Consider the following 144,179-nt stretch of genomic DNA (forward strand, 5'->3'; position numbering starts at 1 on the left):
ACATAACACTGGTCGGAGAACAATAGATACCCACCTTCTCTAGTCTCCATCTGTAGAATACAACTCACCTCAAGTCACCACCTCACCTCAAGTCTCTGCATGTATGATATTGAGAGAGCAGATTCCAATTCTGAATCAGAACAGCATATTGACAATAATATTCCACTTTAGACTGCATGCAGTTTTATATTATTTATTAGCATTAAATGTATTTTCATAAATGGCAGCCCACAGTAGAAATATGCTGCATACACAGTTCTCATAGGCACAAAGTGGCTTTATGAAATCTGAAACGTGATATAGCTTGATTGAATGCTCTGAGTCATAATTGGATTCCTCCTTTCCTCCCCCCTAACCTCCCCTCACCCCTCTCCTCCTCATCTCCCCCCTGACAGAAGATAACTGCGACAGCCTTAATCAAAGAGATGGAACATTTTGATCCCACTCTCGATTAGATTAGATTACATAAACTGAAGCAATTTTACAAAATGCAAGGCGAATGATCAACAGGTCATTCAACTTGATCTCTAACCCAGTTTAGGCAGTTACACAGTAAACAATGTAAGGCATTCCACTGTTCCATTTGCTTCCAACTAAAATCCTTTAGTTGAAATGTCTAATCAATTTTACATTTAGGTTTCTCCAATACTGAGTAGTACATTGAATTGAGTTAAAATATGTATGTTGCAAATGTTTAATTCCATGTAAGTAAAAAGAGTAAGATAACTAATGTAAAATATACTGTGTCTGCAAAATGTATATAGGTTCAGAACTTTTGTGAAACAACACAGTTGAAAAAGACATGGCAAGTATAAATCAAAACTGAATGGTCTTCAGAGATAGATGGGACGGATTGAGGATAGCTGAAGGATGGGACTAAAAACAAACAAAAGATAACTATTGTAAAATGTACTGTGTCCGTAAATTGTATATACAGTTGAAGTAAGAAGTTTACATACACTTTAGGTTGGAGTCATTAAAACTTGTTTTTCAGCTACTCCACAAATTTCTTGTTAACAAACTATAGTTTTGGCAAGTCGGTTAGGACATCTACTTTGTGCATGACACAAGTCATTTTTCTAACATTTGTCTACAGACAGATTATTTCACTTATAATTCACTGTATCACAATTCCAGTGGGTCAGAAGTTTACATACACTAAGTTGACTGTGCCTTTAAACAGCTTGGAAAATTCCAGAAAATTATGTCATGGCTTTAGAAGCTTCTGATAGGCTAATTGACATACTTTGAATCAATTGGAGGTGTACCTGTGGATGTATTTCAAGGCCTACCTTCAAACTCAGTGCCTCTTTACTTTACATCATGGGAAAATCAAAAGAAATCAGCCAAGACCTCAGAAAAAAATGGTAGACCTCCGCAAGTCTGGTTCATCCTTGGGAGCAATTTCCAAATGCCTGAAGGTACCACGTTCATCTGTACAAACAATAGTACGCAAGTATAAACACCATAGGACCATGCAGCCATCATACCAGGAAGGAGATGCGTTCTCCCAGAGATAAATGTACTTTGGTGAGAAAAGTACAAATCAATCCAAGAACAACAGCAAAGGACCGTGTGAAGATGCTGGAGGAAAAAGGTACAAAAGTATCTATATCCACAGTAAAACGAGTCCTATATCGACATAACCTGAAAGGCCACTCAGCAAGGAAGAAGTCACTGCTCCAAAACCGCCATAAAAAAGCCAGACTACGGTTTGCAACTGCACATGGGGCCAAAGATTTTACTTTTTGGAGAAATGTCCTCTGGTCTGATGAAACAAAAATAGAACTGTTTGGCAATAATGACCATCGTTATGTTTGGAGGAAAAAGGGGGATGCTTGCAAGCCGAAGAACACCATCCCAACCGTGAAGCACGGGGGTGGCAGCATCATGTTGTGGGGGTGCTTTGCTGCAGGAGGGACTGGTGCACTTCACAAAATAGATGGCATCATGAGGTTGGAAAATGATGTGGATATATTGAAGCGACATGAGTCAGGAAGTTAAAGCTTGGTCGCAAATGGGTCTTTCAGATGGACAATGACCTCAAGCATACTTCCAAAATGGTTACACCAGTTCTGTCAAGAGGAATGGGCCAAAATTCACTCAACTTATTGTGGGAAGCTTGTGGAAGGCTACCAGAAAAGTTTGACCCAAGTTAAACAATTTAAAGGCAATGCTACCAAATACTAATTGAGTGTATGTAAACGTCTGACCCACTGGGAATGTGATGAAAGAAATAAAAGCTGAAAGAAATCATTCTCTCTACTCTTATTCTGACATTTCACATTCTTAAAATAAAGTGGTGATCCTAACTGACCTAAAACAGGGAATTTTTACTAGGATTAAATGTCAGGAATTGTGAAAAACTGAGTTTAAATGTATTTGGCTAAGGTGTATGTAAACTTCCGACTTCAACTGTGATATGTATACGCTTGAATTAGAAGCCTAAAGGGCTGTTGTCCATCAGTTTACTCAAATTAGGGGAGGTGTGGTAGGGTTAGGGGATAATAATAAAGGAAAATAAATATTTTTTAAATAGATATGGGGGATTGGAAATGATGCAGACAATTAAATTAATGGAAACCGCAAGGTATCTGTAATATTAAAGCTGATCCACCCCTCAAAGAAGTAGAAAATAAAAAAGCTATAAATAAAAAACTTACCTACCAAAATGTTTCTTAAGAAATTACAAAAACAAATAAATATTTATAAATAAATGATATAGTAAGTACTGTAGTACTCTATGGTAAACTGTAGTATTATTACATGTGGGTGTGTCATTCATTTGGATAAAGATCAATATCCTCATTCATGCATAATTAAAAAAATAATGCAAGCTTAAGGGCATATCTTTAAATCTCCCAGCTTAGCTACTCATACGATTTTCAGGCAGAGAGAGTAGGGCAGCAGTGTGGAGATAAAATACTTTTAAAGGTCCCGAACAGCTAAAATCATGTTTTTTATCTAATTGTATGATATTTGGATGAAACCAGTTCAAAGTTGGATGAGTCATAATTGGATTGGATTTATTGGATTTATAATTGGATTTATTGTTGGCTGTTGGTAATAATACTAGAAAGTTGCAAATTGGCTAAGAGCTAGAAACAGGGTGACTGTGTCTGTCAGCGCCATCTTAAAATGTTTTGCTTGGTAAATAAAATGATGATGCCGACCTTTAAAGGGCTAATCAGCAGTTGAAACAATCAGGTAAAAAGCTCAGGAATGGGGCTTGAGAAATGTAACCATAATCAAACTAATAGACATGGATACAAGCACTGACCATCAATGATATCAAAATGATATTTTCAACCATCTTCTGAGTCGATATAGTGTTTGTTTACAATAACATTGTTTACATACAATGGAGTAAACCAAGCTTTTTCGGGGGGGGGGGGGGGGGGGGGGGGGGGGGTTATAATGGGGTACAACAGTTAAACCAAGCTCATGAGGTATTTAAAAGTTATATTCTTCATGAATCAATGGGTACATATCATTCATTAGAAGTATTAACAAAAAGCAATAGCAGAGAATCTATTTTTATTTTTTGAAAGGAGGAGTATCGAGTGGAAGGAGCGAGTCTCAAGGAGCCAAAATGTGTTTAGTGAAATTGGCGAATTGACCAGTAGGGAGAGACAATGAGAGATCCTGTCCTGGCACAGCGACAGCGTCTTTTCTGTTCTGTTGGAGGGACTGCATGCATGGGAGGGAGTAGCAGCCTCAGTACCAGGCGGTGATCTCAGATCGGAGCACGGAGTGGATAGGGAGGCTGCTAGGCTACATGCTGCTGTCGCTGCCACCTTTGTTGTAAGCAGGGAACGTTTGATTTCACCACAACATCCATACTGCAGCAGACATAGCCTACGGATATTTATCACGGATTGCAAGGGGAAATACATTACAACCGGCATACCCATGTACTTATACGAGGGCAGAGGACTGCTTCTCCTCACGCTCTTGGCCGCTTTGCAGGTAATGTGTCTGCGGAACGGTTTTGTTGAGTTGAACAGGACAGTTCTAGGACTAGTGCTTGTTTTCAGTGACGATGCTTCTGCTGTGATCTGTCGGGTAACGTGCCGGCTTGTCCATTATGGCACGTCTCTCCACTATGAAAAAAGGCTACATAGGCATGTTTTGCATGGTTGCTAAATTTAATGCATCCAGTATTGGGAACTAATGTGACACGTCAACAAATAATGACAATATGTAGTAGATTGATATTGCATGAAGATCAACCCTGGGTTATTCTAGCCGAAACCGCTTGGGTCTATTTGAAGGATGGGATGATTTGCCATTTAAAAGCTACCCTTCTTCAAAATATGTTTTTGTGTTGGCTACAATGTATCAAGAGTAAATTCATTAAAATAAATCTAACCCACATAATCTATTAAACATAGTATTATCTTTTAGGGTATTCCGTCCATATGGTGATCAAACAATACAATGTTTCTTCTTAAGTATATATTTTTTTTTTTTACTTGCTGAGATGATGATAGCCTGCCTATACGTGCATGTTTGTTGGATACATTTGTAACCTTTTCACGATAAAACATTATATGGTTACAAAGTTAAGGTCTATTGATGCAGGCCAGCTACTTGAATAATTTCCCCGGACCGCGGGGTTACAAAAACCTACCATTATTTATTCCTAACGGACACGGAATGAGCCTCGAGGCAATGGCCCATTCTGTCTTGTAAATAGGCTATCAGTGCAAACAACAGCTACACACACCGGTGCACTTATCGTATCTAGAGTTTCACTAGGTTAGTGGAATCCACAAACTCTGCCAGGGACAATGCTGAGTTAATGTTTGATTTCCGACCCACAAATCGCCTTCAAGTCAGCTGCTTATTGTGCCTAGGCAGAATTTAAAGTATCAACGTAGCCTAATCCAGGTTTCTAGGCTATTTATCATATTTTATAGCTAATTCTGCATATTCTGGTTTCTTCGCAATTATTTGTTTTAATTACTAATTTAGTCCTAACTTACTTATTTGAGTTATAACATTATAATTAAGGAACATTTTCTTTTAATGGCCAAAATAGTAAAATGATTAAGCTCTAATATGAGAAACAGTCTAATAATATATATAGGCCTATTTATTTTTTCCCCAAAACGAGATATCATACTTTTAGAAGAACTAGTGTGTGAACAATGCTGTTATATGCATCGTGGTGTGCTCTGCCTGATAATGCAGTGAGAGAAAGGCAGCCCTACACCTCCCCCTCCTGCCCCAGCATATTCCAGTCAAATTCCGCTGATTAATGGCAAGTGGCACGGATACACACAATGCTTTTTTTTCTTCTGAACTTTTCTCCTTTCACATTCTTTTCAGGTCCGGTCTTTCTAAAGAAATAGGATTAAGTGTATTTGGGAAGATGGGGTCGACTGGTGCCCACCCAATATGTATGATCGGATTTGAACATGCTTGTACACAATCAGGGAATCTATTTAAACTCAACTCTGAATAGCTTAGGCCTACTTATTATTTTTTGGTGATGTTTATTTTAAATGTTTTATAAATGTGATTTCCATTATGTGGTATTAATACATTATGTGTTATTTTGTTATAGACTAGGCCCACTCACACTTGATGAGATGTGTCAAACTCTATATCTATCTAAAACCTAATTTGTGTTAAATTGAATTTGTGTCAATTAATGTTTGTTTATTTTTGGAAAGAAGATGGAATAAATAATTTGGCAGGTGATCATTTATTATTCTAACAATGGCAGAAATATAATGTATCCGAAACAACATGACTGTTTTCAAATCAGAGACAGAGCGAGGCAGGGGGAGGAGAAAAAGGAAGAGATGAGGATGATGATGTAGTGTTTGAGTAGACACAGGAATTGACACACAGAGACGTTCACCCCTACTGTTTAGTAGGGGTGTTAGGAGTTGTAGGCTAGTTTCACCGTTCCTGAATTTGAAAGCATCTTGTTAAACCAGAGCAGAGTATGATAAGGGGGCCAACCAGCGTTCAACCATTGCCTGGGCTTGGGCCTGAGCCTGGGCCTCCCTCTCTCTCCTCACAGAAACAAATGGGGCCTGTTCTTACCTAGCCATGCTCCTTGGCTAATGCTTAACCCTTTTGGCCTCATTATCCTAATTGCAGTCCTCGCTATAAAAACAACAGATGCTTTGTAGAACTGTGGTGGAGGGTTCAGAACGTGACCAAGACTTTTCGGGGGGTAGTCAGAGAAGTGCATTTTTTTGGGGGGGGGGGGGGGGGGGGGGGATTGTGACTCTGACTCATTCTCTCCCCTCCCACCCCCCGGTCCTATCCCTGCAGATCGCAACTGAGGGCAGAGGCACCCTTCCTCTGTGCCGGCCGGGGTTCTCTGAAGATGTGTATGTCGCCGTGGTGCCAGAGAGTGCAGAGAAGGGACAGCCCCTTTTCAATGGTAAGCGCTGGATTGGACAGATTCTTTCTATGTCGCTCTTCGCTGGCTGTTTGTAGTATGTTTGTTCACATGTGCTTCAGCGTTTCTATGTGCGTGTGTGTGCGCCTGCCCATGTCTATATATAGATATTGCTGCACTGTCGGAACTAGAAGCACAAGCCTTCCGCTACACTCGTAATAACATATGCTAACCATGTGTATGTGACAAATAAAATGTGATTTTATTTGATTTACTGTTGTTTCGCTCAACACGTGTATGATGTTGAGTGCGGTGGGGGGGTGACAACAAGCATTAAACGTATTTCAACAATTAGCGTTGCTGTTATGTGGGCCCAGAAGCCCATGTTGTTTGGCTTGTAAGCCAATGAAATCTCAGTCTGGATCAATTTAGCCCTGCTTCTAGTCATTTGCTTACACAGGCCTTTTTTGAAGAACAGAGCACAATTAAACAACAACAAATAATCTTACCGCAGTGTTGCTGAAATTCCAATGCATAAACACTGGGGCAATCTGTTCCTGTGATGCGCCTCGACTTTATTTGCCTTTAAAAATCGTTTTTTAAAGGCAATTGAAAGAATTAGAAAAATGTTAAACCATTTGGAAATTAGATTACTTTATACAGTCTCCTTTATGAAAAATGCATATTTATTTAAATATTTTTATTTTACCTTTATTTAACTAGGCAAGCCAGTTAAGAACAAATTCTTATCTACAATGACGGCCTAGGAACAGTGGGTTAACTGCCTTGTTCAGGGGCAGAACGACAGATTTTTACCTTGTCGGCTCGGGGATTCGATCTTGCAACCTTTCAGTTACTAGTCCAACGCTCTAACCACTATATGCTTGCATAAGTCACAGAAAGTTTCATTCTGAATAGGAAATGAAAAATCAAACTTCTTTCTTCGTTTTGAAATGGAACCATGGTAGTTGTAATTCTAAAAGTGAAAACATTGGATGCACTTTGCAAAGCACAGTCATGTAATGGACATGTTGCTTGTGCCTCAGCACATCTTCTATGTCTTGTTTCTATGTTTCTGTATTTTTGCAATTTTCTTTTACACATATGCTAACCCAAGTGGCATGCGGATCAAATGGTCAAAGCTTTTATATGCTGTGTGCTATTTGCTGCTTTAGGCAATAATTATTATGCGAGTAAATAAGTATGTGTTTATTATTTCTGCCATGTTACCCTTAAACATAACTTCAAGAAAATGCATAAACCTTGCAAGTACATGGTAGAAACATACATTAAAGGAAATACGTGGTCAGTGGCCATGCTGTTTTATAATCCCAACCCCACTCAATGGCTGTCATTTCCTTGTAACACAGCTTTAGTATCAGTGTTGTGTTTGTACATCAGCTGCTCTGTTGGAAATCCAACATGAAATAGCATGGCTTGCTGGATCTAACCAGTATTTGATCTGTTTCATTTGTATCTGTTTCATATAACTTCTAAAACATATAATTCAGAATAACAAGGAAAATATATGTCATGTTTATTTTTTTCAATCAATATAATGCAATGGAAACTGTAATTACAATGTATAATAGAAAATATGACCAATTAATGTATTATTTGCGAGGAATCAGTCCCAAAGTGAAAATGCTGCCACACAAACAAACACATTTACTATAGTAACAGCCACCAATAGCACCTCTGAACAGTGCTGAGACAGACGATAAAACAGGAATATACCACCAATGTGCTATCCAAGGGCTTGGGGCCTTGAGGTCATATGAACCAGAAAACAGTTCCAGTGGCGTTGGATTTCACAGTGTGTGCCTAGAAGTCACAGTCAGCCGAGGTTGTGAGTCAGAAAGATGGAGGGGGGCGAGTAGGAATGAGAGAGAAGAGAGAGATAAAAAAGAGAGAGGGAAAAAGAGGGAGAAGGGGAAGGGAGAAAGAGAGAGCGAGTAAAAGAGGGGTGGATGGAAAAGAAAGAAATAGCTTTTACACAGCCCAACCTCCAGTTTGATCCTCCAAGTGATAGTTTTGCCTCTCAGTTGGTTTGTGGATGGGCCGTGACCAGAGGTAATCAAGTTCCCATTTGTCAGCCACCCTTCATCCCTTCCCTCACCCTCTCCTCTCCTCTCTATTTACCCTCCCCACCTCCTCTTCTCTCCTCTTTCTTAGCCCTCCTCCCAGCCCTCCAACCTCTATGGAGAGAGAGATTCCCTGACAGGGAGAGAGACACAGCACTTCTGTGTCATTGTAATGTGCTGGCCTGGAGCTGGGGCTGCATGGGGCTCAGTAGCTCAGTGGTGTGGGATGATGCTAATGAATGCGCCAGTCGCTAATGAAAGTCTCCTGTGGCATGTTTTGAAAGACAAAGCTTCCATGGTGTGGAGGGAGTGTTAAGCCCCCCTCATGTTTTCTAACTGCACTTTCACCATGCTGCTTGTGAATATTGTTTTTACCAGGAAGCTGGGAAACAGAGGATTTTCAAGAAGCTCCTAGCCACATGAGGTGTAGTGTGGAGCCTAATGCCATGACACCTTTCTATTTTTGTCTTTCTGTGAGAATGCCTGCCTCCTGTGCATTTCATTACGTTTCTTAATTGCACCCTTAGGCGTAAATAATGAATGAATGGAGACAGTGAATCTTGTAGCAGTCATTCTCCTCAACCATACCTCAGTGTTAATGCTCAATGTAATAGAAAATCCTTCCTTGTTATGTCAGAAATAATCTAGCAGCCTCATTGTAATATGCATGGACCTATCCTCATTTAGAAAAGCTATTAGGGAGCGTAGATATACTAAGCTCTCTCTAGAGCTGGGACAGTTTCTTTCCTCCAAGTTTGGCAAGAGGATAGTTGTGAATATGACTGTAAACCTATCAGTATACAGTATTAGGGAACAGTAATACGATCACTTTGTTCTTGCTGCAGTTGACCCCGTGGAGAGTGGAGACAGTAGGAGAAGGGATAGGGTGTAAGACGTTTCATTCAACCTCTGTCTCTGAAGGGGATTCATCTGAGTAATTGATTACCAGAATACACACCCTGAGAAGATCATAGCGAACAGCAGCATTCACATGCAAATGTAATGGAATAAATAACAAAGTAAAAAGTTTCTCGGCCCAAAACACATTCAGTTCTGCTTGGGTATTCTCTATAATGCCAATTCCTCCACAATACACAGGTAATTGTTGAATTGTGAAGACGTAATGATTTGTTAGGTGATGCAGATCAGAGATTAACTATTGGTTGGCCCTAGCGAACGCTCCATCAGTTTTCAATAGAATCGTTCAGGTGTATCTGGACAACATTGGTTAGCAGAGCAGCAGAGGGGAAAGCGAGGGTGGACAATTATTTATCTGCAGTCTCCTCTCTCCTCTCTATCCGAGGATGTGGAAAGCAAGGATTTGAGCTTTTTGTTTGTGAACGTAAAGCTGCGTCAGGCTTAGGAGGTTTCCCACTGTCGGCCCCAAGGGGCCTCTCATGACCTTGTCTAAAGCAGGGAACTATTTGTTTATGACTGATACTGAGTCACTCAGTGGAGAGAAAAGAACAAACATGGCCTATACATCAATTCCCCTCACTATAGTCATCACTAGTCACCACCACAGCTAAGCTAACACTGTGTCACCACCAGGGAGTGTTCCTATAGAAAGGACGTTTTAACATTCATGTCATGTTCGTTTCCTGTTCGATGGAAATTGCTTATCATTTGAAATCAGCAGGTAAAATGGCCATTATGGCTGGCGACGGTAGTATGGCCTGGGTCTTGGAGCTGCTGGATAATGGAATACTGGCTATAGAGAGCTGACATGTACACTGAGTGTACAAAACATTAGGAACACCAAATATTGCATTGAAACCCATTTTGCCCTCAGAACAGCTTCAATTCGTTGGGGGAATGAACTCTACAAGGTGTCGAAAGCGTTCCACAGGGTTGCTGGCCCATGTGAAAAACCCAGCAGCGTTGCAGTTCTTGACACACTCAAACCAGTGTGTCTGGCACCTACTACCATAACCCTTTCAAAGCCACTTAAATCTTTTGTCTTGCCCATTCACCCTCTGAATGGCACACATACAACACCCATGTTTCAATTGTCTTAAGGCTTCTCTGACCTGTCTCCTCCCCTTCATCTACACTGATTGAAGTGGATCAAACAAGTGACATCAATAAGGGATCATAGCTTTCACCTGGATTCAGCTGGTCAGTCTATGTCATGGAAAAAGCAGGTGTTCCTAATGTTTTGTACACTCAGTGTATTGTCCTGCTTTTCAGATGAGGAGGAGCAGGAATATAAAGTGAGTCAATCACAGCAGCATTATTCAGCAGAGGCATTCCTCTCCAAAACTGGGTTAATGAAAAAGCCCAAAAGCCTAATTGAACTTAAAACACTCTCCTCTCGCTTGCAGCCACCCTGCCTCCCCAACCCCATCACCTATGTTACCCTATTTTCAAATTAATACATTTTTACACCCCCCCCAAGCCATTTAGTTTCAGATGTTTTTTTCCAATTAAGTGTGCTGGGCCGATGAAAATGCTTATAGTCTACTACTTCAACTTCTGTTCAAGTGCTTTTAACGCCAGTACGTCGACCGTGTCCACTGAGCCGTCTGTATCTGGCTACACTGACTGGGGGTTCAAACCCCAAGCCGGCCTGGGGAGACACAGTTGACCGATTTCATGATGTGGTTTGAACAAGCAGTACCAACATTAGCTGTGTGAGAGAGAGAGAGAGAGAGAGAGAGAGAGAGAGACTTTCTTTCTGTCTAATGAAATGTAAACTGGATGGAAAGACCTCATGGGCATAAGAAATAACATCACTTTTCATTGCTTAGTCTTTTAGTATAATTACCTTTCCCTGGTCTGTTTGATTAAGACAAACATCTGAAACCAACAAAGAACCAGTCCCTTTTGACAGAAGGAAAACATTCAGAAAAATAAATGATACACCTTCTTTTGTGGCTTTTGGCGTTTTTTAAGGGTGGAGATTGCGTGGTGTGGTTGTTGTGTTTCTCTGCACTCTTTCAAGGTTCCTGATGGCCCCTGGTATAGGGTACATTTGGGGCAGCTCTCAGAAGTGTTTGAGAGGCCGTGTGTTTGGTCAGACGTGACCCTGGTCGATCCCGTCCTGTAAATTGGAGCCGGTGCTCAGCAACCGACTCAACCTCTTACGACTCCAGGAGGGAGGGGGTGGTGCGTGTGTGTGTGTGGAGGGGGGTGGTGGCATGGTATTCTAGCGATCTCACACTGAAAGGAGAGACCGGTGAATGGAGGTCATGACCCTCACAGTGGCGGCCCCATGTACACGACACCTCTCTGTGCATGTTGTCCTGACCTGTCTAAATGAACATCTATCACCGGGGAAAGGAAAGGCGGGGAGGCGGAGTGTTCAGACGGAGCACCGTTCGGTTGGGTGGATCTCTACGGATGTTTCCACTGTACATGATAAATGGTAATGAATTAGCGTGACATTCGCAGCCTAATCAAAGGCATCTGTATTAGTTATGAGGGGCTGCTGCGGAAACACTGACGGAACATGATTCTCTTATGAAACATTATAACAAAGATACACATTCATTTTGTGAATAATGTGTATCTGAGGGTTAGCCGGAGTCCGTGTCATCGCACAGCACATCATGGCCGTATATAAGAGAATGTGTAATAGCGTAGGGCAATGAAACCTCCCCCTGGCTGCTTTGCTGCAGTTGAGATGGTGTAGTAGACCACTGTCTGAAGCACTGATGTCTGTGCCAATCCTGAATTATTCAATAGTCAAACAAGGCTTCTTTAATATTCTAATCCCCTGGTGAGATGAGATCCATAACTACAGAAGAGCCATCATCCTTCCATTCATCAGTCAGAGGAGAAGAGGAGAGGACGAGGGAATCAGCAGGAGGCATCCAACAGCTCAGCCAAGCCCTTACTTTCTTTTTTTCATTACGATGATCGCTGAGTGTTACACAAGTTCCTCTTAACTCTTGTTTTTTATAGTAGGACACCGAGTGCAACCCCACGACCACACCTCTCTCAACATCTCATTTGATGGGGGTTCTAAATCCCAATCCCTCGCTTCCCTTGGTTTAAGTCGAAGCAGCACTTCTTCCTTCTTTCAGGGTGATCCTGTTTGCAGCACCAGTCCATTGCTCTCTTTCTCATTCCCCTTCTTTCTCTTTTTTCCCCACCAAGCGGATCAATAGATCCAGGGTCTTTGTTTGGCATGATCAATATGTTGTAATGAAAGCTGTGCTCCAATTCCCAGCTAAAGCATTGCTGCCTGCCTGCCTGCTGGGTTTTGGAGGAATCTGCTTTTTTCTTTATTGTTATGAGACCCCATACATTTTCATTGTCCGCCTGTCGGTGTTGGTTTTTCCCCGTGCCACGCCACCATGGCCTAGATAACTGCCACATATCATGTCGCCTGATTGGATCTCAGTGGTATATGGCTTCAATACCCCTGACCTCTGATGCAATTTTGCCTACGATATAACATGGAAGTTGTGTTAGTGTTGTGTTAGTCCAGCAGTGAGAGGTGGGGGCTGAGGACACTATATACTGATCATTTCACGTGACCCCGGGTCCATGGCACTCCAAAGGCCGTATCATAACTATGAAACAGTAATGTTGTTAATGTATTAAAGCAAGTGCACCCATCTGCGGCTAATTTGCTCAGAGGTGGGGAGGCTGGCGGTGTCACTTAGGGCTATGATGCTTGGTGGTATGACTGGAGAGGGCATCTTTTATTTATGTCTGACCTTTTTTCTCTCCAGTGCCTCCTTATCGAACAGCTAGTCTGCTCAGCATCTCCGCACGTTTTGGGAGCAGACAGGGACTTGTGAAAAGCCTGAATGCAGATAAAGGGATTTTTGTGTGGAGAGTGGTTGGTGGAAGGTTGACATTGGGGTTAACTCTTTAGTCTGGCTCACGTCTCAACGCTTCTGCTCATATCACTCATATCAGCGGCTAGCCCTGCCCTCTGTTAGAGTGTGTAACACTCTGCCTCTTGTTAGAGTGTGTAACACTGACATAGGGCAGCAGTTAAGGTGCCTCTCCATTGTGCATGTGTGTGTGTGTGTGTGGGTGTTTGTCCTTAGCATATAATTAGCCTGTTCAACCCAGAAGGCCCTGAGAGCCGGTGGGGCTCCTCTCCCTCTCCACCAGTCAGAGGAGAGTTCCGGAAACCACAGCTGTTGCTAAGGGCCTTGACTTGTCGTCAGTCACATGACACACCTATCATTCAAATATCTCAACTTACATTCAGGAGCATCCAATATGCTTTCTGTAAGGGTTAACGTCATCAGCCTAGATGGGGTTCTTTTAAGTGTTGTTTTTAACCACATTTTTCAAATAATGATTGTGTTGACTGGGTTTCCATGGGGATTGGATATGGAAACAAAGGTTTCAAACAATTGGTGCATGGGTCTGTCCTCAGTCATATGAAGGTTATGTGCTTTTATTGGTTATTTGCTTCTGAATCACACCAGGGCCCCTCCAGCCTTGAACCACTCTGGCTTGGGTTTCTGAAATTGATGTGTGTTCTTCAATCTAAAAGACTGTCAGAAGGCAAAGATGAATTTATTTTTCTAAAACAATCCTTTCCTGTAAGCACTCTGTCATGAGGTGAGGTGAGACTGGGAATTGTTCCTTTCTGAATCTGGACAACCACTAATTCGGATGTGTGAGTTTTATTTAACATGAAAGACATCTGGAAAGTGCAGAACATGACCGTTCCATGTAATGAGGTTGGGTATAATTAGCTGTATTGGCCTTGCTTTCCACATAATATGCTTCCTTATATGTAGGCTAGTGTTATTTTTAACTAGTAAAACTCCAGACCCAGGCTTGCGCTTGGCAGACAACAGGTCAACACAGTGGAGTGAACTGTTTATTTTGCTAAAGGACTTGTGGTTTTCATTCGTTTTTTTTTTCTTTCTTCAGGAGGCAGGCCTCTTTAGTTTGGGCAGCAGCACAGCGAACAACTCCATATCTCTCCTGCTAGATTCTAGCTTCACAAAGAGAGCCCTGTTCACAGTGTTGGCCCAGCAGTCGATTGAGCAGTATTCAAAGAAACCTTTTTATTGTACCCTCCTCCCATTCGTTCATTCCCTCTCTCGGTGTTGTGTGCTTGTTTCTCTCATTATGCGGCTAAATAGCTGAGTGGGTGGAGGCTAGCCCTCACGTTTTCCACCACATCCCACCATTCAGGCATCACTTAAGCATAAAGGAGGAAAATAACAAATATCCCTCGTACCACAGGAGCAAAATGCTTTTTTTTTTTTTTTCAGTGATCTTTTGTTTGCTTATGATACATGTAAATCCTTAACTACTGTTTTGTTGGCACTGGGGTGGCCTTGACAGCACAAGTATCTGAACCTCTGACACTACCTATATCAAATAAAATGTATGTATCACATGCTTTGTTAACAACAGGTGTAGACTGACAGTGAAATGCTTACAATCACTTACCTGCGAACAAGAAGCGTTCGAAAGGCAATGAGAAGTGCCCAGAACCATCTCGTCTTTAGGGTCATAGAGGTAAATTATATTATTCATTATATATATATATTTATATTTAAGCGACAACTTGACTGAACTAAGAGCATGCAGTTCTTTTTCTATTGAAACAGAGTGTGTATTTAAAGCATTTTTCTTTTTTTCTTGTCAAATGTTAAGCTCAGCTCAGGGTTTTAAGCCCCATGCTGAGCTAGAGAGGCAACAGGAATTGACACACCATTATTTCACTGACAACAAAAGGGGAAATTTGAGGCAGGGAGACATAAATTGACTCAGATACTATAACCATGTTCCACAAAGGCCAATATCCTGCCTGGGATGAGACCGAGACGGCAGGCAGCCTCCCTCCCTCCTCTCTCCCTCCCCCACCGCCTGTCGCAGGCCTCACCAACTATTGTGTTCCGGACAGGGCTTCTATTTCAACGTACCAGCGCTTCTTTGGACGTTACTCTTTGATAATTTGCCAGGTCCTGTCCTGTGACATCGCTCCCTGACGCATTCTCTTCTCTTCTCCCACTCATCCCTTTCCCCTCCATCTATCATCCCTCCTTCTACTACTCTACCACTCCCTCCCCATCCCCCTCTTCTTCACGTATGCACTAAGCAGCAGTGTGATGGATGAGCCCCCATATCCTCCATAGGATGATTGATGTGCTTTAATTGAGTAATGCATTGATCCTACTGAAGCGTTCTGTTTAGCATTATACAGCGTCTAAACCAACCTCAGGTTTGGTTCCTTATGGCGACCTTGACAACCTCATGGGTGTTAGTCTTTAGCTGGGCACATAAAGCACTGTTAAAGTTGTGCTGGTAATGTTTTTGACGAATGACCTGGCCCGGTGTTGTTTTGTGGAGGTTGGTGTTTTTTATATTTCCCGGAGGTCTCTCTGTTTCAGCTGAAGAGGCCTCTGTGTCTGTCTGAAGTGCGCTGGAGGGAGGGAGAGAGAGAGAGGGAAGGAGAGAGAGAGAAGCAGAGGATGAGGCAGGAAATGAGTAACGATATCCACTACTCACTTATCATATCAAGCCAGGTCACCTCCGAAGGGACGGGTATTGATATGTGGTAACGAATTACGTTGATTTATATCAGTTTAATCTTGGGCATCTGTTGATTGGGAACACTGAGGCGACAGTTCCTCTTCGCTTCCCTTCGCCTGCCGTCTCCCACCAAAACTGTTTACCTCATCAGATGAGCGGATGTGTCTGTCTGTATTACTGTCCCACTCAAAGTGATATACCGTTACCGGGCCGCATTGATGCTGCGGAAGTTATGATTGACCTGCGGCAAATTCTAGTTACCATCTGAGGCGGGCGTATACGGGCTGCTGCATCACAGAGCTACACCAATCAGTCAATCAATCAATCAAATGTATTTATAAAACCCTTTTTACATCAGCAGATGTCAAAAAGTGCTATACAGAAACCCAGCCTAAAACCCCAAACAGCAAGCAATGCAGATGTATTTGTATTTATTATGGTCATGGGGTCCAGCAAAATTAAGGGGTCCAGCAAAATTAAGGCAGTTTATACAGTTTAAAAAACATACATTACATTCACAGATTTCACAACACACTGTGTGCCCTCAGGGCCCCTACTACACCACTACCACATATCTACAGTACTACATCCATGTGTATGTATATTATCCTGTGTGTGTGTATATGCATGTGTCTGTGCCAATGTTTGTGTTGCTTCACAGTCCCCGCTGTTCCATAAGGTGTTTTTTATCTGTTTTTTAAATCTAATTTTATTGCTTGCATCAGTTACTTGATATGGAATAGAGTACCATGTAGTCATGGCTCTATGTAGTACTGTGTGCCTCCCATAGTCTGTTCTGGACTTGGGGACTGTGAAGGGACCTCTTGTGGCATGTCTTGTGGTTTCTTCCTAGGTTCCTGCCTTGAGTGTCCGAGCTGTGTGCCAGTAATTTAGACAGACAGCTCGGTGCATTCAACATGTCAATACCTCTCATAAGTAAAAGTAGTGATGAAGTCAATCTCTCCTCCACTTTCAGCCAGGATGTAGAAGCACGGTGGCTAGGAAAATCTCCCTAGAAAGGCAGGAACCTAGGAAGAAACCTAGAGAGGAACACGCCCCTCTCCCCTCCCCCGTTAGCCTGTGTTATTTCACCCTGTGTCGATATTTACTGAGGCTTTAAAAAGCGTGCAGTGTGCCGCCACTTTATTTGCTGTAATACTGTGGGCTCAGCAAGATATGGGCTGGAAGGGGGTGGATGTACACTACTGGGAGCTCATAGGCCTGGGATGGTTGCTCCATGCACCATGTAGTCTGTATACTGTGTGTTGGGCCTGGTCTGCAGTGCAGTGTATGATTTGAGCCCTGTACATTAAATTACCCATTGAGGTGTCATTGAGAAAGGCTCAAAAAATAGATTTGAGACTTGATTCTCTTTTACTATGCACACAACGCTTGAGCAGTTTTTGTGGCGACCACTTAACCAGCCACCTTAGCAATGACAACAAGGAAATGTGGTGTTTTTGCTTCTCGCAAACTGATCAATCACCATGAACCAACATGTTATTTCAACAAACACATGTATTATTTGTTATTCAAGCTATAAGTAGGTCTATCAAGTTAGATAGACCTAGTAAATGTATTTTACAGGGCGCCAGACATTGTCTGTGTTAATTAATTACTAACATCAAGGCGGTGGCCCGTTCCTGTAGGTTCATGCTCTACAACATTCGCAGAGTACGACCCTGCCTCACACAGGAAGCGGCGCAGGTCCTAATCCAGGCACTTGTCATCTCCCGTCTGGATTACTGCAACTCGCTGTTGGCTGGGCTCCCTGCCTGTGCCATTAAACCCCTACAACTCATCCAGAACGCCGCAGCCCGTCTGGTGTTCAACCTTCCCAAGTTCTCTCACGTCACCCCGCTCCTCCGCTCTCTCCACTGGCTTCCAGTTGAAGCTCGCATCCGCTACAAGACCATGGTGCTTGCCTACGGAGCTGTGAGGGGAACGGCACCTCCGTACCTTCAGGCTCTGATCAGGCCCTACACCCAAACAAGGGCACTGCGTTCATCCACCTCTGGCCTGCTCGCCTCCCTACCTCTGAGGAAGTACAGTTCCCGCTCAGCCCAGTCAAAACTGTTCGCTGCTCTGGCACCCCAATGGTGGAACAAACTCCCTCACGACGCCAGGTCAGCGGAGTCAATCACCACCTTCCGGAGACACCTGAAACCCCACCTCTTTAAGGAATACCTAGGATAGGATAAAGTCACCCCCCCCCCTTAAAAGATTTAGATGCACTATTGTAAAGTGGCTGTTCCACTGGATATCATAAGGTGAATGCACCAATTTGTAAGTCGCTCTGGATAAGAGCGTCGGCTAAATGACTTAAATGTAAAAAATGTAAATGTAACTCACTTACTAACTTACTAGCATTACATTCCAGGTGCATTGCTTTCCGGTAAACATTCCACCTCCAACCTCCCACTGTACCCCACTAGAAAGCAACACACTCAATCTTCTATAGACCCTGTGTCACTCCTCCACTCTCTCCACTAAGTGTTCTAAGCACTGTGACCTTTTGCCAAAGATAAGTTTCCGTCGGCTGACTTTAAGAGTTTGAAATAATAGCATCAGCCATGAATCTATGACATTGTTAACCATATGAGAGCTATGAGCCAAGGTTATTGACCTTTCATGACTGTCACTAGTGATAGAGGGACTTGGGCCTGGGAGGTGAATAAATTGGCCTTATTAAGGACCAGGGATTGGAATCAAAGACCTAGGGGGCAACTTTATCCTCCAATTTTCCCTCTCAGTGGACATTTAAAAGTCTTTGTTGTACACTATTTGACCAATTCCCTTCTGCTAGAATAGAAAGTTATGGTGCCAGCAGTGTTTAGGCCTAGTGTGAAAGTCACACAGAATCATAATGCCCCGACTCAATCATAATGCATAGTGCAAGATGAGGGTTAAATGCAGTGGCTGATTGTAGGATTAACACTTGCGGTCCTGACTTACTTACCGGATCTTAATTTTGAATGGAGGTCATTATTATGGTATGTGATGAAGGATTTGCGGGGGGATTTGAAAAGCTGGTGTTTCAAGGATTTTATGCATAAGGGATTTAATGCTAGAGTTGCTGCAATGTTTTATTTTCAATCGCAATCTTTTCTCTTTCTCCCTGCTGGGTCTTTGTACTGTGTGTGATTGATTTGGTATGTTTATAGCTGGAAAACAATACAACTGAGTGGAGCGCAAGAGAGGCAGAGTTTAATGAACTATGTAAAGAATGTCGGCTGGAAGGACGGGGGAGTCAGGGAGATGTTGGCGAGGGAGACGTGGGTTGAGGAGACTGACCACATGTTATTAAGTATGAATGTCTTAGTGGGAGGTGAGGGAGGCATGCAGCACTGTTATTGGGTTCTTATTCCATTCTCTTCTCTATGATTCTTTATTTTTTCCCCAGCTGTCTGTATCGAACCACTTCTGTGTTTGTAGTCACACGCCACCCATCTCTCATTGGGTCCAACTAAACTTTGGAATCATTTCAATGTCTAGTTTTGATTTATATTTGGTTGAGCTGTCAACTAACGTGGATTCAATGTGAAATCAACAAAAAATGTCACCATGTTATTGGATTTCCTTTACGTTGATGACTTTTTCAAATCCAATCAGTTTTCCACGTTGATTCAACTTCATCACATTGAATTATTTTGTTGAAATGACGATTCAACCCGTTTTTGCTGAGTGGGTTATCTGTGAGGACCCACCAAGCTTTGTTTAGTGAATCCTGGATGTACATTATTACATATACATATTAACACAGGACCGCTGTCTCTCCCCATTAGAAATAAAATAAAATAAATAGATGGAAAAAATGTAATTAAATGGGTGTAGCCAGCACCATGTCTGTGTGTTTGTTATTGCAAAGTGTCCCTAGTGGGGTCCATCTGAAAGCACATTTTTAATAACGCTGGAGAAGCTTATCTCTGGCTGTTAGTCTTTTGTTTAGTGATTCATAAATGTACAAATTAACCCAGGACCCTAGGTATAGTCTGGTGTCATTCATTTGGATTAGCCTGTTGAATTTGTCAAGTTTATAGAAAGATAGCCAAAGTATGTGGTAGAAGGATGGATGCATAAGGATGGTTTCAGTGTTTGTTTGTGTGTGTGCTCACTTTTACACGTGTTTGTAGAGTGGATTAGTTTCATACGTGGTATTTACAGACGAAACACAGCCAATCTAGAGAATATGTTAGTTTCCAGTGGGGGTATGCAGGGGGGCTCAGTTTATTTTGGGCATTCAGGGCCTCTATATCATGCAGTCCTCTCCTGGCAGGAGGTGTGGGGAAGTGGGTGCCAGTTGATGGGATAAGATAAACAAAGATAAAGTCCCCGCTCCTGGCTCTTCAAGTTCATGTATGTTGTGGATGAGGTGCCAGGAGCATAAACCAAACGACTGATATGATTCATTTAATTGTTTGTTTTTAGAGCCGGAATGAGGAATAGTTAGGGGAAAGGGTGCACCCCTGTGTAGTCCCCAATAAAATGGACCTTGTTGGATGAGCAGAAAAAACAAGACAACTGTTGATTGGGAGGCCATTTGAATGTGAAGGGCTTGTTTTCACTCTACTGCGTCCCACAGAGAATGCGTTGTCTAGGAGTGCTAAGGTCACAGTGACACAAACAAGGCCATTGTGTTGGGTGAATCAGCAGTGCATTTACCAGCGCTATTCTATTCTGCTGTTGATCTCCCCCGACCACTAATGGCCATTGTTAGGGCTCTTTTATATGGTCACTGAATGATTCTTTTGTGAATAGAGATTTGATTAAAATGACGGTGGCATTGACAACTGTTGTGTATGAGACACCATATTAGGGAGTTACTGGATGAGCGATTTGCCTTACATGTGTGTTGAAGTGTACCGATATTGACGTTTATTACTTTTTTATATTCATGCACATACTAAAAGTATGTAGAGTAGAGTTGGGATTTTAAACTGTGGATTGATTGTGTGGTTTCAAATGAAGGGTGAAGACACCAAACAGCAGAATGTGTTTGATATATTATAAAACAATGTACCATGGATTTGAATGCATACAGGCATGCGAGCAGGCACTTTGTCATGCCTGCAGCTGTGTGTGCACACTACCTATGATTCATGAACTTGAATCATACCGACCAATGACAGCAGCAGCACAGGCTGGTACTAAAGTAGCGCTGCCTGGGAGAATAACCTGTGTGGCGTGATAACTCTACAAGAACACCTCACCACCGTGACCAGCCATGCTATCCACAAGCCCACCTGCCACACCACAGGTATCACCATAACGTCACAGCCAAACAATGTTGCCTTCTGCTTTCATAGCCAAGACAACAATAAGAGTCTGTCGTTATTCTGTTGCGGCGGCAGCTCCCCCCTCTTCCTCACACCAGCCCCATCCGCGGTCTCTTCAGAGCCGGGCTAGTACAGCCGTTAAGGCTGTGTGGTGTGTGGAGTATTAGGTGCTGCCTGGCTGCTGTTGACAGCTGGAACAGAATTTCATGCCACTTGGACACAGCTGAGGCAGTGTCTAGCCTCTCCTCTCCTCGCCCAATCCCCTCCAGTCTGGGCCCTGTGATTATCCCTGGCGTTTATTTATTATTCTGCCCATCGCCGGCATAGCGCAGGACGCCTAGAAAATGTGATTGCACCACCATCGATTTGTGCCTGTTTGAAATGAGGTGGGCCAGACAGAAATACACACACTTATGTGGGAGTAAGTCCTCCCCATTTCTCTGTCTCTCTGTCGCTCTCTCTCTCTGTCTCTCTGTCTCTCTCTTTCACCTCTGTGATTGTGACTACTTCCTGAGCCTGCTGTGCTGTGTGAGTTGCTGCTTAGTCTCTTGTTGTGCCTTGTCCGCCTGACTACTGAGGCGTCTGAGCATGTGTATCTGTTTGGGCAGCTGTGCCCCACTGGTAAGCGCCGTTCTGTGGGGGATAAGTGGGGATAGGCATGCGCTCTGCTCTACCCGTCAGAGTTTTTCATCTGCTTGCAAAACGCGACAGCTGGACTGAGCTTTGGACAGCGCCAATGTCTCTTCTACTGCATTCCTCTACTGACTCTTTCTGATCAGAGATGGCCATCGAGAGACTTCCACAGTCTTTTGGCTTTCCACACTCTCTTTGCTTTCTTCTTGTTCTGGTTGTAAGCAAAGCTCTACAAAGTGAGAGCATGTGTTAAGAATTAGCACCGACAAAACTGTTTTAAGAGCGGCTTAACAATTTAAAGATGTGCTGTGGCCATCTCCTTTGGTCTCCTCCTACATTCTTGTGGTGAAAACACTGAGCGGTAATACGAGGAAGGGTTTTATGTGTGGAGGAGAAGAGAAGGCCAAGATGAGCCCTCCCCTTGGGGATTAATGGAACTCTTTGTCGCTGTTCATAGGAAATATGAAAGGCTCTTTGTTCGTGGAGTGGACTCGACGGTCGCTGCAAGCAAATAACCACCCCTGTCATATCCCAAATCCCCCACAACCTCTAAATTCATTGCCTTGACTGTCTCTCATCCTTCAACCTGATTCCCCCCCCACACACACTTTAAGCCTATGTGTTTTCTGTCAAAGTCGCTCATTTATGATTCTGCTGCAGTGCACTGTGTGTGCTGGGGTAGTTTGGAGCGGCTTCGGAGACACTAAGGCTCACACTGTTAGTATTTACTGTCACTTCTATGGTTAAGGCCGTTGTCAAAGCGGAGACAGCCAGGGTGAAATAGTGGCACGCAGACCCTGATTCATGGCCTTGCCTGTGATTCCATGTTTATTATTATCTGTCTGCTCTGATCTATTTTTCTGTAGCTCAACAACTTGTGGGCCTACCTCATAGTTAAGAAGTAAGTGAATGGCTAGTTTTTTGCCACTGCCAGCCAGAAAATAATGGTTTCTTCCCGACTGGTTGGACAGTGTTGTACAGATGTAGGATCTTAATTTGAGACAGTTTGCTAAAGCAGGAAAATAATCCTTGTGCAACAGGAAATGTAAATAATGTGGATAATAATGAATTAACATTTCCGTAGGGGTTGGTATTAATACATTTTTCTCCAAGGAAAATCAAGTCTAAAATTTCCAAGTGGAAATTACAAACTTCGTAAGTCTTTTTAAACCTCAAATACACTACACGTTTTAAATGCCCTGCATTGCAGTAAAGTTCTCCTGCGACAGGTCCTACATTTGTAATGTTTTTGTTTTTGTGCAGATCCTGTCGTTGGAGAGGCTAGACGTTAAGAGATGTTAAACATACCTTCCTGGGCAAGGCCAGATAAACGATGGCCTATCTATCAGTATGGGTGGAAATGAGATTTTGGCACTTCACTGGTGTGTCTTTCATCTAGTCACACCTTGTCACATGTCACACCTGTGGTCCAGTCAGGAAGAGAAGGTGAAAGGTTGAGCCGCGGTGTCAATCGAGGTGTTAGTCTGTTTGAACGACTCAGCCTAAAACAACAATAGGATTCATAAAAAGCGTCTTTTTTTACTCCCTCTATCTTTCCTTTGCAACTGCAAGCACCCATGGTCGTCGTGAGCATAATTGTTTTACAGTGTCTGCAAGGCTGAATATATTTCCCTGTTTTTTTTGGGTACTTTAAGCGGAGGATTAAAATGTGTCAGATGCTATTGTTTTGTTCTTCCCTGCCTGCATTGCATAGGAATTTGGTCTGCGCTCAGTCTGTTAAGCACTTCAATACAGTACACAGATTAACGTGTCTATACAAAATCCTCTTTTCAGTGGCTCTGAGCTTACCAGGACTACTCCAAAAGAGTTTCATTCTATCTCTACATGTCTAGCTTTTCTTTTAGACATGGAGGATATAGGCCTTTTAGCATCCTCAACCACAGTTTATTTGGTTTGGAGGAGAGAAAGAAGGAAATAACAGTGTTCTAGGATATAAACATGTCACCTCTGACATATGGAAAAGCCGTATGTGTGAAACCACATTCACATGTTACATATGGGATGCACACAATATCTTTACTGGTGCAAGCAATGTATTATAGACCTTTATGTGGCAAAGAGCCATGTCTTCTGTATCTTGAATAACCTTTGCTGTACTGATTTGCAAAGCAATCCTGAAAAGTTTAGGCCGTACACAGAATATATCACATATTTGACTAAATGTAGTTTATAAGATACAGATTTTAGGTTTCTATTTTGAAGCAGGTTGTTGCTCACCCTCTCCCTCTGTCTGTCTAGCCTAGAGGAGTAGAGCTAGTGACTCAGTGGAGGGAGACAATCTATTGGCTCCATGTTGACTTCCCCAGGCCGTCTCCAATGGATTTGACACAGGTAACACTGTGTTTGTAATGAAAGGGGGAGGGGAGCTAATAAAGGAGGTGAACCCCAGCCGGAGAAAAGAACACGTCAAAGGAAAAGAAGAGAAAAACTCACATGAGGAGGGACACAAAGTGTGCAAAAGCTTTGGGTTGGCATTGCTTTCTGACACCTGTTTTACTCCTATTTTCTCACCCCATCCCCACCTAATAGAGTTCTAGACTGCAGGGGGAGTTCCTGGCAGAATATGAACCAGGATTTGAAAGGCTGAAGCAAAATACACAAGGCGTACATGCATTCCATGCCATGCTAACTTCATAAATGTTTTTGAATTCAGTTGGCTCTGGCTCTGTCTGTCTGATGCATGGAATAAGGTCTTTGCTCCTATAATGAGGTTTCATTGTTTTTTCCCCCGACTAATTTTTTGTTGTTGCTAGTTTAATTGTAATAGTGAGGAAGCATTCATTTGTTTAATTCACTGGACTGGGAGTTGATGTCTGGCATGGCATGGTAGGAGGGAGTACAGTTTAATGGCCATCCTCTGGAAAGGATAAGCCTGATTAGGTCTGATGTGCCTCCTGTCTCCTATAACCTAATGTGGGAGTGATCGACAGAGCAGAGGATTCTGGGACGGGAGGCAGTGAATACAGTGGAACTATAAATCGGGACCATGTTCCTGTTCCCTGGCCCTTGAGTTTGTAATTGGCCATTAGGCCTGGTATATATACGGTGGAGGAGGCTGGAGATGGAGGGGCCAGATGTCGTTGGTCGTCGATGTGGCTGGGTTCAATAGTGGGCCGTTAGTGAGGGGGGAGGCTGTGGCAGTAAAGAGGGGGACGTGGGCTGGACACTGTCCCTCATTAAGGGGGGGCTGGACTGGTGGGCCCCATAAAGACCCCTTTAATGATCTGACCAGGAGGAGCTCCAACAGTTTGCCCACAGTCGTAAAAACGGGCCGATATCCCCAAGATACTCCGCTGTGATTTGGTCATAGCTCTCGGCACCAGCTGTCCTAGCCTGTTTAAATCTAACATGTGGGCGCCGGCCCCCTCCAGTTACGGTGTATGCCATATGTACAGCAACATTGATCTGAAACTGAACTGGACAGCTCCCACTGGTCTGCTTCAAACTGTTTCTCCACGTCTCCCCCTGGATGATTGAATGGAACATATGCAAGGACAAACATTAAGGATTCCAGTATTTGGTGTAATATCATATGGCCCTGTTGGTCATATCATCGTGATTGATTTATGGCGCCATTTGGGTTTCTCACATTACCACTTTGTATGCTTTGCCCTCATTCTTTCATTCCCCATTCAATGAAACCAAATACGGCCTTGCTTTTTATATTCAACTAACCTAGTCAAAGAAAATATTCCTTTTTAATAATAGAGATTGGATTTACACTTGATGGCCTGAAGGGGTTGAGGTGTCACAGAGCCAAGGCGTGGCAGCAGCCACAAGCACCCCTCACTCTATCTCTTGTTTATCTAGTCCTTAACTCCACACACAGCTGTTGTGTTGGGCTGTGGGCTGGGGGTCTGTGGAATGGTGATGAGCTCCTAATGTGGATTCCAGTGAGGCAGAAAGGCAAATGTTAGTTGTTCAGGTTCCTCCTGGTATCCCGGCATCGCTGCAGCTGCAACCCCCACACACACACACACACACACACATGCACATCCACATACTGTACACACACACACACCCCGCCTTGGCGCCCACCCAGAATGCAACACAATATCCGCCAGCATCCCAGCTGCAGACGCTTTAAGATATCCTCTGTTGCTAATATTCCATTCTGTTCAGCGACAGAAGCCTGCATACTTAATCATTAGGGCTTCCAGCACAATGGTCCTCTTCTTTGAAACCAAAGTCCCCAACTGGAAAAAACAACAACTGATTTGAAGATTTCGAGAACAAATCTGATTTAATGCTTGGTTTAATGTTGTATTGTCCTCCTACTGGTGTTAAGTGAACTTTGCATAAACCGAGCATCCAGATACATTTCTAATTAAAATGGTGTTTGGATAAGGTGTCCTCTCCACTCTGTTGCCTTTGGTTACGACACGCACGCACACACACACACACACACACACACACACACACACACACACACACACACACACACACACACACACACACACACACACACACACACACACACACACACACACACAAATCTCCCCATGCTCTCTCTCTCTCTTTAAACACCATTGTTTCCAGTACTTTAGTAGAATGTTATGGCTCTTCTTTGGCTGTGACTGTTTTAGAGGGTCTGTTTTGGGGGGGTTTTGGCTCTTTGCGGTGGAACTGCTCTTTGGCCAGGCAGTATAGATCACAATGGAGGGCTCTGTATCAGACAGATGAGTCACTTTTAAAGAGACATATGAATACAGACCCATGGTTTTCCCATTGCATTGCACCGGGATGTTACTTTACAGGATGGCTATGAACGTTGCAAAGCTTTTGCCCTTTTTACCCCCTTCTTCCTCTCTTTTGTTTTTTAAGAGGCAGTTTGTGTGTCTCAGCACTTTCGTTCCATCTATGCCTCCCTTTCTTTCCACCCCTCTCCAGCGTTTCCCCTTTATTCATTTAGCAGTGGTGGGATGCAAAACTATAAAATAACACATCATGTAGTAACCAAAAATGTGTTTAACAAATCAAAATATATTATATATTTCAGATTCTTCAATGTAGCCACCATTTGCCTTGATGACAGTTTTGCACACTTTTGGCATTCTCTCAACCAGCTTCATGAGGTAGTCACCTGGAATGCATTTCAGTTAACAGGTGTGCCTTGTTAAAAGTTAATTTGTCAAATTTCTTTCCATCTTAATGTGTTTGAGCCAATCAGTTGTCTTGTGACAAGGTAGGGGTGGTATACGGAAGATAGCCCTATTTGGTAAAAGACCAAATCCATATTATGGCAAGAACAGCTAAAATAAGCAAAGAGAAATGACAGTCCATCATTACTTTCAAACACGAAGGTCAGTCAATCCGGGAAAATTTGAACGTTTCTTAAAGTACTGTCGCAAAAACCATCAAGTGGTATGATGAAACTGGCTCTCATGAGGACCACCACATGAAAAGAATACCCAGAGTTACCTCTGCTGCAGAGGAGTTCATTAGAGTTCATTAGAGTTACCAGCCTCAGAAATCGCAGCCCAAATAAATGCTTCACAGAGTAACAGACACATCTCACCTTCAACTGTTCAGAGGAGACTCAGTGAATCAGGCCTTCATGGTCGAATTGCTTCAAAGAAACCACTACTAAAGGACACCAATAAGAATAAAAGACTTGCTTGGGACAAGAATGGACATTAGACCGGTGGAAATATTTCCTTTGGTTTGATGAGTCCAAATTTGAGATTTTTGGTTCCAACCGCCGTGTCTTTGTGAGACGCGGAGTAAGTTAACGGATGATCTCTGGCATGTGTGGTTCCCACCGTGAAGCATGGAGGAGGAGGTGTGATGGTGTGGGGGTGCTTTGCTGGTGACACTGTTAGTGATTTATTTAGAATTTAAGGCGCTCTTAACCAGCATTCTGCAGGAATACGCCATCCCATCTGGTTTGTGCTTAGTGGGACTATCATTTGTTTTTCAACAGGACAATGACCCAAAACACACCTTCATGCTGTGTAAGGGTTATTTGACCAAGAAGGAGAGTGATGGAGTGCTGCATCAGATGACTTGGCCTCCACAATCACCCGACCTCAACCCAATTGGGATGAGTTGGACCGCAGAGTGAACAAAAATAACTTAACAAGTGCTCAGCATATGTGGGAGCTCTTTCAAGACTGTTGAAAAAGCATTCCAGCAGAAGCTGGTTGAGAGAATGCTAAGAGTGTGCAAACTTGTCATCAAGGCAAAGGGTGGCTACTTTGAAGAATCTCAAATATAAAATATATTTAGATTTGTTTAACACTTTTTGGGTTCTTACATGATTCCATATGTGTTATTTCATAGTGACTAAACTAGATAAAAAGTATGTAAAAAGATAATGGAGCTATATATATATTTTTTTTGAGAACTAACCATCACCACCATAAAACTAGACAGTCAAGGATAATCTAAAGTTTCCAAAATGTCGTGGCATGGGGCCCCCATTGATTTTGTTATAATGTTTGTGTTACTAAGATAACATAAGAACATGGCATAAGCCATGGAAAAATGTGTAGAATTGAATAAAATTTACTTTAAAACTGATTTTTTTTTCAGCCCCATGACAAATTTGTATAATTGCAGGAAATTGACTTGAAAACTGTAAAATGTTCTCTCTGCTCCATGGCAAAAACTGTAGAATTGCAGGAAATTTGCTGTAAAACAGCTAAATTTTGTCTCTGGCCCAAGAGGAGGGCCTCTATAATTTCGGTCGAAGACAGCGCCCTTGGCCACATCCACTACTCCCCCTCCACATGCTAACTTTGCCACCGCTGCTGAAAAGTATCCTAGCGGAAACACTGCTCTCTTTTACTTGAGAACCGATATCCAAAAGATTGCTTCAGGTTACAGTGCTGGCTCACAGATACTTTTCGAAAGGGGAACACAGTGACTTCGCAGTGGTGGGTGGGGAGGGAGGGAGGGAGCGAGGGAGGGAGGGAGGGAACACAGCCCGGTAGGATCTACTCTCCCCTGCCAGCTATGCTGAAGGCATTCAGCTACTGCCCATTGTGAGTCGTTTCAAAGGGATTGGTTGGTGATGGGGATGACATTTGCCCTCTCACTCCCACATTATGTAAATTAGAGCACAAAGGAGAGGGATGATTCAAACATTTTTCTACACACACACACATGTCTTTTTGGTTACGCATGTGTGTGTGAGTGTGTGTTTGTGTTTGAGATCTGCTCCATCTGTGTGTGCTTGTGTTTGTGTGTGTTATGCATTAACATTTCCGTGCCCTGAGGCACCTAAACAGCATGTTGTTTCCTGGAGAAACACACCACCAGGCTAAACTGGTTGTCATGTAACTGAACTAGCCCACCACCCCACCGTGCTGCCTGGTTTTGGTAGAGTAGAGAGGGTAACTAGAGATCCCTCACCGGACCTCCAGGCTCCCCTCCTAAACTCTTTCATTGTCCACAATACATAAAGGGGGGGATATGTAACAGAATTTGGGCCAACTTGCTTTCGAGGTTCACGGACAACGGCCTTTCCCAGAGTCTCTCTTTCTTGCTCGCAGTGACCATCACTGGTTGTAGTGGTTTTAGTAGTCTCTTCTGAGAAACCTAATACTACTGAACTGCCACCCGGCCCCCCTCCACCCGTGAAACCACGTTTACATTCATTTATTAGATTTCCCCTTGCTGTCTCTAACCACAGACTAAAAAACATGTTTTCCCCCTCCCTTGGTACGTATTAAATATTGGGGTTCTAGTCCTGCAGAGGAGTCTGGTGTGAGGAGCTATAGGAGGATGGGCTAATTGTAATGGCTGGAATGGAATATATTCAAAAATTGTGTAGCTGGTCCTCCCAAAAAAGAAGATTCAATAAAAATTTCGGGGGAGGGAGATGTTTTGGGCCTCGTCAGTTGGTCAACACATCTGTTCTGAGTGCAATGGTCACACGGGCTTTCATGGAATAAATGGAGCGGTATTAAACACATTAAACATATAGAAACAACAATATTGACTCCGTTCCATTGATTCCATTCCAGCTATTACAATGAGCCCGTCCTCCTATAGCTCCTTCCACCAGCCTCCACTGTAAGTCCTGCTGGTGCTTTTTGACACATCACTAATGGAAGTTGTAAGAGAAGCACAGGTGGACTTATTTGAATTTCTGTGTTCACTGTATTTTTCTCTCTTCCCTCTTTCCTTTTGCTTCCATGTGGTTGGCTCTGAACAGGTCAATAAGGGATTTTAAATGGATGTATACAGAGAGAAAAGCCCTTCAAAATCAATGTGACTTCAAAAAAGTTACATGTGTTTTTTTTGTTGTTGACGATTGGTGTCTGTGTATTCCAGTTTTTAGTTCCTGGAATCTTATCACATGACAATACAATTTCATAATATTTCGGACAAAAGACAGCAATTGTCAAATGTTCCAATCTGTGCAAGTGTTATAGCTTGACCACTTGCTTTCGCGCACAACAGTCCTTTGAAGTGAGGTGAAAAATCATAGCGTTCCCATTTTATAAATTGCTCGGCGTGGATTCGTACTGTAGTGTGATTTTAAAATCACAGTGCTGTTGCAGTTGTCACGGGCCTCATTTCCAAAAATCACTCTGACATCTGCTGGAAGGCAACTGTTGGGGAAATAAATATAAAATAAAACAGCTGATGGATTAATCAGTTGCTTGCTGCTGCAATCGCTGTACATGTTAGATTTTTATCCAACCTCTGTCTCCATCTGTTTTTTCAACAGAGGCCACATACGTCAATAACTAGGTCAATAATTCAAGATTTTCAGAGCCCATGATCTGATATGTTATTCAATTAATTTAACAGGACACTGGTTTAGCGTTTTTTTTGCTCATATGTTGAGGGCCTTTTCTCATCTCCCAAAAACTCTGCATGGCTTTGGAAACAACATGATTCCAACCATCTGTTTCGAAGGGTTTAGAGGGTAGCAGCGTAACATCAACAGACCAGGCTTGGATTGTGTTCTTGTTTGACCTGCCATCACCGTGTATGTGCCATGCAAATGCTCTGTTCTAATACTGAAGCCACAGTGTTGGTAGTGATGATGACTCGATGCCATTGCCTGCCGATGCCAGGTCGAGCCGTCACGTGAGCAGCCAGCGCCAACCTTCACAAATGATCAATGTCAGATGGCGAAGCAGACAGTGTTACGACGTTTAGAGGGTTTTCAGGAGGCACAATGCTGACATCATAGAATTGGTAAGACTGTAAAAGCGTCTGCTTTATGGGTTGTTTATTGCAGCTATACACCCCTATAGTGTTGCGCTGTATAATGTGAGAAATACAGTGTGGTGTGGCCGTGGCTTTCTGTGTATGGATAGTGATTACTGCCTCTCAGGCCTTCCAGGCTCACCACTGAAAATTCTAACACACTGTGATATTAAAGTTAGTTTTCCTACCCCATTAACAACCATGGAGGGCTATGCATTTTTCAGTATCTGTCCGAGCGAGCTGTTCCTAGAAAATAGAGAAAACAGAGGGAATCATTTCACTTTCATAACAACATGCGTTATGTTTAGGAATAGAAATTAGAACAGAAACAGAAAACGCGCACACAAAAACATAATAGGATTACTTTTAGAATGCACAGCAAGAGTTATATCATCCAATAAAAACGATGATGAACTTTGACTAGTGAAATGCACAAGCTCAAGTAGTCCTCCTAAACAGAGTCAGAGGCCTGTGGACTACTATAAGACAGACAGACCTGCCCTGGAGCCCTGAGCCTGCCTCTGAAGAGGCCCTGATCAGTAATCTGGCTAACAGGACTAGCCACAGTCTAGGCTCCTGGTCGGCTGCTATTCACATATTCAGAAGAATAGGTTCAATCCCAGTCTCCAGAATTGCTATTCTTGTACCTGGAGGCCTGACAGGGGACTGTTGAAGAAAATGGGACGCCACCTGGCACAGTTTAATCCTCCAACTTTTTCCAACCCGGAGGCAAACCGGCAACAACCTTGTACCCAGTCAGTCTATCTTGTAGCTAGAGGGCCAGCCGTTGCCAAGTTTAGATTTCCCCGCCTTTAGTCTTACCCCAAGAATGAGAACAGCATACTCAGTATCAATCAGGATTTAAAGTATCACATCCAAGGCAAGTGGAAGCGTATTTCATTCAAGTGTCTTCCCACAAAACAACAACACTAAAAGCCTATCTATCACTCTTCCTTAAATGATGATAAACAAATATCACAATCAACATTGTGGCAAATGAGATTAGTCATTTAATATAGTCTGCATCATGTCGCGCAGTAGCATCTTTCTATCTGGGCCTGCCTCCACCTCCTGTGGTAAAAAATCAGGACAAAGCACTACCACATAAGGAACTGGCCAGTGGATTAGTCTACGACAGACCGTGTGGTTTGTTGTTTAATCACTCACCGTGTGTGAGCTTTTCAAATGGAGAAGAAAGGGCCTCTCTGTAAACAAAGACAGAGGAGCTCTAATGGCAGTGGGATGTCTTCCTGATCAAGCTCTTTTCCACGGTGCCCATGACACGCTGTGAACCCCAGTCTGTCTGTTTGCCATAGAGGTAGGGACTGGTGAGGCAGGATGGAAGACTGACGAGGCTAGCCAGACAAAACATAGCACATCTCTTTCTCTTTTCACTCTCTTGTCTTCTGTCTCTATGTCCTTCTGTCTCTGGTCTCCCCCGGTCTCTCTCTCTCTCTCTCTCTTTCTCTCTCCCTCTTTCTCGCTCTCTCTCTCACTCTCTCGCTCTCTCTCGCTCTCTGTCTCGCTCACTCTCTCAGGGTCTTAAGTCTTCAGAGTGACTCAGGTGGAGGCATCGTGCTTACCTACACTCCTGTAGCTCTATAACCCAGTTAACGTCTGGGTAAAATGCATCGCCATGCCTGCTCTAAAAGCATTGTCTAATTACCAAACAATTATCGTGTTCAATTATACGTAGCCCTTTACTCTAATAAGCGCCTAAATTGGAACGTAGTGGCAGTACCATAACATACTATATACATGACGTTAGAGCTTTGGCTGTAGGTGTTTCATAAAAATTGTTTTACTCCCTATTGGTAGTTACAGTCTTGTCCCATTGCTGCAAATCCCATACAGACTAGGGAGAGGCGAAGGTCGAGAGCCATGCGTCCTACAAAACATGACCCTGCCAAGCCACATTGCTTCTTGATACACTGCTCGCTTAACCCGGAAGCCAGCCACACCAATGTCTCGGAGGAAACATTGTACAACTGGCGACCAAAGTTAGCCACAAGGAGTCGCTAGAGCGCGATGGGACAATGACATTACAGCTCGCCGGCCGAACCCTCCCCTAACCTGGCGACGCTGGGCCAATTGTGCACCGCCTCATGGGTCTCCCGGTCACGGCCAGCTGCGACACAGCCTGGGATTAGAACCCGGGTCTGTAGTGACGCCTCTAGCACTGCGATCCAGTGCCTTAGACCGCTGCGCCACTCGGGAGGCCCTGTATGGGTTTTTTGACTGACAGACATTCTGAACTTGAGCACTGCATGCGACAAGAAGTTGCCCCCATCCCTCCCGTTAATTGGACAACTTTTTAAAATGTTTTGTTGTCTGAGTGAGTAAAATGCTGTCAATTAACATGACTCGATGTATTTTGAAAAATAAGATGTTGAGGATATAATAAATACAGCTTTGATGTCATGCAAGCAAGCCAAACCCACGTGAGTTCAAATGTACGCTTCACATCTCAAAATTATAAAACTGTTGTCAGATACAGTGTCAACGTTTATGATCACTATGTTTGATGTACAGTTACAGGATGACATGGCATCATACACTGGGTTGTTCTGAACAGAATGAGCCTGTTTGTCTATTGTGAAGAAAATGTGCTGCGTCACACGCACCTGAATGCACTCATGACTCCTTTCTATGCCCATCAACATTACGATCTGTTTCCCTGAATTGCCTTGTAAAAGCCTAACACTATAATATCATATTTTATAACCTAACTAGTCATGTTGGCAATAGAACAAGCTTTCAAATCATGCCCAGCTGACCCAGATTGCGTTTTATAATTAATCGTTTTTGGATTGCGTAAAGAAAAACTGTAATTGTGTGATGGCGATGGTGCAGGGTTGTGTTCCAAACTTAACAACTACAAGTGTGCTTGCTGTAGATCTTCACCGGCACAGCTAGGAGAGCTCAAAAAAGTAACTTATAGTTGAAGACTCTTTTTTTAGTCATAAAAGTACATTGAAATTGCTTAAGAACTCTGCACACTTTTCCTCTCACTCAAAATGTTGTCTTATGTTGCACCTACCCCACATTTTCCAGGAATAGTCTTATCATGTTACTGAATGTATACAGAATATTTTCAGATTTTGTTATTAACAAATGTCAGATCGGACAGTATGCCATTGCGACTTTATTCACAACAAAAGACCCAGTCACTACAGAAAACACAACATTGAGACAGCAGTTTTTCGTCTTTAGAAACAACCTGTTTTCCATCAAGGTCATAATCAGAGAGAGAGAGGCATCAGTGATATTCTCTCTGGGGCTTATCGTGAATATTTAGTGCTTATGCATAGCTGTGCATATACATACATCATCGTCTTGATTAGTTAGAACATGATGACTTGTTTGTAGCCCCACACGGCTCCACGCGGCGTGCGGATGTCATTGTAACCCCTTTCTCCCGGTGCAAGCGCTAACTTGCTATCAACAGCCGGGCAACAGACTGTTCCTAGGAGCCCCAGTCAGTGTAAAAACCAACCCAAGGTCTGAGAACGTTTTCACAGACTTGCCTGCTTGTTGTGTCTCTACAAGTGGAGACAGATTTGTACACGGTCATGCTTGTGGTTTGGTTTTGGAGCCCGAGACAAACCAAGGACAGATGTGTTTGGAGTCATTTCCCCCTCCCCCGTTCTCCCCAGTTCTCCCCTTCCCAGATCCCCTAATCTGGTCTTCATTGTGTCTAATAAAGCACAGCTGTAGGCCTACATATCCTGGGCTGAACCCACTCAGTTCAGCTGATTAAACCAGGCTAAGAGGGCTCTCCATATGGAACAGAGCCAGACAGATATACAGCTTTACAGACATGCCAATACATATGGATAGATATACAGTACCAGTCCAAAAGTTTGGACACACCACCTCATCCAAGGATTCTTCTTTATGTTTTACTATTTTCTACATTGTACAATAATAGTGAAGACATCAAAACTATGAAATAACACATATGGAATCATGTAGTCACCAAAAAAGTGTTAAACAAATCAAAATATATTTTTAAATTTCATTCAAAATATATTTACTCTTAACAAGGCACACCTGTTAATTGAAATGCATTCCAGGTGAAGCTGGTTGAGAGAATGCCAAGAGTGTGCAAAGATGTCATCAAGGCAAAGGGTGGCTACTTTGAAGAATCTCAAATCTCAAATATATATTTATTTGTTTAACACTTTTTTGGTTACTACATGATACCATATGTGTTATTTCATAGTTTTGATGTCTTCACTATTATTCTACAATGTAGAACAGAGTAAATATAAAGAAAAACCTTGGAATGAGTAGGTGTGTCCAAACTTTGGACTGGTTCTGTACGTACTGCCGGTGTCACTATTAGGTCTATGACTGAACCATACAGCCAACCAACCATACAGTCATACCCAAATATATGGAGGTATACATATTCCCCATACCAGTGTTACCAAATTGGTCTATTGCAGCCATACAGCCATACATACTGATATACAAATCCCCCTACAACATGACTGAGCCATCTGAACCGCTTTACATACTGAAACCAAAACCTGCAGGCTAGTCACATACAGCTGTAGCCATACATTTATACCCCAATGTAACAATGCATCTATACTCACACCATCGTAGCCGTATGTAAAAGCATGGTTTTATCATATCTATCCTTGTTAGTAAAGCTATAATGTGCTCTCCTATACAATCAGGGCAATCTTATACATTCACATATCTGTGGCATTGACAAATATGTATGACATTCTTATATGTATGACACATTTTATTTTCCAACAAATATCTTTGAAAGGGGATAAAATATGATCTACTTCACAGTCTGTTTGATAAGAGCCCTTTAGAAAAGGTCTTTGTGCATCCTAAATTACCAGTGTCTGGTTCTGTGTTAGGTTAAGCCATGACTCACTCTGCAACATTACAGTGCGCCAATTTGTAGGTTGGAGATGCTTCTGCTGCCACGTAAAAAGGAAGTCATGCATTTGAAAGTGAGAAACAGGCCTTAATGGAAAGATGCGATGCCTTCGTCTCTCACAAATGAATGCTACATCTGCCCTTCAGAGGTTTTATGGGAGGTAGAGATGGCACCAACAAAGCTCTATATCCACCTCATCCGGTCTGTACATGAGATAACCTCTTGTTTCATTTCCACTGACCTGCAGTGTGTTTTCCTTCCTCTTGTATATTTACATTTGAGTCATTTAGCAGACGCTCTTATCCAGAGCGACTTACAGGAGCAATTAGGGTTAAGTGCCTTACTCAAGGGCACATCAACAGATTTTTCACCTAGTCGGCTCAGGGATTCCAACCAGCAACCTTTCGGTTACTGGCCCAACGCACTTAACCGTTAGGCTAACAGGGGCTACTGTTATAGATTACAATACATACTGTACATCACCGTCTGCACACAACACCGTGTACAGGATATCTCATATAGCTTCCTGTATATTGTATATGCGGGATTTATTTGTTTATTTACTTTAACAGCGAGGAGACCGACCATCAGTGCTATTACAGAAGTCTGTGCCATCCATTTGAAAGTGTGATTCAACCAGCCTGCAGATACAGACATTATTGCTTGCACAGATGGATGATCCCACTACCCCCCATACTCCATCCCCTCCAGTCTCACTTCCCCGCCTCCCCCCTCTCAATTTCATTACACTCAGTTGGTTGATCTCTTTTGAGCCACTAAGTTTATGCGGTGGATGAAGGGGGGTGGGGGAGTGGAATCTAGTATCTAGCAGGTCGAAGTAGGTTAGTAGTGAGATGAGATGCCGTGTCTGTTATGGTGTGTTGTGTATCCTAGTTATTGTAGCTTGATATCTTTAGGAAACCCACACAGCAGCACAAAGGGCTCAGTGGAGTTGACAGACACATTGAGAAGGTGTTTGGATATTCATACAGATGCATGCTTTGCTTTCCTCCCTGCTCTGCTCTCCTCTGCTTTCTTCGACTTGAGCAGGCGCATAACAAGCTGTCATGTGTCTGAAAAGCCTGTATAGGTGTTGAATTTTAACGATTTTGAGAGGAACATTGTGCACATCCTTTAATCTTCCCTGTGTGTATTTTTCTTTATTTTTCTTTAGCGGCACACTAATTGTGTTTCAAGCGGCATTTGACACGTATTGATTCAAATGTGTGGTGGCTGGCGAATGCACACCCAGCCTACCCTCTGTATTGGCAGCTGCACTAATCCTCCTGCCTTTTTCTTTGAAAAACTCTCGGTCTCTTTCTGTCTTTTGCCAGTGCCATTGTTTTGAGGAAGTTTTTTCCCCCCTCCTCTTTAACTAAGCAGGTTCTTGTTTTTCTGGCAAGCCCCTCAGAAGACTAGGGTTGATTTTTTCACTGTTTTATAAACAAACAAAAAACTTTTTTTTTTGTCCTGTGCAGTGCCTCGTTGTTTGTGGTACAGGGGTCAACGGGTCGGTGGTGTTAATGGGGGTGGGAAGCTAGGTGGAGTGAGGGAGATACTGTCTGTTTAATTCTTTGATATCGAGAAAGGCTCTGGCCATCATATAGTGGTGCAAAACTGTCTCTTTGGAAATATATGGAAATGTAAAATACAAGTAGGCTGTGTCAATATCGCATTTTTATTGATAGTGTATTTTAATTACATTCCAAGCAGCAGTCGGATATTCTTTTGGATGGGATTCAATGTTCATCTCCTGTCCCTCTTATGGTTTTATGTTGGAGAACAACTTAGATGTCCATCTGTGTTATACTGATTAGACCTATACATTTGCTGTTAACAGCAATGCTAGACGACTTAATTTACGTTCCACCAAGTATGCATTTATTTCAGGTTTCAGGTAAGACCCAAGTGCAGACTGTGTAGAAGTAACCATGTTTATTGTACCAACAGGGGCAGACAAGCGACAGGTCAAGGTAGGCAGGGGTCGATAATCCAGAGCAATGGGGCCAAGGTACAGGGCGGCAGGCAGGCTCAGGGTCAGGTCAGGCAAAGGTCGGTAATCCAGAGTAGGGGCAAAGTTACAGGATGGCAGGCAGGCTCAGGGTCAGGCAGAGTGGTCAGGCAGGCGGGCTCGGAGTCCGGACAGGCAGGGGTCAAAACCAGGAGGGCGAGACACAAAACGCTGGTTGGCTTGAACAAACAAGACGAACTGGCACAGACAGACAGAAAACACAGGTAAAAATACCCAGGGGATAAGTGGGGAAGATGGGAGACACATGGAGGGGGGTGGAGACAAGCACAAGGACAGGTGAAACAGATCAGGGCGTGACAGTTTATCTGAGTGTGTTTTCCTTAGCCTTAGTAAATCAATCAAGAGAGACGAGCATACTATGAAGACTATTAGTTCTCTTATTCTGGTCTTCTCCAGACCCACTGGGCACAGACGTCAATTCAACGTCTATTCCATGTTTGTTCAACGTAATTTCATTAAATTTCACTGTGCAGCACACAACTGTTCTTTATGCGTTGTGACATAATTGAGACTGTTCTGATGTCCCGTTCATTGCTGTTTTTTTCTCAGTTTTCTTTCTTGAGCACATTGTTAAAGGTAGCCTAAATGCACTTGCCTGCCTACAAATCCACATCGCTCTGGCCAAACGCCACGCCTACTTACGTTTCTTCTCCAAGATGAGTCTGGATTTGATTTCCACCCCAATAACTTCTCCAATGTGAACACATTCAAACCATTTTGATTGGTCCCAGAAACCGATGGGTAAAGCAGCATTTTGGATATAGTCATTTGGTTTTATACTCTGGTTAGAGACCATCCATTCGCTGATGACTTGTTTTGTACAACCCCCCTAACTTTGACGTCAGCAGAAACGACTTCTACGATGGCAGTCCCAGACTGAATGTATGTAGCGATAAGTAGAACAGTCAAAATGAATTCAGTGTGTCGTCGGGCAATAAGTACACCACTCTAAAGACATTAAGCATGTTCTTTTTATTTTCTCTTACTATGGACAAGTTAGGTTTAGGTGGAATCTCATTTATGACATAGAACAACACCCAACATAGTATTGATTGGATTTGTAATATTGCCTACAAGATCTTAATTTGATCACTGTGTTGCATGAGAACTTGTCTGCAGTGGAGGAAATGTATAACTTGTAGTGCTTCTGAAGTTTCCACTTAACCATTTCAGATTGGATTCCCCCTCCCCCCCCCAACCCCTACAAAACTGTCCATTAATTATAATTCACATGATAATTAACATTTCCTGTTGATGCAGGATCATTTTCCTGCTGTAGCAAACTCTCAAATTAAGATCCTACATCTGTAGTCTGTTTGTTAAATCCAAGTGTTTTTGGGGGTTATATCCAAGGGACAGACTGCCTTGACATCTGAACACTTGTCTGCAAATGACTAGTTGAACAGATAGTGGGTACTAGTGCATGTAATTGGAAATATTCATTGTGTTCTGTCCGAGCGCCTTGATCCTCATGCTACTGTATAGGCTAACAGGGAGAGGCAGTCTGTCTGTGTCGTTACTCAACACCGAGGTCGTACTGGGGGACTGAAATGTGTTTTTCTATGTAATGAGATACTATTACAGGATTATAAGACACTTATAATAAGAATTAACACTTTTAGACAGTGCAATTCACAGGCCCACGGGTTCATCTGGCTGTGTTAGGCCTGTGGTGTGTAGATATGCGCGGGCGTGTCATGTGTGTGATTACGGGGACACCAAACGTGTGGTCCCTCTGCCATGCGTGACGCTTATTATTTGTGGTGGATGGAGCTGGCTGGCTGGCTGGCTCCGAGACTGCGTTGTTTAATGAACTGTATGTCAAGCACAAGCGCAGGAGGTTGGACAATTTGTTGGAATTTAATCACGCCCAAATGTACAGGAGTCTTAATTTTATCCGAATTGATAACGTACAAATGGCTCCCTCTCTCTCGCTCTCTCTCTCTCTCTGGCTCTCTCACGGAGCTCCTGGGAAATCTCCTTTGTCTTCTTACTCTTTACTTTTGAATCAGAAGGCCTTTGTCCCTAACTAATCAAAGTTATATTGCTCTCTATGATTTGGGATCTTTATCCTGCATTGTCATGGTGCTGCTTTGTGCTAGCTTTTTCTCCCATTGATTTAGAACTTAGTCATCTAAATAAATAGAGGTATTCATTATTTGGTCATCACAAGCTCTCAATCATTTTATGATGACTATTCAAATGATGTAGCATTTTTCTAGTCAAGAGCTTTTCTCTCTCGTTAGCTTTGCTAAACCTCTGAAGTAGTTGGGTCTGTTTTATATTCACCACTCTGTTTTATAAGTGGTGTAAATCCCACTCCAAACCACCACAGAAATTATAGCAAGTCCTGTTTGATTTAATTCAACACTCTAAAGGCCTTCAAACATAAATTACTTGACAAACAGTTAATTGCCCCCTTCCCATCCTTAACGATTTCATTGTCAAGTGAAGCTCAGTATCTCACCTATGTCAAGCAGCTGAGAGGCGTAGTGCCTGAAACTTGGCAGAGGCGCGGCAACACTTGGGGATGGGTTTTTGGCTGGAACGAGTGAAAAGGCATTGTTTTACATTTACACACTCACTGAATGGACAATCTGAAATGCTGCGCAACGCCAGTCTGTCCGTTTCCACACCCCAACAGAATATCTCCCAACAAGCTGCTGTGCTGAGAGGTCATTTGAATTGGGTGGCGATGCAAATCGTGTCTGTTTGAGCTTGCAGATGCCTCAGCCGAACCCTAATGCTATGTTATACTTCTGCCACGGCAGTGTTAGCTATACTTTCTGACAGCAGCTATACCATTGTCTTTCTACATGTCTCTCAGGGTGTTATTTATGACAATGTTACCCCTCAATCAGAAGATCTGAACCTTTGAGTTCGTTCAACCTATTGATCAGTGTTGGTCTCAGCTACATGCCACGCTGTTGATAGTGAATCAAAACAATTGAACAATTGAAAGGCTAGCCAGGCAGCCTGGTCCTGCTGTGAGGAGCAACCCAACAACAGCCCCCTTTCCGTTGCGCTGGAGGGATAATTAAAACATCTTAAGAGTCTCCATGAACATGCCCACAGTGGGGACCTACCAACTCACTCTATCATTGGGTTTTTCTCTCTGACACACAGTTTTTTTTATAACAAAGGCATTCTGACAGAAATGATCAAGGGGGTAAAATGAATGGCTTTGAAGCCCTCAGTTTCAGATCAAAAGCCCCGGCTAATGCCCCATTACAGGTTGCACTCAGGCACTTTAATGGTCAGCCCCCTCGTGATCCAGCTATGTAGCCAACAGAAATATGTTCCCTCTCTCTGACTGGCTCCATTTCTAGCCCTTGACCCAGCCTTCCTCACCGGGGTTCAAAATGATTGGCTGATGATGACAAGGTTGATGGCTGCCCTTCTTCTTTCAAGGTTTTCTTTATTCTCTGAATTTCGTCCAAATGGAAATGTGAGAGCCCCATGTTCTGAGTGGATGATTCAGTTATACTATTGGTACATTAAAGTAAGGTCTTATACAGGTATATGACATGTTTGACCTGCTTTTACCATGTTGCTCAAACTGAGTGGACTCAGTAATTGCCCTTCTACTGTGCCAGAGTGGTTTTCAAGAGGTGGTTTCAGTTATTTCAGTACAGCGTTAAGAGTAAAAGCATTTCACTTACATGTGATTGAAAATTGGATGTCACTAGTGCAGTGTGTCTGTGACTATGAGAGATACAGTTGGCTCTATTTCTGCTGTGTGAGTCTGTATGTTTGTTTTGAAATGTTTTGTGATATAATATCATATTATGTTGACAGTGAATCTAAACAAGTTCATATCACATACATTACTTTGGGCAAAATTGTATTTATATTGTATATGATGGCACAGTATTTCTTGCATTGTTCCCACCCTTCTATTCCAGAGCTGGCATGTGTCAAATTATCAGAAGTTCTGTAATGGCACTTCAACAGTACTGCAGCCTATTTGAAATGGATGCAGAAAGCTGTGTAACATTGGGCAAATGTGTTTTCCCCCACTGTAAGGTCAGTGGGAAATGGCCTCTGTTATACACGATGCTGCAGTAAGGTGCAATGAATGTCGACGTGGAAAGTGGCTTATTATTCACAATCAGATTTTGAAAAGGCATCTTAGGAGCTAACCGCACATAGATATATTTTCACTGCCCTCCCTCCCTACCTTGGAAGGTGGACGGTGGCGATTGGGCAGAGTGAGCGATGTTCAGCAGTTAAAATTGAACAAGGGAAGCACAATTAAAATTGAATGACCTTTATGAGAGGGGGAGGGCAAGGTTAAAGGACATCAATTATAGACACAAAGTTCAATGGTTTTATTTCTAATAACTTTGATTTAACGTTGTCTAAAGGTGTCTGGGCATTGTCGGCCCAGCCAGCTACAGTCAGATGCCAATGGAAGGAGGAGAGGTTACAACGGTTTTATATGGGCACACACACTGACCCTTCCGTTATCCTAGTCAAGGTTTTACAGTTAAAACGATAGTTTTAATTCTTCAAAGAAATAGGTTTTCATTATCTCCCTTTGATCCCAGAGAAAGTGAAGGAGGTGTAAAATATGCTCGAGGTTATGTGCTGCTGCTGGTGATCTCCTTCAAAGGAGTGGGTATTTTTCCTTCAACACATGATCTGACCGTTTCACGTGGTCAGAAGAAACTCAGGACACTACTAAGCAGAGTAAAAGACAGTGTTAAGAAGTGTTAGCTCCCTAGCAGTTCAAATATCATATTTTCATGTTGATCTGAGACTCTCCATTCACCTGTATGTATTGCAATGGAGTTAGCTACTAGCTAGCCATGTTAAAGTCTTCATAAAGAGCTGTTGAGAGCTATTTGACACCCTTTTAATAATGTGGTCAGTTTAATACCCTCCTTAAGCCTGAAACGCTGTATCAAGCGGCTGTCCTGATCGCTCTGCTCGCAGAACCCAAATCCCAGTAGCTATGTTGCTGATAAGTAAAGAAGGATGTAGCTTAGCCATTATCAGCTCTTGGCTCCGATGACACAGTAATCCAGCTAGACGCTAGGCTAGGCTCCTGTGACACCAAAAACACACTAGAATCATCTCATTTACCAAACAAAGACTGTTGAACATCTGAATACGTGATATCTCTTTTCACACTAACCCGTTTACTTTAAAAAAAATCTCCCTCTAGCAGCAGCTAACAGACAGCATTTCATTCAGTGACTAAAATATCTTCAAAAGCTCTTCAGCCTTCATAATAAGAGGTCCTCATATGATGATGAAACTAACAAGGAGATGACTATGGCTAATTTTTACATTCTAGCTGTAGAACATAGCAATTAGAACACAACAGCGAACGTCCTTCTGATTCCGTACAGAAAAAACACCCCCAGTCAATGAGAATGAAATGAGAATGAAAGGCCCTTATTTGACGATGGTAACCCAATGGAGATAGCTAAGGCTAATTTTCCAGGTTCGACCAAACAACACAGGGACTTTGTCCTTTAATGGGCCCGATCCAGAGAAGCGATCTGCATCTCCCGCTCTGTGAAGGAAATGGAGGTGACTGTTGGGCACTGGCGGGGAGTCGATCTGCTTACCTTGTTATTGTCCTCCCAATACATTGACTGTCAGGCAAGTCCGCTGGCCCCCGGGAGAGCCAATGGTCATGTGCTGACGTGAGAGAAATGCTAAGTGTTAAGAGAAAGGAGAACAGGAGGGGATCTCATTTATGGAACAAGGCTGTTTTATTCCCTCAGGGGTCCGTTTAGCATATCCAGAGAGCCCATAGGTCAGTTTATCTGAGATTGAAAAGGACCTGCATAGGATATTGCTGCTAGCTGCTAGGATAATGCTGCTTGTGCTGGTTGTGTCTCCGAGTGTGTTTGTGCCAGTGTGGGCGAGCATGGTAAAGAAAGGTGGTATCAATGCAATGTGGTAGTGTGTTTGTGCCAGTGTGGGCGAGCATGGTAAAGAAAGGTGGTATCAATGCAATGTGGTAGTGTGTTTGTGCCAGTGTGGGCGAGCATGGTAAAGAAAGGTGGTATCAATGCAATGTGGTAGTGTGTTTTCATCCTTTAACTGAAGCCTCAGTTTCAGGAGGGGGCTACGTCTTCTGCAATAACACATAATTGTCGTGGGAGTTGGTCACCATAAGAAAGTAAGGCTGCTGCCTATAGCGTAGCCCGTGTGACTTTGATAGCCTTTTCCTTTTTCACAAGTTTATTTTGCAGAAAGACATTAGTGGGGCAAGTCGACATTTCTCCATGTTTCTTTCTTGCGAATCCTGTACATATTTTAGGCAGAGCCTTTAACACATGGTTCTCTGTGGCGTTTGAAGTTCTCTGCATTAGTAATACCGCTTCAAGCAAGGCCCCAGTCTGGCAAAGACCAGCCTTGTCATTCCAACATCCAGACATCAACTGTAAACTGTTTACTTTCCCTCAATAGTTCCCTGCTACTCATCGCAAGGACATTGCTGTTCGAGCCTCATGTCCGCAGAATGAATGGGTTTAAGATTCTTAAGATGGAAAAAAAGCTTTGACATAAAAAGCCAAAGGCTAACCAGCTAAAATGGCATATTACCCTTGAGGGTATAGAACATGTATTCAGAGGAAAAGCTTAAACACAACCTAAATGGGAACGAAGTACACAGGCATGCATAAGTATGCGTAGTATCAAGCTATGATACTTCAAAAGCATCAGTATGGTGTTACTTTCACTTTTTATATAATAATTGGACAATTATAGGACAGAATATTGTGAAGGGTGCAATAGCAGAAAGTCCTAATTTCATGCTAAATGTTTCAGAAAATAAATGTTTTGTGGTCTCAAACTTGATGTCAAATTGCCCTTTATTAATTTAGCCACTATTTCATTTTCCTATAGAGTGTCTTTCTTAGCACTTTGATTTTAATTGAGGCACCGGCATGTGACCTAGCCAAGTTTCAGCTTAGCCACCATCTTGTAAACAACATCCTCTTGCATGGACATTCCGCTGAGCACAGCTCATTTAGAGCCTATGTGATATATGGCATTGTCTCATCTCCAGTGCAGCCATCTAGGCCCAGCGTTAGAGCATGAACTCGATTTGGTGATCTGTGTTCATGAAAATGCATTTGTATCAGTGGCATCCTGGCATTTGCCCGCTAGGATTATCTCTGGAGCATTCGCCGGGGTCTGCATTTCTGCCAGGCGACTGATGAAACACCTATGCTGAGTATTTTACGCCTGTCAGTGACATCACCAGCTGGAGATGAATGATGGTAATATCAGGACGAACTACATGACATGGTGCTATGTCTTGCCACATTTACAGCACATTACAGGGACCAGCTTTTTACTAACTTAGTGCCACTATATTGGATTGGCAGATAGGCATAAAAAGGTAAAGACTATGGAACATTTTATGTACTGTCTCGACGTTAGGCTACGGCAGACAACCTCTTTATGTGTTCCCATTGTGAGGTAGGCTGCATGAGAATGAGATACTGTATTTTAGGTCTTAAAAGAAACTGCCTTCCCGTGTGACAGTTCTCTAGAACGCTGCAAATTAAGCAAATGATGTATCTCTCTCTGTCTCTCTCCTCTCTCTGTCGCTGTCTCTCTCCTCTCTCTATCTCCGTCTCTCTCCTCTCTCTCTCTCTCCCCCCTCTATCTGCTCTCTGTAGTTGTGCTTGTCTGTTAGCGACACCACGTGATGGAGACAGACAAAAGAGTGGCACTTTGGGGAGGTTAGCTGTTTTATTTTTTTGTGTTGCTAGTCAGCTGCGGGGGTTTCTATAAGCCTGTGAATGGGCTTGTTGAGTCGGAGGTAATTTTGTGCCCCGGCAAGGGGCATTAGTTGGACTGGCCTTTCTGCTGACTGGCCTGTTTTCTTCCCCCCTAACAGCAGCAGTATATACCCCTCTCTCTGCTGCATCGGCGTTTCTGTCCAAACCAAAGACCTTTATTTCCTTGGCCCTGTGGCCATGACGACATGTCTAATAGGGCGTGGTGGTGGTGGTGGTGTCAGCGAGGATCTCTTTTAGTTTCGTTATACCTCAGGGAGACGATAAATCTAGATATAGATAAACTGGAACATCCAGGGTTAGTAAATGCTGCTCCTGTCTTCTATAGGCTATGGGAGTTTCGGGCTGATAAATGAATAGACACACGGTGGACATCCCCATTCATTATTATTGGAATTTGTGCTGCCTGCTGAGAATTTGCACAGCGATTGCCATGGCGCCTGGCTGCTGAAGGGCCTCCCAGAGGTGTTCACATGGCCAAATCTCAGACTGAGCTAGAGAACTGGAGCTCAGCATTCCAACAACAGGCCTCAGTGCCACAAAGGCTCACAGGGAAACCACTGCAATCGAATACAGGCTAACCCAGGGTTTCCAAAACTCGGTCCTCGGGGCCCCAAGGGTCCCAACATTTTGGTTTTTGCCCTAGTAATACACAGCTTATTCAAATAATCAACTAATCATCAAGCTTTAGGGAGAAAAATTAAATGTGCACCCCTTGGGGTCCCCAGGAGCGAGTTTGGGAAACACCGGGCTAACCCATGGTATTGCACACACCCAGACACACACTGTACATCCACACAGGGAGCAACATTGTAGCCTTGTTTGTAATTATTGGGAGCGACCAACCAGGCTCAGCTCAGCGACTAGCCCCATAAATGATCATTAAGATGAAGCAATATTATCACTAATCAGGTTCTTATCATCTCTTTGATCCGATAGGCCACAACAAACAGAGTGTTTCGGCCAGCCAATCAACATACCTCATTAGCAATAGAGCGTGTGAATTAGATTGTCTCACCTCTCCCTTTAATGATACAGTCTCATCCACCCAGTAGACCTTTGAGAGGCTGTCATTGTGAGCTGAGCCGTTCTGACACTTCTCTCTGTATTCTGCCTATGTGTCTGAGCATCAGCCGGACTACTGCTGTTGAGTTGATTGCCTGAAGGCTTTGAATTTACAGACGGGTGGCTGGAAGGAAACACCTTCAGCTAACCAAGGTCACTAAGCGCTCTGAAGTCTGCTTTTCCAGGTTCAAAGACAAAAAATTACTAATTGGATGAGGTTGCTTGAAAAAAATCTCTGTGCAGTGTGCAGATGGTCAATATATAGGCCTGTGGTGCGTTTGGTGACAGTATAGATTCTCCTCCCGTTGTATCTTGTATATCTTCATTACATAGAGTGTTCACTCTGCTTTTTCCCCCACAATGCCGAGCCACTCTCTGAGACACCTTTGTGTGCTTTTCATCAATATTTAGATGAATGGCAATTCCTCAGGAGCAGCAGACCAGTGTACCATGCTGTGGCTTTGTTTGCAGATGTGATGCTTTATCTGTCTAGCACAATGTAATGGGTTGCATCCAGGGCCCTTTCAACTGTTTCTCCCAACAGGGCTCAGTCCTTGTATAGTATTTATTCATTATAACCTTCATTATTTTCTCTCTTCTCTTGACGTATCTGTCGGTCTCCCTCTCCTCTCCTCTGTTTTCAGGTTTTTGAAAATGATGTGAACATTATGTCCTTTTTAAAAAATGCCTGTTTCTGTGTGCTTTTGGTGAGGACATGGGGGTTAATTCGGTAAGGTACACTCCACTGGATACCTTTGTGTCCACTGTGAAAATCAACAGTCTGACTAAGCAAATGTTTTTTCCCCTCTCTTTATGCTTTGCCCAATTTTCAGAATTTCACAATACTTTGTCATTGGTAAAATTGCTCTATCTCCTGCTGTGGTGGTTTAGCCATTGTGCTTTATGTTCCGGAATAGAAAGGAACTGGTACATTTTGTTTATTATGTTGAGTGCCGGAAACAAGCGAACACAAAAGGCTTTCTCTTTAGTTCAACTAGCACGACAGTGTTAATTCTCTATGTCACAGAAAGGTTATTAGTAGGTAGTGAATTGTATTTCGGTGTGTGTATGTGTGTGTGTGTACTGTATGTGTGTGTGTTTGTGCGAGTGTGCAAAATAAAAATAGTAGCTTCTATTTGAGCTTTTTTCACCAACATCCTTGCTCAGCACCCAGTCAATAGGCCCTGGGGTTAAACCTTAGGTCCTGTTCAGAGCCAGGGCTCAGCCTCCCTCCCTCCACATATAATGCGCTACCTCACACTGCTGTGACTCCAATGTAAAGACCCTCTGAAGGCACAGCTCTCTATAGCACTCTCTGTCCTTAAGGTAACACAATATGGGGGATTAGATTACCCTTTTTTTTAAATACTTTTTTAAAAAGTCATTCCACATCTGGTTTAATAATTCAAAATGGCATTGGCGCAGCCTCCACAGAAGTGATATCTTTACGTCTGATCTCTTTAGCTTGAAGGAGTTTCAGTATTATCTGTATACTGGGTTCTGTTCTCTATCACCGCTACAGAAAATAGAGCTGTCAGGGAAATCTTTACACACAGGAGGCACTGAACAAGCACTGGAATATTGAAGTGTTTGTGTATGTGTGCATGTGCGTGTGCATAGGTGTTTGTGTACCTGAGTCTGTGTGTGTGGATGTGTGTGTGTGCAGGTGGGGTGTTTGAGATGCACTGTCACTCACTTGTAACATGAACCGATGTCAGACCACTGCCACTGCAGCGCTCTGGGACTGTGTACTAGAGCTCCCAGGAGCCATGTGTGTGTGTGTGTGTCACTGCAGCTGTGTGTGTACGTGTGCATGTGTACTCACTTATGAAATAAACATCACACACTTCTCACTCCCTGAGAGTTGGGATCGCTAGCCGACCACGGCGAAGCATCCGCGTTTGTCATTGGGGAGAAAGCTACTGTGCAACGACTTGAGCTAAAATAAATAAATAATAAATAATAAAATAATACATTATTTTATTTATTGAATCTGATGCTTCTATTTACCCAGAACCAACAGTTCATTTAGCCACAGTCTAATTAGCACATCAGTTTTAAAGGGCAAAGTTTTGGTATTTTAGCTTTCTTTCTTTTTTTCTCCTTTTTTTCTGTTAATATTAAAACAAACAACCTACTTGCAGTGAAGCATTACATTCAGTCATCGAACAGACTCCCATTTTAGCAGTCTTAGTTGTATTCAGCAAGTGCCCTTCAGGGATGCACATCTCCCCTTTTGCTTTCTTTCCTTTTCTCCTTCTCTCTCTCTCTACCGCACCTGTTTAGAACAATACCTTTGTGGCACAGCTTGACATAAATAATGTATGAGTTTTAGGAGGAATTGGAGAACCTTTGTGGACTATACCACACAGTCTGTGAGTGGTGTGGGAGTAGTCTGGATGTCCGTCTGTCTGTTTGAGTGTCTATTCGCTGTCTTTCTGTCTCTCGCTCCCAGGTTGCCTCAGCTTCAATCTCATGTTCTGTTTCCCCTCTCCTTCTCTTACAGTGAAGTTTGTGAACTGCGGCCGAGGTGGACTGGTGCGGTTCGAGTGCAGTAACCCGTCCGACTTCCGGATAGAGGCTGACGGGGTTGTCTACGCTCTCAGGACTTTGACCTTGTCCACCCTCCCTACAGTGCCCCTAGTTGTCGTAGCCAGGGACGAGACCAATCAGCAGCAATGGCAGACCCAAGTGAGACTGACGCCCCCTGTAGGCCAGAGCCAGCAGGTACGTCCAACACCTCCACATGCATCCTCCCTCCTAACCCCTCTCTCTCTAATAGTTGTTGTTTATTTGTGACTTCGGGTAGCATTGTGGAACGTGGAATGTTCCAATTCGGATTACGCCGTTGCATCCAATTCTGCTTATTAGCCTCGCCGGAGCATAAACAGATGATTTGTTCCCTAAATTGTAGTAGATGTTCCGCGAGACTGAATGGATGCTCGCTATTTAAAACTTCATGTTTTGGTGCAGCCCATACGTAGCTTGTTTTTGGTCACAGGTTCAGGAATGGCTGAAGAATTGCAACATTTACCTGGAGTTAACTCTGCAAATAGCACTGCTGGGTGATCTGAAAGTCTTAGTCAATCGATCAATAATATAATAATGCTCTTAGCAAAAATGTTTATCTTTAATTTACAATCCATAGAAACCATGAGAATAGAAAGGTTCAGAACTTTTGTGAAACATCACAGCACAGTTGAAAAATGTATGGCAAATAGAAATCAAAACTGGACGTTCTTCAGGGATAGATGGGAGGGATTGAGGGTAGCTGAAGAATGGGACTAAAAAGAAATAAATGATAGCTGATGTAAAATATCCTGTGTCCGTAAAATGTATATAGTGTGTAAAAGCTGGAAAGAGAAGCCTAAGTGTTGCTAAGTGTTGTTGTCCATTAGTTTACTCCAATTAGGGGAGGGGTAGTAGGGTTAGGGAACAGTAATAAATAAAATATATACAAATATATATATATCTTGGCAGTGCATTCAAAATGTATTCAGACCCCTTCCCTTTTTCCAAATTTTGTTACGTTACAGCCTTATTCTAAAATGTATTAAATTACAAAAACTGAAATACCTTATTTACATTGCCTTGCAAAAGTATTCATCCCCCTTGGCGATTTTCCTATTTTGTTGCATTACAACCTGTAATTTAAATTGATTTTTTTATTTCGATTTCACATAATGGACATGCACAAAATAGTCCAAATTGGTGAAGTGAAATTAAAAAAATTGCTTGTTTCAAAAAATTTGACAAAATAAAAAACGTTAAAGTGGTGTGTGCATATGTATTCACCCTCTTTGTTATGAAGCCCCTAAATGAGATATGGTGCAACCAATTACCTTCAGTCACATAATTAGTTAAATATAGTCCACCTGTGTGCAACCTAAGTGTCACATGATCTCAGTAAAAATACACCTGTCTGAATGGTCCCAGAGACTGCAACACCACTAAGCAAGGGGCACCACCAAGCAAGCGGCACCACGAAGACCAAGGAGCTCTCCAAACAGGTCAGGGACAAAGTTGTGGAGATGTACAGATCAGGGTTTGGTTATAAAAAAATATCCGAAACTTTGAACATCCCACGGAGCACCATTAAATCCATCATTCAAAAATGGAAAGAATATGGCACCACAACAAACCTGCTAAGAGAGGGCCGCCCACCAAAACTCATGGACCAGGCATGGAGGGCATTAATCACAGAGGCAACAAAGAGACCAAACATAACCCTGAAGGAGCTGCAAAGCTCCACAGTGGAGATTGGAGTATCTGTCCATAGGACCACTTTAAGCCGTACACTCCACAGAGCTGGACTTTACTGAAGAGTGGCCAGAAAAAAGCCATTGCTTAAAGAAAAAAATAAGCAAACACGTTTGGTGTTCGCCAAAAGGCATGTGGGAGCCTCCCCAAACATATGGAAGATGGTACTCTGGTCAGATGAGACTAAAATTTAGCTTTTGGGCTATCAAGGAAAACGCTATGTCTGGCGCAAACCCAACACCTCTCATCACCCCGAGAACACCATCCCCACAGTGATGCATGGTGGTGGCAGCATCATGCTGTGGGGATTTTTTTCATCGTCAGGGACTGGGAAACTGGTCAGAATTGAAGGAGTGATGTATGGTGCTAAATACAGGGAAATTCTTGAGGGAAACCTGTTTCAGTCTTCCAGAGATTTGAGACTGGGATGGAGGTTCACCTTCCAGCAGGACAATGATCCTTAGCATACTGCTAAAGCAACACTCGAGTGGTTTAAGGGGAAAGATGTAAATGTCTTGGAATGGCCTAGTCAATGCCCAGACCTCAATCCAATTGAGAATCTGTGGTATGACTTAAAGATTGCTGTACACAAGCAGAACCAATCCAACTTGAAGGAGCAGTTTTGCCCTGAAAAATGGGCAAAAATCCCAGTGGCTAGATGTGCCAAGCTTATAGAGACATACCCCAAGAGACTTGCAACTGTAATTGCTGCAAAAGGTGGCTCTACAAAGTATTGACTTTGGGGGGATGAATAGTTATGCACGCTCAAGTTTTCTGTTTTTTTGTCTTATTTCTTGTTTGTTTCACAAACAAATATATTTTGCATCTTCAAAGTGGTTGGCATGTTGTGTAAATCAAATAAAACAAACCTCCAAAAAAATCTATTTTAATTCAAGGCAACAAAACAGGAATAATGCCAAGGAGTGTGAATGCTTTCACAATCCACTGTACATAGGTATTCAGACCCTTTGCTATGATACTCAAAATTCAGCTCAGGTGCATCCTGTTTCCATTGATCATCCTTGAGATTTTTCTACAACTTGCTTGGAGTCCACCTGTGGTAAATTCAATTGATTGGACATGATTTGCAAAGGCACAAACCTGTCTATATAAGGTCCCACAGTTGACAGTGCATCTCAGAGCAAAAACCAAGGCATGAGTTCGAAGGAATTGTCCATAGAGCCCCGAGACAGGATTGTGTCAAATCACAGATCTGGGGAAGGGTACCAAAAACATTGACGTTGAGAGTGGTGTTTTACGGGTACCTTTAAGTGTTCATTTAATGGGGAGCACAAACATATACTCAGCCTGATCAGTGGGTAGCAGTGCTGCACACAACTGATGCATAATAGCTCCTCATAAAGACTGATTTCAATCAGCCTTTTTGTGGCGGGTTATGGCGGTATGTTCGTCATGGGGCGGCAGGGTAGCCTAGTGTTTCGGCTAGTAACCGAAAGGTTGCAAGTTCAAATCCCCGAGCTGAAAAGGTCTGTCGTTCTGTCGTTCTGCCCCTGAACAAGGCAGTTAACCCACTGTTTCTAGGCCATCATTGAAAATGAGAATTTGTTCTTAACTGACTTGCCTAGTTAAATAAAGGTAAAATAAATAAATAAATAAAAATCCAACCAGAAGGGATCCCTAGTGGTGATTCAAACAACATCTGTGTCTAGGCTTTAAAGAGCCGCCGTTCAGTCAGTGTTCCGCTGAGCTTGACAGACATGGCTAAATCTTGACCATGTGCTCATTAGTCAACATTGTGATTGGCTGTAGATAAGAGTGGCCATGTGATGTGGTGATGTAATGAAGTGTGTCACAGAGAGAGAGAGAGAACAGGGAAATGAGGAGAAACGAGACTCAAACGGCTGGGTTTGTATTTCTCCCCTCATACTCAGTACTCGATTATGTGTTCCTGTTCAATTGAATGGCCATAATCTGTGACAGTCTTTCTTTCTCACTCGGTGGAATGGTGTTAATTGGCAAGACAGCACAGACTCACATTTAAGCTCTTTGGGAGGCTTTCTCTCTCTCACTCTTGCTCTCTCTCTCTCTTTCAGCCTTTTCTCTGCAGCTCGTTCTCAGCCCTTTCTCTCTCTTTCAACCCAATTTGCACCGGTGTGAGTGAGCTGTTTTAGGTTGAATTATTGAAGTCAGCGTTGTCTGATCTTACGTTGTGGACTTTCATTGTTAATGAATGCCTCTAAGTACAGTACAATGAGCCTCTTTGTTCAACAAAGACACCGTCTGAAAATACATTGTCTCTTCCTCCAGTCATATACAGGACAAATTAGTTACCCAAGCAGTACATTTCAAAAGCACCTCTCTGAAACCACTGCATAAAAGGCAAGTGCCTTCTTTTATAAGCCTCCAGATTAAAACTGTTGAGAGTTATGTCTAGTTAGTGTGAGTGCAGCAGTGGAGGTTTAAAATTCTACAGGGATTGATTTTGCGCTAGTTTTGAAAACAGCATCGTTAGCTGCTGACGCTCGTTTACCATTGTGACTCCTGCAGGTATGTGATTCTAATGACATCATTAGTCACCCGTGTCGGTCATTTAAAGAGAAATGCACACATGTTCAGGGCAGATAAACAAGGGGCTTGGCCACAGTAGTTTTTAAATAGAAATAAGCGGACCCAAATGGGTAAGCACATGCTTTTTAGGAGGGTGGGCCTAGTCTAGACAATTGATGTCAATGTCAGTGCTGTTTGTCAATGTGATTGACTTAACTGTATTGACAGTGGTGGCTTTGGACTAGATGACATGGTAGTAACCAAATCTTTGATTGACTTCAGAGCCCTCCACTATATATCTCAACAGTTTATTGGGCCGTGTGTGGTTATCTGGTTATCAGCAATGGCTGTCATGAATCATCATCATGCGATCCTTAATCACATCAGCAATTAGATGCTATATTAGCGAACGCTGCGAACGCATCGGCCCTGGGGGAATGTTTTAACACTAGAACTGCTGGGCCTTGACGAACCCCCTTCAAGCTAACTAGCTGTAATTCTGACTGAAACATTCTAACAGTGTAATTAATACACTTCATATATACTATCACTAAAATAATTATTTGGTTGTGTTCATGAAGGTGTTAGGTAACATTAAAATATATTTTTTTCTCTCCCATTTCAAATAACAAAATAGCATTTTCATTAGTTTATGTTACTCTAGGCTGGAGTGACTTTGTTACAATTATGAAACAGAAACCATGTGTTCCTCGTTTCAGGAAACTAGGCGTATGTCGCGCGTCACTACTTCACAGGAGCGCCATTTGAATGGAAACGTATTTATTTTTCTCTAAATAAATTCGGGAACATGTGAACTTTCATGTGCCTTAATAACAAACTTGTATGCCATCTCTAAATAGAAATACAATTGTTAAATTACGAGCCTAGTTTGTTTAGCCAAGAAAAATGACAGCAACCTTCTCAACCATGATTGGCTGAGATAATGAGAGGGCTGGACATGCCGAGAGATGAGTTCAGATTGGTCTGCCATGTAGCACCTTCCGTCTATAATATGAGCTGGTCAGTATGTGTAGGTCATCCATTCTGATGCTGCTTTTTTTTTTTATATATATATCAGGTAGTAGAACTGCATAAGTGTTGCTCTCCACTTTCTGGAGGACAGAGTTTTGAAATCAGGGGAATTAGAGTTTAATAATTAAGGAGATTGAGAAAATTCTGCCGTTTGATTGCAAATATGCAGACAGAGTGGAAAAGGGAACACATAGAAAGCTGTTGTATATTACATCTTCAAACTTAGGGCAACCATGGCATTTGTGACAGAGATGGAGAAGCGTCTATCCATATATACGGGTAACAGAGTCTAGCTACCTACATGTAGGCCTCCATTGTAAATAAGAATTTGTTCTTAACTGACTTGCCTAGTTAAATAAAGGTAACAGCTAACATTGGACCTGTTTGGTTAGCTACCTGCAGATTCATGCAAGGTAGTAACGTTGGGATTATGGTTAATTGTTTAGCTGAGGTTCAGAATCAGAAGAGTAATAGAGATGTCATGATTAATATCTTCCCCACCATTTTGAGATTATAATTATAATATACCAATAGAATATAATGGCCCACCCTGTTATTCATTCAGAATAGGTTATTATGCATTATCCGCTTCCCCTCGCTCTGCAACTCACCCATGCTCCCCCTTTCTACCCCATCATACTTTATTTAATGTAGTTTGGTATAGTTTAGGTTCAGTTTTAGAAGCAATTATCGGGGTGATTATCAACTGGCCTCTGCACCTTCCATGTCGGATGAATGAGCAGCGCCGGCCCTACTGTTGGGAGAAGGAGGGGAAAATGGGAAAAACATTAAAATAATGACATGCCCTCCTAAAAACGTCTATGACTCCAGTTCTGTTTGTGTTATTACGATTCTAACAGCGGCAGTGGGTTAAATAGACTTATTTAGGAAGGGTCAAGGACGGATGGGCGCATGACTTTAAAAATCATGCCCCCATCAGAATAATAAAATGAATAAAGTCACGAGCAGTGAAATGACTGCTTTGCTGGTCCTAGTGTTAATCAATGAAGAAGTAACAATTGGCTCGTTAACATCAAAGTGACCTCCCCTGCCAAGACCATCAACATCAACAAAAGAGTCAGGCTGAAAACCAAGACCCACCCTAGGTCTTAGAGAGGGTGATTTTATACTTGTCTATAACAACACACACACACACACACACACACACACACACACACACACACACACACACACACAGTCAGAGGATGGAGGTAAACTCCAACAAGGTGCAGAGAGACATGCAGTACACTCCAGAGATAGATAGATGTGTGTTGTGGCTAAGGCTTCTAAGCAAACCCTCCACACCATTCATCATTCCAGACGCCAGGTCACAAATAATTACCGCTCTCACTTTCTCCTCCAGTTTAATAGGGTAATAGATATTTCTGAAGCATGTTCCCCGCTATCTGTCTGCTTGCCTCTCTGCATTTCAAATGTGTGAAAGCAGCATAATCGGATTTCAAACATGATTAGTGGAGACGCTCCAACAGCTCCGTAGATCGTCAGGGAGGGGTGGCATGCGTGCCGAGGCGGCGTAAGATGGGGCTCGTTTTGTAAGGAAAAACAGTCATTAATTTTGCTGTTTGCACAGAGAACTTTCTGCTAGTTTCAGTACTTGGGATACTGTGTAACGAATTGGCGATCAGTAATTACAGACGGAGGAGAAAGTAAATAAGGGACTTTCTGAGGCATGACTGTTCTGCAGCAGGGAAATTGCATCTGTCATTCACTGACTTTGACTACCTAAGTTTGCCGGCGTCTTGTTTTCATTTTACCATGAAGCGTTCAAGGTTATTGTGACTTTTCTGGCGCTGCTTCAGTCTCTCTCCCAACAGTCTCTCTCTGTGGAACAGCATAGGCAATTGGAGCCATCTGGGTATTTAGAGTCTGGCTTGCAGGTACCATCCTCCTTTGTTTCAAATCACATTCATTACAGCCATGGGAGGATGGCACATCAATTTTAAAAGCCTTTCTGTGTGTGTGTGTGTGTGTGTGTGTGTGTGTGTGTGTGTGTGTGTGTGTGTGTGTGTGTGTGCATGCTTTTATCAGGACATGAGAGGAGGTCTGTGATTTAAAGCTAACTGAGGGCTGCAGTACTATCCCCGACAAAGCACCTCAAACACTACTCTCATTCCCAGCCATGTTTCTCACTGAAAGCCTGGAAAGAGAGGCTGTTCAAACACATCATCACATATATGGAGGCTATGTTAACCTTCACTGAATTCTCAAAGACAAAATGGATCCTAAAATATAACTTGACCACATCAAAAAGCCCCCTACTGTAACGACTGTTTTCCTCCTCGTCTGAGGAGGAGCAAGGATCGGACCAAAATGCAGCTGGTGATGAATACATGTTGATTTATTAACCTGTCTAGCCCCTACGTTCCGCTAGCGGAACTCCTCCCACATTCCACTGAAAAGGCAGAGCGCGAAATTCAAAAAATATTTTTTAGAAATATTTAACTTTCACACATTAACAAGTCCAATACAGCAAATGAAAGATACACATCTTGTGAATCCAGTCAACATGTCCGATTTTTTAAATGTTTTACAGCGAAAACAGCACGTATATTTATGTTAGCTCACCACCAAATACAAAGAAGGACAGACATTTTTCACAGCACAGGTAGCATGCACAAAGCCAACCTAACTAACCAAGAACCAACCAAACTAACCAAGAAACAACTTAATCAGATGACAGTCTTATAACATGTTACACAATAAATCTATGTTTTGTTCGAAAAATGTGCATATTTGAGGTATAAATCAGTTTTACATTGCAGCTACCATCAGAGCTACCGTCAAAAATAGCACCGAAGCAGCCAGAGCAATTATAGAGACCAACGTGTATTACCTAATTACTCATCATAAAACATTTCTTAAAAATACACAGCGTACAGTAATTGAAAGACACAGATCTTGTAAATCCAGACAATATTTCCGATTGTCTAAGTGTTTTACAGCGAAAACATAATATAGCATTATATTAGCTTACTACAATAGCCTACCACACGACCGCATTCATTCATCAAGGCACGTTAGCGATAGCAATAGGCACGTTAGCGTTAGCGAATAAACCAGCAAAAGATATTAAATTTCACTAACCTTCATAAACCTTCCTCAGATGACAGTCCTATAACATCAGGTTATACATACACTTATGTTTTGTTCGAAAATGTGCATATTTAGAGCTGAAATCCGTGGATATACAACGTAGCATAACGTAGCATAACGTGCTAACGTAGCATCTTTTCCCCAGAATGTGCGGATATTTCTATTAGACTCTCACCTATTCTGACCAAATAGCTATTCATAAACATTACAAAAAAATACATGTTGTATAGGAAACGATAGATCCATTAGTTCTTAATGCAATCGCAGTGTTAGAATTCTAAAAATATCTTCATTACGACATAAGACTTAGTTATGGTAAGGGAATAACCAAAACCTGAGCGCAAAGCTACTAGTACACAGTTGGACAGATATATGAAATAGCATCACAAAATGGTTCCTACTTTTGCTGATCTTCTATCAGAATGTTGTACCTTTGGTCCTTTGTCCAGAAGCGTCTTTGTTTGGATTCAGAACGTTATTTTTCCCTCTTGAATTAGCAAGCACACTGGCCATGCGGCGCTAAGCTCTCCAACGTCAACAAAGTCAAACAACGCAACACAACTAACGTCCCGAATAAATTTCAATAATCTAATGAAACTATATTGAAAAAACATACTTTAGGATGATATTGTAACATGTATCAAATAAAATCAAAGCCGGAGATCATATTCGCCCATAACGACTGGTTTCCAGTAGGCAATAACAGGTCCCAACACGCGCCTTGCAGAAAACAGAAAATGCGGGACACCTTGTTCCAAGAGGGATTATTCAACGTCAGACAGAGATAATCAACTCCTTTTTCCTCTCACTTCCTCTTGACATCCGGGTGAAGGTGTATGACGTGCACATATAGCCATACCTATCATGCCCATTTATAGGCAGTCACTTGAACAGAACATAGATTTCAGACTTTCCACTTCCTGGTCACAAAGTGTGCTGCCAAATGAGTTCTGTTTTACCCACAGACAAAATTCCAACGGTTTTAGAAACTAGAGAGTGTTTTCTATCCAATAAAATTAATAATATGTATATTGTACGAGCAAGAATTGAGTACGAGGCCGTTTAAATTGGAGACGTTTTTCCCCAAAAGTGAAAACAGCACCCCCTGTCCTCATCAGGTTTTAAACAAGACGAACACGAAGCACACTTGATAAATTACAAAATAACAAAAACGACGTAGACCGACCTGGACATGAGAACTTACATAACACGAAGAACGCACGAACAGGAACAGACTAAACAAACGAAACAGTCCCGTGTGGTAACAACACTGACACGGAAGACAATCACCCACAAACAAACGGTGTGAACAGCCTACCTTAATATGGTTCTCAATCAGAGGAAACGTAAAACACCTGCCCCTGATTGAGAACCATATCAGGCTAATTAACAATGAACCTAAACATAGAAACACATAACATAGAATGCCCACCCAGCTCACGTCCTGACCATACTAAACAAAGACAAAATAAAGGAAATAAGGTCAGGAACGTGACACCTACAAGCTCCCAAATTTGGTCATCTAGTGGGTATAATTTAATGATATTAGGAAAACAGTTTTAGGTCAGGCAGGAATTTACATTCTCTTGAATTCTTTCCATCACATCATTGGTAGTTAAAGACAATTGGTCTTGTGGCTACTGTATAAACAGTCTACCTCAAGTCATTCGTTTCTAGATGTGTCCGCTTATGTTGTTTTCAATGTCTATCTGAAGTTTCCATTGTTTTTTAGATGTGTCAAGTTAGTAACCTGATGTTATTTCTCTCCTTCAGGCCCAGGACATCCAAGCTCCCCCAGCTCTGTCCCAGGGTCTCCAGGAGATATGGTTCCCATCGCGGCAGACAGACAGCAGCTCCATCGGCCAGCTCAAACGCATGAAGAGAGACTGGGTCATCCCCCCAATCAACGTTCCCGAGAACTCCAGAGGAGAGTTCCCCCAGGACCTGGTCCGGGTAAGATGTCGCACACACACACACACACACACACACACACACACACACACACACACACACACACACACACACACACACACACACACACACACACACACCAGATATCCACAATCTCAAAGGAAACGGTCTTGCTCTGATGTGAGCTTCATGGTTCTATGAAGCAGCAGCAGATTTTGGACCGGCCATTCCCATTCTACCACCATTACCACAACACTCAATCCACCGCCATATTTACTACATGTCCCGAAAGGTCAAGTGCCTGTGCTATTGTATCTGATTTCCCTCTCACAGTCAGGCAAATCGTCAATATGAATGTAACCTGGTATGATGTAGCGTTATAGAACACAGTGATTTTTACAAAGAGCCCTCCATTGGCCTGTTTCCCTGTTGAGATACTATCTTCGCTTTATCATGGGCTCAAGGACACTCCCAGCCCATCCATTTACCTTCTACACACGCACACACACACACACACACACACACACACACACACACACACACACACACACACACACACACACACACACACACACACACACACACACACACACACACACACCATAGCAGTGGGTGGGTGGATGTGAATGAAGGACTGGCAATCTTTCTCATGTCAGTTAAGAAGTAGATCCTTTCTCAATGTAAGCTTTCTGGTTCTTGACTGAGTGCTAAGTCCAATATACGACGTCTGTATGTATTATATTTAATCCAAGGGCATTTTGCTGAGTTTAATGGATGACATAAGGGTGTGGCACCAGGCTCCATGCAGACACACTATGGATTAGAGGTCGACCGATTAATCGGAATGGCTGATTAATTAGGGTCGATTTCAAGTTTTCATAACAATCGGAAATCGGTATTTCTGGACACCGATTTGGCCGATTTAAAAAATATATTTTTTTAGACCTTTATTTAACTAGGCAAGTCAGTTATGAACACATTCTTATTTTCAATGACGGCCTAGGAACGGTGGGTTAACTGCCTTGTTCAGGGGAAGAACGACAGATTTTTACCTTGTCAACTCGGGGATTCAATCTTGCAACCTTACGGTTAACTAGTCCAACGATCTAACCACCTGCCTCTCATTGCAATCCACGAGGAGCCTGCCTGTTACGCGAATTCAGTAAGAAGCCAAGGTAAGTTGCTAGCTAGCATTACACTTATCTTATAAAAAACAATCAATCAATCAATCATAATCACTAGTTAACTACACATGGTTGATGATATTACTAGTTTATCTAGCGTGTCCTGCGTTGCATATAATCGATGCGGTGCGCATTCGCGAAAAAGGTACCTAATCATAAACATCAATGCCTTTCTTAAAATCAATACACAAGTATATATTTTTAAACCTGCATATATAGGTAATATTTCCTGCTAACAAGAATTTCTTTGTGTCACTTCTCTTGCAACAGAGTCAGGGTATATGCAGCAGTTTGGGCCGCCTGGCCCGTTGCGAACTGTGTGAAGACTATTTCTTCCTAACAAAGACAGCCAACTTCGCCAAACGGGGGATGATTTAACAAAAACGCATTTGCGAAAAAAGCACAATCGTTGCACGACTATACCTAACCATAAACATCAATGCCTTTCTTAAAATCAATACACCGAAGTATATATTTTTAAACCTGCATATTTAGCTAAAAGAAATCCAGGTTAGCAGGCAATATTAACCAGGTGAAATTGTGTCACTTCTCTTGCGTTCATTGCACGCAGAGTCAGGGTATATCCAACAGTTGCGAACTAATTTGCCAGAATTTTACGTAATTATGACATAACATTGAAGGTTGTGCAATGTAACAGGAATATTTAGACTTATGGATGCCACCCGTTAGATTCTTTCACTGAAAGAATAAATGTTTTGTTTTCGAGATGATAGTTTCCGGATTCGACCATATTAATGACCTAAGGCTCGTATTTCTGTGTGTTATTATGTTATAATTAAGTCTATGATTTGATAGAGCAGTCTGACTGAGCGATGGTAGGCACCAGCAGGCTCGTAAGCATTCATTCAAACAGCACTTTCGTGCGTTTTGCCAGCAGCTCTCCGCAATGCTTCAAACATTGCTCTGTTTATGACTTCAAGCCTATCAACTCCCGAGATTAGGCTGGTGTAACCGATGTGAAATGGCTAGCTAGTTAGCAGGGTGCGAGCTAATAGCGTTTCAAACGTCACTCGCTCTGGGACTTGGAGTAGTTGTTTCCCTTGTTCTGCATGGGTAACGCTGCTTCGAGGGTGGCTGTTGTCGATGTGTTCCTCGTTCGAGCCCAGATAGCGGCAAGGAGAGGGATGGAAGCTATACTGTTATACTGGCAATACTAAAGTGCCTATAAGAACATCCAATAATCAAAGGTATATGAAATACAAATGGTATAGAGAGAAATAGTCCTATAATTCCTATAATAACTACAACCTAAAACTTCTTACCAGGGAATATTGAAGACTCATGTTAAGAGGAACCACCAGCTTTCATATGTTCTCATGTTCTGAGCAAGGAACTTAAACATTAGCTTTCTTACATGGCACATATTGCACTTTTACTTTTTTCTCCAACACTTTGTTTTTGCCTTATTTAAACCAAATTGAACATGTTTCATTATTTATTTGAGGCTAAATAGATTTTATTGATGTATTATATTAAGTTAAAATAAGTGTGCATTCAGTATTGTTGTAATTGTCATTATTACAAATACATTTAAAAAATCGTCTGATTAATCGGTATCGGCTTTTTTGGTCCTCCAATAATCGGTATCGGTATCGGCATTGAAAAATCATAATCGGTCGACCTCTACTATGGATACCCAGGCTTATGGGTAGAGATAGATAGACCAGTGAAGACATGGAGGCTGAAATATATTACACTCACATAGCCTTGCAAAAGTATTCAGACCCCTTAGATTTCTTCACCTTTTATTGTGTTACGAAGTGGGATACTTGTCATTTTTTTGTCAACAATGTACACAAAATATTATGTAATGTCAAAGTGGAAGAAAAATTCTAACATTTTTTAAAGATGAATAGAACTTGAATAACTAAAACATAGTTGTTGCATAGTATTCATCTCCCTGAGTCAATACATGTTAGAAACACATTTGGCATCGATTACAGATGTGAGTCTTCTTGGGTAAGTCTATAAGAGCTTTGCACACCTGGATTGTGCAATATTTGCCCATTATTATTTTAAAAGTCTTCAAGCTCTGTCAAGATGTTGAGGATCATGGCTAGACAGCAGTTTTTAAGTATTCCCATCGATTTTTTTAAAGCAGATTTAAGTCAAAACTGTAACTTGGCCACTCAGGAACATGCACTTCCTTCTTGGCAAGCAACTCCAGCTTACAATTGGCCTGGTTATTGACCTGCTGAAAGGTGAATTCCTCCCTCAGACTCCCTCCCTTTGCCTGTGCTTAGCTCTATCCCTTTTTTGTATCCCGAAAAACACCCCAGTATTTGCCGATGTCAAGCACACCTATAACATGATGCAGCCACCACCATGCATGAAAATAAGGAGGCAGTTACTCAGTGATATGTTGTGTTGAATTTGCCTCAAACATAAGGCTTTACATTTAGGACAAAAAGTATATTCCTTTGCTGTGTTTTTGTGGTATATTTGTATTTTTTTTTTTTCATTCTGTCATTTCGGTCATTATTGTGAAGTCACTACAATGTTGATCCATCCTCAGTTTTCTACCATCACAGACATTGAACTGTTTCAATATCACCAATGGCCTCATGGTAACATCCCTGAACAGTTTCATTTCTGTCTTGCAGCTCAGTTCAGAAAGATGACTGTATCTTTAATGTGTCTGGGTGGTTTAATATATAATCCACAGCATAATTATTAAGTTGATCATGCTTAAAGAGATGTTCAATGTCTGATTTGATATTGTTACCCATCTCCCAATCACTGTCATTCTTTAAGAGGTTTTTGAAAAGCTCCCTGATCTTTGTTGTTGAATCTGTGCTTGAAATTCAATACTTAACTGAGGGACCTTACAGTTGTCTGTATGGGGACAGAGGTAGACTTAGTCATTAAAAAATAATATTGTGATATTGTCAGAATTATACGATACAATATATAGAATTCATATATGTAACTGTATACATTTTTCCCCCATCATTAGTACACACACACACGCAAGGGAGGAAGATCTGTTTGTACCACTCACCAACGGGACTCTAGGGCGGGGCAACACACACCGATACATACCTCCGCCACGACATTATTATTTTTAAGTAGAATTCTGAACATTACATACACCTTAGCCAAATACATTTAAACTCAGTTTTTCACAATTCCTGACATTTAATCCAAGTAAAAATTCCCTGTCTTAGGTCAGTTCAGATCACCACTTTATTTTAAGAATGTGAAATGTCAGAATAATAGTAGAGAGAATGATTTCTTTCAGCTTTTATTTCTTTCATCACATTGCCAGTGGGTCAGAAATGTACATACACTCAATTATAATTTGGTAGTATTGCATTTAAATTGTTTCGGGTAGCCTTCCACAAGCTTCCCACAAAAAGTTGGGTGAATTTTGGCCCATTCCTCCTGACAGAGATGGTGTAACTGAGTCAGGTTTGTAGGCCTCCTTGCTCGCACACGCTTTTTCAGTTCTGCCCACAAGTTTTCTATAGGATTGAGGTCAGGGCTATGTGATGGCCACTCCAATACCTTGACTTTGTTGTCCTTAAGCCAGTTTGCCACAACTTTGGAAGTATGCTTGGGGTCATTGTCCATTTGGAAGACCCATTTGCGACCAAGCTTTAACTTCCTGACTGATGTCTTGAGATGTTGCTTCAATATATCCACATCATTTTCCTGCCTTATGATTCCATCTATTTTGTGAAGTGCACCAGTCCCTCCTGCAGCAAAGCACCCCCACAACATGATGCTGCCACCCCCGTGCTTCACGGTTGGGATGGTGTTCTTCGACTTGCAAGCGTCCCCCTTTTTCCTCCAAACATAACGATGGTCATTATGGCCAAACAGTTCTATTTTTGTTTCATCAGACCAGAGGACATTTCTCCAAAAAGTATGATCTTTGTCCCCATGTGCATTTGCAAACCGTAGTCTGGCTTTTTTATGGCGGTTTTGGAGCAGTGGTATCTTCCTTGCTAAGTGGCCTTTCAGGTTATGTCGGTATAGGACTCGTTTTACTGTGGATATAGATACTTTGTACCTGTTTCCTCCAGCATCTTCACAAGGTCCTTTGCTGTTGTCCTGGGATTGATTTGCACTTTTCGCACCAAAGTACATTCATCTCTAGGAGACAGAATGCATCTCCTTCCTAAGCGGTATGATGGCTTTTTGGTCCCATGGTGTTTATACTTGCGTACTATTGTTTGTACAGACGAAGGTGGTACCTTCAGGCGTTTGGAAATTGCTCCCAAGGATGAAACAGACTTGTCGAGGTCTACAATTGTTTCTCTGAGGCCTTGGCTGATTTATTTAGATTTTCCAATGTGGTCAAGCAAAGAGGCACTGAGTTTGAAGGTTGGCCTTGAAATACATCCGCAGGTACACGTCCAATTGACTGAAATGATGTCAATTAGCCTATCAGAAGCTTCTAAAGTCATGACATAATTTTCTGGAAATTTCCAAGCTGTTTAAAGGCACCGTCAACTTAGTGTATGTAAACTTCTGACCCACTGGATTTGTGATACAGTGAATTAAAAGTGATTGAAAACGAGTTTTAATGACTCCAACCTAAGTGTATGTAAACTTCCGACTTCAGCTGTATATATACCTACAATTGAGTATTGATCATCATTTAACCAAACTACTTTTGTGTTCTGAAACAGATCCGGTCGGACAATGACAAGAACCGATCCCTGAGGTACAGTGTGACCGGACCCGGAGCTGACCAGCCGCCCACCGGCATCTTCATAATCCACCCCATCTCCGGAGAGCTGTCTGTCATGAAACCCCTGGACAGAGAACACATATCCAACTTCCACGTAAGTCTCTCACACACACACACACACACACACACACACACACACACACACACACACACACACACACACACACACACACACACACACACACACACACACACACACACACACACACACGGGCCTACGTGATAGAGAGCAGATGACTAGGACCACACACATTGACAAAGTCAAGATCCACTTTGGTTTGAAACATTGTTCTTTTCTAGCCAAATAAAGGTATGGTGGAGTAATAGTGTGTGCAGGTCCTATTAATCTCAAGCCTTCCTTGGCCCAGCATGACCTGAAGTGATGTGTGTTTGACTGTATTGACTTTTCTCCATGATGGAGAAAGAACCTTGGCCTTGCAACCGGTGTAGTGAATAAGAGCGACAAAGAAGATATTCCAAACGTTTACAGTAAAAGTACCAAAAGCATTAAGCCCTCTTTATCGAGATGTACAGTATGTGTCCTCTTTGGCTTATACATACAGTCTGTACATTTCAGGAGGCTGGCTGGCATGTGCTCAAGGTCCCTTGGTAGTCCAAACACTCCTCAATAGTGTACACTAGAGAGGGGTGGGGGGTTTGGGAGGCATTCCGGAACTGACTGATCCGTCTGAGAATTTGAAAGAGTCAATGAATTTGTAAAAAAAAAAAAGCAGCTGTTTTACAAGTCATGTTAACCTCTAGCGATATCATGACCCACTCACAACTATTAATTAAATGGCAGTGGTCATTGTTTGGGAGTTGTGATATGTCTAGCAACCAATGCTATTGATTTGATTCAGGGTGAGACATGTATTAGACTGTGGGCAGACAGTAAAAGCAGTAAATGACATGTTTGTAATGAAAGGTACAATGGAGAGGGCATCGCTGGAAGCGCTGCACTGTGAAGAAACAAACATTAACAGTATTGAAAGGCACATTCCCGGGCTCATTATTTTTGTCTGAGAGAAATGGAAATAGGTAAGGGAGAGAGCCATCACAATGCCAAAGTTCTGCTTAGGCAAAGTGGAGTGTGTTAGCTGTATGTTTATCTTGTGGGTCCTACATTGCTATGAATTTTGTATATTTTCTGTTTTCTGGTTATGTGTATGCCTGGATGAATAAGTGTGTGCGTGCATGTGTGCGTACGTATACATGTGTGTACACCACAACCAGCTGAGTGCTCTCCCTGGTGTCTCCCTACAGCTGAGAGCTCATGCTGTGGATCTGAACGGTAACCAGGTAGAGAGCCCCATCGACATTGTGATCAATGTGATTGACATGAACGACAACCGGCCAGAGTTCATTCATCAGATCTGGAACGGCTCCGTCCCTGAGGGCTCCAAACCAGGTAGGAGCCCAGACGAACCTTCCAGCCTCTGGCCCACTGTGTCACTAGACTATTACTACATCAAACGGCATTGATGAATCACACGGGGTAATCATTTTGTTCATTTGGCTGTGGTTCGATATGGATAAGATCTCTGCCAACAGCAAGTATTCTCTTGTGGAAGTCCTTTGTCAACATTTCAGACGAAGCCAAAGCTTTTATTTGGGCTATGTTTCGACTGTGCTCCATGTTAGTCAACGGATCCTTCTAGTATGGAAGTAAGGTTAGTGTAATGACTGTCTTAGGTAGATTAAATGCAGTACTGAAATAAAACAAGGTTATACCTTTTTAAAAGTTAAATCCCCTATTTGCATCTTCTGTCTCTTTTGTCATTCCTCAGGGACCTTTGTTATGACGGTAACGTCTGTTGACAAAGACGACCCCAAAACAGCCAATGGGATGCTGCGCTACAAGATCGGATCCCAGAATCCCGAGAGCCCGACATCCAACATGTTCACCATTAACAACAAGACAGGAGACATCATTACCGTCGCAGCTGGCCTGGACAGAGAGGTACGCAATACAACAGTTTGTGTGCGTGTGCGCGTGCATGCGTGCTCGCGTGCTCGCTTATTAAACCCCATTGGAGTAGCATTGAAGTTACAGTCCCATCATCACATTCATTCGTATGTGCTCCTCCTTCGCTGCTCGGCATTCCTCTAACTCGTATACATCAAGATATCTTTTCCTTTGTTTACCTAAATGAGCTGTAGATAGCAGACGAACAGTTTTGAGTTGTTTTTGCTGCTGATAATGTTTAGTGTGTCTCAAAACTAATGAAGTTAGCTAAGTATGCCCCATTACCATTTTGCCAACGAAGACCAGAAATTGACTCATCACCCTCTTCGGAATTATTTACTCTAACATGGAGGCAATATGCATCATTGAGCAGCTAAATGTTTTTCTCCTCGTTGCTGTTAATGGTAACACTCCTATTTAATTGCATGACCATGGACTTGCTTTTACTGGAAGGAAGGAGAGGAAAAATAACAGAAATAAATATATAAAGTCAAAGGGAAAAAACAAAGCCAATTGCTGCAATTCTTGCCAGGGCAATCTGGATAGTTGGCCCACTCAATCAAGTTTGCCCCAGGGCTGCTGTTATATATACGGCATTTGCCACCATGAAAGTAATTTGCCCGATTCTCATTACCTAGCAACTGTTCCGTCGCCTGAGTAGCTTTTAATGTGAAGGGAGTCATTTGTTACAGTGGGATTACCCATCGTGCACCATAATGCTACACAGAGTGGAAGTGTTGCACTCCCACAGCAAGCTGACTTCTAGAGTTCCTTTCTCTCTCCACAGGGAATTGATGTAGACTTGATCATTGTGAGAATAACTAGGATTCCTCGTTGGGGTTTATGTAAGACCCCATTTCTACTGTACACAAGGCTCAAGGCTTTACCTTTATTTATTGTATGTGTTGTATGTGGAGGATGAGGGCTGCAGTAGGTATCTCAGAGAGGGGGGAGTGAGGCCTAAGAGGGTTTTATAAATAAGCATCAGCCAGTGGGTCTTGCGACGGATATACAGAGATGACCTGTTTACAGAGAAGTATAAAGTGCAGCGATATGTCCTATAAGGAGCATTGGTGGCAAATCTGATGGCCGAATGGTAAAGAACATCTAGCCACTCGAGAGCATCCTTACCTGTCGATCAATAAATTATGTCTCCGTAATCTAGCATGGGTAGGATGGTTAGTTTGGCAGCTGGGGTGAAAGATGAGCGATTCCAATAGAGGAAACCAAATCTAGATTTAACCTTAGATTGCAGCTTTGATATGTGCTGAGAGAAGGACAGTGTAACGTCTAGCCATACTCCAAAGTATTGTATGAGGTGACTAAATCAAGCTCTAAACCCTCAGAGGTAGTAATCACACCTGTGTGGAGAGGGGCGTTCTTACCAAACCACATGACATTTGTTTTGGAGGTGTTCAGAACAAGGTTAAGGCCAGAGGAAGCTTGTTGGACACTAAGAAAGTTTTGTTGTAGAGTATAAGACTGTGTCATATGCATATACATGGATGAGAGAGTGTCCTACCGCCTGAGCTATGTTGTTGATGTAAATTGAGAAGAGCGTGGGGCCTAGGATCGAGACTTGGGGTACTCCCTTGGTGACAGGCAGTGGCCAAGACCGCAGATGTTCTGACTTTATACACTGCACTCTTTGAGAGAGGTAGTTAGCAAACCTGCCAAAGACACCCTCAGAGACACCAATACTCCTTAGCCGGCCCACAATAATGGAATGTTCTACTATATCAAAAGGTTTGGTTAAGTCCTATAAGGTTGCAGTGACACAGCCATAACATGAGCGGAAATCAGATTGCATACCAGAGAGAATACTATAGACATCAAGAAAGCCAGTCAGTTGATTATTGACAAGTTTTTACAGCACTTTTGTTAAACAGAGCTAAATAGAAATGGGCCTATAACAGTGTTGTCCATGATATAGAGAGTGGATTCTTTTTCAACATGTATGTTTTTCTTCTTTTTTTTTCATGCAGAAAGTGCCTCAGTACACGTTGATCATCCAGGCCACAGACATGGAGGGCAACCCCATGTACGGCCTGTCCAACACTGCCACGGCCGTTATCAGGGTGACAGACATCAACGACAACCCACCAGAGTTCACTGCCGAGATGGTAAGAAAGAACATAGCTTCACATCTATGCATTACACCACACTGTGTGATTCACTCTGTTCCCAGTCATAGCACTGTAAAGAACCAGGCAGAGCATGTTGTGTCTCAACCCATGACGGGCACAACAACAAAAAACTCAGATGATGTACAACATATACTAAATAAATAAATACATCGCACGTGTTTTTAGATCATTTACGTTACATTTATAATTTTTATTCCCAATTCTTTGTCCTGAGAAATTATAAAATAGTTGTACAACCCTGTGTATACGTTTTTAAAATGATATCAAACTCAAGCGTTTATCTTTTCCAGTGATGAAGGACTGGATGTCTCATGATAGGGTGGGATATGCAAACCGGTTACATTTTGAGCACATCTATTGCCTAAATGTTTTGGCATTCAGTTCCAAAAAGTTACTTTCTGACCACTTCTACTATGGGCAAATATGTATAGAAAGGTGTGTTCAAATCAAAAGGGGTGCATCCAAAAAGTGACTGAAATCAAATGGAACAACCCACATGTAAGTACTGACACTGTGAGTACATCAGGCAGGCAGAGAGAGCAGAGCAGAGACAGGTGCTTGATGTATTTGTTACCGATACATTGGCCCTTGTGTAATGTAATGGTATTGTTTTTCTATCAGGCCGAGATGGCGATGATAACATGATAAATTGCTGTGGACATTTATTTACTTGAAATTGGGTGTTGGGTGTGTAGAGCTGGAGCACGGAGCCTGTGTTTTTCGCTGGCGCAGCAGTATGTGTAACTGCTCTCTGTCCCATCCTCCATCTTTTATTCATGTAGTTCTTTGGAGAGGTGCCTGAGAACCGGGTGAATGTCATCGTGGCCAACCTGACGGTGACGGACAAAGACCAGCCCAACACGCTAGCGTGGAAGGCCGTCTACAAGATCACTGGAGGTGACCCCACTGGCAGGTTCTCCGTGCCAACCGACCCCACCACTAACGAGGGCTTGGTAACTGTTGTCAAGGTGAGACAGACTGCAACACCCTCAGACTTAATCCATTACCCCAATCCCCTTCCCTCCACTCCCGTATCTCCCAGGGGAGCCACTTTTAATAGCTAATTGTATTTTATTATTTAATTTTTTTAAACTTTTATTTAACTAGGCAAGTCAGTTAAGAACAAATTCTTATTTACAATGACGGCCTACCAAAAGGCCTCCCACGGGGACAGGGGCTGGGATTAAAAATAAAATTAAAATATAGGACACAACAACACTACATAAAGAGAGACCTAAGACAACAACATAGAATAGCAGCAACACATGAAAACACAGCATGGTAGCAACACAACATAACAACAACATGGTAGCAACACAACATGGTAGCAGCACAAAACATGGTACAAACATTATTGGGCACAGACAACAGCACAAAGGGCAAGAAGGTAGAGGTAACAATACATCACGCAAAGCAGCCACAACTGTCAGTAAGAGTGTCCATGATTGAGTCTTTGTATGAAGAGATGGAGATAAAACGGTCCTGTTTGAGTGTTTTTTGCAGCTCGTTCCAGTCGCTAGCTGCAGCGAACTGAAAAGAGGAGCGACCCAGGGATGTGTGTGCTTTGGCGACCTTTAACAGACTGTGACTGGCTAAGACTCAGCTCTTTAAAAAAATGATTATTACGGTCTTGTATCTTTGTAAGCTGAGTGTTGTCTTTAGTTGACAGAACAGAGGTGCATACCATGTGTTTAATTCAATTCCACCGCGTGTGTAAAGTCAGTGAATAATAATTTCTCAGCAGTAGTAGTACTGTCACGCCCTGACCATAGTAAGCTGTTTTTTCTCTGTGTTGGTTGGGGCGTGATAGTGTCTAGGGTGGGTCATCTAGGGTTTTTTGTATGTCTATGTTGGCCTGATATGGTTCCCAATCAGAGACAACGATAAACAGCTGTCTCTGATATATCAGGATCATATTTAGGTAGCCATTACCCTTTTGTGTTTGTGGGATCTTGACTATGTTTAGTTGCCTGTCTGCACTATTTTGTATAGCTTCATGGTTCGTTTGGTTGTTCGTTTGGTTGTTCGTTTGGTCGGCATTCATTTATTAAAGATTAATGTACGCCTACCACACTGCACCTTGGTCTCACTCATACGACGATCGTGACAAGTACAACTAACTACAGTAGCCCCTAGCTGACTTCTTCTGGGATCTTTGCCTCATTGCATTAGAAGAAGAAGAGTACTTTATTGACATAAAAAGAAGAGAATATATACTTTATTTATCCCTTCCCTTACAGTCCATGGAGCATACTTACATACTTTTGCGTTTCCTCCCTCCAGCCAATCGATTATGAGATCAGTAGGACGTACATGTTGACGGTGGTAGCGGTGAACGAGGTGTCTCTTGCCCGGGGCATCTACTCCCCTCGCCAGTCCACAGCCACGGTCTCCATCAGGGTCATTGACGTCAACGAGAGTCCCTACTTCGACCCCAACCCCAAACTCATCAAACTGGAGGAGGGGATGTTAGCAGAATCCACACTGACCACCTTCACTGCACAAGACCCTGATAGATTCATGCAGCAAAGCATTAGGTAATAATGATACTAAATAGCTGTATTCATACAGAGCTTTTCATGCAGTTTCTTCAATCACTGACTGTCAATAAAAACACTCCCATTCTCAGTAAGATATGTATCTTTCTTTTGTTGAGCATTCACCACCTTTAGCCTTGAATGTATGAGTCTGCATAAAATTAAATAATGATAAAAAACCTAGCTTGTAAGGTTTGAATGAAAGTCTTTACGTATCTTCTTTAAATCTTTGTCCTCAGATACACCAGGCTCTCAGACCCAGCCAACTGGCTGAGAATTGACGCTAACACCGGGCGCATCACAACCATCGCCGTCCTGGATCGCGAGTCGCCCTACGTGAAGGACAACATGTACAGCGCCACCTTCTTGGCCTCTGACAATGGTACTTAGCCTAGCCACCAGGCGCTAATATCTGCTTCCAGCTGTATAGCCAAATAGACGAGGGGAATATTGTTTTTAGCAGGCAAAAATCTCACACACAGCTGCCTTTTTCAAGGTTAAAATTGTGCCAGACACCAATGTAGCAACCGCCACCCTGTTGAAAGTTAATGTTTCAGAGCGAGCACAGGCCTAGCAGCCACACTGTGGACGTGTTCACCTTTCTCCTCTCTCCTTCCCTGACTGGATTTACCTCTGTTCAGGTTTAGCCTGTTCCACAGAGCACAGCATAGGCCAATAGGCTTAGAAACTCTCTCAATAAAGAGGTTTCTCAGCATTAATAGGTCAGGATTAGATGAGTGGCTCATTTGAGCGTGGCTTGAATGGCAAAAAAGCCTCTTAGCCCCATGAATACATAGAGGGGCTGAGGCTCTGGGTCTCCCGGGCTAAGGCAGCGACAGTGTGCTCTTCTCTGTCTGTCTGCTTTAGTATTCTCACCCTGTGGCCTCCCCCTTCGTCAGGAATACACACTCTCTTCAGATAACACACTCTCACACACACTGCGCCCCCCTCCATTCCCCAAACATTGCGCTATATCCCCCACCCTCGCCCGTGGAGAGAGAGAGGAGCTCTCCTCCTCAGATCAGTATGCAGTCTGGAGGGGTCCTGTCCCTGCAGACTGGCTGCTGCTGCTCCTCTCTCCCTTACTTTTACACCAAGAACCAGGTTCAGGATAAGGATGTTATGTATTACCAAACAGTCAGCGAGACATCATGCATTAAGATAACTTCAATGGTATACTTCCCCTTATTGTTATTATGTATCATGTAAAATCTATATTCTAAGATGTTTGTGCGTGTGACATTGTGTGTGCATCCTTCCCTGTCTGTGTGTGTTGTCCCATCCAGGCGTCCCACCAGCGAGCGGTACGGGCACCCTGCAGATCTCCCTGCTGGACATCAACGACAACGCGCCCCACGTCTACCCCCAGGAGACTGAGATGTGCAAGAAACCCGAGCCTAACGGCATCAACATCACAGCGCTGGACGGAGACCTCAACCCCAACGCCGGACCCTTCGCGTTCGAGCTGGCCAACAGGCCCTCAGACGTCAGAAGAAACTGGACCATCACACGGCTCAGTGGTAAGACACAACAACAACAATAACAAACAATCAAACAAACAAAAACACTGTAGATCAGGGCTATTCAATATATCGGGGCTTCTAGGTCGGCAATACTGCTGGGTCACCAGGTGACCATTCTGGCCAATAGCTGACATTCATCAATCAACTTCCAGTGTTTTACAACCGCCAGAGAGAATGGAGAACCACCAGTAGTCCTGGTCATTTGGATGGTGATAAATAACACTATAGGTTTGGCACTGGCTTAGGCAGTACAGTATGGGCATCATGCCCATGAGGTTTCTGGCTCTCCATAGGGCCAAGAGCAGTGACCGAAACTCTTAGAAAAAAGGTCCTATCTAGAACCTAAAAGGGTTCTTTCCACAGAGGGTTCTACCTGGAACCAAAAAGGGTTATCATATGGGGACAGCCGAAGAACCATTTTGGAACCCTTTTTTTCTACGAGCGTATGACAATAGACAATGCTCTCAGTGTGCGTGCCTCACGAGGCCTATGTTAAGACACTATATTATAAAATAGATTAGTAACAGGCCTTTGCTTGATCAAGCAGCTCACTAATTGATTATGCTAATTATACAAACAAAATATTGGAGGAATTACTCATTTGTTGTGCGTTGATAGCGAATAGATGTGAGTGTAAACCGCAGTAAATGAATAACTATCTTAATAGGATAACAGCCATTTATGGATTATAGAATCTGGGGGGGTTTAGCCTAAGCGGCATTATCAAAAAGGTCTTCAGTGGGTTTATAAGCTCAAAATCTAAATCCTGACCATATTTTGAATTAGATATGCTGACACAATTTCCAGGTATTGGAATTCATGCTGTTCAAAAGTATGTGGACACTCCTTAAAATTCGTGGATTCGGCTATTTCCGCAACACACCTATTACTGACAGGTGTATAAAATCGAGCACACAGCCATGCAATCTCTATAGACAAACATTGGCAGTAGAATGGCCCGTACTGAGGAGCTCAGTGACTTTCAACGTGGCACAGTCATAGGATGCCACTTTTCCAACAAGTCAGTTTGTCAAATTTCTGCACTGCTACAGCTACCCCTGTCAACTGTAAGTGCTTTTATTGTGAAGTGGAAACGTCTAGGAGCAACAATGGCTCAGCCGCAAAGTGGTAGGCCACACAAGCTCACAGAACGGGACCTCCAAGTGATGAAGCGTGTAGCGCGTAAAAATCGTCTGTCCTTGGTTGCAACACTCACTAAAAAGTTCCAAACTGCCACTGGAAGCAACGTCAGCACAAGAACTGTTCCTCGGGAGCTTCATGAAATCTGTTTTCATGGCTGAGCAGCCACACACAAGCCTAAGATAATCATGCAGAATGACAAGTGTCGGCTGGAGTGGTATAATGCTCACCACCACTGGACTCTGGAACAGTGGAAATGCGTTCTCTGTAGTGATGAATCCTGCTTCACCATCTGGCAGTCCGACAGACAAATCTAAGTTTGGCGGATGCCAAGAGAACGCTACCTGCCTGAATGCATAGTGCCAACTGTAAAGTTTGGTGGAGGAGGAATAATGGTCTGGGGCTGTTCATGGTTTGGGCTAGACCCTTAGTTCCAGTGAAGGGAAATCTTAACGCTACAGCATACAATGACATTCTAGATGATTCTGTGCTTCCAACCTTGTGGCAACATTTTGGGGAAGGCCCTTTCCTGTTTCAGCATGATAATGCGCCCATGCGCAAAGCGAGGTCCATACAGAAATGGTATGTAGAGATCGGTGTGGAAGAATTTGACTAGCCTGCACAGAGCCCTGACCTGAACCCCATTGAACACCTTTGGGACACATTGGATTGCCGACTGCAAGCCAGGCCTAATCGGCCAACATTAGTGCCCAACATCACTAATGCGCTTGTGGCTGGATGGAAGCAAGTCCCCACAGCAATGTTACCACATCTATTAGAAAGCCTTCCCAGAAGAGTGGAGGCATATGGGCTAACTCCATATTAATGCCCATGATTTTGGAACGAAATGTTCGACATGCAGGTGTCCACATACTACTGGCCAGGTAGTGTATTTATTTTCCCAGTAGTTACACTCTGGAACATTTTAAGTAGAGTGTTGTTTTGTTTTATTTAGGGATTAGTAATTGAGTTTCTTATTTATCTTTCTTCTTTCACTTTCCCTTCCTTTACATCTCTTTCCCTCCCTCCCTCTCCCCCTTCTCTCCTTCTCCCCCGTTTCCCAGGTGATTATGCCCTGTTGAGCCTGAAGATTGGCTTCCTGGAAAGTGGCATCTACGAGATCCCCATCATCATCACTGACTCTGGCAACCTGCCCATGTCCAACACATCCTACCTGCGGGTCAAGGTGTGCCAGTGTGACCACAACGGGGACTGCACCGACCAGCAGCACATCATCGCCGCAGGGCTGGGCACGGGCGCCATCATCGCTATCCTGCTCTGCATCATCATCCTCCTCAGTGAGTGCAACCCTGCCCTCTCGCATGCTCGCGCGTGCACACACTCTCACAGTCACACACACAAACACACACTCACACCAGTGTCCCCACCACCCCACCTGCCACACACAGACAAGATCAAATGCCATCCCTTGCCATCCCCAAACACTGCCACAGGAATTATGGAGGGAGCTAAACATCATGCCCAAGAGACACCAGTAGATTATTTCAGGATTACCCAAAAGATAGCCCTGATCAGGCTCGAGGCAAGCTCTAAATTCTGGATTGGATTACATGTGTATGCAAAATATGTCAGTTATTATGTTTTGTAATATGGGATCTCTCTCAATCACGCTTTCCCTCCCTCCCTCCTTCTGTAGTTCTGGTGTTGTTGTTTGTGGTATGGATGAAGCGTCGTGATAAGGAGCGTCAGGCCAAGCAGCTTCTCATTGACCCAGAGGACGACGTCAGAGACAACATCCTGAAGTACGATGAGGAGGGAGGTGGAGAGGAGGACCAGGTGGAGTAACACACATGTGCAGACAGACACACACACACATACACATTGAAACACAAACTCACATACACACAGACACACACACACACACGAGACATCCTCAGTTAAACTGTACACAGAAAACCGCAGTTCTTATAATGAACTTCAGTTAATTCAAGGGAATCATTTTGTAAATGGCTGTTAACATCTTCCACAAATGGAGTGTGTTCATGCCACGGGTCCATTCTGTGAGGGACTCCACACACTGGCCTAGGTAGTGTAGACTAGAGATGAGTGTGGGGGGGGTAGCAGTCTTCAGTCCTAAATTGGCTTCGGAGGCTAGTAATTGCAGGGATAATGTAATTTGGAGACATACATCTGCTACTGTGTAATAATTAAGCTCCATCTAAAGGTAACGATATGACTGGGAAGCCATTACACATCTGCCAGCGATTGGGCAGGAGAGAGACACGCACAAATACACAGTGATTTCTGAAGACACTGTGATATAACGCTCCTCAAAGACTGTAGAAGCGGGGGGGTAACTGAATTCAGATTTATCGAAGGAAAACAAGCTTCCATTTTGAGGGAGGAGGGCTGGACGTCAGAAGGAAATGGTCTTGTCTTTGGAATCTGGAAGTCAGTCAGTCGGTGGTGTGTGTTGGGTAAAAATTGAACCAGACTGTCCCAGTGATGTGGACTATATAATGCCTCACCTCTGTTCTCCCTATCTCTCCCGCTGTGGAGGAAATTGAAGTGTCAGACCATTGGCCACTCTGTGCTCTCTGAGTATTTTATTTTAGTTTCTGACTGCCATTGCCTGGGTTTTTATTAGTCCGTGGGGCACTCATTCTACCAAGAGGAGACAGCTGATCAGCCCCTTTCTCACTGGCTGTGTGGGAAGTGAAGAATAATGTGGTGTGGAAAGAATATCCAATTCCAGAAACTTCTGTGGAAGTTAAAGTTTTGTAACTTGATGGAGAAACTCCATTGTAATGAGTGTTTTCTAGCCCTGCCTGTTCATCAATGCAGTCGCAAACTGAAGCACGTCTTTGCCAACTTTTTCAAAGGGCCACAGAGGAAAGCTGTATATGATATCGTTTTACCCAATACAGATGGAAATGCTTATTTTTCAAGGCCACACAAACAAAATAGCTTAAAGATACTTCCTTTCATTCAGCCCAGTTATTAAATTACCAACAGACTATTTTGTCTTGACAGAACAAACCTGTGTATGCAACCACAGCAGGTGTCCTAATTCCTCATTCAGTTGTGAAAAGAAAAAAAAGAGTGGAAAAAAACAACCTCTTGTTAAAGTCTCACTCTAGGAGGGAGGGCACGGAATCAGTCAATAGGTGCAGACCAGGGCCATCGGCAGTCAATCTTTTGCCTCAAGCAGAATATTAAAAAAATATTTGAAGTGAAAATATGGCCTAACAAATTCCTCCCCTTACGTGAGGAGTTTGTGTATCTGATATTGTTTACTGTCCAGCTTTACCCGTTGTAGGATCAAGTGGAGGCCTTTGCTTTGGAATGTCCAGCCACAATGTGGGTGATTCAATGTGTTGTCCGGGCGTGGCAGGGGAAATTATATGTCATTGTGTTGGTGCTTGGAGCTGTAATGTGTGAAGAATGGTGCCCTTGAGTGCTTAGCGTGTCGTCATTATCCAGTTGTGGCTACGTGACTTTAATGATATGCTGCAGTTCTCTGTCACTAAGCTCTGACCTCTGGGATGACCCTGTGGTAGGTCCTAGAAGGGTCACAGGGTGGTGGGCTGGGAGGAGGGAGGTGGGCTGGAGGGGACACATGGCATCCTGCTCTGGGATGTATGATGGCCATTGTCCCCTTCCAGACAGACCCTTTCAGTCAACCGGAGGGGACATGGGGATTTTATTTTTACACGCACTGTCAATCTGTCTGTTTAGATTATCCATTTGTTTATTTCCAGATTAACATGATACATGTGTAGGCCTATGTTCCACAAGGAATACAAAGGCCTAAATTAGATACATGTGTTCATATGAACACCGTCATTTTTTTGGAGTAGGGAGTGTCTGGACTGGAGTGTCTGGACTGGAGTGTCAACATGTGTAGTTGTGTTTGTGTTTCGATTCATATGTTTGTATTTTAGTCATCTACAGTATGTATTTATTTGTCCATCTTTAGACATGCATACTCACTCAGGATTTGTGTGTGTGAGCTTAGTTATATGCATAGTTATATGTGCAAGCGAGCAGGGACAATATTGAAGGGGGATATTAGAGATGGATGGATTACTGAAAATGTGCTAAAGAGGGACACTCCGTCATTCACGCTTATTAAGCACACAACTATTCTCCCATGGCATTCCCTCCATCATATCCTCTCTGATAACATATCAGTCCACCTCCTCACTGCTGTCTTCTCATCCACATCACAACGCACCATGGCTCTCCAAATCTCTTTCTCTCTCATTCTTCTTCTTGTTCTCTCCATCTCTCTGTTTCTCTCTCTCTCTCCATTTCTTTCTCTCTCTCAATTTCTCTCTACAGCTCTGTCCACTCCTTCTCTCTCCTCCTGTGACACTGCACAAACCAAACGGCGAGCCAGTCAGGTTGCCTTGGCAATGTTAATAGGATTAGTAATGGCTTATGCATATCCGCCATTCCGTGTCTGGGGCCTGATTAGAGCAGAACAGTTTCCTGCACACTCTTCCAGAAGAACACTGCTCTATTGCAAGTGGGTTGAAGACTGATGCTCGGTTCCTTAGCCTTGACCCCGAAGCTGGATATTGTTAAATGCAGCTAACTGTCCAAGTGGTAATACTTCAACCAACAGTCTAAAGTCCACCCATTGATAGGATTTGTAGCACTGATGAAGCAGGGTAGTAACAGTAACAACAATATACAGTTATGTAGACACTGCCACCCCACTCTTATATATATATATATATATATATATATATATATATATATATATATATATATATATATATATATATATATTAGCTCTGCATATTCTTTTTCTAGGATTTCATGATTTGACCCTTTTTATTTCAGTGTGTCCCAGTCTCGGGTAGATCATGTGGCCTATGTGTGTGTATCAGTCTAGGTAGGGAATTCTGCCCATGTGTGTATCAGTCTAGGTGGATCTTATTCTGTTCTGCACGTGTGTGTATTGATCTAGGTAGGAAGTTCTGCCCGTGTGTGTATTGGTCGAGGTAGGAAGTTCTGCCCGTGTGTGTATTGGTCGAGGTAGGAAGTTCTGCCCGTGTGTGTATTGGTTGAGGTAGGAAGTTCTGCCCGTGTGTGTATTGGTCGAGGTAGGAAGTTCTGCCCGTGTGTGTATTGGTCGAGGTAGGAAGTTCTGCCCGTGTGTGTATTGGTCGAGGTAGGAAGTTCTGCCTGTGTGTGTATTGGTCGAGGTAGGAAGTTCTGCCCGTGTGTGTATTGGTCGAGGTAGGAAGTTCTGCCCGTGTGTGTATTGGTCGAGGTAGGAAGTTCTGCCCGTGTGTGTATTGGTCGAGGTAGGAAGTTCTGCCCGTGTGTGTATTGGTCGAGGTAGGAAGTTCTGCCCGTGTGTGTATTGGTCGAGGTAGGAAGTTCTGGCCATGTGTGTATTGGTCGAGGTAGGAAGTTCTGCCCGTGTGTGTATTGGTCGAGGTAGGAAGTTCTGCCCGTGTGTGTATTGGTCGAGGTAGGAAGTTCTGCCCGTGTGTGTATTGGTCGAGGTAGGAAGTTCTGGCCATGTGTGTATTGGTCGAGGTAGGAAGTTCTGGCCATGTGTGTATTGGTCTAGGTAAGGAGTTGCCCATGGCTCCCGAGAGGTGTCACGGCAGACCCTGGTTCGATTCCAGGCTGTTTCACAATTGGCTGTGATTGGGCGGTGCACAATTGTTCTAGCATCGTCTGGATTAGGGTTTGGCAGGGGTAGACCGTCATTGTAAATATGAATTTGTTCTTAACTGACTTGCCTAGTTAAATACTTATTTATGTGTGTATTGGTCTAGTTAGGGAGCTCTGCCCATGTGTGTATTGGTCTAGGTAGGGAGTTCTGCCCATGTGTGTATGGATCAGGGTCTAGGTCTTGGTGGGGGGTTATGTCGAGCTCCTCTCCCCAGCTCTGTGTGGATCTCCACTTGTCTCTGGCTTCTTGCTGACTCCCATCTGTCCCTCCTCTCCCCCTCCCCTCCAGGATTATGACCTGAGCCAGCTTCAGCAGCCCGACACGATAGAGCCGGACACCATCAAGCCCGTGGGAATCCGGCGTATGGACGAGAGGCCGCTGCACCCTGAGCCCCAGTACCCCATAAGGTCAGCAGCCCCGCACCCCGGGGACATCGGAGACTTCATCAATGAGGTAAACAAATAAACCATAAACAAACACACTAATCTTCTCACGGTTAAACATCTGCATCTAGAATAATGCCACAGGAGAGGGCTTCCCCTGTCAAAGTCCATTTTCAATGTCATTCTCTAAATCAGGAATATTTAGAGAATGATTTCATAAACACTAAAGGTCATGGTTAGGGGTAGAGGTATAATTATTTAATTTAATGAAGTGAATACTTCAAAATAAAGGAAAGCAGTTCAAGTAGATGATGCAGGCTTCACATTTGAAGGTTTATTTAGCTAATCTCTCTCCCTGTACTCATGCAAGTATTGATTGAAACAGAACAGACGCATACAGACATGAAAGGAAATTTACTTGGGGGGTGGTTCCAAAGTAGGGGAGGGTTGTCAATTTTTTTGCATTGCCTTTAAATTGTTTAACTTGGGTCAAACGTTTCAGGTAGCCTTCCATAAGCTTCCCACAATAAGTTGAGTGAATTTTGGCCCATTCCTCCTGACAGAGCTGGTGTAACCGAGTCAGCTTTGTAGTACTCCTTGCTCGCACACGCTTTTTCAGGTCTGCCCACAAATTTTCTATGGGATTGAGGTCAGGGCGTTGTGATGGCCACTCAAATACCTTGACTTTAATGTCCTTAAGCCATTTTGTCACAACTTTGGAAGTATGCTTGGGGTCATTGTCCAAATGGAAGACCCATTTGTGACCAAACTTTAACTTCCTGACTCATGTCTTGAGATGTTGCTTCAATATATCCACATCATTTTCCTACCTATGATGCCATCTATTTTGTGAAGTGCACCAGTCCCTCCTGCAGCAAAGCACCCCCACAACATGATGCTGCCACCAACGTGCTTCACGGTTGGGATAGTGTTCTTTGGCTTGCAAGCCTCCCCCTTTTTCCTCCAAACATAACAATGGTCATTATGGCCAAACAGTTCTATTTTTGTATCATCAGACCAGAGGACATTTCTCCAAGAAGTACGATCTTTGTCCCCATGTGCATTTGCAAACCGTAGTCTGGCTTTTTTATGGTGCTTTTGGAGCAGTGGCTTCTTCCTTGCTGAGCGGCCTTTCAGGTTATGTCGATATAGGACTCGTTTTACTGTGGATATAGATACTTTTGTACCTGTTTCCTCCAGCATCTTCACAAGGTCCTTTGCTGTTGTTCTGGGATTGATTTGCACTTTTCGCACCAAAGTACGTTCATCTCTAGGAGACAGAGTGCGTCTCCTTCCTGAGCGGTATGACGGCTGCGTGTTCCCATGGTGTTTATACTTGCGTACTATTGTTTGTACAGATGAAGGTGGTACCTACAGGCGTTTGGAAATTGCTCCCAAAGATGAACCAGACTTGTGGAGGTTTTTTCTCTGACGTCTTGGCTGATTTATTTAGATTTTTCCATGATGTCAAGCAAAGAGGCACTGAGTTTGAAGGTAAGCCTTGAAATACATCCACAGGTACACCTCCAATTGACTCAAATGATGTCAGTTAGCCTGTCAGAAGCTTCTAAAGCCATGACATAATTTTCTGGAATTTTCCAAGCTGTTTAAAGGCAAAGTCAGCTTAGTATATGTAAACTTCTGACCCACTGGAATTGTGATACAGTGAAATAATCTGTCTGTAAACAATTGTTGGAAAAATTACTTGTGTCATGCACAAAGTAAATGTCCTACCCAACTTGCCAAAACGATAGTTTGTTAAAACGAAATTTGTGGAGTGGTTGAAAAACGAGTTTTAATGACTCCAACCTAAGTGTATGTAAACTTCCGACTTCAACTGTATGTATTTTTTTCACTGACAAATAAAATCAATCAACCAATCCAAACTGTGATGAATGGAAAAAGACATCTGTTACAAAACACCAAAAGTTTCATGACATTCGGAGATTGTCAAGCCTTCGATACTCGGTAAGCCTACAAGGTAGGAAGGGATGTATTTTCTGTTTGTCAAGATTGACATAGCCTATTTATTGTGGTGTTGACAATGCAAACCATTATATTGAAGTGCCCGATGTCGGTATGCTTTGTCTATTGGTTGTGTGGTGCATTGGCACAGAAACCTGTTGGTGGAAAATTTGTTGCATATATTTTATATAATTTTAAATATGGCATCAAAATGTTCAAAATCTGACTTCGCCCTAGCTGATCAATGTCTGCAGCCGGCTCTGATCGTGGTGTAATGAAACAGGCAGGGAGATTGAGCTTGTCTCAGATGGTCGGCGAACCCTCAACCTTCTGGCCCATAGCCCTGTGTGACATTGACTGTGCCACAAAAACATGCTTAAGTGGCAAAGTCTATATCCACGTTTATAAACACAGGGTCGCTACAGTTATTGTTATTTGTGGTCGTAAACATCATTTTGAGTTAATTCTATGAGGGGGGAGGGTGTTCAATTTATTTTACAATACAAGGGGAGGATCATGTGAACATATTTGTTACGTTGGGGGGGTGCATTTTATTTTATGACACCTTGAGTTGGACCAGCCACTCCGCCCCAAGTAAATTTGGATCTGTCCCTTATGGAAATTGTCCACGAATAGGAGATAATCGCTTTTTTGGTTCTCTGACAAAAATACAGTATTTATAATGTGTTCAATTTAAGTGAACTAAGTCCACACATGTAATTATAATATTATTCACTTGGAGATAATTGTGTTTCTCTTAGCTGTGCAGAAGAATCGGACGGGGTAATAGTTTTAGACGTCTCTCTGTAGAGATCTAGTGGGATGAGACAGAGAACAGCACATTGCCTTTTCCATAGAGGTGCCCTGTTCTGTTCCTTCATGGCCTCGCTTGCCTCAGGGCACCATTGACTCCAGTGTTGAAGGGTGGATGTAAAATGAAAAGAACGGTCATGTATTTTTCACCAGCTCCAACAGACAAGACTTTCACTGTATGCAAAATGGAGTTCTCTCTTTCTCTGTCTCCCCCAGTTTTTGGCCTATTCCCATGTTTTTAGATTAGAACTCCGCTACTCGTGCTATTTCTCTCCCACTCCTCCTCCCTCGCTCTCTCAGAAAATTCCTGAAAACACTTAATGCTCTTGTCAGCTCAATTTATATTGAGTGAGTTTGAGTGTTTTGTCCAGTGCGTAAAAAAACGGCAATACTTATTGGAGCAGAGACAAGTCTGCTGTTTTATGTATTATTTCTGTACAAGGACAGCAGGATGTTGTGGGCCAGAGCATCCTGACCCAGACATCCACATTACAGGCAGCACATGTCAGCCTGTTTCCCATCACATACACATGCACACTCACACTCACACTCATACGCACACACACAAACACACACAGGTGGTCCTCGTAGATTCTATCTACTGCCCCCTGCTGGCAGCTGGTTTATGCCTTGTCTTCATTGGGGTTGGAATCTGACCTGGTTGCTCAGGGAGAAGGGGTGGAGGGGGGTGGGGCTGGGGTGATGTGTCTGGGATCAAAGTCTGGAGTGCACACACAACCCCATGCCCACAGAGCCTTTGGCAGTTAATACAAAAATGGGTAGGTAAGCATAGGTCTCAAATCCGCCCAAGAATTTAGCCTCTCAGAGTGGCCAAACAATAGCCTATTATCCAGCTTTTAGTCTGTTCCCACTCCGGGAGGTAATGTTTGGGAAATCAGCCTCACCTTATATAACCTTTTGTTGGCCACAGGTACTGGGCAAAAAGTTTACACAGATTAAAGATTCAAATAAAGTGTTATTGGGGGAAAAGTTTTTCAAGTCAACATTTCCACACTTTGTTACACTCTGAACCCCCATATTCACAGTGACAATACTACATTTTGTTTCTAATCAGGGGAAATAAACAGAGAAACTTACGCCGCAAATCTCTGAATAGGATGTTATTACATTCAATACGAGACCTGTTTTGTGAGCAGTGGATCAGATGGTGAAGTCAGGGGAGGACAGGGCAGCACAATGTTTTCTTAAGATGGACGATAGTCTCTCTCACACATTGGATGACTCAGTTTTAATGTCATTAGGAGGGCGAAGCTCTGTGATTGGCTAACCTTGTCACACTCCCAGTGGAGTGGTGGTTGTGCCGGATGGGGCTCTATCCATCAGAGCAGTGATGGCTGTAATTGTAATGAACAATCCATCTGTCATATTTCCCACCAAATTATCAGCGCCACAGCCCTGAGCAAACATTTAACAAAGGCTAAGAAGTGGAAAATAATCACTAAGCATCTGGGCACTTTGTTTCAATCTATCCTTTTTTTGAGAGAGAGAGAGAGAACTACAAAATGGAGTTCAAATAAATCTCTGACATGTTTCCAATGAGCCTAGTGGCTCGTTTGTTTCTTCGTGCTGTGCTCTGTTTCTTTTCATTCAGTTCTTATTTGTTAGATGTTCTCACTCGCAATGAGAAGATGTTGAATTCGGGACTGGGCCCTATGCTCTTCATGGCCAAAGCACATCTCCTGTGCTAGATTAGCAATCCATCAAGTCTCTAGAGTACCGTTAAGGAATGGGCTTGGAAATCAATAGCAATCCATAAGGACCTCTCACACTGCTACGAGAGCTTCTGGGAATGTTAAGCACAATCTTCAAAATGGAAACCCCCACCATTGCACCCCACACTCTGAAACACACACACTAATGGAACATATACACACACACACACACACACACACACACACAAATACAAATACAATGTCACTCAGCACTTCCCCAGGGCTCATTCCTAGTTTTGGGGAGCAATACTTGAACACACGAAATGGAGTGGGCATGTAGTACTGTACCAGGGTCCAGAGTGTGGTGGTGATAGCTGGCATATTGTCAGTGCCACTACAGCAATCTCCTCCTCTCAGCCCTCCAAGCCCCTCAGGCAGCGCCCGTGGACATTGGAGTGATGGAGGTTTGAGGAGGGGGAGGGCCAGGCTAAGTCATCAGTGAGCTGAGGCATTTGGTCAGGCGGTCATGCTAAATCTCAGCTTTTGATAAAGTCCTGGATAATCCTGCATGCCAAAAATATCAGGGAGAATCAAAGCCAAAATGCTTCGCTGCAGACGGACACTCAGTGGGAAATTAGAGCCGGTCTTAATCCATGAAAAGGACCTGATTTCCTAAACATGTAGAAGGGAGGAAAATATTAGGAAATGCTAGCCTGTTAATATTAGCCTATTTAGGTGGCAGTTTGGGATAAGAACATGTCTGTGAATGTGAATGGTGTCTGGTAGCTATTGTCAGGCAGGGTTTGGTCATGTTGGACTGGCTGGAATCTCCTCACTCATCTAACTGTATTTTTTTTATTTCCTTCCATCCATCCAGGGACTTAAGGCAGCAGACAACGACCCCACAGCCCCGCCCTACGACTCCCTGCTGGTGTTCGACTATGAGGGCAGTGGCTCCACAGCCGGCTCCCTAAGCTCTCTCAACTCCTCCAGCAGCGGAGGGGACCAGGACTACGATTACCTCAACGACTGGGGCCCTCGCTTCAGAAAACTGGCAGACATGTACGGAGGGAGCGACGACTAGGACACAGGATGTGCAAGACCTAAAAAAACAAGATGACAAAGAATGGTGAACCCAGGAAAAGAGAAAATATATTTTGTTTTCCTCTCAATGGATGTGGACAGCTTCTGATTACCGATATTCCCCTGAAAGAGTGGTGACAGGAACAATGACAGAAAAGTTCAAAAAAATGTTAACATAATTCAGAAATATTTTCAAAAAACAACCAATCTAGGCTTATTGTTGTAGTCTACGCATACATATGCTTGTTGAAGGCTTAGGCATACGCTGAAGTGCAGTCCAGTTTTGGAGAAGGGGAGGGAACATTGGTGAACTGTCACTGTTTGGATCGTTGATATTGAGCGCGCTCAGTTACACTTGAATTTCACAGTACAGAAGCACTGGGAAATAATGTGCCTTTTTGTACATTTTTGGGATCTGAATGATTAGTTTTATGTTCAAGGCTTTAATGGTACTGACTTTTGGAGTGATTTCAAAACATAAGAAAGTTTGTTAAACTATGGTATGCTTCTACATGCTTTTTTTGGTTACACAATACAGCTGTTTGTTGAACAAGGATTATTTAAGTGAATTACAAAGATGAATAACTTAGATGATGAAGGATCCTTTATTAGCTTGGATGGGGAGAATCAACTGAGAACAGCACTGTACAGTACTCTAGACATGTAGAATGTTTTCACAAAAAAATTAAACTTATTCAGCTGGTTGCAAATAAAGGGAGTCGTAGGTAATACTTTTGTAGCAGAATATGTTTGTTTTCCTTTATTTCTGAAGTGGTGTAGTATTTTATAAAAACAACAACTGTTTATTTTGTTCTAATCCGTATACACTTCATTTGCCTTAGTCATCATCTGGTACGTTCAACTTTTACTTCACAGTAAAGAAAATGTGTGTACATATATTTTTTTCTTCTTCTGTAGTTTATGAAGAAGTGCAAAAAGTTCTGAACTTGTAAATGTATAATTTGGACGACAAATTAATGTTTTTGCATGTTTTTATCTTTTCACGACAACAAGAATTATGAAAAAAGTTATTTACAAAATGTATTTACGAAGCAAAAAAATTAAAACCGTGTGACATTAAATGTGTAGAAGTTAAGTCTTTTGTATAAAATGAAGAAAAACAGCAAAAAATAATAATAAAAAAATTGCAATCTTGTCAGCACAACTGTTTGAATTTGTACCAAAAAGGGGGTGGCTGGGATGTTGTGGCACCATTGGCACTAATTACTGAATCAGCTTTAAGACTGGAAAAGTTTTTTGTCTCAAGCTTTGTGGATAATCGTATGTACTGGAAAACAAATTACACATCTCTGACCTACCAACCATCCGAATAAAATGCCAATTTTGGAGCTAACGACTGTCTCTTTATTCATTTGTTTATTCCTCCAACTCAGCATTGTTTCTCAGTTCTAATTGGATTATGAATTACATAACCTATTGTACAAGACAAAACATTTTGATTGTACATTTTTTTTTACCAAGAGGAGGAATATATATTTCATGCTTAATTTCATTTCAATTTGTTGTAAATGTTTGTTTACAGTAAATACGAGTAGCCGTGCATGAGTGTACTTGAGTGAACTTGAGTTTTCTGTTTGAAATATAGAGATGCAATATCTAGAATAGCCAATATGCACTCAGTAGCCAGATTATTAGTTACTCCCATCTAGTACCGGGTCGGACCCCCCTTTGCCTCCAAAACAGCCCAAATTCTTTGGGGCATGGATTTTACAAGGTGTCGGAAACGTTGCACAGGGATGTTGGTCCATGCTGATGCGATTATTGACCGATGCTGCAGATTGACAGGCAAAACATTCATGCTGCGACCACAGCCCATTCCATCTCATTCCAAAGATGCTCTATTAGGTTTGGTCAGCAACAATGTTCAGATATGCTGTGGCGTTCAATCATTGCTCAATTGGTATCAAGAGACCTAATGTGTGCCAGGAAAACATTTCCCAGCCTGTACTGTTGACATCAGGCAGGATTGGTCTCATGCGGCTTTCGCCAAGTCTTGGCTCTGCCATCAGAACGACGCAACAGGAACTGGGATTCGTCAGACCAGGCAATGATTTTCCACTCCTCAATTGTCCGATGTTGGTGATTGCGTGCCCACTGGAGCCGCTTCTTCTTGTTTTTAGCTGATAGGAGTGGAACCCGGTGTGGTCGTCTGCTGCAATAGGCCATCTATGATAAGGATCGACGAGTTGTGCGTTCCGAGATGTCGTTCTGCACACTACTGTTGTAGTGAGTCGTTATTTGTCTGTTCGTGGCCCGCCTGTTAGCTTGCACGATTGTTGCCATTCTCCTTCGACCTCTCTCATCATCGAGCTGTTTTTGCCCACAGGGCTGCCACTGGCTGGATGATTTTTGATTGTCACATCATTCTCTGTAAACCCTAGACAATGTTATGTCTGAAAAGCCCAGGACGGCAATACTGAGATACTGGATCCGGCTCGCTTTGCACCAACGATCATACCATGCTCAATGTTGCTTAGGTCAATCGTTTTCCCCATTCTAATGTTCAATCGAACAGTAACTGAATGCCTCGATGACTGTCTGCCTGCTTTATATAGCGAGCCAGTTGACTCACTGTCTGTTGGAGCATTCCATTTTTGTGAACGGACTGGTGTACCTAATTAACTTGCTCCTGAGTGTATATTTAAATACGTATACAGTATATACTGTAGGTGCAATAGTCAGAGTGCATAAAACAGATATTCAGTGTATTTCTTATATCTTTGGAGCTTTTTCAAGGTCATCAAGGCCATATCGATCAGCTACTCCCAGCTGTTTTCTGGCTTGTTCTGGAATTCACAACAGTCCGGAGAGGATCAAGCTCTCTGACTTAGTGTTAGGAAGGACACTCAGCCGAGCAGGGCTCTCTCTCCCTTCAGGGGATGTGCATGTATGCTGGTCTCCTGGGACTGTGGGAAATGGGGTGAGAAAAAAAGAGATAGATAGAAGGAGAGATGGAAGGTTGTCATACTAACTACTGTCCTGAAATGTCAGTCAATCATCTAGCCTTCCTCTCAATATTACCCTTGCCCTCTCCCCTCCACTTTGCTCCACTGGGAATTGTAGTTCAGGGAGTGGATTATGCTCAGCCAATCAGAGGTGTACTGGACATGCCTCATTACTTCAGCGTAATTAGACAGTAGTTGGTTTGGAAGTCTTGCTATGGAATACAATGAAATAATATCATCATTGGAGGTCTTTTGAACCTTAGTTGGCTTTTATTATTCAGCCGAGGTAATTATTCCCTGTCTTTTAACTGGTAATTAACTGCTCTGTGTTTGCTTATTGCGTGTCTTATATCAGATATACTGTATTACTTGCGACAACTTTATTGTTCCTCTTTGACACAGGTTTTTTAATGTCACTAGCTAACTCCACATGATCCTACTCAGTTTATTATTCTGAGTTATTTCTAAACTGCATAGTGCACATATCACATATCCACTAATGTACTTATACACCCACATTTCCTTGGAGTAAGTTCCCACTGGGTGCCAACTGGTTAAATCAATGTTTTTCTAAGTATTGTGAAGTGGATTCTACATGTAAAATACATTGGATTTGAAAAAAGTAATTTATGTAAACTGCTGTTTTGAGGGTAAAATATTTACCACACGATTACGTCATCATGGTAACCAAATTTCCACATAGACAAACCTTATATAAAATATGTTGACTTTGTACATTTAAAACAGTGTTAGATTTTCAACATCATATCCGCTATCAGAAGAAGAAAACAATTTTCTGGGCAGCACCTCCTAGTGGAGGATTGATTTATCTACAGCTACCCTTTGTTCTCCCATACAGGGTTTTAACCAAGCCCAGCTTTGATATTTGTCACTGACCGTTACCAATGTTCTATGGTGAAAATGATTGTTGAGGAATCTCCACTTAAAGGGATTTTGGCAATGAGGCCTATATTTACTTCCCCAGAGTCAGATGAACTCATGGGCCCATTTGTATGCCTCTGTGTCCAGTAGCGTAAGCATAGACTTCCAGTCAGTTAGCAATTGCGCTAAGCACTAGTTAGTAACTTCCTTCAAACTCCAAGCAGAGATATAAAAATGGTATCCACGAGTTCATCTGACTCTGGGGAAGTAAATAAAGAGCCTGATTGTCAAAATCTCGAAGTATCCCTTTATTAGATTCAATGTTGCTATCGAAGTCATTCCAAAGGGTAGGTTTAACAGAGCAAATGAAATGTGACCATCATTTATCTTTCATATATCATCAATGATACTATTTAGGGCTATATAATCATCAACAACTACCTTAAATTCAACCCAGGATTCAACAAAAAATAGACAATACATAGGCCTAGTGTTTGAAGCTCTGGTTGATTTCAAAATGTAATGATATTTACTGATATTGAATTGTGTTTGGTTGTCAACCCAACCACATATCAACATTTGAAGAAGATGTATCATTTCCTTGGATAGTTCAATCTGTGCCACTGACTTAGTCTGCCTTTAATTCCAGTTTGTTTTCAAATTAATCATTTATATTTTGGATCAAGTCTCCAGCTCAACCAAAAATCTAAGTAAAGAAAAATAGCACTAAATCAAATCAAACTTTACTTGAGGTGGATTTAAAGTTTGATTTGATTTAATTTAGTCCTACTTAGATTTTTGGTTGAGATGGAGACTTGAATCCAACATATTAATTATTAATTTGTAGACAAACTGGAATTAATGTCAGACAGTGGCACAGATGGAAGGAACTATCCAATCAGAAGATAAAGCCCCTTCAAATGTTGATATTTGGTTACGTTGACAACTAAACACAATTGAGTATCACTTTTGAAATACAATAAATAACCTATGAAGTTGTCGACAAGTTAACAAATAATATGTTGGATTCACATATTTTTTTTTCTAAAGAATGGGTTTCTTGCAGTTGCTCAGATTCAACCTTAAAAAGAGTAACATGGCTACATTTTGAGGTTACTATAAATTGATATTATGTAATCATATAACGTGTGCATGTTCAAGATAGCATACATAGGTGTTCGCAGGTCTGTAGAGATCTGCGCAGAATCTCAAACGGCATTGATCACTTGCATGTACTCCATGTACTTTTAATGTCATCTCAATTGCAATCCAGGTAATTTGGTTCTGTTACGAGATGAAGGACAGTGATAAGTAACACATTAATCTGTTGTATAAATAAATAAAATATATGACATTGTATTCCCATTTGACCTTTACTGTACTTTTAAATGGTTGAAATCACAGTGATAGACATTAGGGTGACAACTAAACCAATCATCAGACAATGTTTTGTCACTGGAATTTGGTTGGGCTTTTAGATGGTTGAAAGCATTTTTGATAACACATTGGGAATCCAACTAGCTTTTGGCTCTCTTTTTGAGTGGGTGAATATAGGTTGTCATCTCATTGATCAAAGTCTCAACCGAATACTACCCAATTATCCACATTGAAATGATGTGGTGTGACCAGGGGGTTGTTTTCTATTCCCTAGGAAGTAGGAGGAAAGTTCTTAGCTAGAGCTGAGTCAGATTTGGTTCACCATACAGTAGGTCACTTCCTTTAACATTGAGGTTTTCAGTCAGGTTGGGCTTTTCATGTGGTTCCTTTTTTTGTGTTAACATTCAGATTTAACCTCTAATTTATGCCAGCTCAGAACTCCTTTCCCCACCGCTGTGCTAAGAATGGTCTGGCCCCTGCAGGAACGGATGTGGCTGATGGTGACTCACTGGGCTAATGAAAAGAGTTTTCTAATACCCGGGGCTTTATCAAACAATGGAGGCTGATGCCAAAAGCAGACTGACACACTTTGGCTAGCTAGTCGCTGTTGATATGATATAAGCTTTCTGCTTTAAATCAGCTTGATCTGAGATGATAGTTCACATCCTCCTCTCATGCCATTAGTGAAGGTACATAGTGTCTGCTCCATATGTTCCAGTATAGGTACATGGTACAACCCCCACCCAAACGTGCTTTAGACAGTTTCCCCCTTTCACCTTTTAACTGCTGTGCTGTAAATGTACCAGTACAGGAAACCGTTGACGATGTCTTCTCCATCGCTCCTCTCATTTACAGGCACACCTCCTCTTCCGCCCATCGTCTTGATGTACAGATCGTGTTCATTGTTTAACCCCCACGGGAGGGAGGGAATAATTTATATTCCGATGCTGCACTTCAATTTCATAACATGGATTATCCCCAGAGGAATGCAGGGCAATCTCAACCAGAGAACCCGAGACATGTGAAGGCTGCTCCTTCCCTGCTTCCACAGGCACTCCCTCCAACATACTGTAGTATACTGGTACAGCTATGGGAGCATTACAACTGGGCCACGCCATGTAGTCAAGCTAAATCCAATTGACCATGCAACAAATAGGATATTACTCTGGTTATTTTGTATGTGATGATATTGAGTGAGTAGCCTGGTTACACCTTGTGCTAACATGTGGGTATTGTGATTTGATCAATATGATCCAATCACTATCTAATTGAGGCTTGTCACGTCTACACATGGTACTAAAATGTGTATCTTATCCATCCACTGTGCCCACATTGTGATCAGATTTCCTGGTGCCTCCCTGTATGTAGATGTTTTTACAGATATTCTTTCAAAATAATATTTATTTATTTATTTTAAGACAATTATTGTTGCCATTTAAGTCAATTTAGAGACCAGAATAATGATTATTTAAATGGATTGACCATCCAGATCTGTTTACACTTGAATTATATCCAGATACAATGAGTCACTCACTACCTCCGGAGGTGGTCAGGAGGATCTGATTACGATCAGATAACAATGCGTCTTTTAATCGTATATACCTGTCTTAAAATGTGGGCACAATCAAATTGTGGACAAGATCAGGACAAGGGATGTGTGTCAGCACCAGTTGTAAACGGGGTTAGTGACACCTAATGTAAGAGTTAGGTAGTAGGGATTTGTTCGAGTGAAATGTAATTTTCAGAAATAGGGAACAGCTATCGGTAATGTTTTGTCAATGCAGTTTAAGAAGCAGCAATGGGTAATGTAAGTTCTGCATTTGTTTCTTTTCGGACATGCCAAAAACCTCAGAGCAAATTAATTGTATATGAAGGAATATTTCATTTGCTCTTCGTAGCTGACATTTAATGGATGAAAATAGCAATATCGTCAAATGTACATACATATGTAGATAATTATTGGCAAGAACAATTAACGTTAAGTTGGATGACAATGATGTCTTGAACATCAGAAATGAAAAGGACAAATGAAAGATGCACAACACTATAAATATATAGTTGTTTATTCGCTGCTATTTCGAGCTGTAGTTAAATCCTGACTAAACCTGGCTTCATGTAAATAATAGCTATTTTTCATTTATGAATGTGACAGAGAAGATCTGCCAGCACTATTCACTGTGTTGTCTTTGCATATTTGATACAATATCTACATTGTTACATGTCAAGGGATTTATGTATAAGTTAAGTTATTTGGGACAAGCACTAGCTCCAAATACACAGGGGAATAATGCATGCACTCATTCCCCATACTCTCCAAAGACCATCATAGAGATAGGGAGAGACTGAGAGAGAGAGAGAGCTATCCTGGCTCTAGCTTTGGCTCCTTGTCTGTCTGGATGGCTGAACAAGGGTTGCAGCCATAGTCACAGTGTTGTGGGTCCCAGCCTCAGCATGGGGAATCAGATGCAAACCAGCTGCTAAACTATGCAGCCTGTGACCTTTGGTGGACCCGCGAAGATGGATGCTTCCAGAACTATCGACATAAAATCCAGGCCCCACAAGCAGAGAGCAAATTTCTTACACATCCCACGCCCTGCTGACGCCATAAAATGAATAAGCAAGTGTGTTATAGTTCACTGTTCAGAGCTAACGCGGAGGGTTAGATACATGTATATTCTTTAATTTGTCTCTGTATCTACCCATTCGTTTATGAGGTGTCAATCCCATAGCAATAGATTTTTAATTGTTAATACTGTATGAGTCGTCAGAAGACTGGTAGCTGTGTGAAAACAGCTGAGGATGCTAGCCCAACGGAATAATAGAGAGAGAGAATACAAATAAGAAGATAGACAAATGCTTTAATTTGTGTGTACCTATTGGTTTGCTACTGCGCTAATATGAGTCATACTGTAGGACCAATAGCTGTGAGTGCTAACCCCACGGAGTATAACATTTATCCACAGAGAGAGAAAGAGACCTGTTCCATTAAAGTCAAAGACTATAGAACAGTGATCAAACAAACAGCAGCCATCCTTGATCTACAATCTACAGCCTCGATTGTTTCCACACAGATAAGTACAGAACAACAACAGAATGGCCTTCCCTCTCTTCTGTTCCAACAGAGCTGTTCCGCCTCTCTCTCTGTGCCTGCTATGTTGTTGATTTATCAGCTCTCATTTATCAGGTCCCATCCCCAGTATTATTATTATTCAGCGCACAACTGTGTCACCGTGGTCGCGGAAGGGGGTGCACTGAGATGAAAATGATGAACGATATTTCTTTCATAAGATGCATATCAGCCTGAGCATGTGATTTTCGGCTTGTGTGTAGCTATTTGAACATTCATTCAATGTCACTTTCTGCCAAGACCGGCTAGGAGTATTTCTCATCCCTGCTGTGGGTATTTTCGCATGAACGGTCGACATGTTTCAAATAGGACATATAATCATAGGACACAGACATGCACACATAAATGCATGCATGGAGGCTTACACGCAGACAGTGGATCAGGTCTTTTTATGACGCTCTTGCTTAAAGTTCTTATTTTTTCAGGAAAATATAAAAAAACAGGCTTTCGTCCTGTTTGTGGCCTAAAAAGGACAAGATGGCCAAGTAACAGTAACAGTATTGAATGAACAATCATGTAAAATATGAACATTATGACCCAACTGTTTGTTTGTTTTCCTGGAATGTTGTATCTACAGTATGTTCTGCATTACATGGTTGAAAAATATGCAGTGTGGATTTATATGTGCAATGAAACAGTTAATAAACACTTGACATTCCATCAACATTGCATCATTAAGGTTTTATTTCCTTCTGGCTACATCCATACAATGGCTGAAGAAAAATCTCTCTCTGTCTCGATGAGAAAAGTATTTTTCAAAGTGTTCATTATAGTCTTGTCCTGTCAAGTGTGTGACTGTGTTGGGAGGCTAATACATTTGCTACAGGCTAGACGGCCATGGATCAATGTGCTGCTGATTATACAATGGGACTCTTGTATTATTGTCTCTAGCTATGGAGAGAAAAGAGGCCACTGGGTAGGCTTCCTGTCTGTTGGATCTATTGTAGCCAGCCATTCATATGGATCGCTGTGTGGTAGAGTGACAAGCTGACAGCCACACAGGAACATAACTCAACACCACATTCCAATGCCATTCAACCATGGTCATGCTATGAATGTGTAGTATCATAGAGAATAGACCATGTGGTGAATATTGAAGCAGCATAACATTATGGGTGTAATACTAGATGACTACTTTGATTTGTGGGTGTTCATTACAAGTTGTGTTTCATACTTTTCTTTCAATACATATACTGTTATAGTTGTAGGATAAATGCTTTAGTTGAATGGTCAAACTCAGCTCCAAAGTATAAACTGAATTGACATCAAACACTGTATATAATAGAACAGGCAATTAGTGAGGCTGTGCCAAGATGGACAGACAGTGGCCTGACTTAATAAACCACAAAAACTTGCATTTCATGCTGATCTGATGTTGCCCCGGTGATCATGAGGTGTAAAAACAGATTTCCACGGTGGCTGGATGATGTTAAATTAGTTTTCACTCTCGGCGGACTAATCTTTCTCTAGGCCATAGTTTTTAATTCCTCAATTCTAAGTGCAGATCAGCTTCAAATGCAGTGTGGCTCTTTGCAAGTGTCGACAACACTCTCTGCAGCTGGAACTTTACAAGCCATGTCCTTTTGAAGTTGAAAGTTAAATGAATAAAAAATGTGACACATTTAAGGAGGCATTTCAGTAGGGGGGGGTTACCGGAGCTTGTTGCCATGCTAACTTGGACACCTTGGTTCATTTGCATTATTTCTTAATAAATAAATAAACCTTCTTCATTACGTCGAGATCACAACTTATCTCGTGATCACTACACAACAAAAGTTGTTTTGTCGAGATCACAAGATAATATTGCCGTGATCACGAGATAATCAAAAGTACCATGCTTCATCCATTCATTTGTTCAGATGGACCATGTATGATAACCACCTCAAAGAGCCCTGTGGCTGCTGCTGCAAGTTAGCTAGGTAGTCTTTTAGCTAGCTAGCTTGTTATCTGTGCTGGTTGTTAGCTTCCATAACTGATATGTGTATAATTATAAGGGACACTTCATGTTTTGTGGATAATATTTAAATTTACAGTATGAGATCTCCATTCCTGACAGGCTGATCAGATTCAATTTCAGCCTCAGAGGCTGATAAGTCAGGATGATGCCTTGTAGGCTGTTTCATATGTAAGGCTTCTTGCAGACAGCCTACAGGCAACATCCTGACTTATTTTCCTCTGAGGGTGCAATTGAAACGGATCAGCCTGCCAGGAATAGAGCGCACCCACTCTTAATCATAATCATAATGCACTGACTGCTAATCTGCCTGAAAGGAGCTAAACCTATAAAACAGCCTACAAGGCACAATCCTGATTTATCAGCCTCTGAGGCTGAAATTGAATCTGATCAGCTTGTCAGGAATGGAGATCTCATGCTGTAAATTTAAATATTATCCATAAAACATGAAGTGTCCCTTATAATTATACACATATCAGTTATGGAAGCTAACAACCAGCACAGATAACAAGCTAGCTAGCTAACAAGACTACCTAGCTATCTAGCTTGCTCGCTTGTTCACAAGACTAGCCAACTTAGCTACGTTGTTGCTTGCATGCGATTGGCTGTGGTCTTCGGGGTGGCATCGTTCAGGGCTTAAATGCCCCCACGAGGGCATTGATGCCCCAAGAGCTGTTAGCTCAAGGTAAGGGACATTTAGCTTGCTAACAATACTAATTTCTAAACTGATGAGCTCCAAACACGAATGAAAGTATGATGTTAGCATGAAAGTTACCATTCTTTAGTGTAGCAATCAATAAAAACGTATGTGCTGATCCACTGCGGGCTCTGGCGCTTCAGCCATACTGTCAATCTGTCCACTCCTATTTATAGAGTTTATCTCACGATCTAGACAAAACAACTTTTGTTATGGCGTGATCATGAGATAATTAAGTTATGACCTCGACATAATGAGGGAATAGTTTTTTTTATTCATATGTCCTCTCTGGACCTCCGTACAAAGAAGATACACTACATGACCATTAGTATGCGGACACCTGCTTGTCGAACATATCATTCCAAAATCATGGGCATTAATATGGAGTTGGTCCCCACTGTGCTGCTATAACAGCCTCCACTCTTCTGGGAAGGCTTTCCACTAGATGTTGGAACATTGCTGTGGGGACTTTCTTCCATTCAGCCACAAGAGCATTAGCGAGGTCGGGCACTGACGTTGGCCGATTAGGCCTGACTCGCAGTCGGAGTTTAAATTCATCCCAAAGGTGTCCGATGGGGTTCAGGTCAGGGCTCTGTGCAGGCCAGTTAAGTTCTTCAACACCGATCTCGACAAACCATTTCTGTATGGACGTCGCATTGTGCATGGGGGCATTGTCATGCTGAAACAGGAAAGGCCTTCCCCAAACTGTTGCCACAAAGTTGGAAGCACAGAATCGTCTAGAATATCAATGTATGCTGTAACATTAGGATTTCCCTGCACTGGAACTAAGGGGCCTAACCCGAACAATGAAAACCAGCCCAGACCATTATTCCTCTTCCACCAAACTTTAGTTGATACTATGCATTGGGGCAGGGAGTGTTCTCCTGCCATCCGCCAAACCCAGATTTGTCTGTCGGACTGCCAGATGGTGAAGTAGAGAACACGATTCCACTGCTCCAGAGTCCAATGGTGGCGAGCTTTACACCACTCCAGCTGATGCTTGGCATTGCTCATAGTGATCTTAGACTTGTGTTCGGCTGCTCGGTCATGGAAACCCATTTCATGAAGCTTCAGACGAACAGCTCGTGTGCTAACGTTGCTTCCAGAGGCAGTTTGGAACTCGGTAGTGAGTGTTGCAACCGAGGACAGACGATTTTTACGCGGTTCAGCGCTCGGCGGTCCCGTTCTGTGAGCTTGTGTTGCATACCACTTCGCGACTGAGCCGTTGTTGCTCCTAGACATTTCCACTTCACAATAATAGCACTTACAGTTGACCGGGACAGCTCTAGCAGGGCAGAAATTTGATGAACTGACTTGTTGGAAAAGTGGCATCCTATGACGGTGCCACGTTGAAAGTCACTGAGCACTCAAGAAGGCCATTCTACTGCCAAAATTTGTCAATCGAGATTGCATGGCTGTGTGCTCGAATTTATAGACCTGTCAGCAACGGGTGTGGCTGAAATAGCTGAATCCACTTATTTGAAAGGGTGTCCACATACTTTTGTTTATAGTGTAGAAGCCTTAACTACTCCAGCAATAGAATTTATTTAAATGAACTACTTATTGATTCATTTGTAGCCTAGCGGTTAGAGCGTTTGACCAATAACCGACTCCCTGAGCCAACAAGGTAAGAAATCTGTTGACTTGTCCTTGACCAAGGCACTTAACCCTAGTCGCTCTGGATAAGAATGTCTGCTAAATGACTCAAATGTAAATATTTGTGCTTGAAAAAAATACTTATATTTTGAATTAAATCTACAATACGGTTAAGCTTAATGTTTTAAAGTTGTCATACTTATCACGTTTCAGGTAAGACCCAGATGCAGACAGTGTCAAAGTAACAAAAGTGCATTACTAGTACTGTCACGATCGTCGTTGGAAGCATACTCGGACCAAAGTGCAGCGTGATCTGGGTTCCACATATTTATTTAATGAAACACACAAAATCAATAAAGAATAACCGAAACGTGACGTTCTGGAGTGCTCACAGGCAACAACACAAAAACAAAGATCCCACAAAACACAGTGGGGAAATGGCTGCCTAAATATGATCCCCAATCAGAGACAATGATAAACAGCTGCCTCTGATTGGGAACCATACCAGGCCAACATAGAAACAAAACAACCTAGATAGGAACACCCCCCATAGTCACACCCCGACCTCACCAAAATAGAGAATAAAAAAGCTCTCTATAGTCAGGGCGTAACAGTACCCCCCCCAAAGGTGTGGACTCTGGCCGCAAAACCTGAAACCAACTGGGGAGGGTAGGGGGGGTGACTAGACTACGGGTCCGACCATGGAGCCGGGTAGAACGCTGTGCCCGGACTGGGCCTCGGCGCAGAAGAGGGCCCCGGCCATGGAGCTGGGTTGAACGCCGCACCCAGACTGGGCACCCATCCAGGTGCGGCACAGGACGTACAGGGTTGTGGACCGGCACATGACGTACAGGGCTGTGGAGGCGTACTGGAGACCTGGTGCGTGCAGCTGGCACAGTTTTTACCAGACTGCTAGCACGCTCCTCAGGACGAGTACGGAGAGCTGACTCAGGTGGCATCAAACAGATAACACGCTCCTTAGGGCGAATGTCGTGCCTCATAAACCAACACAACAACTCTCTCATTTCTCTCTCCTCCAATATCTCCATCAAATTAACTAACGGTCTCTGACTCTCTCCGTTCACTCTCCTCCAATTTCTCCCTCTTCTCCCAGACTGGCTCTGGTTCACTCCCCGGTTCCGCCGACCACCCCGTGTGCCCCCCCCCAAAAAAACATTTTGGGCTGTCTTTCTATGTGGCAGCGAACCGCGGTGTCGCCGCTGTCCTTCCTTCTCTCCTTGCGTCTGCTTCCACGGAAGGCTTTCGTCTCCTGCCATAATTTCCTCCCAAGTCCAGGATGTCTTCTCCTCCTTTATCTCCTCCCAAGCCCAGGATACCTTCTCCTTCTGGGCACGCTGCTTGGTCTTGTTGTGGTGGGATCTTCTGTCACGATCGTCGTTGGAAGCATACTCAGACCAAAGCGGAACGTGATCTGGGTTCCACATATTTATTGAAGTGAAACTTTGAACAAGACAAAATAAAGAAACAACGAAACGTGATGTCAGTGAAGTGCTCACAGGCAGCTACACAAAAACAAGATCCCACCACAACACAGTGGGTAAATGGCTGCCTAAATATCAATCAGAGACAACGATAAACAGCTGCCTCTGATTGGGAACCATATCAGGCCAACATAGAAACAAAACAACCTAGATAGGAACACCCCCCCTAGTCACACCCCGAACTCACCAAAATAGAGAATACAAAGGCTCTCTATGGTCAGGGCGTGACAAGTACAGGGGCAGGCAAAACGACAGGTCAAGGGTAGGCAGAGGTCAGTAATCCAGATAGGGTGCAAAAGGTCCAGAAACTGGAGACAAAGGGACATGGGTTTAATTCTGTAAACATGTATACGGATGTATACGGGGAGTACGGGGCAACAGAATATGAACAGCAGAAGGGCTAATGACCTTGGAGATGGGGAAAGAGCCGATAACCGGGGAGAGAGTTTGCGGGATTCCATCCGGAGGAGCAGATTCCGGGTGGACAACCACACCTTCTGCACGAAACAATACCAGGGTGGCTATCCGCTTGTCGTCGATACCTGGAGGTGGTCTTGAGAAGAGCCGACTGGGCTCTCTTCCAGGTACGACGACAGAGGCGGTCAAATATCTGGGCCGAAGGTATGCTGACCTCTTCCTCCTGCTCAGGGAAGAGCGGGGGCTGATACCCCAGGGAACACTCAAAGGGCGATAGACCCATGGCAGGGCAAGAGAGGGTGTTGAACTGAAGACCCCGGTCGGAGACCATGTCCACTGGCAGTCCATGGATCCGGAAGATGTGCTGCACCATGAGCTGGGCCGTCTCTTTGGCAGAGGGTAGCTTGTGGAGAGGAATGAAGTGGGCGGCTTTGGAAAACCGATCCACTATGCTCAGGATGGCGGTGTTGCCATCAGACGGGGGGAGACCCGTGATAAGGTCCAGGGATATGTGAGACCAAGGACAGTGAGGGACAAGCAGAGGTTGAAGGAGACCAGCCGGACTTTGCCGAGGAGTCTTGTTCTGTGCAGAGATCGTGTATGCGGTGACGAACTCGGAGATGTCAGGAACCATGGTAGGTCACCAAAAGCGTTGTTGCACAAAGGCCAGGGTCTGCCGGGAGCCCAGGTGGCAGGCAAGCCTGGAGGAGTGGGCCCACTCCAGGCCCGAGGAGCAGACCGTGTCAGGAACGAACATCCGGTTATCATTTGCCAATCCAAAACCGTTCTCACCTTTCCGGGATCTATGTACACTCCCTGCAGAGATGATGTAACCCAGAAAGGGGATGGTAGAGCGATGGAATTTGCACTTCTTTGCTTTTACAAAAAGCTGGTTCTCCAGGAGGCGTTGGAGAACCTGTCAGACATGGAGCACGTGTTCTTGGGTGGAATGGGAGAAGACGAGGATGTCATCGAGGTAGACGAAGACGAACCGGTTCAACATATCGCGGAGAACATCATTAACCAAAGCCTGGAACACAGAAGGGGTGTTGGTAAGGCACAGGACGTACAGGGCTGTGGACCAGCACATGACGTACAGGGCTGTGGAGGCGTACTGGAGACCTGGTGCGTGCAGCTGGCACAGTTTTTACCAGACTGCTAGCACGCTCCTCAGGACGAGTACGGAGAGCTGACTCAGGTGGCATCAAACAGATAACACGCTCCTTAGGGCGAATGTCGTGCCTCATACACCAACACAACAACTCTCTCATTTCTCTCTCCTCCAATTTCTCCATTAACCAAAGCCTGGAACACAGAAGGGGCGTTGGTAAGGCCAAATGGCATGACCGGATACTTGTAGTGACCCCTTGGCCGTGTTGAAGGCAGTCTTCCACTCGTCCCCTTCCCGTATCCCAGCTGGTGGTAGGCGTTCTGTAGGTCCATCTTGGAGAACACGGTGGCCCCTTTGAGCGGCTCGAAGGCCAAGGAGATGAGGGGTAGAGGGGAGCGGTTCTTCACCTTGATGTTGTTGAGACCTCGGTAGTCGATGCCGGCGGGGAGGCAGAAGGACAAATGAACCCTGCAGCTAGGGAGTCCTCAATGTAGGTCTCCATAGCCTTGGTCTTCGGACCTGACAGAGAGTACAGTCATCCCCGGGGAGGATTGGTGCCTGGGAAAAGTTAATCCCGCAGTCATATGGTCGGTGCGGCGGAAGCGAAGTGGCCCGGGCCTTACTGAACACCTCCCGGAGGTCCTGGTACTCCGTGGTAATGGTGGAGAGGTCCGGGGCAACTTCCGAGCCCCCAGGAAGATGTCCCAGTGCAGGCTGCACTGACTTCAGGCAATGGGACTGGCAAACTGGACTCCAGCCCATGATGGCACCAGCAGACCAGTCAAAGAGGGGATTGTGTTGCTGGAGCCAGGGGAATCGCAATACCACGGGAACCTGAAGAGACTTAATGAGCAGGAATTGGATCGTCTTGCTGTGGTTCCCTGACACACGTAGGTTGATGGGGGTGGTATTGTGGGTGACCCGCCCTGTAGAGCGCCCGTCCAGTGCTCTAACATCCATGGGAATGGAGAGGGGCTGAGTGGGGATGTCCAGCTCGGAAGCCAGGGTAGCGCCCATAAAGCTCTCATCGGCCCCAGAGTTGATGACTATCCGGAGAGATTTTGACTGGTTCCCCCAAAACAAAATGGCATGAAAAGGGAAGCGAGTAAGGGGAGAGGAAAAGTTCTCCATATGGCCCACAGAGTACTCGCTCCTACCGGTGAGCCTTGTCTTTTAGTGGACAGACGGAGACGAAATGACCAGTAGTCCCACAATACAGGCAACTCTTAGTATGAAGCTTGTATAGCCGTTCAGCTGGAGATAGCCTAGCTTTGCCTAGTTGCATAGGCCCGGGAAGAGGTGAATCTGCAGTCTTTGGAGACTCTCAGGGGAAGTTGAGTAGCCTCTGGTTCTCTCGGCAACGGAGCCGTTGGGGACTTCCGGGATGCCTCAGAGGTGACGTGGAATCCTTGGACGGGCGAGTGAAATCAAATCTCCTCTCCTTTGTTCCCGTAGTCGCCCATCGATCCGAATGGTCAAGGCGATGAGCGAGTCGAGATACATCGTTACTTCCCGGGCTACAAGCTCGTCCTTTACTTCCTCTGATAGTCATGCAGGAACATGTTGAACAGCGCTTCCATGTTCGCGGCACTCTCAGCTGCCAACATGAGGAAATCCACCACATATTGTGCCACACTGCGGGAGTCTTGCCGAAGCTGGAGTAACTTCCGGGCAGCCTCTCGCCCAACAATGGAGCATCGAAAACTTTCTTTACCTAACAAACTCCTCCAGACAGGAGTATGGCTGCCTGTTGTTCCCATACTGCCGTAACCCAGGCAAGAGCCCTCCCGGACGTCAGCGTGATGAGGTACGCTATCTTAGAGCAGCTAGAGGGGGAAGGAGGAGGGCTGCAGCATGATGATGAGGAAACATTGAGCGAGAAATGCCCAACAGATGCCCATTGAAGTGTTCTGGGGGGGGGTAAGCGGGGTTCCCGGGAAACCCGGGGAAGCGGTGCTGCTAAAAGCCGGATTACTGAGAGGCCGGCAGGTTATCGTCGTGGTAGGCTGCCTAACAGACAACCCGCGGAATTGCTCCAGCAATGGGTTCAATGCTCAGACATGGCGTTCGGCCAAGGTCTGGAACCCTTCCATAAGACCATGAAGCAACTCCTCGTGCCTTCCAATGGTGGCTACTTGGGAGGAGATGGCATTGTGGAGCTGGTCTTAGTCTGCTGGGTCAGTCATGGCCAGTTCGTACTATCACGTTTCAGGTAAGACCCAGATGCAGACAGTGTCAAAGTAACACAAGTTTATTAATTGTTTACTCAATTCTTGCTCGTACAATATGCATATTATTATTACTATTGGATAGAAAACACTCTCTAGTTTCTAAAACCGTTTGAATTATTTCTCTGAGTGAAACAGAACTCATTCTGCAGCACTTTTCCTGTCAGGGAGTGAGATTTCAGAAATCGAGGTCCCTGTTCTGAGGTCAGTTTATAAGTCCCCATGTAAGCCATCGGGCTACATGCACTGCATACGTCTTCCTCTAGATGTCAGTAAGCGGGGAGAATTTGAATGGAGTGGATTGCGCAATCTGGGACCTTATATAAGACCCTGGAGCGGAAGTACCGTCCTTTTCAACGGTGCGCCTGGCGCAGTAGGGACATCAGAGTGGGCTCCTGCCAAGCTTTCGTTTTGCCAGTTCTATATCTCCGGTCATGTTTTTATTCGTTATAGTTGTTAAAGACATCATAAGGTAGTTAATTTAAACCGACTTATAGCAATTTATATCAGTTTATTGCGATTTTCTGGCATTTCTTTGTGACGCGCTTTCAAGAGTTGGACACCTTTCCGGCACATGCCGAACGTTAGCGGCTATTTCGACAGGACAAGAGGACAGCTTTCAACCAAAAGACGATTGTTCTGGACAAAGGACACCTTTCCCAAGATTCTGATGGGAGGTCATCAAAAAGTAAGAACTATTTATGCTGATAAATCGTTGTTCTGTTGAAAAATGTTAAATGCATAAGCCGCCATTAATTTCAGTGTAGCCTTGCTTTAGCGCACGCTGTATTGCGCAATAACGTTAATTTAAAAAATGTAACAAAGCGATTGCATTAAGAACTAATTTGTCTTTCATTTGCTGTCCACCCTGTATTTTTTAGTCAAGTTTATGATTATTTATTGATTAGAATAGGTGCCTCTCCAAGATGGCGCCCGACATTTTCTGGGCAGCTTGGCAACTTTTCTCATTGTATAACCACGATTTGTGCCGCTAAATATGCACATTTTCGAACAAAATCTATATGCATTGTGTAATATGATGTTACAGGACTGTCATCTGAAGAATTCTGAGAAGGTTAGTGAAAAAATTAATATATTTTGGTGGTGAATACGTTATCGCTATGTTTGGCTGGAATCAATGCTGTTGTGTGGTTTGCTATTGTGCTAAGCTAATATAACGCTATATTGTGTTTTCGCTGTAAAACACTTAGAAAATCTGAAATATTGTCTGGATTCACAAGATCTGTGTCTTTCAATTGCTGTACGCTGTGTATTTTTAAGAAATGTTTTATGATGAGTAATTATGTAATACACGTTGCTCTCTGTAGTTATTCTAGTCGCTTTGGGGAGAGTTGTGATGGTGGCTGCAATGGTAAACTATGATTTATACCTGAAATATGCACATTTTTCTAACAAAACATATGCTATACAATAAATATGTTATCAGACTGTCATCTGATAAAGTTGTTTCTTGGTTAGTGGCTATTTATATCTTTATTTGGTCGAATTTGTGATAGCTACTGATGCAGTAAAAAAATGGTGGAGTAAGAAAAGTGGTGTCTTTTGCTAACGTGGTTAGCTAATAGATTTACATATTGTGTCTTCCCTGTAAAACATTTTAAAAATCAGAAATGATGGCTGGATTCACAAGAAGTGTATCTTTCATCTGGTGTCTTGGACTTGTGATTTAATGATATTTAGATGCTAGTATTTACTTGTGACGCTATGCTAGGCTATGCTAGTCAGCTTTTTTACTGGTGGGGGTGCTCCCGGATCCGGGTTTGGGAGGAACTAGAAGTTAATAACATTGAACTACACTCTAAAAAGAAAAGGTTCCTGTAGTATCCTTTAGGGGTTCTTCAAATTGAAATTGTGGGGGAACCCCTGTAAGTTCATCAAATAACCCCTTTTAAGATGGGCGTGCAAAGAACCCCTTTTAATGGTTCTTCAAATAACCTTTTGGGGTAAATATTTTAACCACCCCCCTATTATTATTATTAATAACAATAATTTGCATAACAAAAAAAACAAAAAAAAAACATCTTAGTTGTTAGTGTTTTTTATGATTTTAGTGGCAAAGCGAAATAAAAGAAATTGAAATATGAGGTACACTCCCACCGAGCCCCAAGTATAATAGGTATATCCTCTGGCATGTGGATGTTAGTGTTGATGTTCTCAGTATCCGTAGCCAGAATGCTTTTGAAGATTTTGCAGTGCATGGTTTCCTGTTTCCTGTTATATTCATCACAGGTGTAGGAAGGGTGAAGTCTGTGAATCCAAAAAATAGTAAATATACAGATGATTAACAAAACATGCACACGACAGTATTCTTACTTTGGTTTTTGTGGAAAATGTGAATGAAAAAAACTGTGTTGATAATGGTTTTTATACACATACCTTGTCCATAATGTAGAGGCCTATGGGATATTCATTGAAGAGGTAAGGGAGGAGGATGGTACATGTGCTCTGCATAACATACCAATACCAATTGACATACCTTTGTATGCCTCCTCGTCTGTACAGTATACTTGCAGACATTGACACAAAAGTGAGCAGTTCAGTCATCTGCACCCAATACAGCTAGCATTCAACATATTCTTATAGCAAACAATATTCTTACCTCTATGTTGATTGATATTCATTGAATTGCATCCATTTTCTGTTTTAGAAAGATTTGCACAAATATGAAAAGATAGATGGTATCCTCATTAACTTCTCTAGGGTAGGGGGCAGCATTTTCACGTTTGGATGAAAAGCATACCCAAATTCAACTGCCAGTTACTCATCCCCAGGAGATAAGATATGCATATTATTAGTAGATTTGGATAGAAAAACACTCTGAAGTTTCTAAAACTGTTTGAATCATGTCTGTGAGTATAACAGAACTTCTTTAGCAGGCGAAACCCTGAGGACAAACCATTCAGATTCTTTTTTTTTTTGAGGTCACTGTCTTTTCAATGCTTCCACTAGAAGTCAACAGTCCTGAGAAATAGGTTGAGGTTATTCCTTTGTGTAATGAAGAAATACGGCGATCTTGAAGTCGAGGCACTCCAGGTGTCCTGGACATGCGCTTCAATCTGTAACGGGCTTCCTCCTTCTCCTCATCCGAAGAGGAGGAGTAGGGATTTGAGTACCAAAATGCAGCGTTGGAGTTAGACATAATATTTATTTACAAGAACCAGACGAAGACGGAAAACTCTTGAACAAATTACAAAACAACAAACGAAGTAGACAGACCTGGACTACGAACTTACACGTAACGAAGAACGAACGAACAAGTACTGACTACAAACAAAACGAACTCACGATACAGTCCCGTATGGTGCAACAAACACTGACACAGGAAAACAACCACCCACAACAATCAAAGTGAAAACACCTACCTTAATATGGCTCTCAATCAGAGGAAATGAAAACCACCTGCCTCTAATTGAGAGCCATATCAGGTCACCCTTAAACCAACACAGAAACACATAACATAGACTACCCACCCAAACTCACGCCCTGACCGTCAAACACATACAAAACAACAGAAAACAGGTCAGGAACGTGACACAATCAAACAGAAGGCATGCTACATATCGTTTTACTCCTGTATTGAACACATATCATCCCGTCTTCAATTTTATCGATTATTAACGTAAAAAAATACCTAAAGTTGTATTACAAAAGTAGTTTGACATTTTTTGGCAAAGTTTACAGGTAACCTTTGAGATATTTTGTCGTCACATTTGAGCAAGTTGGAACCGGTGTTTTTCTGGATCAAACGCGCCAAATAAATGGACATTTTGGTTATATATCGACGGAATTAATCGAACAAAAGGACCATTTGTGATGTTTATGGGACATATTGGAGTGCCAACAACAGAAGCTCGTCAAAGGTAAGGCATGAATTATATTTTTATTTCTGCGTTTTGTGTCGTGCCTGCAGGGTTGAAATGTTTTCTCTCTTTTGTTTACTATGGTGCTATGCTCAGATAATAGCATCGTATGCTTTCGCTGAAAAGCCTATTTGAATTCTGACATGTTGGCTGGATTCACAACCAGTGTAGCTTTAATTTGGTATCGTTCATGTGTGATTTAATGAAAGTTTGATTTTATAGTAATTTTCATAGTAATTTGGCGCTCTGCATTTTCTCTGGCTTTTTGCCAAGTGATACAGTAGCGTCTTGCCTAAACTCAGATTTTTGGATATAAATATGAACTTTACTGAACAAAAAATACATGTATTGTGTAACATGAAGTCCTATGAGTGTCATCTGATGAAGATTATCAAAGGTTAGTGATTACTTTTATCTCTATTTCTGCTTTTTGTTACTGCTCTCTTTAGCTGGAAAAATGCCTGTCTTTTTCTGTGACTTGGCTCATACCTAACATAATCATTTGGTGTGCTTTCGTCGTAAAACCTTTTTGAAATCGGACACTTTGGCTGGATTTACAACAAGTGTAGCTTTAAAATGGTGTAAAATACTTGTATGTTTGAGGAATTTAAATGATGGGATTTCTGTTGTTTTGAATTTGGCGCCCTGCAGTTTCACTGGCTGTTGACGAGGTGGGACGCTAACGTCCCACATACCCTAGAGAGGTTAATCAATCAATCAATCAATCAATTAATCAATCAAATGTATTTATAAAGCCCTTTTTACATCAGCCAATGTCACAAAGTGCTATACAGAAACCCAGCCTAAAACCCCAAACAGCAAGCAATGCAGATGTAGAAGCACAGTGGCTAGGAACAACTCCCTAGAAAGGCAGGAACCTAGGAAAAAACCTAGAGAGGAACCAGGCTCTGAGGGGTGGCCAGTCCTCTTCTGTCTGTGCCCGGTGGAGATTATAACAGTACATGGCCAAGATGTTCAAACGTTCATAGATGACCAGCAGGGTCAAACAATAATAATCACAGTGGTTGTAGAGGGTGCAACAGGTCAGCACCTCAGAAGTAAATGTCAGTTGGCTTTTCATAGCCGATCATTCAGAGTTAGAGACAGCAGGTGTGGTAGAGAGAGAGTCGATAACAGCAGGTCCGGGACAAGGTAGCACGTCCGGTGAACAGGTCAGGGTTCCATAGCCACAGGCGGAACAGTTGAAACAGGAGCAGCAGCACGACCAGTTGACTGGGGACAGCAAGGAGTCATCAGGCCAGGTAGTCCTGAGGCATGGTCCTATGGCTCAGGTCCTCCGAGAGAAGAGAGAAAAGAGAGAAATAGAGAAAGAGCGAGAGTATACTTCAATTCACACAGGACACTGGATAAGACAGGAGAAAATACTCCAGATATAACATTATCAATTTAGATCACACAAGTTACCTTACATTGAAGAGATCTTTAAACACCTGTTGTCCTTTCAAACTAAAATCCAAGTGTTTCAGGTGGGCAATTAGGTTCCTGCAAGAACCCCCACCAACTAAGGAGGTTCCTCGATTAACCCCACCTCTTATGGGGCTCTTGGAAGAACCTTTTGGGAGCAATTTTCAGTGCCAAGAACTTTGAGGATCTTAGAAGAACCCTTGTTGAACCCCTACCTTTTCGAGTGTATATCAAAGGTATTCAATAATACATATTGTGTTGCAACTTTAACCTCTCTGGGATATGTGGGACGCTAGCGTCCCGCATGGCCAACATCCAGTGAAAATGCAGTGCCAAATTCAAATAAATGACTATAAAAATTTAACTTTCATGAAATCACACATGCAATACACCAAATTAAAGCTACACTTGTTGTGAATCCAGCCAACATGTCAGATTTCAAAAAGGCTTTATGACGAAAGCACACCAAACGATTATGTTAGGTCAGTACGTTGCCACAGAAAAACACAGCCATTTTTCCAGCCAAAGAGAGGAGTCACAAAAAGCATAAATAGAGATAAAATCACTAACCTTTGATGATCTTCATCAGATGACACTCATAGGACTTCATGTTACACAATACATGTATGTTTTGTTCGATAAAGTTCATGTTTATATTCAAAGATCTCAGTTTACATTGGCGCGTTACGTTCAGTAATGTTTTGCTTCCAAAACATCCGGTGATTTTGCAGAGAGCCACATCAATTTACAGAAATACTCATTATAAATGTTGATGAAAATACATGTGTTATGCATTGAACTTTAGATAAACTTCTCCTTAACTTCTCTAGGGTATGTGGGACGGTAGCGTCCCACCTAACCAACAGCCAGTTTAATTGCAGGGCGCCAAATTCAAAACAACAGAAATCTCATAATTAAAATTCCTCAAACATACAAGCATTATACACCATTTTAAAGATAAACCTCTCGTTAATCCAACCAAAGTGTCTGATTTCAAAACGGATTTACGGCGAAAGCACAACTTGCGATTATGTTAGGTCAGTACATAGCCACAGAAATACACAGCCATTTTTCAAGCCAAAGAGAGAAGTAACAAAAAGCAGAAATAGAGTTAAAATTAATCACTAACCTCTGATGATCTTCATCAGATGACACTCATAGGACTTTATGTTACACAATACATGTATGTTTGTTCGGTAAAGTTCATATTTATATCCAAAAATCTGAGTTTAGGCGGGACGCTACTGTCTCACTTGACCAAAAGCCAGAGAAAATGCAGCGAGCCAAATTCTAATTAATTACTATAAAAATCTAACTTTCATTAAATCATAACATGAAAGATACCAAATTAAAGCAACACGTGTTGTGAATCCAGCCAACATGTCAGAATTCAAATAGGCTTTTCGGCGAAAGCATACGATGCTATTATCTGAGCATAGCACCATAGTAAATAAAAGAGAGAAAACATTTCAACCTCGCAGGCGTGACACAAAACGCAGAAATAAAAATATAATTCATGCCTTACCTTTGACGAGCTTCTGTTGTTGGCACTCCAATATGTCCCATAAACATCACAAATGGTCCTTTTGTTCGATTAATTCCGTCGATATCCAAAATGTCCATTTATTTGGCGCGTTTGATCCAGAAAAACACCGGTTCCAACTTGCGCAACGTGACGACAAAATATCTCAAAAGTTACCTGTAAACTTTGCCAAAACATTTCAAACTACTTTTGTAATACAACTTTAGGTAGTTTTTAAAGTAAATAATCAATAAAATTGAAGACGGGATGATCTGTGTTTAATACAGGAAGAAAACAAACTCAAGCAAACTCTTGCGCCTCTATCAAACAGTACACATGAAGTGACACTTTCTCAAGATGGCCGTACTTCTTCATTACACAAAGGAATAACTTCAACCAATTTCTAAAGACTGGTGACATCCAGTGGAAGCGGTAGGAACTGCAAGCAAGTCCCTTAGAAATCTGTATTCCCAATGAAAGCTCATTGAAAACAGGGTGACCTAAAAATAAAAAAAATCTGAATGGTTTGTCCTCGGGGTTTTGCCTGCTACATAAGTTCTGTTATACTCACAGACATGATTCAAACAGTTTTAGAAACTTCAGAGTGTTTTCTATCCAAATCTACTAATAATATGCATATCTTATCTTCTGGGGATGAGTAGCTGGCAGTTTAATTTGGGCATGCTTTTCATCCAAAATTCCAAATGCTGCCCCCTACCCTAGAGAAGTTAATGCAACCGCTGTGTCAGATTTCAAAAAACCTTTACCGAAAAAGCACACCATGCAATAATCTGAGTACAGCGCTCAGAGCCCAAACAAGCCAAAGAGATATCCGCCATGTTGTGGAGTCAACAAAGTTAGAAATAGCATTATAAATATTAACTTACCTTTGATGATCTTCATCAGAATGCACTCCCAGGAATCCCAGTTCCACAATAAATGTTTGATTTGTTCAATAAAGTCCATAATTTATGTCCAGGCGAAAGTTCAGACGAAAAGTCATATTACAGTCCGTAGAAACATGTCAAACTAAGTATAGAATCAATCTTTAGGATGTTTTTATCATAAATCTTCAATAATGTTCCAACCGGAGAATTCCTTTGTCTTCAGAAATGCTATGGAACGCAAGCTACCTCTCATGTGAATGCGCATGGCCAGCTTGTGGCACTCTGCCCGACCTCTGACTCAATCCCCTCTCATTCCCCCCTCCTTTATAGTAGAAGCATCAAACAAGGTTCTAAATACTGTTGACATCTAGTGGAAGCCTTAGGAAGTGCAACATGACCCCATTTCCACTGTATCTTGGATAGGCAAAGAGTTGAAACACTACAAACCTCAGATTTCCCACTTCCTGGTTGGATTTCTTCTCAGGTTTTTGCCTGCCATATGAGTTCTGTTATACTCACAGACATTATTCAAAGTTTTAAAAACTTCAGAGTGTTTTCTATCCAAATCTACTAATTATATGCATATTCTAGCTTTTAGGACAGAGTAGCAGGCAGTTTACTCTGGGCACCTTTTAATCCAAGCTACTCAATACTGCAACCCTGTACCAAATACGTTTTAACCAATGAACAAATCTTGAAAAAATACAAAGACTTTTGTCTTTATTAAGATATGCCCTTTATCAAATTTCAGAGGCGCCTGCACGCCCAACCTCCACCAGTCTAGTCAATAACTCAACTCTTGTAATGAACACGAGGGGAGACAGAGAGCTGGTTTCAAGCGCAGGGCACAGAATGTGTTTATTGCAAAAGACCACAGGAGGAGATAGGTAGCTGGGTCCAGGGGCAGGCAGAATGTCATACATAGGGGGTCCAAAAGGGCAACAATACAGGCAGGGAAAAGGCTCGTAATGTAGTCCGGGAGATCAGGCAATATGTAGATAACAGGAAATCCGATAGGCTAGAGTACAGGCAGGAAATAGGCAAAAAGCCATCGTTAGTGAGGCAGGCAAAAAACTATCATACACGGGAGGAGTAACTCACGTGAAACCAGCGCTCTGAAAGCTGTGTGTCACAAAACAAACAATACCTCACAGTTATGGGGTGCAAAGAACTGAACTAAATAGTGTGTGATAATGACATACAGGTGTGTGAACATGTGATTAGAATTCAGGTGATTGTGATCTGGAGAGTGAGCTGCGTTCAGGGGATCTACGTGTTTGAGGGTGTGAGTTGGAAGCAGATGTTACAACTCTCTCCGAAAACAAGTTTCTTCCCAGTTCCCACCTTACATTTTTTTTGTTCCAAAGGGAAAGGTTTAGAAACAAAAAAAACACATACATTTCAAATATACATTAATACACAGAAACAGCAAATCCTCAATATAATTAATCTCATGGGCCTAAAAGTACTGTAGAGCTCTTTGTACTGTATAGCTCTTTGCACACAATATAGCTGGGCCGCCCCATCCTGTCCCTAGGGGTCTACCACCCTACAGCACCCCAACCCAACACACCCCTCTCAGCTTTAGGATCTTGGTGAAACATTCATTATTGGTTTTGGGTGCGTTAGGCCAAGGCCAGAGTCACAACCCACAGGACGGCAGACCCCCAGGGTCAGGACTCAGCAGCCCAGTAGCTAGGGATTGCCTAAATAGGTATCTCCCCTGACGTGGGCATGTTTTCAATACAGACTCCTTTAGAAGTACTGTATTCCAAACAGTATAAGGCATCCAGACCTTATTAAAGTTGCCCAGCATACCCTTAATTTGGTAATAAATCAAAGCTAGTGATACATGACTTGACATTGTGGGAGGATAACCAACCTTCCAATTAATGGCAATGCATTTCTTAGCCACTATAACTGCTTCGCACTGCACTGCACTGCACTGCACTGAAAAAACTTCACAATATCAATCTTCAATCATTTGGCCGATGGTTTCATCGTTTAATTCAGGTCTAGTGTGACTGAGGCAAAAAGAATAGCTAACATTTGCCAACTTTTGGCCAGCTCTCTCTCTAAATGTACATCAAAAAAGCTCACCAAGTTCATTTACTTCTGTTGAAATGGGACAAAACAAAGGCTACAAAATATGTACATTGAAACAACAGCTGTTAGATAGTAATAATAGCCACCTCATATCGCTAACTGACAGATAGCTAGAGGCTAGCGCTGACCTGGCTGTGGAAAAACACATTTTTTAACCACTCCACAAATTTCTCATTAACAAACTATAGTTTCTTCTTTATTTCACTTATAATTCACTATCACATTCCAGTGGGTCAGAAGTGATGTCATGAAAATGATGTCATGTCTTTAGAAGCTTCTGATAGGCTAATTGACATAATTTTTGTCAATTGGAGGTGTACCTGTGAATGTCTTTAAAGGCCTACCTTAAAGCTTAGTGCCTCTTTGCTTGACATCATGGGAAAATCAAAAGAAATCAGCTAAGACATCAGCCAAGACCTCAGAAAAAATTTTGTAGACCTCCACAAGTCTGGATCATCCTTGGGAGCAATTTCCAAATGCCTGAAGGTACCACGTTCATCTGTACAAATAATAGTACGCAAGTATAAACACCATGGGACCACGCAGCCATCATACCGCTCAGGAAGGAGACACGTTCTGTCTCCTAGAGATGAACGTACTATGGTGCGAAAAGTGCAAATCAATCCGAGAACAACAGCAAAGGACCTTGTGTAGATGCTAGAGGAAACGGGTACAAAAGTATCTATATCTACAGTAAAACGAGTCCTATATCGACATAACTTGAAAGGCCACTCAGCAAGGAGAAGCCACTGCTCCAAAACCGCCATTAAAAAGCCTGACTACGGTTTGCAACTGCACATGGGGACAAAGATCATACTTTTTGCGGAAATGTCCTCTGGTCTGATGAAACAAAATAGAACTGTTTGGCAATAATGACCATTGTTATGTTTGGAGGAAAAAGGGGGATGCTTGCAAGCCGAAGAACACCATCCCAACCGTGAAGCACGGGGGTGGCAGCATCATGTTGTGGGTGTGCTTTACTGCAGGAGGGACTGGTGCCCTTCACAAAATAGATGGAATCACGAGAAAGGACAATTATGTGGATATATTGAAGCAACATTTCAAGACATCTGCCAGGAAGTTAAAGCTTGGTAGCAAATTGGTCTTCCAAATGGACAATGACCCCAAGCATACTTCCAAAGTTGTGGCAAAATGGCTTAAGGACAACAAAGTCAAGGTAATGGAGTGGCCTTCACAAAGCCCTGACTTCCATCCTATAGAAAATTTGTGGGCAGAACTGAAAAAGCGTGTGCGAGTAAGGAGGCCTACAAACCTGACTCAGTTACACTAGCTCTGTCAGGGGGAATGGACCAAAATTCACCCAACTTATCGTGGGAAGCTTGTGGAAGGCTACCTGAAACGTTTGACCTAAGTTAAACAATTTAAAGGTGTAACAGTATAACTTTAGTACGTCCCCTCGCCCCGACACGGGCGCGAACCAGGGACCCTCTGCACACATCAACAACTGACACCCACGAAGCATCGTTACCCATCGCTCCACAAAAGCCGCGGCCCTTGCAGAGCAAGGGGAAACCCTACTTCAAGTCTCAGAGCAAGTGACGTAACCGATTGAAACGCTATTAGCGCGTACCCGCTAACTAGCTAGCCATTTCACATCCGTTACACTCACCTCCCCTTTCGACCTCCTCCTTTCCCGCAGCAACCAGTGATCCGGGTCAACAGCATCAATGTAAGAGTATAACTTTAGTCCGTCCCCTCACTCATACCCGGGCTCGAACCAGGGACCCTCTGCACACATCAACAACAGTCACCCACGAAGCGTCGTTACCCATCGCTCCACACAGGCTGCGGCCCTTGCAGAGCAAGGGGAAACCCTACTTCAAGTCTCAGAGCAAGTGACGTAACCGATTGAAACGCTATTAGCGCTTACCCGCTAACTAGCTAGCCATTTCACATCCGTTACAAAGGCAATGCTACCAAATACTAATTGAGTGTATGTACACTTCTGACCCACTGGGAATATGATGAAAGATATAAAATCTGAAATAAATAATTCTCTCTACTATTATTTTGACATTTCTCATTCTTAAAATAAAGTGGTGATCCTAACTGACCTAAGACAGGGATTTTTACTACAATTAAATGTCAGGAATTGTGAAAAACTGGGTTTAAATGTATTTGGCTAAGGTGCAGAGAACATGTTTACCATTTATCATAACTTCTTGGACAGACCAGAGCCTTAGATATGCAGTTTTAGAAACTGTTATTCATCCTGTTCGCATTACATGCCAACACAGGAATTCTGTTAGCGCACAGGGCTGCAGACCAGAAGGTTATGGGTTCGAAGACCACCGTAGACAACAGTATGGTTGGAAAGATCTTTATAATAAAAGATTGCATGAATCTATCAACGAATTGTGGACCAAAGCGCTGATATAGATCACTTTATATGATTGGATCCGTTTTATTTTCTACAAACTCTTAAGCTAACAAGGGGTAGGCCTGTGCTTTTTGCCATTTTCTTTAATAAAAGGTAGGCCTATGGCATACTCTCTTACACCCCCTCAATTTGAGTGTTGGTTTTAACTTAACAGCCCTTCACTGACATGGAGGTAGGCTATTTAAAGAGTGTATGGTGGGTGGAGGAATTGACTGACACATCTATGGATATTGCAGCCTGTAGCTTAATTTCATCTTTCAAACAGGTAGGCCTACCTCTTATTCCTTAAATAGGAAGAAATAAGCTCCAACACAAAGGCCTCTTGTTGTTAATAAAGACTAATTAAAATGAAGACGGTTGAAATGAATTATGCCCACTCAAATTTGTGTAGCCTAAAAATCAACTAATTCTTAAACACCGAGAAATATTGACATTTCATCAATTACAAATTGCATAACCCTCCCCTGGACTAGATGTAAAAAATACTAACCCCCCTCCCCCTTGACTGAAATGTAGAAAGCATGACCCTCTTGTAATGGCTGTCATCCTCTTCTTCCTCTGAAGAGGTGTAGCAAGGATCGGACCAATACGCAGCGTGGTAGGTGTCCATGTTTTAATAGGGAAAACTGAACATGAACACAAAAACAATAAACGTGAACAAACCCGAAACAGTCCCGTGTGGCACAAACACTGACACAGGAAACAAACACCCACCAAAACCCAACACAAAACAGGCTACCTAAATATGGTTCCCAATCAGAGACAATGACTAACACCTGCCTCTGATTGAGAAACATATCAGGCCAAACACAGAAATAGAAAACATAGATAAACAAACATAGACTATACCCACCCAGCTCACGTCCTGACCAACTAAATAAAGACTAAACAAAGGAAAATAAGGTCAGGAACGTGACACCTCCCCCATTTTCCTCCAGGTAACCATTCTGTAAATTTCGATTCATCCTTACAGTTCAAAGAAAATAACACGCTGACTGGATAATAGTGGAGATACTTTAAATACAAACAAGGAGTACTGAGAATTGAGAAATTTGAGTCAATTTGTCTTTTCTTGGAAAAGGCTCTGTCGTTTATGCAAGAGTAACTTGGTTTACTGTACCCGGAGGCAGGTGGAAGGAACATATGTTTATTGTCGTTGGTATGATGGGAGAGGAATAAACACAGTAATAATCAAAGATAATTTTGTAGGCAAATTGAGATACAAAATAAATACTTGTATACACCATTATCAATCAATCTGTCTTTTTCAGATGATTATTAGATCCTACCAATCAAATACAACGTCAATAAGGGTGTATGTGTTGTGGTGTAACTATATTGGCTGTTAGTTCTAATGTTGCCAGCAGACTGGGTAGAGAGAGAGAGACTGTGTGAGCAGAATGAATATACCACTGAATGATGAGCAGTAAGTTGGATACAAGACGAGTGTTGAGTAACAGGGAGGATCCTAGGACATTTATCATCATTGGCGTCTATGTTTACACATTATGTGAATTATTATTATTATACATACTGCCTTCTTAAATTATATCAATGGGGAATCATTATATAGTTATAAAACAGTTGCATAAAGGATAATGTTTTGATTTGACTTGGCATCATTGTCTCTCTATCCATTACAATCTAAAACAGTGTGTTTCATTATTTGGCAGGATGAGTAGATGGCTCATAAACACTTGACTTGGTCCAGTCTCAGTGGACTCATCAACCATACCAACACAGAGAAGCGGGGGCTTCTGGCATCGCTAAGCATCAGGCAACAACAGCGAGATATACCGCGGTAAACACTCCTCTTTGTGGTCTAGTCGGCATTGTCACTGGCCAGGAATCGTGGGGCTCCAGAGAGATTCAGATTCAGATTCATTATTCCACAAGGGGGAAATGAACTTGAACATGTTCTTAAAAAGACAGTACATAAAACATGAAAACACAGAAACTACACAATAGAATTCATCCAAAGTGCTAAAGCTACACATTTAAAATGAAAGTGTAATATGCTGTGTACTGGAGGGACCAACAGACTATCTATCATACAGCCTAATGGCTGTTGGAATAAAAGTCCCCATATCTATCTTTTTAAATCTAACTTTGAAGAATCTCTTTCCCCTTGTCCGGCTGCTGCTGTGACTGAATTTTGAGTGAAGGGCATGAGTACTGTCCTGTAAAATGCTTTCACGTTTTAGGAGGATGAGTTTGTGTACAGGTTGGTGACTGATTCTTGATCTATACCAATTATCCTTCCCGTTGTCTTAATCAAGCGCTGAAGCTTGATTTGGTCTTGCACTCGCATGTTTCCAAACACGCATATCTGACCACAGGACAGCACACTCTGCAGGACAGATTTATAGAACATTTGTAAGATATGGAGTTCGACATTCAAATGGTTCAGTTTGCGTAAAAAAAACATTCTCTGTTGCAATTTCTTTATCTTTCCAAAAGCACAGTCATTGAATTTCAGTTTATTGTCTATTTCGATTCCCAGGTACTTATATGTGGTCCCTCTATCGACGGATTCCCCATTGATCTTCGTATGGCGTAGTGGAGTTTTGTTTCTTCTGAAATCAATTTCTATCTCTTTTGTTTTCTCAACGTTTTTTTTCAAGAAAGTTATCTGCACACCAATGGATGAATTTTGCTGTCAAAACCTTGAAGAGAGGCTTGGTCTGGGTGGAGGAAACGCACAACAGTGGTGTCATCTGCATATTTAAAAAATCTGTGAGCTGAGTCAGACGCCTGACAATCGTTTATGTACAGTGTGTACAGTATCCGTTAGAGTATGCAACCTTAAGGGGCTCCCGTATTCACCGTTCTAGATGTAGAGATGGTGGAGTTGAACTTCACTTGTTGAGTACGATTCACAAGGACACTATTAATCCACTTGGTCAGTAGAGAGTTGACACCCAAAGTCACCAGGTAATCCACCAGTAGGTGGGGTTGGATGGTGTTAACACGCTACACGCTACTGAAGTCAATGAATACAATTTTCACTAGGCTATTTGTGTTTTCTAAATGTTGGTAGATATTGTTCAGCATGACCAGGAACGCATCATAAACACCTTGGAGGCATGGTAGGCCAATTGGTTTGAGTCTAATAGGGATGAGAGAGCAGAGATCATTTGTTCTTGAATTCTTTTTTCTAAACGTTTCATAGGTACAGATGTCAGGGCTACATGGCATAAATCATTATTTTCTTTAGACCTGTTGTTTTGGCTGTGTATTGGGAACCAACAACCAACCAGTGGAAGTGACAGCCTATATGATTCAGTGGGTTAGCCGATGGTTGTAGGGGGCAGTAACTCTGTTTGTAGACTCTGTTGGTAACTCCGTTGGGAGATGCTCTGAGTGAACTAGAGTTGCCCACCATTCAGCTTAACAGGATTGTGTGTAAGGGAGAAATCTGAAGGCAGGGGAGAGATGCTATGTGATTTAATTGGCTCGGATTAGGCATTCTATGCATAGCCCCTTGCAGTAATTCAGGCCATATCGCAAAGCACTGGGCAATTGGCCATCCCGATGCCCCCTGCAGGCATATTAGTGGGACACACGTACCTGCATGGCAACGCTGCAAGGGAAATGTCTCCACATACAAAGGTCCCACTGGTTTAGAGACATCACACATTTAAACTGTAAACAATGGTCAAAAGGCAGCCTCGCTGGATATTCAATGGGAAACATGTAATTACCGAAGCAGGGAGCTCAAAGCAGGGGTTTATCTCTAATGTTTTGTGTTTTGTCTACTTCATTGTGATGGTGATTGATCCTGTGGACATGTGCATTGATAATGATTGATGACCCTGTGTCTTCTCACATTGCCAGACATGTGCAGTTAAATCACAATAATTAACATCCTGTGTGGTACCCCTGTATTACTATGGCAGAATGACACTACACTTGCCATATGAGGTTATGATATATAGGCCTAAAAGTGTAAAATGTATGGTATCTGCTACATTGGAGTACATACAGTGCATTCAGAAAGTATTCAGACCCCTTGACTTTTTCCAGATTTTGTTACAGCCTTATTCTAAAATTGATTTTTAAAAATCCTCATCAATCTACACACAATGCCCCATAATGGCAAAGCTAAAACAGGTTCAGATATTTTGGAAAATTAATAAAAAATGTAAAACAGAAATACCTTATTTACATAATTATTCAGAGCCTTTGCTATGAGACTCGAAATTGATCTCGAAATCCTGTTTCCATTGATCATCCATGAGATGTTTCTACAACTTGATTGGAGTCCACCTGTGATAAATTCAACTAATTGGACATGATTTGGAAAGGCACACGCCTGTCCATAAAAGGTCCCAGGATTGACACAGGATTGTGTCGAGGCACAGATCTGGGGAATCGTACCAAACAATTTCTGCAACATTGAAGGTCTCCAAGAACACAGTGGCCTCCATCATTCTTAAATAGAAGAAGTTTAGAACCACCAAGACTCTTCCTAGAGCTTGCTGCCTGGCCAAACTGAGCAATCGGGGTAGAAGGGCCTTGGTCAGGGAGGTGACCAAGAACCCGATGGTCACTCTGACAGAGCTCTAGAGTTCCTCTGTGGAGATGGGAGAACCTTCCAGAAGAACAACCATCTCAGCAGCACTCCACCAATCAGGCGTTTATTGTAGAGTGGTCAGACGGAAGCCACTCCTCAGTAAAAGGAACGACAGCCTGTTTGGAGTTTGCCAAAAGGCACCTAAAGACTCTCAGACCATGGGAAACAAGAGTCTCTGGTCTAATGATACCAAGATTGAACTCTTTGGCCTGAATGCCAAGAGTCACGTCTGGAGGAATCCTGGCACCATCCCTATGGTGAAGCAAGGTGGTGGCATCATGCTGTGGGGATGTTTTTCAGAGGCATGGACTGGAAGATTAGTCAGGATCGAGGGAAAGATGAACAGAGCAAAATACAGCGAGATCCTTGATGCAAACCTGTTTCGACCCTAAGCACACAGCCAAGACAACGCAGGAGTGTCTTCGAGACATGTCTCTGAATGTCCTTGAGTGGCCCAGCTAGAGCCAAGAATTGAAACATCTCTGGAGAGACCTGAAAAAAGCTGTGCAGAGACGCTCTCCATCCAACCTGGTATAGCTTGAGAGGATCTGCAGAGAAGAATGGGAGAAACTCCCCAAATACAGGTGTACCAAGCTTGTAGTGTCATACACAAGATACCTCGAGGCTGTAATCGCTGCCAAAGGTGCTTCAACAAAGTACTGAGTAAAGCGTCTGAATACTTATGTAAATGTGATATTTCAGTTTTTTTTATTTATAAATTCGGAAAATAGTAAAATAAAAAAGTTTAAGGGGTATTGCAAGTAGAAAACAATTAAATCCACTTTATAATAAGGCAGTAATGTGACAAAATATGGAAAAAGTCAAGGGTTCTGAATACTTTTCAAATGCACTGCATGTGCAGTGCACTCCCTAGAGACGTTAGGTCCATGTCTTCAATATGTTGCTGTAGTTTTAATACATGCTGTAAAACACCAGGTTTCCAACATAATCATACAGGAACCAATTACTAGCCTATAATGACTAGGAGGACTTCCCAGGTCCAGCACATCCCCGGTAACAAAATAAACTGTATTTATGATATGAATTTACTGCCAGGAAGATCATCTCTGCTTTATAGAGGCATTAATATTGCAGGTCTCTGGGCTGCTGCTAAAGCTCCAGCTGTTAGACAACAAGAAACAATGAGATCCATTCCAATCCAGCCAGGGTCTGTGTCCAAAATGGCACCCTATTCTCTATATAGTGCACTACTTTTGACCAGAGCCCGATGTTCCATTTCGTATGCACCCCCGGAGCAGGCAGAGGCAGGGCTGACCATCCCTCACAGACCTGTGTGGGTATGTATATATTATTCAGATGGATATTATCGCTGGGCTGCAGTGGGTGGAATATGGACATAGATTATTGTCAATATCTTGACAAGCGAAATGTCTTTAGTTAAAATGGTTGGCCAATTTGTGCTCCTGTTCTATCTGACTGAAACACTTTCAGATAGGAAAAGACAAAAAGTGGAGGTGATTAGTTCAGGCCCATTGGACTCTGGGCTTGGAAACAATTGAGTAATGCTCTCCACACCCTCCTGTCCCACCCACGAAGTGGTACGAGCGATTACAGCGCCATTAGCCGAGCACAAGGGAGGTTCAGTGTTGGCCTGAACCAGATTTATGGTGGCGGGGGCCCACGCACTACTGACTGACCCTCTTCAAGCTGCCCGTTTGTGAGCTTGCACCATATTTACACTTAATGGACGAGCACAATGCTGCTCAATGGCCATGCGATGATGTATCTGGGGCATTGCAGAAAAGCACTTCTGTAGAGACAAACCAAATAGTTCAGAGGCCTGGCCTAGTACCCCAGCTCAAGAACTGGAGGGGTGTGGGAGGGGTAGAGGGAAGCTATGCCAGGACATTGCTCCCGGAAAATTGGGGTTAATAATTGGAGCCGGGTACAGTTGCCATGCATTCCTGAGCGGCCCTTTAATTTAACATGAAAAGATTGAAGGGAAGTGATTTGCTTTTAATCCAAGCACGGGACTGACCTAGACGTGTTCAGAGCATATCAGCTGCACCCACCCCTTCACACACAGTATATATGCACGCACACACATTGTCATAGAGATTGTCGCATTTCAACAAAGACAATAGATTAAATGGACTACTGTAGCCTACCGTAGATTAATAACCACAACGGCAGTAGCGTTGTTGAACTGAGTAGCCTGTAATGACAGTAGTGTTGTGGCTCAGGGCACCACTAGAGGGGAATCAGAGTGGTTACATAATGAGTTTGAGCTCAGAATCATAGAATCAAATCAATTAGAGATGAAAAGGGTGACGTGTCAGCTGATGTGATTTGTATTTTTTTACAGCTTTGACATTCTCAAGCACGTTGGAAACCCTTGCGGCTTTGTTAACGGCGTCCATTTCATTACTGCCCCTCTCCTCCATATCTCACTATATCTATATCTGTCCCTCTCTTTCTCTCTCTCTCTCTCCCTCATTCTCCCTCTCATCCCTATTAAAAACCATTATGCCTAAAACAGAGCTGATTTCCTGAACTTTGCCTTCACTCAGAATCTAATGACAGTACTTGGCTAGTGTGGGTGTCAGAGATCTCCCCCATCCATCCTTCTCTCTCTCTCTCTCTCTCTCCTCCACATAGATGGGTTTCTAGCTCCCACCATTAGCGGTGGCAGGGACTAAGACATGTAATGTTGTAATTACGTAAGTAGACAGATTGGCCCCATGAATATGATACAGAAGGGATAGTTGTTAACTTGTCACGGAGATTACAGTGGTGCAACGGGGGCTATCCCCTAACGTTCTGACAGATGGATTAATTTTACTACTGTACTTGACCTCTGTGAAAGGATGCAACATGTTTGTTGGTGTGTTTTTCAGATGAGATAATTGCATGCAGCAGTCTACCATAGCTGTTATTTTCTGACACTGTAGCTTATGCTAAAAACATATTTAAAAAGTTTCACATACAAGAGTATATGCATAACTATACAAGTTGCCAACCTTGGATTTGTTAAGTAGATGACATGCATTTATCAAAGCCACGTGTGGTCATCAGGCAATATGACCATTACTGTGCAAGTAGACATACCACAACAGTATCAGACCATGGCATGTCATTCTGGACCTCCACACAAGTGTCACGGCTCTCGTCGTAATGAGGATCAAACCAAAGCGCAGCGTGGTAAGTGTTCAGGATTTTTTTATTAACCAAAATACTTGAACAAAATAACAACGTGAAGAAACCGAAACAGTTCTGTAAGGTGCATAAACTATACAGAAAACAACTACCCACAGAACACAGGTGTGAAAAAGGCTGCCTAAGTATGATTCCCAATCAGAGACAACGATAGACAGCTGTCCCTGATTGAGAACCACACCCGGCCAAAACATAGAAACAGAAAACATAGAAATAAAGAAACTAGAATGCCCACCCTAGTCACACCCTGGCCTACCCAAAATAGAGAATAAAAGCCTCTCTATGGCCAGGGCGTGACAACAAGTCTTGACAAACATCATTAGCGAAATAAATAAAGTACCTAAATTACCTAAATTAATTGGATAGCTAGAACATTTCAACACCACCAACAATACCAAATAAACATTTTGTTTCCGAACTTTTCCTGTCTGTCCCTTCCCCTCCAACACGCACAGTGTTCTATTCACTCTGCACACTATTCACTATTCACTTTGATCATCATGTTCAGTTTGTTTATTCATGCCCATCTCTCCTAATTTCTCCAGCCATCCCACAGTATCCTAATGAACTCTGATGCCACTGTGCACAGACTGGCACCCATCCCGCTTCTGCCGGGAAGCTGACAATGGCTCCAATAATCCCTGTTCTGAATCCACTACTTGGTTCAGGACATAGACTCGTACAACCATGTGATGTTTTTGTTTGCCTTTATACTTCTGATAATGAACAACACTGGCTATGTGATGATGACTGAGGTCACAGATTCTGACCATTTGGAAATTATTCCAAATGAGTGGATTCATCTTCAATTGAATGGAAGTTTACATGCAACCAAGTTAAAAATCCTGAATAATTATACATCCATAAAGTATAAATATGTTTTCATAATAAAAACATTATTTTTGTTTACAGTTTTCATTGTTAGGTGAGATTGGGCAAATCAAGTAGCAGTGGCAATTTGTTCCTCGGAAGAATCCCCTACATTTTCAGTCGATGGCACCGCATCAAATAAATAGCTTCCTATCGCGTTAATTGCTGTTTGTCCTCATATAGCTCTGCAGCCGGTGCAGCCGCTGCCAGGAACGCTCTCTGACCTTCCATACCGCCAGTTCACGGTCATCTGGGACTCGAAGTTGAGACTCACGCTATCAGGACAGTAGCTAAAACTAAGGTTAGGAACGTCAGTTAGGAACATCAGTTGGGGGAAGAATGATTGACAGGGGTCACATTCCATCCCCAACTAATCTCAAGCCTTCTAGTCAAGAGGAAATTATAATAGTGAACAAGGTCCTTCAAAGTACATTAGCTCCATAAATCGACTCCGATGCTTCACATTTTAATATGCTGATACAATGGCAACCCTCACACCAAAACATCCTGTTTCGTCCTATCAGGTAAATCTCCCTATTAGCTGTGTGCTTGAGCATGATGAGGCTGTCTATCACAGATTCCTCTTCTCATTACTTTTGGAGTAGAACTGATCTGAGAGCAGATAATACACTTCAAAGGAATGCACTTATTGACAGCGGGTGTCAAGCAATCTGTTTATCATACAGCACAGGACCCCTGTACATGTAACCAACAGATCTGAACACTATGTAGTGTAGGTTATAGCTGCTTTACATCTGTACAATGACTTACGACTTGAAACTGTGCATTGAGCTGGACCATGCTTGATGCTGTGGTTAAAGTGATTTATGGACCTTGAACTGTTCACCAATTTCTGCGGTGAAGGACATGATAATAGTGACATGAGAATATAAGAATTGTTACACTTGGCTCTATATACTGGAACATTTCCTAGTAGAGGAAAATGGCACATCGCCTTTCTACATTAAATGGCTCCTTAATTCTCTTAAGGCTCTATCCTCTCTTTTCATTCTTTGTTAGAATATGGAACTGCTAAGAGGTTATTTATGTAGAATGTCTCTTTAACACAAAGGAACAAAGTTTCAAGGTTGACAATAAAAGCCAACTTTTCAGTGGGTGTGTCTGCACGCGCTTGTGTACGCGTGTGTGTGTGGGTGTGGGTGTGCGTCTGCACATGTCTGTGTGCATGCCCGTGTGGAAAGTCTGTCACTTAACATATGGTTGCCTGCCCATTCTCACTTTCACAGTTTGGTAGGTGCCAGCCAGGACAGTCTGTCTGGCAGTCTGACATTCAAAAAAGCCTGTACGCATTTCCATTGTTTCCCATTTTCAGCCCACAAACAAAAATAATGGAGAAAATATGACAAGGGGGATATTGTGGAAGATTGCTCTGATATCATTTGTCCATCATCTTTTGAGTCCATTTTCTCGTGGCAGGCAGCTTAGATTGCACATAGGGATGTGCTGTGCTGTGAGAGTACTTAATTCAGCCCTTCATCTATCTATGTCTATCTGTTCGACAGCAGTGTACTGTAGTGTAGTGCTGACCTGATGCTTGTCTCTCTACTCTGTCACAGCATAGAGTACCAGCAGAAATAAACAGCAATTCTCTTCTAGTTGACTGGGACCTGGCTGAAATTATACAGCTAATGTTTAATAGAAGTCAATGGGACTTGTGCCCTGAAGGGACGAAGAGAAACTCTTACCTCAAAGTTTTTCTCCTGTCAGAACGGTTGCATTTCTTTGATTGATTCCACACATGTGTGTGTGTGTGTGTGTTGCCTGCAAGTGTACCTTGTAAAAAGTGGGACGGCACTGCTGTTCATCTGAAGTGCTTTTTCTGATTGGTATGATCCAAAACTAAGCTTTAGATCGTTCAACCGATTCTATAAAATGTGTCTGAAATCAAATAACGAACTTGAAAGATAAATGTGATTTTTTAAATTTAATGCAAGCTTCTAAATTGCTTTCAACACCTCATGGGCATTCGCAGCCCAGTAAGAGCCTCAAAGCCTCATCCTGCCACTTACACAGATATCTTTTAAGATTCAGTGCTGGCAGTGAACATATAATCCCCCCCAAAATAGAACACAATAACTGGAGTGCCATTCACTCTCACAGGTGGCCAAAAATAACAAACTGAAAACCACAACCCCAATATGCCACACCTCCAACTCTTCTGATAGACTGCTGCCGCTACATTGCACCCACCGCTATGCAATGCGAATGCCAACATGATATCATATGAAAACTTCATTCTGTCACATTTTTGCAAAAAGGATAATGTCAATACATTGCATTCAATGGGGAAACAAGTGTGTGACTGGGTTGATGTTTTTGTCAATGCAGTGCATTCAATGGGAAGAGATGAGTGTCAGATGGTTAACGTTTTTGACAATACATTGCAATCTATGGGAAAATATAAGCGTCACATGGTTGACTTTTTTGTCAATGCATTGAATGCAATGGGAAAAGATGAGTTGACGTCACATGGTTGAATGGTTGACACCCTTCCATTGGCAGCTGAATCACATCACATGTGCGCTTTCTGCACTACAGAAAACCCAATAACCGAACAACAGTGCAGGGCATGCTCACTTAATTAAAGGAAAACTATACTCAAAAATCTACGTTTCTTAGATTTTTTCCAGACCTCAAAATTTATCCCCTGATGTTGTTAAAGCGTTGTTGTGGACACAGAAAATCGTTTTTGTTTTTCTATTCGAAATGTGTGAAAAAACTGGGGTAAAGCAGAAGAAATGGGGGAAATCCGAAACCTGGAAGAACAAAACCAAGAAAATGAAATTTGGGGAAAAGTAAGTTGGCAAAAAAATGTAAACGGATTTTAAAAGGCCATACCAAGGTTTAGTGTGTGTCATCCTGCAACACAGCATTTTGGGGGAAGTTGAGGTCAGGTCCAATATTGACTATGCACCAAAAAGCGAAAAAGTTTGGGTCATCCTAGAAATGTTTTAATGAAATATAATATAATATATAACATTCAGCAAACATTTTTTTCCAAAGTGACTTATAAGTGAATACATTTTTACGAATGGGTGGTCCCGGGAATCTAACCCAACATCCTTGCAATGCTCTACTAAGATGCATGGCAGCGTTATTAATGCTTTGTGAAGCCTCAATTTAATATGATTTATAATTTAATATGACTTATAACGGGTGGCATATGCATATGCCACCCTTTATAAAGCACAGGTTTATGTCATATTTGACACAGTGGGTTATGTCACATTTGACATTAGTTGTTGTCACACAGCTATGCCACCTTTATGAACCCTTTACAAAGCATGCCATACGGTTATGGATGATTTGTAACACATTTATGTAGTGTTTTTGAAGTCTTAATGAAGTCTTTATGAAGCCTTTATAAGCTGTAAGTCATTTAAAGTGGGACCCAAAATTGTAACCAGTTAATGTGAAAATCTCATGTAAAGAAAGTGTTTGGAGGCATTAGGTCATGTTATGGAACCAACTTAATATATTGATTAACAGGAAATGTATCTAACTGCTTGAAACCCAATTGAAGAAATTGTTATAGGTAATTCCAAAGTGAAAAATCTAGGAACATTAGGAACACCTGCTCTTTCCATGACACAGACTGACCAGGTGAATCCAGGTGAAAGCTATGATCCCTAATTGATATCACTTGTTAAATCCACTTCAAATCAATGTAGATGAAGGAAACAGGTTAAAGGAGGATTTATAAGTCTTGAGACAATTGAGACATGGACTGTGCATGTGTGCCATGGGCAAGACAAAATATTGTCCATTGGAACAGGGTATGGTAGTAGGTGCCAGACACACTGTTTTGAGGCGGTCAAGAACTGTAGTGGGTGTTTCACGCTAAACAGTCTCCCATGTGTATCAAGAATGGTCCACCACACAAAGGACATCCAGCCAACTTTATAAGTGGGCTCTCGAGTGGCGCAGCGGTCTAAGGCACTGCATCTCAGTGCTAGAGGTGTCGCTACATACACCCTGGTTTGAATCCAGGCAGTATCACAGCTGGCCGTGATTGGGAGTCCCATAAGGTAGCGCACAATTGGCCCAGCGTCGTCCGGGTTTGGCCAGTGTAGGCCGTCAATGTAAATAAGAATTTGTTCTTAACTGACTAACCTGGTTAAATACAAAAACACAAATACAAATTGACACAACTGTGGGAAGTCAACATAGGCCAGCATCCTTGTGGAATGCTTTCGACACCATGTACTGTAGAGCCAAATTGAGGCAGTTTTGAAGGCAAAAGGAGGAGCACCTCAATATTAGGAAGGTGTTCCTAATGTTTTGTACACTTTGTGTATATTAGTTATTTATTAGATTTAACCAAAGGGGAAAAGTAAGTTGAGTGTTGAAAGAAAAAGGTTGCAAACTGAAATATAGGTCACATTTTTGGTTTCAACAAAAAAAAAAAAATTATTGAGAAAACCTAACTCATTTACTTCTAACCAGTTGACACAATTTTTTTGAATATTTTTTTACAGTGTATGTGTGAGTGTGTGCGTAAGCGACTGCGTATGTGTGTAGTGCAGCACAATATATGTAGACTTTTTTTCATCGTGAAATGAGATTCTGCAAATGTATCTCCACAGCGTCCTATGGGAAACATGAGGCAAGACATTATAGGAGCCGCAGCAGTGTAGTTTTACATTAGCAGAACATGGCAATAGTTAGCATATATTCATATTGGATTCCATCCACTTCTATGCTGGTGGAATGGAGCTAGCTCTATGCCAAACTGACTGTGATCAATGTGCTGTGTTTGGTGACCTTGCCAATCGTCACCATTCAGCTGTAATTGTCTATTAATGCTACATTACCTTCAGAAAGTGTTCACACCCCTTGACTTTTTCCACTATTTTTCTGTCACAGCCTGGATTTAAAATGGATTAAATAGAGATTTTGTGTTACTGGCCTACACACAATACCCCATAATGTCAAATTGGAATTATGTTTTTCAAATTTCTTGAGTCAGTAAGTATTCAACCCCTTTGTTATGGCAAGCCTAAACAAGTTCAAGAGTACAAATTTGCTTCACAAGTCACATAATAAGTTGCATGGACTCACTCTGTGTGCAATAATAGTGGTTAATATAATTTTTTAATGACTACCTCATTTCTGTACCCCATACATACAAACATCTGTAATGTTCCTCAGTGGAGCAGTGCATTTCAAACACAGATTCAACCACAAAGTCCAGGGAGGTTTTCCAATGCCTTGTAAAGAAGGGCACCTATTTACATTTTTAAAAAGCAGACACTGAATATCCCTTTGATATTTATATTTTCACACTTATGGTGAAGTTATTCATTACACTTTGGATTATGTATCAATACACCCAGTCACTACAAAGATACAGGAGAGGAAGGAAACCGCTCACGGATTTCCCCATGAGGCCAATTGTGACAATGTTGCGTTCAGAGGTAGGTGAAGGAGTCAGGCGCAGGAGAGCAGAGATTTCTGAGAAGCGTACTTTAATAGACAAGTCCACCAAATTACAGGTATGGCACAATCCAAAAGTAAAACGCCCTCAAAAACAGAGAACCCGTACTCACGCACGGAGGAACAAACAAAGCTCCGACAATAACACACTCTTGTTAAATCCGTGAAAACAAGAAATAGGCCATAACCTCACCGAGCTACATCACAATGAAAAAATTATCCAGCGCAAACCTAGGCAGGCAACAGGGTAAATATATACACACAGAAATTAAGGCAAAAGAAACCATGTGTGAAAGAACCAAAGACAAAACAAACAGAAAGGGAAAAAGGGATCGGTGATGGCTAGTAGACCTGCGACGCCGACCGCCCGAGCGCCGCCCGAACAGGGAGAGGACCTACCTTCGGTAGGAGTCGTGACACCAATGGTGACTTTAAAACAGCTACAGTTTAATGGCTGTGATAGAAGAAAACTGAGGATGGATCAACAACATTGTAGTTACTCCACAATACTAACCTAAAAGACAGAGTGACAAGAAGGAAGCCTGTACTGAATAAAAATATTCCAAACATGCATCCTGATTGCAACGAGGAACTAAAGTAATAATGCAAAAAATGTAGCAAACCAATTAACTTTTTGTCCTGAATATGAAGTGGTATGTTTGGGGCAAATCCAATACAGTACATTACTGAGTAATACCCTCTATATTTTCAAGCATAGTGGTGGTTGCATCATGTTATGGGTATGCCTGTAATCGTTAAGGATTGGGAGGTTTTACAGGATAAAAAAGAAATGGAAGACTGCTTTTGGCTAAAGATTGGTTATATGTAAGGTACCACTCAAAAGTTTGAACACACCTACTTATTCAAGGGTTTTTCTTTCTTTTTACTATTTTCTGCATTGTAGAATAATAGCGAAGACATCAAAACTATGAAATAACACATATGGAATCATTTAGTAACAAAAAAAGTGTTAAACACACACTTGGCATTCTCTCAACCAGCTTCATGAGGTGTACCTTGTTGAAAGTTTGTTCAATTTCTTTCCTTCTTAATGCATTTGAACCAATCAGTTGTGTTGTGACAAGGTAGGGACGGTATACAGAAGATAGCCCTATTTGGTATAAGTCCAAGTCCATATTATGGCAAGAACAGCTCAAATAAGCAAAGAGAAATGACAGTGCCTCATTACTTTAAAACATGAAGGTCAGTCAAGGCAGAACATTTCAAGAACTTTGAAAGTTTCTACAAGTGCAGTCGCAAACAACATCAAGCGCTATGATGAAACTGGCTCTTATGAGGACTTCTACAGGAAAGGAAGACCCAGAGTTACCTCTGAGGATAAGTTCATTAGAGTTAACTGCACCTCAGATTGCAGCCCAAATAAGTGCTTCAAGTAACAAACACATCTCAACGTCAACTGAGGAGACTGTGTGAATAAGGCCTTCATGGTCAAATTGCTGCAAAGAATTTGTGGGGGTGCTTTGCTGGTAACACTGTCAGTGATTTATTTAGAAATCAAGGCACACTTAAGCAGAAACGCTACCACAGCATTCTGCAGTGATATGCCATCCCATCTGGTTTGTGCTTAGTGGGACTATCATTTGTTTTTCAACAGGACAATGACCCAAAACACACCTCCAGGCTGTGTAAGGGATATTTGACCAAGAAGGAGAGTGATGGAGTGCTGCACCAGATGACCTGTCCTCGACAATCACCCGACCTCAACCCAATTCAGATGGTTTGGGATGAGTTGGACTGCAGAGTGAAGGAGAAGCAGCCAACAAGTGCTCAGCATATGTGGGAATTCCTTCAAGACTGTTGGAAAAGCATTCCAGGTGAAGCTGGTTGAGAGAATGCCAAGAGTGTGCAAAGCTGTCATCAAGGCAAAGGGTAGCTATTTGAATTGAATTTATATTGAATCTCAAATATAAAATATGTTTAACACTTTTGGTTACTACATGATTCCATATGTTCTTGAACATTGGGTGAGACAATAGGCCCTTTTAATTTTGTCTGGCTTGCCATTCCAAATTAAATTGAATATTTTTTTCTCATATAATTTAGACAGGTTGCTCTCCGCCTGACTCTCCGCCAATGCCACCTGTCAACCAACTAAAAACCCAGCATCTACCGTGGTATTCCATTTCCAGGGAGACTATGGTTCACTGATGGTTGAAGATGATGAGCGATCGGGAAAGGCCATCTGGAATCTGCCTGCTGCAAAACCAGTTCGGATTTTAGTATAACTTTTGTATGACTGAAGCATTTAGTGAGAGGTCTAGTGCTTTAATATTTAATAATTTCTGCCCTCCGAATTCATATTCATTATATAAATAGGCCCATGTTCACCTTCATCACATGTCAGCTAAAGTGATCTAATTCATGAATGCATAAAATCAACCAATGTCAGTCTTTAAATGCTTTATTATCCAAATATTTAAAGTAATTTTGTAATTTTATTAGGACCCCCATTAGCTAACACCGTAACGCTAGCTAATCTTCCTGGGGTCCAGTGCGTGTGGGCGACGGAGAGAATGCATTTGACTGTTAGCGCTTTCAGGAGGAACGGAAAATTGTGTGTCAATTCATAAATCATGTGCCATCAAAAATCTCTTCCCAACTATTTTGCAATCTATATGGCTCTCCTCCCATAATTACATTTAGAGGATGGGAGGATTCTAAATTAATATCTAAGGGGCATTTTTCGTTGGGGCAAATCTGGAAAATGACATGCGCAAGAGACAGTGGTAATATTTTTCCTGTTAGAGACTATAATACATGGCATCCAGGTCAGGATAACCAAAACATTTCTTTATGAAAGACTATCAGAAAGAATGTTAGTACTTAATTATTTTGATCCAAAGCCATGAATGAATGAGTCACTCAGCTTTATGTAGGTGCCGAGGCTATATGACTGCGCCATCAACTTGATTACTTAGCAGACATCACTTGCTGCTTATATTCAGTCAACACATATATTTTAAGAATATCATGGAATATAATTGAACATTTTTGTTTCTCTTAGAATGAAAACCTTAGCGTAACCACAGTTTTAGATAGCAATATGCTACAGTCTAGTTAGAGCTTCTTCTGACCAAGTAGAAACAAAAAAAAATATGTGTATTTTTTTCGGGAGTGCATGCAGGACAGAGGAATAGTGCAGGACAGATGAATAGCTATTCTTACACTATTGTTCTAAATTGAATCACCTTCTTCATCCTCATCATTCAGTTAATTGAAATTCAATTTTGAAGTCGTGCACAATTACCATATTGGTTTATATCGCCCATTCATTGTCAGGTAGAGACACATTAGGCCTTGGAACCCAAAAGCATAAATCAGTGGTCTAACTCCCCCTTGTGGTGGTCTGGAGCAATGATGCAGTTATGCAAGGTAATGTACTAAACCACAAATTACCTCTAAGTCCCGCGGCATAATCTCAAAACTTTAATTGAGGAATCACTGTACATGATTCCATGTGTGTTATTTCATAGTTTTGATATCTTCACAACTATTCTACAATGTAGAAAATAGTAAAAATAAAGAAAAACCCTTGAATGAGTAGGTGTGTCCAAACTTTCGACTGGTACTGTATGTAGCCTCAACCCATCCCATCTATTTCTGAAGACAATCCAGGTTGATTTCTATTTGCCATATATTTTAACTGTGCTGTTTCATAAACGTTCTGAACCTATATACATTTTACGGACACAGTATATTTTACAATAGTTATCTTGTTGATATTAGTCCCACGCTTCAGCTCCACTCAAGGTATCTTTACTTTTACTCAAGTATGACAATTGAGTACTTTTTCCACCACTCTGTAAATGTGATATTTCAATTTTTATAAATTACCAAAAATAAACTGTTTTAACTTTGTCATTACAGTGTGTGTAGATTGATGAGGGGAAAAAACTATTTAATAAATGTTAGATTAAGGCTGTAACATAACAAAATGTAGAAAAAGTTAAAGGGTCTGAATACCTTCCGAAGGCACTGTATAAGAGGGATACAACCATCCCAGCTCTGCAGATTTTGCTGAGAAGAGACAGAATAATTAGATCATTTGTTTTGGTAGCTTGTTTTTGGTCACAGGTCCAGGAATGGCTGAAGAATTGCAACATTTACCTGGAGCTAACTCTGCAGATAGCACTACTGGGTGATTTGCAAAGTCATAGTCAATCGATCAATAATATAATAATACTTTTAACAACATTTTTTATCTATCATTTAAAATCTGTAGAAACTATGAGAATAGAAAGGTTCAGAAATGTTGTGAAACATCGCAGCACATTTGTTACGGCTGTCTAATGCCTCCTCCTCGGATGAGGAGGAGGAGTAAGGGTCGGACCAACATGCAGCGTTGAATGTAGACATAACGATTTATTTAAATAAAGACGAAACACGAAGAACACTTGAACTGATTACAAAATAACAAACGACGTAGACTGACCTGAACATAAGAACTTACATAAACACGAAGAACGCATGAAACAGGAACAGACTACCCAAACGAACGAACAAACGAAACAGTCCCGTGTGGTGCAACGGACACAGACACAGGAACAATCACCCACAAACAAACAGTGAGAACAGCCTACCTTAATATGGTTCTCAATCAGAGGAAACGTCAAACACCTGCCTCTAATTGAGAACCATATCAGGCAACACATTTAACCCAACATAGAAACACATAACATAGAATGCCCACCCCAACTCACGCCCTGACCAACTAAACACATACAAAAACAAGGAAAACAGGTCAGGAACGTGACAACATTTGAAAAATATATGGCAAATAGAAATCCAATATGAATGGTGTTAATAGAAAATGACTCAAGTAAAAGTGAGTCACCCAATAAAATATTACTTGAGTAAAAGTCTAAAATGATGTGGTTATAAATATACTTAAGTATCAAAGCAAATGTAATTGCTAAAATATACTTAAGTATCAAAAGTACAAGTACAAATAATTTCTTAATCCTTATATTAAGCCAACCCGATGGCTCAATTCTCGTGTTTTAATTTATTTATGGATAGCCAGTGGCACACTCCAACACTCAGACATCATTTACAAACAAAGCGTTTGTGTTTAGTGAGTCTGCCAGATCAGAGGCAGTAGAGGTAACCAGGGATGTTCTCTTGATAAGTGTGTGAATTTGACCGTTTTCCAGTCCTGCTAAGCAATAAAGTAATTTTGGGAGTCAGGGAAATGTATGGAGTAAAAAGTACATACTTTTCTTTAGGAATGTAGTGAAGTAAAAGTTGTAAAAAAATATAAATAGTGAAGTAATATACAGATACTCAAAAGAAATTCTTAAGTAGTACTTTTAAGTATTTTACTTAAGTACTTTACACCAGTGCATTTACATAAGTACTCAGACCCTTTACTCAGTACTTTGTTGAAGCACCTTTAGGAGCGATTACAGCCTCGAGTCTTCTTGGGTATGACGCTACAAGCTTGGCACACCTGTATTTGGGAGTTTCCCCCATTCTTCTCTACAGATCCTCTCAAGCTCTGTCAGGTTGGATGAGGAGCGTTGCTGCACAGCTATTTTCAGGTCTCTCCAGAGATGTTCGATCTGGTTCAAGTCCGGGCTGTGGCTGGGCCACTCAAGGAAATTCAGAGACTTGTCCCGAAGCCACTCCTGTGTTGTCTTGGCTGTGTGCTTAGGGTTGGTGTCCTGTTGGAAGGTGAACCTTCGCCCCAGTCTGAGGTCCTGAGCACTTTGGAGCAGGTTTTCACCAAGGATATCTCTGTACTTTGCTCCGTTCATCTTTTTCTTGATCCTGACTAGTCTCCCAGTCCCTGCCACTGAAAAACATCCCCACAGCATGATGCTGCCACCACCATGCTTCACCGTAGGGATGGTGCCAGGATTCCTCCAAACATGACGCTTGGAATTAAGGTTAAAGAGTTTCATCAGACCAGAGAATCTTGTTTCTCATGGTCTGAGAGTCTTTATGTGACTTTTGACAAACTCCAAGTGGGATGTCATGTACCTTTTACTGAGGAGTGGCTTCTGTCTGGCCACTCTACCATAAAGTCCTGATTGGTGGAGTGCTGTAGAGATGGTTATCCTTCTGGAAGTTTCTCCCATCTTCACAGAGGAACTCTAGAGCTCTGTCAGAGTGACCATCGGGATATTAGTCACCTCCCTGATCAAGGCCATTCTCCCCCAAATGTTTGGCCGGGCGGCTAGTTTAGGAAGAGTCTTGGTGGTTCCAAACTTCATTCATTTAAGAATGATGGAGGCCAATGTGTTCTTGGGGACCTTCAACGCTGCAGAATTTGTTTGGTACCCTTTCCTCAGATCTGTGCCTCGACACAATCCTGTCTCTGAGCTCTACGGACAATTCCTTCAACTTCATGGCTTGGTTTTTGCTCTGACATGCACTGTCAACTGTGGGAACTTATATAGACAATTGTGTGCCTTTTCAAATAATGTACAATCAATAGAAATTACCACAGGTGGTCTCCAATCAAGTTATAGAAAAATTTATATTTTATCCATTTTTAATTCAATATTTCAATAAATCAAGGGGTATGAATACTTTCTGAAGGCACTGTGTGTATTATGTCATGTTTTATGTTTTGTGTGGACCCCAGGAAGAGTAGCTGCAGCTTTGGCAGTAACTAATGGGGATCCTAATAAAATACTAAATACCATCTGTGTGTACATGTTTGGGATCTCGATTAATAATGCATTTGATAGAGAATCTTAGTAAGAAGTAGCGTGCTGCATTAATAATTCTGTGGAGAGGGGAGATTCGTAATGTGTCCAAATTGTAAGATGGCGCCAGAGCAGAAGGCAGACGTTTTACGTGCCCCCAACCGATAGGTTTTTTGTTAGTTTATCTGCGTTGTTTGTAACTTATTTTTTTTACTCTTTTTGTACATAATGTTGCCGCTACCCTCTTAAATAGGTCTAGGCCCCTTTTTTTCTCCATTTCCGCCTGAATGACGTAACCAAAGTAAACTGCCAGGCCCTGAAGCCAGGATATGCATATAATTGGTACCATTGGTAAGAAAACACGGTAGAAATGTTAAAATAATGTAGGAGAATATAACACAATAGATATGGTAGGAGAAAATCCAAAGAAAAACCAACCCGATTTTTTGTTTGAGACCATCCTCTTAGAATGGCAAGTATTGAAAATGATCTCCCCGGATTCGATTCCTATGGCTTCCACAGGGTTTCAGCAGTCTATGTTAAAGGTTTGAGGATTGTAACTTAAAAAATAATAAGAAATATCACTTTTAGTACAGGGACACAGTCTTGGAAATTCGTTTTTGCGCACGCCATGAAGACAGGACACACCTGCTGAAATCGGTTTCCTATTGAACATACTTCTTTCCATGAGAAATGTTATAGTTTGATTACATTTTAGGGCATCTGAGGATGAAATAGAAATGTATTTTGACTTGTTGAAACAAAGTTTAGGGGTAGATTTTGGGTTATTTTCTCTGGATGTTGAACGAGTGGATTACTCAAATCAATGGCGCCAACTAAACTGACATTTTGGGATATAAAGAAGGATTTTATCTAACAAAACGACACTACGTGTTATAGTTGGGACACTTGGATGACAAATCAGAGGAAAATTTTCAAAAAGTAAGTGAATAATTAATCGTTATTTGTGAATGTATGAAACCTGTGCTGGTGGAAAAATATTTTGATCTGGGCCGCCGTCCTCAAACAATCGCATGGCATGTTTTCGTAATAGCTACTGTAAATCGGATAGTGCAGTGTCACGCCCTGACCGTAGATTGCTTTGTATGTTTCTATTTTTAGTTTGGTCAGGGTGTGATGTGGGTGGGTATTCTATGTTGTAGGTCTAGGTTTTCTGTTTCTATGTGTTTGGCCTGGTATGGTTCTCAATCAGAGGCAGCTGTCTATCGTTGTCTCTGATTGAGAGCCATACTTAGGTAGCCTGTTTTCCCACTTGTGTTTGTGGGTGGTTATTTTCTGGTTAGTGTTTGTTGCACCTGTCAGAACTGTTCGTTGGTCGTTTTGTTGTTTTTGTTTGTGTATTCATTTTTGATTAAAAGTATTATGGATACGTACCACACTGCACTTTGGTCCTCCTCTCCTTCTCCCGACGACTTTCGTTACATGCAGTTAGATTAACCTCTAATTCCTCCCAATCCCGGATCCGGGAGCACCCCCATCAGTAAAAAAGCTGACTAGCATAGCCTAGCATAGCGTCACAAGTAAATACTAGCATCTAAACATCATTAAATCACAAGTCCAAGACACCAGATGAAAGATACACATCTTGTGAATCCAGCCATCATTTCTGATTTTTTAAATGTTTTACAGGGAAGACACAATATGTAAATCTATTAGCTAACCAAATCTATTAGCAAAAGACACCACTTTTTTTACTCCACCATTTTTTTCCTGCATAGGTAGCTATCACAAATTCGACCAAATAAAGATATAAATAGCCACTAACCAAGAAACAACTTCATCAGATGACAGTCTGATAACATATTTATTGTATAGCATATGTTTTGTTAGAAAAATGTGCATATTTCAGGTATAAATCATAGTTTACCATTGCAGCCACCATCACAACTCTCACCAAAGCGACTAGAATAACTACAGAGAGCAACGTGAATTACCTAAATACTCATCATAAAACATTTCTGAAAAATACACAGCGTACAGCAAATGAAAGACAAACATCTTGTGAATCCAGCCAATATTTCAGATTTTTTAAGTGTTTTACAGCGAAAACACAATATAGCATTATATTAGCTTACCACAATAGCAAACCACACAACAGCATTGATTCAAGCCAAAAATAGCGATAACGTATAACCCAGCAAAATATATTAATTTTTTCACTGACCTGCTCAGAATTCTTCAGATGACAGTCCTATAACATCATATTACACAATACATATAGAGTTTGTTCGAAAATGTGCATATTTAGCGGCACAAATCGTGGTTATACAATGAGAAAAGTAGCTAAGCTGCAAAGAAAATGTCAGGAGAAATCTTGGGAGAGGCACCTATTCTAATCGATAACTAATCATAAACTTGACTAAAAAATACAGGTTGGACAGCAAATGAAAGATACATTAGTTCTTAATGCAATCGCTGTGTCACATTTTTAAAATTAACGTTACTACGACATACAGCGTGCGTTAAAGCGAGACCGCACGGAAATTAATGGCGGATTATGCATTTTACATTTTTCAACAGAACAACGAATTAACAGCATAAATAGTTCTTACTTTTTGACGTGCTTCCATCAGAATCTTGGGAAAGTTGTCCTTTGTCCAAAAGAATCGTTGCTCGGTTGTAGAATGTAGTTTTCAACGTTGCAATTAGCAGTAAACATTAGCCATGTGGGCCAGACATCACCAACTCCCTAGAACGCAACACTAATAAATATCCGAAAATCGCAATATACTGACATAAACTGATATAACTCGGTTTAAAATAACAACATTATGATGTCTTTAACTTCTTATGGCTGCAGGGGGCAGTATTGAGTAGCCAGTTAAATCGTGCCCATTTCAAACGGCCTCGTACTCAATTCTTGCTCGTACAATATGCATATTATTATTACTATTGAATAGAAAACACTCTCTAGTTTCTAAAACCGTTTGAATTATTTCTCTGAGTGAAACAGAACTCATTCTGCAGCACATGTCCTGACCAGGAAGTGGAATGTCAGAAATCGATGCTCTGTTCAACTTCCTGCCTATACATGGGCATGATACGTAAGAGTCTACGTACACTTCATACACCTTCCCCTGGTTGTCAAGAGGCGGTGAGAGAAGAAATTTCGTGTTTATCTTGGTCTGAGGTGGAATTAAAGCTCTTTGTATGACGTGACCGTCCATTTCCTGTTTCTGGAGCGCGCGAAAGGGGACATGGATTTGCCTTCTGTTTAGCTGTCGTTATGGACGACTAACATCTCCGGTTTAGATTTTATTTGATACATGTGACCATATCATCGTAAAGTATGTTTTTTCAATATAGTTTAATCAGATTATTGAAATTTTTTCGGGAGTTTTGCCGTGTTCCGTTCTCTGACTTTGTTGACGTTGGAGAGATCCGTGCCACTTGGCAAGTGCCCATGCTAAATCAAGAGGGAAATTTGACGTTCCAGATCCAAACAACGACTGTTCTGGACAAAGGACACCTTGTCCAACATTCTGACGGAAGATCACCAAAAGTAAGAAACATTTTATGATGCTATTTCTAATATCTGTCGTGCATGTGAACTGGTCGTCGGCGCCCAAGTGTTTCTGGCTATTGTGGCTACGCTAATATAACGCTATATTGTTTTTTCGCTGTAAAACACTTGATAAATCGGAAATATTGTCTGGAATCACAAGATGCCTGTCTTTCAATTGCTGTACACTATGTATTTTTCAGAAATGTTTTATGATGAGTATTTAGTTATTTGGCGTTGGTGTCTGTAATTTTTCTGTCTGCTTTCGGTGCAATTTCTGACTGTAGCTGCAATGTAAACTATGATTTATACCTGAAATATGCACATTTTTCTAACAAAACATATGCTATACAATAAATATGTTATCAGACTGTCATCTGATGAAGTTGTTTCTTGGTTAGTGGCTATTTATATCTTTATTTGGTCGAATTCGTGATAGCTACTGATGGAGTAAAAAACTGATGGAGTAAGAAAAGTGGTGTCTTTTGCTAACGTGGTTAGCTAATAGATTTACATATTGTGTCTTCCCTGTAAAACATTTTAAAAATCGGACATGTTGGCTTGATTCACAAGATGTGTACCTTTCATATGCTGTATTGGACTTGTTAATGTGTGAAAGTTAAATATTTAAAAAAAAATATCTTTTGAATTTCGCGCCCTGCACTTTGAGCTGGCTGTTGTCATAAGTGTACCGACGTCGGGCTTGCACGCCAAACAGGTTAACAGCTATATCGAATAAAAACAGAGACGGATATATCTAAGAGCTATAACCGGAGCTTTCTACTACGACATGCCAAGGTCCTTCCTGCGTCAGAGCGAAGTCAACAAAGACAGGACCCTCCGTTCCCAAGCTATTTATAACCTCTCAGATCTGCCTAGAGACTTCATTTCAAATCTCACTATTCGCTGACATCCAGGGGAAGGCGTATGCAGTGCATCTCAACCAATAGAAGACAGGCAAATTAATAAACTGACCTGGGAACAGCTTGCATAATTCTGCATTCTCACATCCTCATAGGAAAAATGCTCTAACTCGAGTTCTGTTTAGCTCACAGATATAATTCAAACGGTTTATATGCATATTGTACGAGCAAGAATTGAGTACGAGGCAGTTTAATTTGGGAACGAAATTATTACAAAGTGCAAACAGCACCCCCTATTGAGAAGAAGTTATTAACAAGAATTTAAGCTTTCAACAGATTAAAGACATTTATATGTACCTAAATGTTTAATATCCATCATGTTATGATTATTTATTTGAATTGCGTGCCCTCCAGTCTCACCGGAAGTTGTCCCTCTAGCGGGACGCCTATCGCAAACAGACCGAAAATAACTTCTAGACATCAGGACTGTGATTACTCACCACGGACTAGCAGAACCCTTTTTCTTCTTTCACGACTCTGACGAGCCCGAGGCGGAGGATATACGGCTCCCTCGGGAACAGGCCCTGAACCCAGTGATCTGTGTGAAGAGGAGGCGGAGAAAGAGAGGCTGGAGAGCGGGCTGCCTTCTGAGAAGTCGAAGGCGATCGAATAAACCCCCACTTCCCTCAATTATGCTAGCAAACATGCAATCTTTGTACAATACAATGGACGAGTTACTGGGAAGATTAAACTACCAACGTGACATTAAAAACTGTAACATCTAATGCTTCACGGAGTCGTGGCTGAACGACAGCAATATGAATATACAGCTGGCTGGTTATACGATGTACCGGCAAGATAGAACAGTGGCGACTGGTAAGACAAGGGGCGGCGGTCTATGTATTTTTGTAAACAACAGCTGGTGCACAATATCTAAGGAAGTCTCGAGCTATTGCTCGCCTGAGGCAGAGTTTCTCATGATAAGCTGCAGACCACCTACCGAGAGAGTTTTCATCTATATTCTTTGTAGCTGTTTACATACCACCACAGTCAGAGGCTAGCACTAAGATAGCATTGAATTAGCTGTATTCCGCCATAAGCAAACAAGAAAACGTTCACCCAGAGGCGGCACTCCTAGTAGCCGGGGACTTTAACAACATTCTAAAGATTGATTCAGTACATCGTTTGACATGTTTCTACTGACTGTTACGGAACTTTTGGTCATTTCGTCACGTTATAGTGGCCGCGCTTTGTGACTTTGGATTGTTAACCAAACGCGCTAACCAAAGTAGCTAATTGGACATAAATAACAGACATTATCGAACAAATCAAGCATTTATTGTGGACCTGGGATTCCTAGGACTGCATTCTGATGAAGTTCATCAAAGGTAAGGAAACATTTATCATGTATTTTCTGGTTTCTGTTGACTCCAAAATGGCGGCTAATTTTATTATATTTCTGAGCGCCGTCTCAGATTATTGCATGGGTTGCTTTTTCCGTAAAGTTTCTTGGAAATCTGACACAGCGGTTGCATTAAGGAGAGGTATATATACAATTACATGTGTATAACTTGTATTATCATCTACATTTATGATGAGTATTTCTGTTGAAACGATGTGGCTATGCAAAATCACTTGATGTTTTTGGAACTAGTGAATGTAACGTGCCAATGTAAACTCAGATTTTTTGATATAAATATGAACTTTATCAAACAAAACATGCATGTATTGTGTAACAAGAAGTCCTATGAGTGTCATCTGATTAAGATAATCAAAGGTTAGTGATTCATTTTATCTCTAATTATGCTTTTTGTGACTGCTGTATTTAGCTGGAAAAATGGCTGTGTTTATTGTGGTTTAGTGGTGACCTAACATAATTGTTTGTAGTGCTTTCGCTGAAAAGCATATTTGAAATCGGACACTTTGGTGGGATTAACAACAAGATTACCTTTAAAATGATATAAGACACATGTATGGTTGAGGAATTTTAATTATGAGATTTCTGTTGTTTGAATTTGGCGCCCTGCACTTTCACTGGCTGTTGTCATATCGATCCCGGTAGCGGGATGCAGCCATAAGATGTTTTTAACATACATCTTGAATAACGTTCCAACCGGAGAATTAGATTGACTTCAGATGAGCGGTGGAGGTCCTCCTCATGTGAACGCGCATGGTGAAAGCATGGTCAGCTCTTGGCAGTGGTGACTAATTCCTGTCTCCTTCGGCCCCCCTTCACATTAGAGTCATCAGACAAAGTTCTATTGACTGTTGACATCTAGTGGAAGCCGTAGGAAGTTGAAAACTCATCCATATCTCGCTGTAATTTCAATGAGAGCTTGGTTGAAAATCTGCCACCCCCTGCCATATGAGTTCTGTTATACTCACAGACATAATTCAAACCGTTTTAGAAACTTCAGAGTGTTTTATATTCAATACTAATAATAATATGCAAATATTAGCAACTATGACTGAGGAGCAGGCCGTTTACTCTGGGCACCTCTGTGCACCTTTCATCCAAGCTACTCAATACTGCCCCTGCTGTCACGTTCCTGACCTGTTT

At 42.2% G+C, this 144,179-nt stretch overlaps 1 protein-coding gene across 1 annotated transcript; it reads left to right on the forward strand.

Annotated features, from left to right (window-relative positions):
* Window positions 1-3,674: 3,674 nt before the first annotated feature.
* LOC120020307 (cadherin-2-like) lies at window positions 3,675-87,754 on the forward strand. Its single transcript, XM_038963876.1, has 16 exons — window positions 3,675-3,969; window positions 6,295-6,406; window positions 49,289-49,509; window positions 59,470-59,649; window positions 65,450-65,605; window positions 66,775-66,919; window positions 67,299-67,471; window positions 69,463-69,600; window positions 70,407-70,592; window positions 71,908-72,161; window positions 72,401-72,543; window positions 73,448-73,681; window positions 75,889-76,122; window positions 76,482-76,621; window positions 80,772-80,936; window positions 86,195-87,754. The coding sequence occupies exons 1-16, from the start codon at window positions 3,913-3,915 to the stop codon at window positions 86,399-86,401; spliced, it is 2,745 nt and encodes a 914-aa protein (XP_038819804.1). The 5' UTR covers window positions 3,675-3,912; the 3' UTR covers window positions 86,402-87,754.
* The last annotated feature ends 56,425 nt before the right edge of the window (window positions 87,755-144,179 follow it).

Source organism: Salvelinus namaycush, chromosome 25, assembly GCF_016432855.1.
Source record: "Salvelinus namaycush isolate Seneca chromosome 25, SaNama_1.0, whole genome shotgun sequence".
In the NCBI taxonomy this organism is placed as follows: domain Eukaryota; kingdom Metazoa; phylum Chordata; class Actinopteri; order Salmoniformes; family Salmonidae; genus Salvelinus; species Salvelinus namaycush.

Bases quoted from the DNA above. Each gene is read 5' to 3' on its own strand.
- LOC120020307 (XM_038963876.1), top strand. From the start codon at position 3,913: ATGTACTTATACGAGGGCAGAGGACTGCTTCTCCTCACGCTCTTGGCC. The intron at 72,162-72,400 runs GTAATAATGATA...CTTTGTCCTCAG, and splicing joins TTCATGCAGCAAAGCATTAG to ATACACCAGGCTCTCAGACC. The intron at 80,937-86,194 runs GTAAACAAATAA...CCATCCATCCAG, and splicing joins TCGGAGACTTCATCAATGAG to GGACTTAAGGCAGCAGACAA.